This window comes from Vitis vinifera, chromosome 8 (genome assembly GCF_030704535.1).
Source record: "Vitis vinifera cultivar Pinot Noir 40024 chromosome 8, ASM3070453v1".
Taxonomy (NCBI): domain Eukaryota; kingdom Viridiplantae; phylum Streptophyta; class Magnoliopsida; order Vitales; family Vitaceae; genus Vitis; species Vitis vinifera.
This window is the reverse complement of record NC_081812.1, coordinates 17,272,673-17,414,044: the sequence shown is the minus strand read 5'-3', so window position 1 is coordinate 17,414,044 and position 141,372 is coordinate 17,272,673. Positions and strand designations below refer to the sequence as shown.

At 35.0% G+C, this 141,372-nt stretch overlaps 16 protein-coding genes and 1 pseudogene across 22 annotated transcripts in view; 8 read left to right on the top strand and 9 right to left on the bottom strand.

Moving 5' to 3' along the window:
• LOC100249431 (protein yippee-like) overlaps positions 1–3,313 on the top strand; it is a 3,518-nt gene extending 205 nt beyond the window's left edge. The window contains exons 2-6 of one of the 2 annotated variants that reach the window (XM_002279735.5): positions 115–261; positions 2,006–2,049; positions 2,686–2,794; positions 2,896–2,951; positions 3,048–3,313. In XM_002279735.5, the coding sequence (XP_002279771.1) occupies positions 163–261; positions 2,006–2,049; positions 2,686–2,794; positions 2,896–2,951; positions 3,048–3,129 (390 nt within the window). In that variant the 5' untranslated portion in view covers positions 115–162 and the 3' untranslated portion in view covers positions 3,130–3,313. Of the gene's footprint in view, positions 262–2,005; positions 2,050–2,685; positions 2,795–2,895; positions 2,952–3,047 lie in introns of both variants that reach the window. The other variant, XM_059739153.1, reaches the window with a different exon arrangement.
• Positions 3,314–7,405: 4,092 nt separating this feature from the next.
• On the top strand, positions 7,406–11,914 carry LOC100254532 (uncharacterized). 3 transcript variants are annotated; one of them, XM_059739150.1, is made up of 6 exons: positions 7,406–8,155; positions 8,271–8,382; positions 9,471–9,585; positions 10,018–10,456; positions 10,508–11,022; positions 11,321–11,914. In XM_059739150.1, exons 1-6 carry the CDS (start codon positions 8,002–8,004, stop codon positions 11,579–11,581), a joined length of 1,596 nt encoding a protein of 531 aa, XP_059595133.1. In that variant the 5' UTR covers positions 7,406–8,001; the 3' UTR covers positions 11,582–11,914. The 3 variants fall into 3 exon arrangements, with proteins under 3 accessions (XP_059595133.1, XP_010654169.1, XP_010654168.1); XM_010655867.3 differs by having other exon boundaries at positions 8,283–8,382; positions 10,018–11,022; XM_010655866.3 differs by having other exon boundaries at positions 10,018–11,022.
• A 14,998-nt stretch (positions 11,915–26,912) lies between these two features.
• On the top strand, positions 26,913–32,794 carry LOC100266670 (putative serine/threonine-protein kinase). The gene is made up of 6 exons (XM_002274621.5): positions 26,913–27,135; positions 28,450–28,562; positions 28,770–28,980; positions 29,785–30,022; positions 31,111–31,261; positions 32,207–32,794. Exons 1-6 carry the CDS (start codon positions 27,063–27,065, stop codon positions 32,561–32,563), a joined length of 1,143 nt encoding a protein of 380 aa, XP_002274657.1. The 5' UTR covers positions 26,913–27,062; the 3' UTR covers positions 32,564–32,794.
• Positions 32,795–33,218: 424 nt separating this feature from the next.
• Positions 33,219–33,711, bottom strand: LOC104880186 (clathrin light chain 2-like). Its single transcript, XM_059739366.1, has 2 exons — positions 33,610–33,711; positions 33,219–33,455 (listed from the first exon to the last, which is right to left on the bottom strand). The coding sequence occupies exons 1-2, from the start codon at positions 33,709–33,711 to the stop codon at positions 33,219–33,221; spliced, it is 339 nt and encodes a 112-aa protein (XP_059595349.1).
• A 3,471-nt stretch (positions 33,712–37,182) lies between these two features.
• LOC100249491 (RNA polymerase II C-terminal domain phosphatase-like 2) lies at positions 37,183–55,585 on the top strand. Of its 2 annotated transcripts, none has more exons than XM_010655869.3 (16): positions 37,183–37,691; positions 37,776–38,246; positions 40,242–40,452; positions 40,792–40,949; positions 41,047–41,117; positions 41,253–41,358; positions 41,452–41,541; positions 41,791–41,932; positions 42,036–42,403; positions 42,522–42,579; positions 44,806–44,936; positions 45,024–45,077; positions 49,742–49,838; positions 53,529–53,689; positions 54,887–54,963; positions 55,131–55,585. In XM_010655869.3, the coding sequence occupies exons 1-16, from the start codon at positions 37,422–37,424 to the stop codon at positions 55,234–55,236; spliced, it is 2,571 nt and encodes an 856-aa protein (XP_010654171.1). In that variant the 5' UTR covers positions 37,183–37,421; the 3' UTR covers positions 55,237–55,585. The 2 variants fall into 2 exon arrangements, with proteins under 2 accessions (XP_010654171.1, XP_010654172.1); XM_010655870.3 differs by having other exon boundaries at positions 37,189–37,691; positions 44,809–44,936.
• Positions 55,586–57,418: 1,833 nt separating this feature from the next.
• Positions 57,419–61,047, bottom strand: LOC104880162 (uncharacterized). Its single transcript, XM_010655871.3, has 5 exons — positions 60,542–61,047; positions 59,754–59,793; positions 59,518–59,678; positions 58,704–59,438; positions 57,419–58,025 (listed from the first exon to the last, which is right to left on the bottom strand). The coding sequence occupies exons 1-5, from the start codon at positions 60,734–60,736 to the stop codon at positions 57,789–57,791; spliced, it is 1,368 nt and encodes a 455-aa protein (XP_010654173.1). The 5' UTR covers positions 60,737–61,047; the 3' UTR covers positions 57,419–57,788.
• A 3,432-nt stretch (positions 61,048–64,479) lies between these two features.
• LOC100259715 (putative receptor-like protein kinase At3g47110) lies at positions 64,480–68,216 on the top strand. The gene is made up of 2 exons (XM_010655872.3): positions 64,480–67,296; positions 67,594–68,216. The coding sequence occupies exons 1-2, from the start codon at positions 64,566–64,568 to the stop codon at positions 68,007–68,009; spliced, it is 3,147 nt and encodes a 1,048-aa protein (XP_010654174.1). The 5' UTR covers positions 64,480–64,565; the 3' UTR covers positions 68,010–68,216.
• A 724-nt stretch (positions 68,217–68,940) lies between these two features.
• LOC100264900 (putative receptor-like protein kinase At3g47110) lies at positions 68,941–72,101 on the top strand (annotated as a pseudogene).
• Positions 72,102–77,974: 5,873 nt separating this feature from the next.
• LOC100247748 (uncharacterized) lies at positions 77,975–79,956 on the top strand. The gene has a single exon (XM_002274419.5). It carries the CDS (start codon positions 78,453–78,455, stop codon positions 79,701–79,703), a length of 1,251 nt encoding a protein of 416 aa, XP_002274455.1. The 5' UTR covers positions 77,975–78,452; the 3' UTR covers positions 79,704–79,956.
• Positions 79,957–83,870: 3,914 nt separating this feature from the next.
• On the bottom strand, positions 83,871–84,662 carry LOC100258002 (30S ribosomal protein S31, chloroplastic). The gene is made up of 3 exons (NM_001378697.1): positions 84,411–84,662; positions 84,257–84,321; positions 83,871–84,167 (listed from the first exon to the last, which is right to left on the bottom strand). Exons 1-3 carry the CDS (start codon positions 84,568–84,570, stop codon positions 84,036–84,038), a joined length of 357 nt encoding a protein of 118 aa, NP_001365626.1. The 5' UTR covers positions 84,571–84,662; the 3' UTR covers positions 83,871–84,035.
• A 1,984-nt stretch (positions 84,663–86,646) lies between these two features.
• LOC104880188 (putative UPF0481 protein At3g02645) lies at positions 86,647–87,966 on the bottom strand. Its single transcript, XM_010656045.3, has one exon. The coding sequence runs from the start codon at positions 87,964–87,966 to the stop codon at positions 86,647–86,649; it is 1,320 nt and encodes a 439-aa protein (XP_010654347.3).
• A 5,315-nt stretch (positions 87,967–93,281) lies between these two features.
• Positions 93,282–94,713, bottom strand: LOC100855022 (uncharacterized). Its single transcript, XM_003632609.3, has 2 exons — positions 94,433–94,713; positions 93,282–94,022 (listed from the first exon to the last, which is right to left on the bottom strand). The coding sequence occupies exons 1-2, from the start codon at positions 94,623–94,625 to the stop codon at positions 93,658–93,660; spliced, it is 558 nt and encodes a 185-aa protein (XP_003632657.1). The 5' UTR covers positions 94,626–94,713; the 3' UTR covers positions 93,282–93,657.
• A 5,916-nt stretch (positions 94,714–100,629) lies between these two features.
• On the bottom strand, positions 100,630–103,490 carry LOC104880189 (uncharacterized). The gene is made up of 2 exons (XM_010656046.3): positions 102,401–103,490; positions 100,630–101,806 (listed from the first exon to the last, which is right to left on the bottom strand). Exons 1-2 carry the CDS (start codon positions 103,480–103,482, stop codon positions 100,630–100,632), a joined length of 2,259 nt encoding a protein of 752 aa, XP_010654348.2. The 5' UTR covers positions 103,483–103,490.
• Positions 103,491–108,091: 4,601 nt separating this feature from the next.
• On the bottom strand, positions 108,092–110,255 carry LOC104880163 (UPF0481 protein At3g47200). Of its 2 annotated transcripts, none has more exons than XM_010655875.3 (2): positions 109,891–110,255; positions 108,092–109,723 (listed from the first exon to the last, which is right to left on the bottom strand). In XM_010655875.3, the coding sequence occupies exon 2, from the start codon at positions 109,720–109,722 to the stop codon at positions 108,331–108,333; it is 1,392 nt and encodes a 463-aa protein (XP_010654177.1). In that variant the 5' UTR covers position 109,723; positions 109,891–110,255; the 3' UTR covers positions 108,092–108,330. The 2 variants fall into 2 exon arrangements, with proteins under 2 accessions (XP_010654177.1, XP_010654176.1); XM_010655874.3 differs by having other exon boundaries at positions 108,092–109,732; positions 109,891–110,254.
• A 214-nt stretch (positions 110,256–110,469) lies between these two features.
• Positions 110,470–114,529, top strand: LOC100261363 (uncharacterized). Its single transcript, XM_002279202.5, has 2 exons — positions 110,470–111,187; positions 113,885–114,529. Exons 1-2 carry the CDS (start codon positions 110,704–110,706, stop codon positions 114,256–114,258), a joined length of 858 nt encoding a protein of 285 aa, XP_002279238.1. The 5' UTR covers positions 110,470–110,703; the 3' UTR covers positions 114,259–114,529.
• Positions 114,530–117,157: 2,628 nt separating this feature from the next.
• On the bottom strand, positions 117,158–121,766 carry LOC100233126 (auxin transporter-like protein 2). 2 transcript variants are annotated; one of them, XM_002279183.5, is made up of 9 exons: positions 120,779–121,761; positions 120,348–120,558; positions 120,061–120,246; positions 119,826–119,938; positions 119,547–119,730; positions 119,313–119,410; positions 118,574–118,781; positions 118,197–118,454; positions 117,158–117,638 (listed from the first exon to the last, which is right to left on the bottom strand). In XM_002279183.5, the coding sequence occupies exons 2-9, from the start codon at positions 120,513–120,515 to the stop codon at positions 117,417–117,419; spliced, it is 1,437 nt and encodes a 478-aa protein (XP_002279219.1). In that variant the 5' UTR covers positions 120,516–120,558; positions 120,779–121,761; the 3' UTR covers positions 117,158–117,416. The 2 variants fall into 2 exon arrangements, with proteins under 2 accessions (XP_002279219.1, XP_019077344.1); XM_019221799.2 differs by lacking the exon at positions 118,197–118,454 and having other exon boundaries at positions 120,779–121,766.
• Positions 121,767–141,200: 19,434 nt separating this feature from the next.
• Positions 141,201–141,372, bottom strand: part of LOC132254184 (protein NRT1/ PTR FAMILY 5.7-like) — a 5,404-nt gene continuing 5,232 nt past the window's right edge. Inside the window, exon 4 of the mRNA XM_059739149.1 lies at positions 141,201–141,372. This exon is cut by the window's right edge and continues 931 nt beyond it. Within this exon, the coding sequence (XP_059595132.1) occupies positions 141,319–141,372 (54 nt within the window). The 3' untranslated portion in view covers positions 141,201–141,318.

Sequence of the window (141,372 nt, the reverse complement as noted above, 5' to 3'; positions counted from 1 at the left end):
GTGCGCGTTTTACGCGGTTTGTTTGGTTGCTTGGAAAACATAAGTTGTAGCGACCAAAACGAGGTATTTGTTTGGTGTGACAGTGTGATTTGGGTATTTTTTGTGGTTTTGAAGGGAAAGGGAGAGAAGGGGAGTGCGATTGAACCAAGGTGGTGGGTGAGAATGGGTAGGCTTTTTGTGGTTACTCTTGATGGCGGCAGAGTCTACAGCTGCAAGCATTGCAAGACCCATTTTGCGTATGCCAATCAAATTATTTCCAAGGTTTCCCCCAATGCCACCACCCTTTCATATTTCTCTTTTCTATATACACCCAGGAAAGGAAATTCAGAAAGAACAGGAAAAGGCCTATCTTGTTTTATTGCCTTTGTACTTTTTGTTTGGTGCATTATGTTGATCTTGATATTTCCATTCTGTTTCTGGAGGATTATTCCAGTTACAGGACTTTTTTTTTTGTTCAGAAATCTGTAAATTAAAGGAACCCGATTTCCATCTGTTGTTGTAATCCTTTTGCGAATTTCACTGCGATATCTGTTATTGAAATTTGGTGGCTTGTTGTACTTCAAATGTGTTTTTCCCTTTTTAATGATCCAACTAGAGGAAGGTTTAGTCTTCTTCATCGCATCTAATATAGAAGATTTTGAATTAGTTTAGCAGTCTCAATTGCATCCGGGATACATCGTGTGAGTGGAAGAGTTCAATCTCAGGAACTCATCCATCCCTTCTGTTTTTATGTCCAATTTCAATTGTCATCGATGACTCGAGGAGATTTTCTTTTCTTTCTTTTTTTGGAACTCTTTTTTATTTTTTCACTGTAAATCGTCATTCACATTATTTTGTTTTGTTACTATTTTTCTGTTTATGTTTTTGGGTTATGAGAAACTCTAGAAAGAAAAAGAAATTAAAATTTTATGAAAATCTCTCCTTTACTGATTTATTTATTCCGAAAATCCTTTATATTCCCTCTCTCCTGCTGTGATTGAATACCTTTTTCTTGCTTATCAATTCCTAAAAATCTTCTTACCTCTTTCTACCATCTAGCTTGCTAGAACTGCACCCTAGTGATGTAGAGTACAACAGCACATCCCAAAACATGGTGATGGTATAGAATCCTAAATTCAGGAATGGAGCATCCAATGCCTCAAAGAATTTTGATGAACTATTGAGTTGTCTTTAATTTCAAACCATAAAAAAATGAAAATAAAAGCAAATTGGACGCTCAATATGTTTGACCCTCTTGATTATGGACACCAATGTTTACTTCTATTTTCTGTTGGAACTGAAGTTCTTACAGGATTAAGTGTTGTTTATTTTTACTGATTAGAATTATATGGTTGAAATTCCTTGATTTTAAATGTTTGTCACAATGTGCTAACAATAATTTGCCAGAAAAGAGATTAGCTTTTCACTTATGTGGTAAAGAAAGTTGCCTAGTCTGATGATGGTGAATGAATAACACTTCCGGGATTTCTACTTTACAATATGAATTTTTGACAGGAAGAATGATTTGAAAAAATGGGATTTTCAATTTGGAATCCTAATGACTTATCTATAGGGATAAATCTTCCTGAATTTTATTCTCCAACCTATCAAGGTAAATAAAATGATTATGAGTTCATATTCAGTTTCACATTATTCATGTCTTTTCAATATTGTGATTTTAGCTTAACTAGGTTTGAGTATATGGATGGAATATATTACTATTACTAGCCTATGAAGCTTTTCTTCGTAATGGAGATCTATTGCCATTTAGTTTTCTGATACTGTCACCTGTAAAACACCTGTGTAAATCAACTGTTAACCAATCTTTCACTATCATATTCTTCCCTGATTAGGGAGTTTAGAATACAGAAAATTGCAAAAGAGAAGGGTACTCTCTCTTTAACCTGCTGTAACTGAAACCCTTGGGGGCTGTAGTCCCTTTTCTTTTTTTGTATCCTTCTTTGTGTCCATTTCAGTCAGGATTGGCAGAGGCATGTACTTAAGCTCATATATCTTCATGTTGCAGGCTTTTCACAGCAAACATGGGAAGGCTTATCTCTTTGATAAGGTGTAAGTATTCTATGAAAATTTTCATCTTTTATGGTAGGTTGTTAGCGTTTGTCTCTTACAGTGTGGGATGACAAGAAGGGATTATGTATGCATGTGTGCTGTTGTTTTTTATGTGTATGAACTGTTTCTCTTAAGTCATCGGTGTTGACCTGGTTACATTTAAGTTGGAGATGCGTCAAATGGGAGCATCAGATGCTTGTCATGAGGGAATGGCTGTAGATGGCCCAAAATATGTTACTACATATTGTAATTGCCACTATTTCCTATCCTGATAAGTAATAATATGGTAGCCATGAAATCATCTCTGCTGGTAGTTGGCAATAGGGGATTGACTTCATTTCTTTTGTCTTTCTCCTAATCTGTATTAGTAACATGGAGAATGTGGCAACTATGAAATCAGCTTGTCAGGAAGTTGGCAAAAGTGGATTGATTTGATTTCCACCAATAAAGTGATGAGCCTGGGTTGTGTGAAAAATAAAAATAAAACTTAAAACCATATTTTTTTTTTCTTTTTTGAAAAGAAAAGGAATCCCATTGTTTTCACTCCTTTTATCAATGTCTAAGAAATAAATTCCCTTGCATTTTGCCAGTCACATGCATCATTTAATTGATAGTTTGCTTCGAAATGCATGTCAGTGTGAATGTCACAGTCGGAGAGAAGGAAGATCGGTTGATGATGACTGGAATGCACACTGTTGTTGACATATTCTGTGTTGGGTGTGGCTCCATTGTTGGATGGAAATATGTAAGATCTGGTTCAGAAATTCTGTTGCATTGCTTGAGTTTTTAACTTTGTGCCTGTTACTTGATCTAGTTTGGGATTTTAATTTTGATTATCGAAATTAGGAGGCTGCACATGAGAAGTCCCAACAATACAAGGAAGGAAAATTTATTCTTGAGAGGTATTCAATTACGATCTGTGGTGGTAAAGTTATTTTATCTTTAGTTTTATTATTATTATTTTGAGGTGGCCTGAGAGAGATTTTGTGGCTGAGCAGGTTCAAGGTGTTGGGTCCTGATGGAAGCACCTATGTTAATCAGGACATTCAGGCTGGTGGAAGTGATGTGGAAGACGCATGATGAGCCATTCAGTTTGGAAAATGTGAATTTTTCTTTAATTGTACATCCTCTGATAAAACACCTTCCTTCTCGTGGGACCTGCTTGTCCGGATTCTCAAATTGGTTAGTTTGCAGGTCTCACAAAATGGGGGTTGAATGATGGCATTTTCCATTGGTTAATAATTAAATTGCATTATTGCATCAATACTAGTCTCCTTTTGACCATATTTAACAAGATTATTTGCCAAGGATAATTCTTAATTGATCAACAGGAAAAACAAAAAGTGTGCTTAAATACGAAGGCATGATTTCACAAGCAAGTGATATTAAGAAGGGGGTGTCATTAAAGTGGGTTTGGAGGTGCGTTTTCCAGGATGAAGTCTTTTTGACCTCCACCTAGGTAAGGTAGGAATGGATAAGTTTACCATGGCTTTGTTCTAAAATTGTTAGAATTTTGTGAGAATGAGATGATGGATTTCTTTAGGAGTTTTTGTGAACAAAGAAACTGAAGTGTTATATTTAGACTCATTATCATTGTGTAATGCATAATAATGCCTTGCTCTGTTTTTAGATTTTCTCCTTCATTTGAATTGAGTCATGGCTGTTTTGAAAAGAATAAGGGAAAGGAGGTGAAGAGTGGTTTATCTTGAATTTTGAAAGTTTAGACTCTCTTCTTTATTCACATTGAGTCATAGTTGTTTTAAAAAGAATAAGGGAAAGGAGAAAGGAGAAAGGAGAAGAGTGGTTTCATCTTGAATTCTAAAGGTAGGATGAGGAGACATTGTATTCTAAGAGCGGAGTGATAAATTTTGATCGTGGTACCCTAAGAATGGAGTGATCTATAAACTAGATATTTTGATTCTCCCCTTCTTTATTTGTATTGAGGGAGATTTCCTAATTGTCTTGAAAAGAACAAAGTAGAGGGCAAAGAGGTTCTCACATGTCTTGAAAGGAAAGTGGAAAGGGGAAAAGGGGTAAAGGGGAAAGGAGATTAGTGGTTTCATCTAGTGTTCAAGTTGGCATGGAATTTTTATCAGAAAATGGTAAAAGGAGGTTTAGAGGATTGTTGTCTTGTGCTTATTTTGGACCATTTGAAAGTAAAAAAAAATAAAATTAAGATCATTTAAAAATGTGAAAGAATGTATGTATTCTTTGTGCTTGGGTCAAGGTGAATGTCTAAATTGATACTTGATTTCTTTTTACATTTTTGCATTATCATTATAGCTATATATTTTACTAAATTTAGCATCTCGATCAAGTCGAGTTGATAGTTCTTGTTGAACTAGTTGGGATGAAATCCTCATCACTTTGAGTCAATTATTTGAAGAACTTAGATTATTGGTGGTGCATGGCTTTTATTTATTATTAATGTGTTTCATGTTAATATTCTAGATAATGTTTTAACCAAGACATGGTTTTAGATAAAAACATATGTAGTATCCAATTCCTCCGGTGTATATTCAACTTCAATTGAAGTCATTGACCCTTCAAGTTGTTATTTTTCACTTTGACTATACTGAAAAGAAACTTGGATTTTTCCACAAAAGATGTTAATTGAGGAGAAAAAAAAGTTTTCAATTGAGATCAATGAAGAAGGTAAATAATCAATCCCCTCTAGTATTTATAGTTTTAATTGATTATATGGGTCACTTGTATTCAATTTCAATCTTTTTTTGTAGATACTTTTTTATTAGTTTAATGGTTTTTTTAATTACATTTTGATGATAACAAATTATGGTTAATATACTAATAATTTAAAATCAAGATAAACTTTAGGTATTACTCAATAGATTCAAATGAAAATCAAGTCAATTATCAAGGAGTCTAAGAAATGTAAGATTAAGAGAAAATGAAGACTGTTTAAGCTTAAGAATCAAATGTAAGATGAATATTTAGGTGTACATAAGGTTTCTTCTTTTTCTTTATTTTTTTTTATTTTTTTAATATCATGCATTATCTTATTTTCGATTCTTGAATTAAATATATATTTTATCAAAACCCAAGCATTTCTTTAAAAATCTTAGGCAAAAGTGGTTTAACTAAATATACTTGAAGAGAAGTTGTAATATTCATTAGAGCCAAAAATCAAATTGTAAATACTTGGAAACTTGGTCAAAGTTTTAAACTAGTGGAACCCTCAATCATAAAGAGCTTAAGAAGAGTGGACTTTGGCGAGAATTGTCGAACTACTATTAACCTTATGTTTGCGTTTTTTGTTTTCTTTATCTCTTTATATTCAATACTCTATTTAATGTTTAATTAAGTGTGTTTTTGAAAAGCTTTTAAAAACTCAATTCACCCTCGTATTTTTCTTAATCTAATTAACCTTATTTCACACTTTCTATATTACTAGATGGATAGTAGTTTTAGATACATTGAATCTAAAGTTGTTCACACTTTCTATATTACTAGATGGATCAACTTTGGATTTCCTTTTTAGTGCGACCTTTAGTTTGTCATTTTCTATTTTCACATCTTCTTCTGGCATGATATTGAGCTCCATATGTTTTTTTTCAAGTGACTTTGGCTTTACCAATCATATGCTATCTTTAGAATCTCATCTTGACCTAACATATGCCATCAATGCAGACCCCTTTTTAGTGATGATTGTTGTGTGACCTAGGACATGCTATCTTTAGAATAATTACCTTAATCCCCATCTAATCTAGTACTTGGGAGATAAATGTTTGCCTTTTCATTGCTCTTCATGATAGGTTTTTTAGGTCATGTCAATTGCTGTACCATTTCAAAGAGCTTTTGAAAGTAATAATTTTTAGGTCATGTCAATTGCTGTACCATTTCAAAAGTATTTTCGAAATCAAATACTAAACAAAGGTTTTTAATTCTTAAAATCCAGATTAATATCACAACACAGACCACCAAACCACGAACACTAATAGAACAAATACTACGGAACAAATAAAACCTCAATTGTCACACACTACATAGTCACTCTCCAACGACATTTCCCTGGTCATGCCCAGAAACAATTCTTTCCCGTTTGAATGATTCATCGTATAAGCTGTTGATGAAAAACCTGTTGCGTCCGATCTAAAAGAACTAAGGAAGCAAGTTTGTTTCCTATACTGATATGATATATTGATATCAGGTCATGTGCAAAATGTTCGAGACATCCTTGTCTCTATATGCTCTGACACCGACTCCCTCAATCATGAAGATTTCTAGATTTTGGATTTATGGAAAGGACACACAGTGAGCATACGAGCAGGTGTAGGATGGGGTCCATGGGCCATGGGGGACATGGACACTGAGGGCGGCACATGGCTGGGCAAGTGGGTGTGGTTCCACTTTGAATTTTAGATATCGCCTATTTCTAGTTTTTAAGTGAAGTCGTTTTGGCCATATGCGACCATGCCCGTATCAATGTCACTGTTCCCTTCTTTATTGCGCCCTCAATTTGTCCAAAGGAATTTTTAAGTTTGGTCGATTGAAAACACCTACTTGATAGAGATGCTATTATAAATTATACACGGCGAGTAGATACAGTGTCGGTTTGAAAAATCAAATTCGAGAATTCATTCAACTGAAATTTCTTTGATCTCCAGCAAAAATTCAATGTTATAGGATTTGGAAGATGAAGGTTATTTTTAATTTGAATTTTGAATACTATTTAAATTTGTTTAAAATTTGAATAAATTAAAATTTGAAAATGGAGGGCATCAGATGATATGGATGGCGAAGTACATCCCGAGGAATCCGACAGGCCACGTTGAACTCACTGCATGTTTTGAACTTTAAAGAACAAGTTTGAATCTGCGGGCGGATTAATGCCACGTGGCGCTTTGTATCGAGTAGTCAATCTTGTGGCATGTGCCCCGATGCCCAACCTCCCTTTTCTCAATTTTTATTTTTATTTTTTTGTAAATTGATCTGATTTCCAGAATGGGCCTCTCTTATTTTCTAACGACATAATTGCCCACACTTAATAACTTCATTTAGATTTTACCAAATATTGTTAGAAAAAAATTAAATTATTATTTTAGAAAAAATTTAAGTTGTCATTTTAATAAATATATGCATATTAAATGGGTTTATCAAACACGCCCTAAAGTAATTGTGCATGTGATGCATCAGCAGTTGGAGAGTGGCATCTTTCACCATCATTGGTTGTGACTTGTGAGGGCGGCTCAACTCCGGGAGTTAATTTTGAGTTAATTGCGGTAAAATGGTGAAATTAATAGGAGAACCTCGTATTTATGGTATAATGGCATTTCCGTAATTTCCAGGCCATTTGTGGTCAGTTACATAGCTGCTCTGCATACTAAATGTTTCAAATACCTCCCCTTCCAATTTGAAAATCCGAGAAGTGAGAAGCGAGGACTACTCCCTCCATGGCTTCAGTCAGAGAGTAGAAGCCTCGCCCTTGAATGCCAGCGCAAGATTTCCACGCTCAGACGACTCCTCTATCCCCAACATCCGGCAACAACGAAGGGTATATCACACGAGTTGCCACTGCCCTCCCCTTCAGCTCCGCCGTTTTACGCGACAAGTGGGCGTCGTTTGATTCGTTTCCATTTGATTCCTCCGTTCGAAACGGTGTCGTTTTGGGCATGGCATATCTTTAAGCTTTCTTGCCGATATCGCCAGGATCTCTTATCTACTGAGCCAATTTTCAACTTTATCTTGGATCTATAGCTGCTCTCTGTTTCGGATTTGTTGAAGCAAATGGTGTTTTTGATGGGCGAATGATTGTTTTCTGCAGAAAAGGGAAAAAAAGTTCTTAGTTATTGCTTTATGAATTGATTTTTGTTCGTTTTGAAATAAAAATTTCTGTCAAAAAAGCAACTTCCAGAAATCGTAGAAACAGTATTTTGAGTTTTAGTTGGGAGATTCGATGATGGGTTCGAAGCTTTAAGGTCCAAGGAATAGTTAATGCCTGTGTCAGTACTGGGAGAGCAACCGGAAAGGAATCTGAGGATGGTGATGAAGGAGAAGGATGAGGAGCTCTTGTTGTTCCTTGAGATGCGGAGACGCGAAAAGGAGAAGAATGATAGTCTCCTTCTTGAAAGCCCTGATGCTCCATTTGGTACGTGTATTTATTCGGGCTTGGTGTTTGGGGTTTTTAAATTAGAGCAAATTGAATGAAAAATTTTGAGTCATAGGGACCCCTTCTATGTGCAATGATGATTTCATGGCTGCAGGGTCCAAACCAGATGTCTCTCCTATATCCAAGATAGTGTCATCTATGCCTGTGCGCAAAACTGGTCCCGATGAGTTCCTGGATTCCGAAAACGACAGAACCGATTACGATTGGTAATGCTAAAACTTCTCTCTGGCTTCTTTTCTTGCCAACCGAATAGTATGATCTGTTTTGGTAATCTCTGAGTTAAAGTATGCAATGATTATGAACAAGTTGTGAGTCTCCATTTTTTATCTGTGGTTTTTTTTTTATTCTTTTGGTGCTCTTCTATCTTGATGTATTTTTGCTGTAGTTACATAATGGAAGGCCGGCATCAAGGATTTTGTATGCAAGTCACAGTTGAGTTACGGAGAGTGGAGAGATTACATTTTTTGCTAATGAAAGAGGACAATAGGACCTCAATTAAGGACTCTAAACTTAGTTAAGATGGGTGGGATATAGTTTTGAGCTGCAAGTGAATGAGCCGTTTGGCATAGATTACTGATATTGAAAAGCAGTGAGGATCTTGGCATCCTTTTGGATGTTTGAGAAATTGTATTTTGGGACTTTTTTTAACCGTGGAAGGAAACAACCCAAATGTCTCAATCAATTAAATGCTGTCATTGTATTAGGTGTACCCAACTCTGGTTTTCCATTGAAATTTGGAGATGTCATCTACTTTTCATATTTCCTATGTAAACCCAGTATCTCCAAGACTGAGCAGATGCAGGAAAGCAGATTTTACTGTTAAGTTTTGAAGAGCATCCCTTTGTTCTGAAGTATTTTGAAGATGCAAATTAAAAATGATAGCATATTCAACTCCCCCAGAAAAGGATTTGCATATTGAGAATTAGTCTAAATTCTTGTTGTTTTCTTGCTCTCCTAAAGGGAAAATTCCATCATCTGTTCCCTCCTCCAGTTACAATTCTTGTTTCCCTAACCAAGTTGAAGTGATTCTTATGGCAACTTTCCACTGTTAAGTGTCTAATACCTCAATGGTTCATTACTTTTAACACTCATTAGGTATTTTATTGTTTATACTGTAATTTTTCGTAGTCTATATTATTGCTACTGGAGATGAACTTTGTTTTTCGTGTACGTACAGATTTAGATGCATATAGTACATCCTCTGGTTTCTGAATCACATTATTTGATGATCCTGTAATCTGACAAAAAAATTGTTTCTTGGGATTGGTATTCATTGAAAGTCTCTTGTGTTCAGGCTTCTCACACCACCTGGTACCCCACTTTTTCCTTCTTTGGAGATGGAATCACAGAAAACTGTAATGAATCAGATTGAGGTTTCAAATGCTCGTCCTGCTACTCTGAAATCTAGGGTAAGGGCTTTCTTTGCTTCTGGTCACATGTTATAGATATTTTTGAGCCTTGGAAACTAGTGTAATTGACTGTAATGAATCAGATTGGGGTTTCAAATATTCATCCTGGTGCTCTGAAATATAGGGTAAGGACCTTATTTGATTTTGAGCAATCAGTCATGGATGTTTCTGAGCCCTGGAAACTAGGTGGTTTACTGTGCTTGTGCCATATGCCTTCACTAGCTCCATTGATATTGTGATTTTGGCTTCTATTACTAATGGCATCATATCTTTGGCACTTTCCTCTTAAGCTAATTATGGCTGTCAATTATACTTTTCATGTGGTCAATGGGATTCTTGTTTCGCTACAATTATTTGGAACTTTTGAGTTTATTTACAGTGTGATAACTTGTTAATTTGTATTGCTATTTTCTATATTTCTTGGATTTGCAGCTACCCAACCTCCAGCCACAACCTGCTTCAAGGAGTAATGATGCAGCTAGGCAACCAGCTATGTCCTCTGGACTGAACTCCTCTCATACTGGAAATAGAAGACCGTTGTCATCAGGAGGCCCAAAATCAACGGCAAGTAGGCCTGCTACGCCAACTGGAAGGCCCACTTTACCAGCAACATCAAAGTCCTCAAGACCTTCTACACCTACTTCACGGGCCACATTACCTTCTACAAAGCTCACAGCTCCTCCTGTGAGATCCTCCACGCCTACTAGATCTACTGCACGTTCTTCTACACCAACTACCAGACCATCCGTCACAGCCTCCAAATCAACATCAAGATCAGCAACGCCATCCCGTCGATCATCAACCCCAACCCCGTCGAGTGCAACTAGGGCATCTGCCCCTCCTGCTCGGTCTTCTTCAGTGGCAAAGTCAGGTCCCACAGCAGCTGCTCCTCCAGGTCGTTCTTCTTCAGTGGTAAAGTCAGGTCCCACAGCATCAAAAAGCACAGTGCCATCACGTGGCAGTTCTCCTATTGTGAAGTCTAGGCCACAGAAACCCTCTGAGAAACCTGGTTTCTCACTTGATGCTCCTCCAAATTTAAAGACATCAATGCCAGAAAGGCCAGCTTCTGCATCTAGGGGTAGGGCAGGAGCAGCCAGTGGTAGATCTACTTCTACTGAAGCTGGTTCTGATGCAAGATTAAGACGACAATCATGCTCTCCTTCTAGGGGACGGGGTTCACTTGGTAGTTCCTCTAGTAATGGGAACTCCATCCCTGCCATGAGACGAGCACATTCCAATGGCAGTGACAATGTGAGTCCAGTCCTTATTGGGACAAAGATGGTTGAAAGAGTGGTAAATATGAGGAAATTGGCACCGCCTAAGCAAGATGATCATCGCTCTGCTCATCCAGCTGGGAAGTCCTCTTCAGCTCCAGACAGCTCCGGCTTTGGAAGAACCCTCTCAAAGAAATCTTTAGACATGGCTTTGAGGCATATGGTACACATCCTTTCCGTATTGCATGGCACGCTATTCATCATAATGAAGAATTAATACTTTGAAAAATTAGGATAGTGAAATGGATAATAAACATTGTTCACCTTACTGCATGCTATCACCGATCTTGCACACCTGACACAGAAAAACCTCATATTAGAGCAATCTATAGTTAAGATATCATTGTTATGCCCTACCTAAAGGGGTAGCTGCACTGGTTCTATATGTAGCAATAATGGAGTGCCATTTTGTGCAATGATGTAGTGATTCACATTTTGATTCAGGGTTTTCTTTTAATCAGGATATAAGACGAAGCATTCAGGGCAATCTCCGCCCACTAATGACAAATATTCCAGCTTCCTCTATGTACAGTGTGAGATCAGGGCCCACAAAGAGCAGCACAGCTAGTGTTTCAGGCTCTCCTCTTGCTACAAGCAGCATTACGAGTTCTGAGCCAAGTGTCAATGAAAACTCCCATTGTTTTTATGGGAGTGAAATAGAAGATGATGAACTTGGAAGTGACAGAGGACACTCTTCCCCGGCCAGCCGGCAAGGTGGGTGACCCATGGGACCTTTGGCCAAAAATTTAAATTGGTTCTGCATGCTGTTGTTGTTCCTGCCTTTTTCTATTTTTGTATGGAAGGCAGCTGGCAAGGTATTGAAGAGACAAACTGTACCTACAAAGGCGCTGAAGGTACCAAGGCGTCCAATGTTTCTATAAAATCTCAGCAAGGCTGCAGCTGCATATGATATTTATGCAATATCCTTTGTTATGTCTGTGGAACAGCCAATTAGGTATTTCTTGAATTATTTTTCTGGGTCACCTTTTGTAGTGTTCTTGATTAGAACCTATCTAGAATGCTATCGCTTAAAACTTAATTGATTATATTTTCCACTTATGCAGCTCTCATGTGTTCCATGAGGTTTAAAGTTTTTTAAGCATCCTTTCAGGACCATGTACCACATTAGACGACATGATATAGCTTGGGATGATCATTGAATGCATGTTTTTTCACCATTTAGCTCATCAATATAAAAATTAAATAATTTTAAAATGTATATATTTTTAACTAATTTTAATTATATTTGATTTGATTTAATATTTTTTATAAAATAACCAAAGATGATAATTATTTTTTTAATTTTCAGGTCCGGGTATAACTTTCCATTTTTTGTTTAGTGAAAAGTTGAAGTTATATCAATTACTCTGAAAATTATATTAAATGTTAATAAATAATTCTTATATAAGTCAAGACATTGTTTCAAAAGCTTTTAAAAAAGTAATTTTCAAAATAAATCTAAGAATTAATAGATTAAAAGGGATAAAATAATTTTTATATTTGTGATTTTAATTTTTTTTTTATATTTTTATATGAAAAATAATTTATTTTTTATATAAATACTTTTAATTATTTTAAATATTTATATATAAGGTTTATAAGAAAATATTAAATTTTTTAAAATATATATATATATAATTTTTGAAGATTAAATTTCCGAACCCTAAATCCCTGCGGGATTGTTAGTTTATTATAAATAAGAAAACGCCTTGATTAAGTACCACCAACTATCATACCAGATATTATCAGTCGTGTATCGTCATAGCCTTGACACGTGTCCAGCAATAACTGCCTCTCACGTCTCGTTCACGTGCCGCGCCCGAATCCATGAACACCCGAAGAGGCTTTTTTCCCCTAAAATGAAAGTAGCTGTGTCTCATATTTTGTCCATTAAAAAGCTACTTTCTCCTTCTCTGCGCTCTTGGATGCGATTCCTTCATCTCCAAAGACTAAAGATGGTAACCACTCATTTGCGAATCAAACGCCAAGTTTCCTCTCTTTTCTGCTCTTTTCAACCACATTTTCCGGTGCTTCTTCTTTCGGAATTTCTCGTGTTCTCGAAATGGGGTAAAAATATTCGTTATTGTTCTTTCTATCTTTGTTTGGTTACTGAGAATCTGGATTGGAAAATTTAACATCCGCTACATGGTTTTCTTTTAAACAATAATATTATTTTGGCTCAAAACGCATAGATTTATTACTGTAATCCATCTGGTATTGTTGGAGACTGGGGCCCAACTTCTCCAACTAAGGCGATGATATTGTTGGAGCGGTCCAAGTTTTAATGCAAATAATCTTAATTTAAGAACCTGATAAATTAATTTACATAAAGACCAGAGTTTTTAATGTGATTTGCCTAACCATGCCTATATCCAAGAATAAACGATAGTCATTTTATTATAACATATAAAATAATTATTGAGTTCCCAAAATCTAATATTACAGTAGAAAATATTTTATATAATATTATTTTTTTAAAATTATATTAATTAAGAATTTGAAACATTTTCTAACAATTTCCATCTTAAACAAATTATACTAGATCAATCTTTTCATCTCTACATGATCCATTTTTTTTTTTTGGTATCATATCCCCACCAAAGAACAATCCATTCCATCTTCAACTAATTTTTTTTTTTTGGTATTTTATTCTCTTTAGTTCCCTTAGAATTCTCAATTCAAGTTATACAATTATTGTGCCAATAGAAGCTTTAATATAAAAAGGTTAATGAAAGAACACAAAAAATAAAATAAAATTTTAACATGGTTCTGTTAACCATACCTATACCTACATTCATGGTTATCTACATTAATGGATAAGAGATAATTATTCTACTACAATATAGAAAATACAATTATTGGGTTATCGCAATATTTTATATTTTCGAAACTTCTTAGAGTTGTTAATAAAAGTTAATGTTTATCCTTAATTTAAATAGTAATATTTATCTATTATTAGTTTAACTTTAGTAGAGAAGATAATAAGTATTAGTTTGAATTATAGTGGAAGATATACTTGTTCTTTTAATTTTAGTTAGTTGAGTTTATTCTCTCAACATTATTTGTATATAAATATTTATTAATTATCAATGAAAATGTTTTGTCATATTTTCTTAATCTTCTTCTTTCCTTATATGATATTTGAGCACTAAGCTCGTAGGTCTTCGAGTCCTAAAGTAGCTACCAACCATACTACTATTTTCAAAGTCATTTTTGTTGATCACTATTCTTGCCATCAATCACCTTTATCCCTATTTGTCAATTTCTCTATACCCTCCATTCATGGCCAACGACAAAATTAATGCCTTAGTCATTCAAAATATCAACACACCTCACCTTGATCTTATCACTATTAATGCTACCACTTAACATCCCCTCAAACTCACATCCATGAACTATTTCACATGAAAACTATAATTTCAATCCCTCTTCATTAACTGTGATCTACTTGGTTATATTGACAGTACTAAGCCTAAGCCTTGCCCACCTACTACCATTTGTGTCAATGGTGTCACCTTACCAAACCTAACCTTCTCTTTTTAGATTCGTCAAGATCAATTGATTCTTAATGTTATCATCAACACTCTTTCTCTTTGATTATTATGTCATTTATTATTAGAGCCATCATTTCTCACATGGCATAGACCATTCTTTGTGACACATGTTACATCATCTCATGGTCAAATTAAACAAGTGAAAATTCATCTAAAAAATTAGCCAGGGTTTTCAAAGTGTTATTGTATTTCTTTAGTGTGTCAAAGCTTTGCTGATGAATTTGCTATTCTTGGAGTGCCAATGGATAAAGAAGATCTCACTAAGAAAATTCTTAATCGTCTTGGTGATGAATACATATAATTTGTTCAAATTATGCAAGCCGATCACATTTAGGGAACTATATGAAAAATTGTTGAATTTTAAGGCCTCTTTACAAGCTCCATAATTCGGTCATTGCAAATCTAATCAACTGAAACGCCACTAGGTAGCATCCTCCCACTGTCAATAACAACCCCATGGGCTGGCACCTATCAACTTCTTTCAACCTCCCACCACCACCATCAATTCTCAATTTTGTCATATGGTTGGTAGTATTTTAGGTAAGGTAGGGATGTAAGTCAATCTCCCCGAGGTTTCTTCCTCATAAGAGGTAGTCTACAACATAATAGTTACAGAGAGAGCCAATGATAGTCTACAAACTCCATCACCTTAATCATGTAGACTAGTCTCTTTGAGGTCCAAGTGTAGTCAACGATGATGGTTGGTTGAAGGAAAGTGACAAGTGCCAATCCATTAGATTGTTATCGAAGATAGGAGGACGCCACCCAATAGTGTTTTCGATTGACCGGATTTGCAATGATCGAAAAAGAAAATGATAGAAGTGATAGAGTCTATAGAAAGGCCTCAAAATTCAACAAGTTTTCATGTAGTTTTGTACACATGATTGGAGTTTCACAAGCTTGTATAACCTACACAAATTCTTTATATTCATCATTGAAACCATAAAAAAAAAAATTTCTCAATGAGATCTTCTTCCTTCATTGGAGCTTCCAAGATAGCAAGTTCATTAGCACAAGTTTTGACATGTTGAAGAAATTCAATAACACATTGAGAACCCTAAGTAGGGTTTTTGAAATGACTTTTTACTTGTTTGATGCGATCACACGATGGTGTAGCATATGTGTCACTAAGAATGATCCTTTCATTGCAAAAATTTATAGTCATAGCAATAAACAACATAATAGTTAGAGAGAGTTGATAGCATTGATAATCAATTGATTTTGATTAATTTAGAGAGTTGATAACATTGATAATCAATTGATTTTGATTAATTTAGAGAGAGAAGGTTGGACTTGGTGAGTTGACACCTTTGGCAATAATGGTGGCAAGTGGGCAAGGTTTTGTGTTGTTAATATAACTAAGTGAATCGTAGTCCATGAATAGAAATTGAAATTGTAGTTTTCATGTGAGATAATTCATAGATGAGAGTTTGGGGGAAAGTTGACAAACAACATTAATGATGATAAGAGTATGGTGAGGTGTGTTGGTATTTTAAATGATGAGAACAATGGTTTCATTGTTGCTCGTGAATGTAGGGTGCAGAAAAATCTATAATGGGAACAAAGGTGATTGATAGGAAGAATAATGATTGACAATAATGACTTTGAAATGAGAAATAATATGATCAACAACTTGCTTTAGGATTTGGGGGCCTAGATCTTAGCACTTTGATACTATATAGTGAAAGAAAAAGATTGAGAAAATATGACATAACATTGTCATTGATGATTGAGGAATGATTATGTATAAATAACATTTGAGAGGATAATCCTCAACTAATTAAAATTAAAAGATTGTGTATCTCCTACTCTAATTCAAACTCTATATTTTAGATAAACTAATAATAGATAAATACTAATATTTAAATTCCAGATAAACATTAATATTAGTATTTATATTATATTATATTATATATATATATATATATATATATATATATATATATATATATTAAAACTAAAAATAATTATAAAAAATAAAAACATATATAAATAATTAAAATTTTGAAAAATGTTTCATCTTTTTATGTTTAACAACTTACCTAACTTAAAAAAAATTGTATTGATACAAAATAGATTGTTGTGTAATGCATTCAAACATTATAATATTAATTACAAATATAATTCATACTATCTACCCTTCTTATATTTAATTTATTAATTTTGAATGCATTAATATTTATTCTTAATTTAAATATTCATATTTATTTATTATTAATTTAACTTAAGATAAAAAATTATTATTATTAGTTTGAATTAGAGTACAAGATATACTTCCTTTTAATTTTAGTTAATTAATTTCTATCCCCTCAAACATTATTGGTACATAAAGAATATTACCTCAAATTTTCATTAATAAGTGATAGTCTTCTAAGTGATGGTTGAGTCTATTTAGTTTTCTTAATCATTTTTCGTTTTTTTCCTACTTTTTCTAATATGTTCACATGCGATTGCTTTTGTACTTTGTTTGGTTGCCATGAAAATTCTTCTAACTTTTCAAAAAAATTTATTTATTGTATGTAACCACTTTGCCTTGCCTTGTGCTTTTGGATTGGATTTTCCTAGGGCCAAACCTGTGAGTTGCAGAACTTCTCAAATAAAAATCGTCTTTTATCTCTTGAACTAACCATTTCAATGAAACAAGATATTTATCTTTGATAAAAATTATCTTTTTATAAAAAATAAAAAATCATTGCAGAATTGTAACCTTAAAAAAAATGAAATTATCTATTGAAGTTGTTTCTTTAACAAACAATTACATGAAAGTAACATTTTTAATCAAATAAATTATTTACTTTTATTAAAAATTATATATTTTTTATAAAAAAAAAATCAAAATTATAAACTTATTAAAAAAAATGAAGTTGCTTTTTTAAATAACAACTTTAGTGAAATTGGGTATTTATAAAAAAAATTAATTTTTCAAAAAAATAATCTTTTGAAAAAATTATTTATATTTCAATAACTACTATTTTTCTTTCAAAAATCATTATCTTCATAAAAGAAATTAAATATAAATAATTTAATAGTTATTAACTATTTTAAAAACAATTCAGGTCTATGAAATTAACCAAAATTGAGTATTTATACCTATATAAAAATGCTAAACTTAAAAAAATTGTTTTTAAAATAATTTTGATGTAAATTATTTATATTTTAATATTTTTGTTTCTTTTAAAACAAATCAATTTATGCTTAAATTGTTTAATGAAAATGTGCCATTTTCTTAAAATAAATAAATAAATAAATCGAAGTTCTCTTTTATAGGGACAACTTCCTGAGTATAAAATTACATGGAAAATGTCTTTTAAAAAAAAATCATATTAAATTTAAGTGTATTTAACATGAAAAGTCTTAAAAAACAATTTTAATATGAATTCAGTTTTTAACACTGAATTTGTTAATATAATTAAAATGCTTAAAAAAAAAAAAAGTGTTAAAATTGTTAGAAACGCTTCCTAAAATTATTATCAAACGGACTCTAAAAGTCTGTTTAACAATGATTTTAGAAAACACTTTTAGTCTACAAAGTATTTTTGAAAAAAATATTAAGAATAAATTTGATAATGATTTTAGAAAGTATTTTTATTATTTCTAATACTTAAAAATTTTTATTTTTCAAATATTATAAATGTTAGAAACACTTTTTTAAAATACTGTCCAAACGCCCTCTAGCTATTTGATAAAATTGAAGAAACACTTAAAAAAAATATAAAAACCACTTATAGTATTAGAAAATCACTTATAATATTTTTTAAAGAAACATTTGATTGATTATTCTGCTAAAAATATTTTATGAGAAAATATTTTAACTAAAAGTAATTTAAATAAAATTATTGTCAAACTCATCACGAAATTGTTTTAAATTTCTTGGTACTTTTACAATGGTTCCCTTTTAAGATTCTTTTTTTTTTTAATTTATTGTAATGTCCAAAACTCCAACCTTTTTAGCTCTCTTCATCCCTTTGATCATGCTCATGACTTTCAGCTTTTACATTTTACGATCAAATAGATAGGTGTGGTAGGTGTGACTAATGCGGTTGATTTTAAGATATGTTTGATTCCAAATGTTTTGAAAAGTCCATACCAAAATAATTTAATTTTTTTCCTTCATTTTTTTATAAATAATATATATATATATATATAACTTTTTCTTTTTTTCCTCTTTTATTTTTTTTCCCGCCCATATTATCTTTTCCTCGAGCTCTCTTTAAATCAAACGTGGCCGTGGAAGGGAGAGTTGCCAGCAAAGGGTGCTTGGTTGCAAGTTGCAACGTCCACATCTTTGTATTACAAATGTCATATCCAATTGCAGGGTTTGGTAATAAGAAAAAGAAACAAAATCAAAAGAGAATCCTAGGCTCACTCGTATGTATTATTTACTGAAAATGATAGGTTTTTAAATCTTTCTTTATTGATAGAGCCCTCAATCCTCATCTCGAGTTGTGCTCCCATGGAGTTTCATAATCATCTAGGTTATTTTAAAACGTCATATTGAATTCAATATTTAGTGTTGTTTGGCTTGTATAATTATATATTTATATGTTTTTTTATTAATTAAATTGAGTCTAAATCAAGTGAGAGTTAAAGTCTGTTTTGTAATAATTTTTTTTTTTTAATATTTAAAATTTATTTTATTTTTTAAATATTAAAAATAATATAAATATTTTCTAAAATCATTAATAAACGTGTTTTTAATATATTAAATAAAATAATTTAAAATTCAAAAATATACCCATTAGTATTAGAAATTAACGAATAAAAAAACTATCACATGAGTTATCATTTTACTATTTTTCTTCCACAAATATATATATATATATATATATATATATATATATATATATATATATATATATATATATATATATTAATTTTCTCATCATGCTGATGGGTTTCAAATCATGAATTGTAGAACATTTTAAATTGACCATTGTAGGCTTTCCATTTTATCCCGTAGTAAATATCATTCATGTATTTGTTTTCCACTCACCCTATGCATATTTTATAGTATGTGTTTAGGATCCCTTTTGTTCAATTATTTAATGTGTCCCTTATTGGTGTGCATTTGCTAGTCTCATTATTGATTTATTTTGGAGGGTATTTAAGATCTTAACTTGGCTATTAGAAACCCCTTAGGTTAGCCTAGTTATGTTTTTGTTTGTGAGAACCTTATTTTAGGGGTTTAGTTTGGTCTTAGTTAGGGAGAGGGCTTTTAGGGTTTTAAAGACCTTTGGGTAGCTAATTTGGAGATATGGCCAAGTGCCCTCATCTCACCCGTCCATTTTTATTTAAAGGTCATTTTGGTATCTTATGCATGGACTCCATTTTTGGGGGCCACTTTAGAAGACATCTTCTTTGGTTACGTAGGTTGTTATAAGAGAGAGAGAGAAGGCTTGGAGGATAAGATTTTTATCAAAATTTCCATTAGTATTTTTATCAAAATTTCAGGGATTTCAAGGGAGGCATTTGCCCCTCATAGGCACTGCCTGGCTCCGCCACTGCCCCCAAGTGTGCATTCGTGCATGTAATTTCTGCATGCATGGCCACCATCAGTGCACCATCTTGCACATGGTCCTTTCTCTTAGATGTGCTGTTTCATGCACACTCTCCCCCTCCAGATGTGTTTCTCTTATTTTTGCGGGAATTTACGGTTTTAGAATTGGATTTTCAAATCTATTTTTAACTGAAATAATTCTGGCTTTTAAATTTCGTCCTTAGATACTTTTATTTTATTTTATTTTCTTTTGGTTTTTTGTTTTTAATGTTTTTTCAATTTTAATCATAGGAATAAATTTTATATTTCCAAGAATAATGAAATTTCTTCAAGATTTCTATGATTTATTGCCCATGATCATTAGGAAAATGGAATTTATAGAAATAATTCATGCAAATAAATTGGGCATTGTTGTAGCGCAACATCTATGATACTATCTTTTGATTATTGATTCTAAATGTTATGCTTGTTGAATATTAATCGTCTTCTTTTTTTTGCTATTATGGTGTTCATGAGATTTTTATACTTGCTCACTTTGTTTCCCATGAAAGCATATTATTGTTCGCTGCCAAGGTACACTCTCATCTCCATCTTGTTTACTTATTCCCTATTATTATGCATGAGTTGCTTTTATTATATGTCCTATAATTTTTTGTTTCCATTGATTTCATGATTAATTGTTATGATTATTTCAACTTGATTAGTAGAGATCTACATGTTATTATGACATAGAAAGATGTTTATCACCATACTTTCTTGATAGGTAACTTGACCCTTAGACCTAATTTCGAGTTTTTCACAAATTTACCTTTTCTTTTGAGGAGTCACACCTAGAGTTTTATTTCTTATTTTGTTTTTCTTTTGAAAATAAAATAAATATAAGTGGTTGCTCCAAAATTTTCTTTTCTTTTCAAGTGGGAACGTAATTGTTGGTCCACAATCATGTTAACAATTAGATACTAAATATGTAACTAGAGGAAAATATTTTACTTATTTACATATTTAAAAAAAATCTATTTCTAAAATTTATTTTAATAAGATATTATTAAAGATTAATACTTTTAAAGTACTATTATTCATTTTAAAAAAAAATCACTTGAAGATGCTAAAATTCTTCAAGGAAAATACTGGATATTTTATTCAGCCATTTTAGATACAAAGATGCATTTTCTGCATCTCCTTTAAGAGGCCGAGAGAGAGAGCTTGAGGAAGAAACTTTACTTTTATTGCCACTTTACTTTGTGAATGAGCATGAAAGAGTGGTTTCAACAAGCTTTTTCCAGCATGTTAGCAAGTTTTATTGACTTTTGGGCACATAAGGATAATGATAGTTGGACTCATCTTTTTAGGCACATGTCGGTCAATCAAGTCATCCAACAGGTCTGGGAGGTCGTCTTCTTTCATGGTCTTGGTTTTGGGATGAGGTGATTTTGTACATTTTCAGGTATCTTGTTTAAGAGGCGGTGTATTAAAGATATGCTGATGTTTGGTACTTTTAGTTTCCCCCTCCCTCCCTTCTCCCCCAAGTCCTTATCTCTTTTGTAACTAGAAAGGGTTAGGACTTTGTAACGATCTCGAATGGTGTGTTAATGATGGCTAGCTTTTCTTGGAATGACCCAGGCTGATGGGGCTTCATGCATGCAACTGGTTGCACTTTCCTCCCGACGCGAACTTTGTTAGCTTGATGGTTGTGAATTGGCCAGGCTATTTTGTAGTTGATTCATGAGGTCGGCTTGGTGTGCCAAGATATTTTTCATATGCTGTTGATGCTCATTTTGTTGTTGCTCTTGTCGGTGCTGCAGTTGTGAGATTTGGTTTTGTATTGCAAAGTCTAGTTTGAGGTGTCATATTGGAGTAAGTGGCTTGATCGAAAGTCTGTGTGGAAACCTTTGTTTTGAGCTCAAGTCATGCAATAAGTTCAATCAAATAGTTCCAGGTGAATATAGCTCAAGTTGAAGAAGTCGACTTGTCTAGGCCTGACCTTTGAAGTCGCTTCTTTCCTTGCCGATAACTTTCTTTTGGTTTGTGCTTGGTTACCTTCTGTTTCTCTTAGGTGCTAATCATTGATCTAATGAAGACGCCATAAAGACTAAGTTAGCGTTGAGGTAGTTTCAAGCATTGTAGTGGAAATCGCTTGAAAAGTATATGATGTAGCTATCAGGGCTTAACTGGTGATGATGTGATTCTTTTGAGATATGCATATGATGAGGTCGGGCCTTTGAAGGATCATATGATTTCCTTTTAGTATTTGATTTAAGAGTATCCGTGAGCAGGTCTAGATCTCAATCATTTTTGGGAATGGCAACGAGGAGAAGCTTCTTATGTTTAACTCCCACTTTTGCCAAGGATATGATGTTTGTTGATGAGGTTGACATGTCTTACTCATTTTTCTCTTACTTATAGGCATTGGGGATCCCACTAATCAATTTTCATATTGAACGATCAAGTCAAAATAAACAATATGATCGAAGTAGTTTGAGAGTTTCCTAAGCATGACTCCTATGTTGAAGTCTCCTTGATGATGACAATATTTGCCATATTTTTAGTCCATTATGATGGGGATGACCCCATTTTTATACTCCATTAGAGAATACTTTTGATGAATGGTGCCCATGTGGGGATTTTTTTTTGTCACATTGTTTTGCTATTTTTAATGATTCCATCTCTGATGAATTGTACCAATTTTGGGGGTTTTCCTCCATTTTTTGTTGTTTGTGGAGGCATTGATGACTGCACTTTTTGCGAGCTGTGCCAGTTATGGGGCTTATTCAGTTTTTGTTGTTGTGTGGGTTTTATGTGACCAAAAATGCGTACTAATTATTGCTTAGTGAAATGTAGTTTGATACATGGTATAAGAGATTGAGGAAAGAGGTGTGGTGTTACAGACTTATAGACCCACTTCCTTGGTCAGAGAAAATGGTCGAATTATGACCTTGACCTCTAAGAGAGGTGAATAATCCTGTAGGGGGATCATTTTGGGTCTTGGCAGGTAAGACTGATCGTAATTCTAACTAATATAGACCAAATGAGTTGTAACTAGTTGTTTGGCTTTAGCTATCTTCTAGTAATGGGCTTAGATTTCAACTGTATGAATAGCTCTTCCCGAAGGATTAGTGACCAATCTTTCCCAATCTCACAAATTTCATTTTAGCAAGCACATACGCGTGGGTTGAGATAAGGTGTAGAGTTTATTGAGGTAATTACAACATTCCACAATAGTCAGAACTACTTGTTTAGTTTAGACGTAGTACCTTTTTAGGCGTGCTTGGTTCTAGTAGTAAATCTGATGGATCTTCCAAACAATTTTCTTATAGATGATTTGCCATTAGGTATAGATAGGTGTCTAACCAAGTTTGACTTGGAGGTAAGTGTTACCTATTGTCCTCACCTTTTTTTTTTTTTGGTTGCTTACCTTGACCATTTGTTTTTAGCTAGACTATTAGTAATAGTATTTGTAAAATGAAATAAATGAGCTAAAGGTTATAAAGTAGATATGTTAAAGTAGACTTATTTGGACTTCAGGCAATCACTTGCTAAGGTGACAAGATTTTCTTTCATTTGGCTGATGTGTATGTAAGTTGACATCAAGATTGTGCTTGCGGTTTCTGATGACTTTTTATTGAGGTTAGGTCGGTTAAATAACCTCTTATGTTGTATCTGATTCCCGTATACTTGAGGTGCCTCAAAGTATGTCTCCTCCATACATTGTCAGTAACTGTTATGCTCTCCAACTCTATACAAGTGGCTTCAACCAAGCATAAAACTGCAAGCCAATTTTATCTAAAAGGAGTTAGGCATGTATGTTAAGCAGGTAGGAGGTCAGGCAAAATCCTGAGCAAGCCGAACGATGTGTAGCATATCTTGGGCAGTTGATTTGATTAAGGTTCACCTATCAATTACAAGGATATGTGTGTTGGCTAGTAGGTGCAAGTCAAGTTGTTTTATTGGTACTTGAGAATGAGGTACCTCTAGTTGCTTGATATGAAGATTGTTTGGATAGTCGAGGTGGGGAACATCTGGTTTTTGATACCATAGGCCTAGGTACCTCTGGTTGCCCAAGATGAAGATCATTTGGATAGTCAAGGTGGCGTTTGTTTGGTTTTTGGTACCATAAGCTTAGGTACCTTTGGTTGCCCGAGATGAAGATCGTCTGGACAACCATGGCGATATTGAGATTGAGGATTTGTGGGCTTGTACCCTTTGAAATTGGTCAGATTTTGAATTTTTCAACAATTGACGGTGATTGCTAAACCATAACACATGAGGCCTAGGTCATACAACCTAAGACAGGAGATTGTAGGTGGATATGTTTCCCTAGAACTCCATGATATTCAAGAATTGCTCAGCATGGAATGAAAGCTTGTGAGTTGTTGTTTCAACCCATATTTGCTTGTTTTCAATTCTAAGGAGTAACCAATCTCAAGTAGTACTAGAAAAACCCAAAACAAAGAGATAATCAAGAGGTTAGTTGTTCACTTTCCTAAAGTTACAAAGTTGATATTTTCTTGAACATTACACAAGACAAAAGTGATTAAAGAAAGATTTATAAAAAGAGAAGAAAAAACAAAAGGAAAACTCCCCTACAAGATTTTGTTGTTGATGCTCTAGCTATTGTTGCATATAGTGGAAAATGTTGGATGTTGAACAATGATAGACTTATCATCCAAATCCCTTCCTTTGGATTGATTAAGCTTCACTCTTGGTCATCCACCATAGCTTTTTGTTTAGAGTTCCCACAGATATCACCAATGAAGATGCTAAAATTCTTCAAGGAAAATACTGGATATTTTATTCAACCATTTTGGATACAAAGATGCATTTTCTACATCTTCTTTAAGAGGTCGAGAGAGAGTTTGATGAGGAAGAGATTTCCCTTTTATAGCCACTTTACTTTGTGAATGAGCACGAACGAGTGGTTTCAACATATCAGCAAACTTTATTGACTTTTGGGCACATGAGGACAATGATAGTTAGATTCCTTTTTTTGGGCACAGGTCGATCAATCAGGTCATCCAACAGGTTCAGAAGATCGCCTTCTTTTATGGATGAGGTGATTTTTTACTTTTTTAGGTGCCTTATTTGAGATGTGGTGTATTAAAGTGTTTGGTACTTCTGTTTGTTAAGATTGAATAGAATATATTTTACAATATCTATTCAAATAATATCATTTTTTTTTAAATACAAACAAGTGAACACCAATAACCAGAATGAATATCTAAAAGGAATAGGTAAAATAGAAATGACAAACAAAATCATTAGAGTAGGAGGCCCCTCACGGCTGAGTCGGGCTGACCCTGTAAAACTCCCACCCCGTGGTAGACCACCAACAATTTGGTAAACATCATCTCCATTATTTGACCCCTTCAATGCCACATGTCGCCGCAGCCGCCACTCGCCGGGCGGCAAGTCTTCTTTTTCTTTTCAATTTTTTTATGTATAAAATTTTATTAGCCCTATTACAAGGTAAACGCAAATAGTTATTGAATTTCAGAATGTGTAGGAATTAGGATTGGTCAATCAGAAAAAGTAAATGCTTCTAGATGGGTAGTCATCCAATCCAATCTTGGTGGAAGTTTAAGTGACTGGTCAACATTTAATTATTACAAATATTAAAAAAAAAATAGGTTGAAGCGCTGAACAGAACCAGACAAAGCAAAAATTATTCTTTAATGGCAAATGCATCATACCAGTTTCCTAGTTGGAAGACTTCGGGTGAGCTTCCAAATTGGATTTTTGGGGGAGGGAAGGAATATATGAAAGTGGGCGCTATATATTATTCAATCCACATCACGCATATTTCAATTATGGGTTTGAAACTTTGCATCAGGCCGTGTTTTTTCTTTGAATATAACGCTAAAAAGGTGTTGAAGGAGTCAGCTCCAAAAGATGTTCTCCGTTTCTTACTACTTTCTTCTGACCACCGTGAAGCATGTTGTCCCCTGCTGTTATATTCTAATAATTTGGGGGAAATATATTTGAACTGTTTTTATTTATTTATGTTTTAGAAAATTGGATTTAAAAATAAAATAAAAAAAATAAAAACATTTTTCATTTGATAGTTAAATAGAATATATTGTATAAAAAATTGAATTATTTGATTAAAATGTTAAAAAAATTAACCCTTTATATTTTTTAGTTTTATTTTCATAAAAATTTTCTCACCCATATTTAAAATGATAAATAATATTTATGTTAAAAATAAGTTATTTTTTAAATAAAAATATTATAAAAGAAAATTGATTCACAAATATCAAGATTATTCCATATTTTTAATTAATTAATTCTAATAAAAATACTGGTTTATATTATATTTTTAAAAATCACTTTAATAATTTCAAAATTTATAATAATAAAAATGTTTTTAATATCTTTAATTTTTTAAACAATTCTGAAACTTAATGGTGGGTGGTGGCGGCTCCGCTAAAAACAGAAACTCTTAATGGAAATCCTAAAAATCTCAATAAATGAGTGAAAACTCTGGTAGTGTGGTAGTTAGGAGTTGTTTGTCGTCTCCGAGTCACCATCAAAGCGCTTATGCCTACTACGTTCCATCAATGGCCAACTTTTGACCTTCGCCCTTCAATTACCAAATCTGTACCCCAAAAATATATTTCACTTCCACAAGCCTCTTCATATTATTATTATTTTTATTTCTATTTGTATTGAAATGGATCTTTTCCTGCTCTGTTCCCACCAATCCATTCAATCTAGGGTTTTGCGCTTTGAATCTTTTAGGGCTTTGCATTCTGCTTCTTCTATCCGGAACTGCTCGGGACGCAGGTTAGGGTTTTGAATTTACTCGTTTTGTGGTTGTTAATTCCTTTGCTTCCTATGATTCTTATATTTTTGTTGTGTTTGATTTGTTTATCGTGTTTGGTTGTTCGGAAAAGATAACAAAATGTGGAACAAAGGCAAAAAATTTAACCAGTTTTTAGCATTTTTTTTTTTATTGTAGCAAAATCTGTAATAATTTTAGGTTGATTATTTTACTTTTTGTTGTAGGTGGGAGGTATGGGGTTGAAGAAGGGGTGGGTTTAAGGCTTATGTGTCTGGAACTGTCGCAGGTTGTTTATTTTATCTTTTTGTTGTTGGTGGGAGGTATGGGGTTGAAGAAGAGATGGGTTTAAGGCTTAGTTGCCTGGCACTGTAGCAATGGGTCTTAACTGTTTTGGTGCATTTGAATGGTGTAAAGGGAAGAAGAGTCTCAGGGAGCCAGAGGCAGAAGGTATGAGGATGAATATGGAATGAGTTTGTTTGATCAGTAAATTTTATATTGATGGATTATTTGTTGAAATTGCACTCTTAGTGAATTGTGGATTTGATGGTAGTACCATCCAGCATTTTTTTCCATTTGGCCTTTCAGCATTTCCTGGAGGATGCAGGACTATAATTTCCCTTTTGAGAAATTAAAGGATTGAACCTCTGTGCAAATGGTGTCAACGCCTTCTTGCTTGTCCATATGTAACCCTAATAACTCATATAGCTATCACGCCCTCTCCTCCTGCCAAAGCCTTTTATGAAAGTATTTCCATTGATTGATCTATAGAAGATGCCACCACGAATACTCTATTTTGGGATTATCTCACCTGCTGTAGGCATTCACACCTAAAAAGATCTCTAGACAACCTGCTGTTAGGCCCTCATAAAGTTGTTTGTGGGTGTTAATTAGAAACACTAATGCTAGATGAGCCTAAGGATGTTAAAACTTAAGCGATTCAGGATAAAAATGGACAGCTGTATGCTGGTCAAAACAGGTTTGACACGTTCACAAGCTCATTATGGTTGAACCTGTTATATGGTGCAATTCAGATTGGCCTGAGTCAAACTGATGTAAGCCCAAAACACAAGTTCTGGGCCTTGAATCATACAGCCTGAACACAACCAATTGCACAGGATGATTTTGACTGGGTTTGTGTCATCCCATATTTACCTGGAATAGTTAAATAGCATAATTAATATTTTACTTTCCAAATTGTGAACTCCAATGCAAGATCTTGGTTCTGGTAGACCTTGTAATTTTTTTACTCTAAAATATAAAAATAGTGTAGGATATTTGAAAATGCATTTATCACTGAATTTCAAGTCAGGCCAGGTGTCAGGCTAAGAAAGCTCTACCTGAGCTTGACTTTAGGCTGCAATTTGTGCTCAATTTTTGTGGACCAAACTGCCTTAAGTTTATACTAGCACAACAAATTTTTTTCTGTACCTATATGTCAACCTTTAAAAAAATTTCATTTTTTTGCCTACCATTAAAATTTTTCATTTATGCAGACCAAACTATAGAATCTGTAGACAACCTTTGGTTTGTGTTTAATCTGGAAAGCATGGACAAAGTTAAATCCTTAGAACTTCATGCAGAAAATAATGCCCAGCTCAAAATATTTTATAAATATTTGTTCTCTTGAGAATTTTTCCAGTTAATTCTAAGTTGTTTTGATGTTCTAGTTGAAAGATTTATTAGTCTTGCTTGTCTTATTCACAAATTAACCTTAAATGATCTTTACATGTTTGTCCGTTGTTTATGTGTCTGTATGGTTAGAGATTGCTACAAACAATGTGAGGCTCTTCTCTTATAATTCACTGAGATCAGCTACAAATAACTTCCATCCATCAAGCAGAGTAGGTGGAGGTGGTTTCGGAGTTGTGTATAGGGTGAGATAACTAATCCTCATATTATTCAAATTATCTTTATATCTCCTAAGGTTAATCCTTATGTTATTCAAATTATCTTTATAGCTGCTAAGGTGTCTCCTTCTCTGTGTGTGATTGTCTGGTTCCTCCTTTGATAGGGGTGGGTATGTATGCATGTGTGGGAAGATGGTTCTTTTTGGTATTTAGTACTCACTCACTTTGTTACAGGGCGTTTTAAGGGATGGTACTCAAGTTGCTATCAAGTGTCTTTCTGCTGAATCTAAACAAGGAACACAAGAATTCTTAACAGAGATTAACATGATATCAAATATCCGACATCCCAACCTTGTTGAACTCATTGGGTGTTGCATTGAAGGCAGTAATCGGATATTGGTGTATGAATATCTGGAGAACAATAGCATTGCAAGCATAATACTTGGTAATCATCAGCATATGGGTGCTTTATGTGAAAGTGGCTCATATGTCAACTTGAATGAATTTACAACTTTACATAGAATATAACTTTTTGAATTTGAGTTGTCAGAGATTGTGCCTAGTTGTGCCAATTTTTTCCTCCTATCCTCTCAACTTTCACTGCCTGATTTGGCTTAGACAATGCTGTAATATTTAATTTTTATTTTATTGGATATGACAAACAAAGTGACATGGCCAAATCATAGCATATTGAGGCCCTCTTCGGATTGGCTTCTGAGAAGCTATAAGCACTTTTTTAAGCTGAATAAGGGGACTTGTTTGGTTAATTTTGTTGAAAGAGATTATAACTTAAAAAAGGCTTAATATGAAGACTAAGAAAATGGTACTTCTTGTAGAAGCTTTATTTCGACTTATGCAATAAGCTATTTCATATTTAATAAAACTTTTATGATACCAATATTACCTTTTAAAAATGATAACTTTAATTTCAACTTCAATTTTTAGCTAAAGCAAAAAAAAAAAAAAAAAAAATGTGGCTTTAAAGTGAAGTTATAAGCTTTATTTTCTATTAAAGTCATTTATATTTAAGGGATTTGTCCAAAGCATCAAGTGTTTTTTTTTTTTTTGTTTTTTTATAGGTAAATTTTTCTTGGAACCTCCCACAAACCCTCCCCATCCCTTTACCACATGAGCAAAGCATGAGTTGATTCATTCAAGATGGTCTTTATTTTAATCTTATGAATTAAGGTTGTATGTTATTAGTGTTCAGTTTTCAGGCTGTGTTAAGTTCCAACATCGATTCTTTCAGGTTCAAAAGGTAAACATGTGATTCTGGATTGGCCTACAAGAGTTTCTATCTGCATGGGTACAGCCTCTGGTCTTGCATATCTTCATGAGGAAGCTGAACCACATATTGTCCACAGAGATATTAAGGCTAGTAATGTACTTCTTGATGGAAGCTTTCTTCCTAAAATTGGAGATTTTGGTTTGGCAAAACTTTTCCCGGACAATGTCACTCATGTTAGCACTCGAGTAGCAGGGACAGTGTAAGCATTGCTTTTGATTGTTTTTCTTCCTATCTGGTGGACCATCTGATCTAAGTAGGATTATCATGTTATCATCTGGAACTTTGAGTTATTAGAAAGTCTGGTTGAGTAAGATTTTCCTGGAACCAAGATTAGTTTGATTCTGAAAATTATTTAGAAATTAACTGCTAGGTAGTACTAGCAAATTTGTCAGCCTTCTGATAATGTAGAAGATGTTATAGAAAGGGAACATTGGTACCCATTCTCTATTTCCAAAAATTGGAAGGTGTCATTTGATGGGGCCATCAGTGGGTTCCTCATTTAACAAGAATTGGTTCTTTGAATTGGTAGACTCATCCAATCTTCCCACTCATTTATTTTGGCCAAATATGGAGTACGAACTACAAATGCTAGAGGTTTGGAGATTTAATCATCAATCTAGAGTGTTAGGCCAATTTGTCATAGAAGCGTAGCTTGGTCTGCTTGTTGACATGGGCATATTGCTTCTTTTTTTTTATATTGCTATTTGCTGGTAAGATGAATTTGTGGGTTAATTATTCGAAATTAATTTTGGTTACCTCAAAGCTTAAATTTGGTTTACTTGCTTCTTGAGGTAGGTAAACTAAGTTGACAAACACATGCATTTCTTACATTGCAAGAGAATGAGCTTAAATTTGTAAGTGTGTTGGTTGTCCCAAATTTTGTACAAGATGTCCAACCCTCTTCTTACCTGCGTTCGGATTGACTTGAAAACTTTTTGCCCTTCCTAGCATCAAATCCCCAGTGGTTAGCCAGTGCTGTGCTTTTCTGGGAAACAGAATGATAGGCTGTGTATCAAGTCGGCTGCTAGTTTTGATGTTTAATCAAATTGCACATGGACCTACACTAATAACAGAATCATGTAAATGTGGAACCAGTTGTAATTAGTATTTGCAGCATTAAATGTTCTGTTTCACTTCAATGGATATTATGCTGTAAAATGTTATGACACTCTCTCTCTCTTCTTCTTCTTCTTCTTTTTTTTTTTTTTTTTTTTTGTCTTTCTTTTTGGCATTCATTTTTTCTGTTTCCTCATTACATCTCATTATTCATCTGATTTATGTCTTCAGGGGATATCTGGCCCCAGAGTATGCCTTGTTGGGACAGCTTACTAAAAAGGCAGATGTATACAGTTTTGGGGTGCTTATGCTTGAAATAATTAGTGGCAGAAGTAGTAGTAAAGCAGCATTTGGAGAGGAACTATTGGTTCTGGTAGAATGGGTAAATTTTTCAAGCTTGATTCCTCAATTTCACTAAACTTTTGTCAGAGAAGTATACTATCCTTTTTGATTGCTGAGAAGATATTGAAAATAAATGAGAACTCTGAAATTGGGCTGGTGCTGCTTTTATAGGTTTCCAAATTTTCTTCTCTCTTCATGCTACTCTGCAATGAAATAGATGTTTCTTGTAGTTTCTTTTCATTTTAATTAAGATGCATGTTGCATTTTGCACTGTTCTCTCTTAAGAAATGTGGCAGCAGCCATTGGGCTGTACCCAAGGTGAGTATTCTTGACCAGGCTGGATGTGTTGGGCAGACGTTATTGAAATCCAAACTAGCTGTACCTTAGGAGAGTATTCTTGCCTAGGCTGGTTGAGTTGGGCGCACATTATTAAAATCCAAACTAGCAGTGTAAGCTTAGGCCTCCTATATGACTATTTGGTTTAGCTACTCTCCAAACTCTCTGCTGAACTCCATCCTATTTGCTCAATTGTCCAGTAATTTTGGTCATGTCAACAGAAGACATACCAGGTAAGCATTGGAAAATGATCCAGAAACCAACAAAATTTATGCAATCTCAGCATCTAAAAAATAATAGGATCTCCATCTGGTGAATGCCAATGGGCAGGTTGTGGAAGAGGACAGCTCCTGTCCTTGGCTGTTAAAATCTATGGGTGGAGAAATTCCAAAAGGAAATTGGGATCAAATTTCTAATAGGAAAAATTAAAATGTAACCTACTTGGGCTTGGTTGGTAGTCTATAGATGTTGTCTAGTTACACCTCCAAAGGGAGCTGGAAACCTAAATTGGTATCTGTTGGTTTTTGTTCGTGTTTCCTTCCTGACTGATGCAAGAATTTGGGTGTACTGTTCCTGCAAAATGTGTACCATGATTTGTGTGTTTATGAGTTGATCTCTTTGTATGTGCTGATTGAAATGTGAATAACAGACATGGAAGCTGAAGGAAGAAGAAAGACTTCTGGAAATTGTTGATCCAGAACTGACTGATTATCCAGAGGACGAGATGATGCGCTTCATTAAGGTTGCGCTTTTTTGCACTCAAGCTGCTTCACACCAAAGACCCAACATGAAGCTAGTGGTGGATATGCTGTCCAAGGATGTTATTCTCAATGAGAAGGTACTAACACGGCCAGGGGTGTACAAGGGCCGGCCAACTCATCATGTGGAAAGTAGTCCACAGGAGTCATCATCTTCTCAGGGAAATAAAGGCAAGCAATCAATAAATCCTTCTGTGTCTTCAACCAGTTTAGGCAGCCAGAGTGTGACGCAAATGCTTCCCAGGTGACCAAGTGTTTCATATAGCCCATTGTTTTTATTAATGGTTTAACAGCATCCTATTTATTGTACTTTTATGGAAGCCTGTAACATGTATTTGTTTGATAGTGGGCCTTTTTCCACTTATGCTTTAGAAATGTATACGAATGAAAGCAGAAACTGTGTCTCTGTTGCTCATGTTTTTACATATATAACTGGTCATCAATTTCTTACTCGAAGATTCAAAAATTCTTATATCCAATCGTTTCTCATTCTCTTTTAGTGGGTCAAGTCCAATACACGGTTGCAGATTTCTTCTTCGATCAGAAACTTCCCTTGAGAGGAGGTTGAAGCAAGACCAATCTACAAAAGGAAACAGAGAGAAAATTAGATAAAAAATTATAAAATAAAAAAGATACTGAGCCAACGTGAGAGGAGGTTGAAGCAAAACCATCTTCACATGGAGGCAGCATGATAAGAGATACCAAGCCAACAGAATCCATACAAAAGGAACAGACACCTTTTCTACATGGAAAAACTGCTGGAAGCCTAAGCTGAGCCATCAAATTTTGGACAGCTGTATTTGGCAAATAATGTTTTTTGACATAGAGAGAAGCAGATTCACCAAACTGCAACTGCACTCTAAAACAGAAGCTAAAGCCTCGCCTTGCACTGCATGAGCAGTTTTAGCTTCTTGTCGGACTGGTTGAGGTGGTGGTGAGGAGGTGGATTATGTCCCTTGAGATGTCTGTTGGCTTCCCGGGCTTGGGCCCCTGAATAACGATGACAGAAGGCTTCTTCTCGTTGTCGTTTCTCCTTCTTTTCTCAGTGGCCGGCACTTCATTGGAGCTCAGCTCCATAATTGCCCTCCAGTAATTCTTCTCAGCTTCAGCATGGAACATGTCCTGGTTCGCTTCAAATAACTGACAGATATCTCATAAGTCATAACTAACTAAAGTCGTTAATTAGAGAGCATGAACTCCGTTTATATACTGTTGAATGGATTAGAAAGTTCAAAGTTGATCAAGCCCCCCATCATCAATGATCAAACAGAGACTTTGCGTCTTTCACTTTCACCTGTTCCCTGTCGGTGGCTTTGTTGGTTTCACAAGCTATCTGCCGCCTCCTGTAAAGCTGGACTTTGTATTCATCTGCTTCCTTTATTATTTCTTCCAACATCTCTAGTTCTTATCTCCTGCTCCATTCCATTCGCTTGCGTTATTTATCCATTAAACATCATCACTATATGATAATATGTTTGACAGTGATTTTAAAAAGTGTTTTTAATATTTTTTATACTTAAAATTTTTTATTTTTCAAGTATAAAAAAGACTGAAAACATTTTTTAAAATCACTAACAAACACATTCTAAAAGTCGATTTGACAGGACCCTTATAAAACACTTCTAACATAAAAAATATAAGCGAGAGGAAAATTGCGCATTTAAAAAAAAAAAACACTTTTAAATTTTCAAAAATCACTTATAACATTTAGAAAAACCATTTGACATTTTAAAATTATTAAAAAAACACTTCAAATAAAAATATTATCACAAAATTGTCATCCACCGCAACCTTATGACTATTTATGACATCATTCATGAACAATGTTAAAAATTGCATGATGTTGATAACCATAAGGCCATATTTTTATAATAAAAAATATAAAAAATAATTACTTTCAAGTCTTAAATCTTTAATCTTCTATTCTCACTTTTACTCCATCAAAGAAAAAAGTAAGCGGGGAGAAGGATTTTTGAAAAATAAAAAGTTAGGATTCACTCTTTTCCAAATTAAAAATTCAAAAATTAATGAATTAATTTTAATACCAAACTTATATTTTAATAGTAAATTTTAAAACGCATTATATAGAAACAATAGTAAGTTATAATTTTTTTTTCTAATATTTTATTAATAATCAAGCATAATTAAAAACTCTAATTATTGTCTGTTACTAAATTTTTAACCAATTGCATCATTAATCATTACAAAAATTTTATTATGATAATAAATTTTGATATTTAGGAATAATTGAGAATATATTAAATTACTTCTTTTTCAAATAAAAATAAAATAAATATAATAATTAATTTTATAAATATTTTTTCACATACAAAAATAAATAGACTTAACATTTAACAATTTTATTCTGGCTTAAAATCAAATTCAGTTACATTACTCTTTTTAAAAAGGCTTACTTAAATTCGCTATAAATAATATCCATGGGTTAATAAATCATCTATGATTTATTTCTTGTGTAGCATTTAAGTTTTATAAAATAAAAAATTTTACTTATGTAATACTTTGATTTTATAAATAAATATTATAAATATAAATTTTCAATATATTTTAATTTTTTATATTTAAAAAATAAAAATTTAATCATACTTTAAAATATATTTATTTTATTATATCCTAGTTCCTAACTCAATTTTCTCTTTCTTTCTCTCAAAATTTTTAGCTTCCCTTGTGAGATAGGTGGACTTCTTTTATTGACTCAAGTTTGTCTCAACAAAAATCAATCTTTTTTTTTTAATCTAAAAAATATTTTTTAAAAAACTATTTCTGAATTTAGTACATCTTTTGAAATATCATTAGACAGTAGAAATAACTTCACATTAAATAATAAAATTATAATTTTTTAAAATAAATTTTATTTTATAAAAAAGTAACTTTTATTTAATTTCCCTAATTTAATTTTTTTAAAGTCCCCTCACGTTCCTCCCATGGTTGTCACACAACAGTCCTTAGCCTATCATCGTCTTGCCCCTTTGTATAAGAAACGTTTATAATAGTAAAATCAATTTTGACTCTTTTAACCTAAATTAATAAAAGAATACAATTTTTACACAATTTCATTCATTTTCATTATAATATATGAACTTTTTTAAGATAATGACTTATATTTTATTGAAAATTCAAAATTGTTGTTCATTCCACCATATTATAATAAGTAAGTCTAAAAAGGTTTGTTAAAGATAAGTTATTTTTTTAGTAAGATAAATTTGTATTATAAATTTTAAAATTGAGTTAAAATATCTTTAATTAATTTTTGATAACTTTGAGATTTTATTTTTAAGAAAATTATTTTCTTAATTAATTTTTTTAAAGTCAATATTTTATATTTTAAGAAATTTATTATTTTTAATTAATTTTTAGAATGTTGATAAAATTCATTTTTTAATCCTTGATTTTCTTAAACATACATATACCGAAGTATGCATATACCTCACCTAAATATGCTTTTGAATTGGATGTTGAAACATATCATAACCAACTTGCCCAAATATTTCAACAAGAAGTTTTGATTTTTGTATTATTAAAAGTACTTCAAAGGTTGAGATGAATCCATTAAAATATTTGAAAATATTTGAAGTGTTGTATAGTGAACATGAATTAAGATACATGTGTTAGAAAGTAAATCTTTACGAAAAAACTATCAAGTTAATTATTAGATTATAAATTTATAATTTTTTAATTAATTTTGCTTTGATCATCCTTAATATCTTTAGGATTTAATTTGGGTTAAGTGTATAAAAATAAAAAAAATTAATTGATTTTAAATTATTTTTATTCCTTAAATTTTTTTTTTCATGTCATTTTATCCCAAAAATTCCAAGCATCAGTAACACTTCTAACGGTTTCTCAAGCGATTATAATGAAACGTTATTCTAATAGCAAACCCTGAGCCAAAGGCAAAGACAATACTTGGAGGAAATGATATCCATTTGAAACTTTATCGTCGTTCCTAACTTTTCGAGACCGTTACAAGAAGTTAAAAACCGTCTCCTACAATTTTGGAGTTCTTGAAACTTTTTAAATTTTATTGTGGTTGTGGATCGCATAAATGCAAAGGTCTAATTCAAAACATTTTGTTGTACAAACTGCTTGACAAGACCAAACGTTTGTAGAACGTACATTGGAATCAGGTTCTAATTCTAAACATTTCGAACGACAAACGGTATATTCCCAACTGTTTGGGAACTCTGTCTCAGAAATTTGCATCAAATCAATGAAAAGTTGTGGTTCGAAATATTTCCGACTGTTTAAACTTAAAGCACATTAAAAATTATATCAGGAGTTTGTATCAATCATATTTCCAATTGTTTGTAGGGTATCATTCTTGTGGGGCAGTATAAAAGAAGAGGTACAACACTTCTCTCAATAATTAGGGAATTGATAGAAAGTCTTTACGAAATATTTAGAACCGTTTAGATTGCTTTAAAACAATTCAAACACTAGTCTGTATACCAAGTTTGTGGGATATCCCCAATGTTATAGGACTACGTAAATTAACGTTATTGTCGGCTGTTGCAAAAACAAAGGAAATTTAGAGAAGTCTGTTGAATAATCTGTATCAGATCTAATTCTAAAATTTTATCATTTCAATTTTTATTTAAATGAATTTTATAAATAAATTGCAAGGAAAGCCAAATCACATGCATCATAGGCGTTGGGAACTCGATCATCACCTCTGGGTTGCGATGAGTCAAAAAGGTATACTCGAGACCTTTGATCAGACGGCTAAGAGTTGCCCTTGCAAGATGATTACAAACTTGCGAAAGCCACGTGTACAAAAGGCGTACGGACATGTGGGGGTGCAAGGCATTTTGGTGAATAAACCGCCGATTTCCGCTTATAAATACAGACATACTAGTGTCGAGTTTGAAACCGCAGGGGGAAGAGGGAGAGGGAGGAGAGGGAGAGGGGGAGCGGGAGGGGGAGCGAGGGAGAGAGAGAGCGCAAAGAGCGCCAAGGCGTGGAGTGTGTATGAAGTGCCCGTCACTTCACATGAAACCCTAACAATTCATTGTCCTCCTCAATCTATCATCATTCTTTCCCTTAATTTTCTTCCATCACTGGATTGTTTCTTCGATTTTACTAATTTCAATGAGTCGTTTAGGGTTCAAATCCCTGGTGTATCACGGGGATTTGTTTTTGGGAGAGCTGGACGCTATTCCCGTAAAGGACCAGAGTTTCCAATTCCCAAATAACGAGATTCGGGTCCACCACATATCCCCAATCAGCGAACGATGCCCTCCTCTTTCAATTCTTCATACAATCTCTTCATTTTCAGTCCGATGCAAGCTCGAATCGTCTTCTCCAATTCAACAGCCTAATTTGATTAATCTACATGCCTCTTGTTTCCACGAATTAAAGGTTCCCTTCCCGTTTTCTTTTGCCTTCCTCAGTTTTCTCTGCGGCCAAGCATTTGGAATCTGATTATTTTGTTTTGTTTTCCAGACGGCGGTGGTGTTGATAGGAGATGAAGAGCTTCACTTGGTGGCAATGCCGAGTAAGCAGAAGAAGTTTCCTTGCTTTTGGTGTTATTCTGTGCCCTGCGGTCTCTACAGTTCTAGCTTGTGGATGTTGAATTTACGTTGTCTTGCCATAGTTTTTGACCTTGATGAGACTCTAATTGTTGCAAACACTATGAAATCCTTCGAGGATAGAATTGATGCTCTTCGAGGTTGGATTGCGCGTGAAAGCGATCAAGTTCGAATCTCAGGAATGTCTGCTGAGTTGAAGCGGTATATCGATGATCGAGCACTTTTGAAGCAGTATACGGAGAATGATTTGGTAATGGATAATGGAAAGATATTGAAAGTTCAATCAGAGGAGGTTGCTCCGCTGTCTGATAGCCATGAGCGAGTTGTTCGGCCTGTGATTAGATTTCCAGAAAGGAATATTGTCCTCACCCGCATTAATCCTGAGGTTTGAACGTTTGTTGCTTCCGAGGGTTCCTTGCAATTATTTGTTAATTCATTTTTCCTTGTTTGATGTTTGTTTTGGGTTGTTGGATTAAATGTAAGACAAACATTTAGTTTAGTAGAGGGAAACTTATTATACATTTTGCCTTGCAATGGAAAGTGGGTAGAAAGATGGGGAAAGTCCATTGAGGGGGTGAAGCCTCAACCTGACAATAGAGGAAGTGATTGACTCTAATAGTTTAATTTCATTGATCCCTGGAACTATGAATTACTTTGATAGATAATTGAACACACTGGATCATATGGAAACAGAATGATCTAGCTTATTATGCATCCACGAGATCTTTAAGGTGCTTGTATTTTGTTGTTGAATGGTTAAACACATGAGACAAATGCTGTCTGACATATTCCTTTTAATCCAGTCCTAGCTTTCTACCTTGCAGATTAGCAATAAATGTGGCCCGTCCGGTAATAAATGTGATTTTGTCCTGCAACTTTTTTGGGCCTGTGGCCTTTTGCTTTTGTAACCCCAAAGAAAGAGGGGAAAAAACCAATCTCTTCCTAATTAATTGATATGTACATTTATATTTTTCTTTAAGTGATGTCTAATTTTTAAATGTTCCTTGTTCTTAGGAGGCATCATCTACAAAGAATGAAGATCAAGTGATTGAATCATATCATTAATATCTATTTTTTAGTATCTCATGCATCCAAATAACAGGAGTACCTTTGGAATGAAACTTGGTTGGACCATGGTTACAGCTTTTTGAAATTCTTTGTCATTGTAGTGCTGTCAATTTCTCTTAGGTGGCAGCATGGACTTACATGGGCCTGTTTAATTGAGATGCCTTTTATAAGCCTAAATGTGTGTTGCAGAAAATTTGTTAAATATTATTATGTTTATAGGCAGGGATTACTTACCTTTACTCTTGAATGAATGAAACTTTAAAACACATGATCTAGACTCTTGGTAGTAATTTGATGGAAACTTACAACCATAACACATGATATATTTAGAATATATGATTGATTTTTCTCTAGAACTTGTAATTTATTTTACAATGCATGGTATATTGTTGTAGGAGATGTTTCAAACTTAGAGTTCCAAGCTTAATGGTGGGGAAATGTGCTGAGGTGCCACTTCAGATGCCTGAATCCCCCCTAGACACACTTAAGTGTTGTGCCCATCTGGTTACTTTATGCCATGGCATCTGCCTGAACTCTAATGTGGCTCTTGTACCTTGTTGCTCTAACCTTTTTTTTTCTTGAAAAAACAGTGGTTAAATCAATATCTAAAGTGCTGGAGTTCTTATAAATGCTTCCTGGTTGTTCTTAGCGCACTTGAATTCTTTAGTACCCATTCAAAGAACAATGATCTTGGATGTGGCATATTATTTATTCTTTAATATTTATTGACCTTTATGCCTTTGTATGACTATTCACATACTTTGTGTGTATTATTAGATGATTTTTCTTTTGGCAAGACTCTTTCCATCTGCATTGTCTTTTTTATCTTTACTTCTTGACTAACATAATGAGCTTTATATTTTTATTTACCTATCAAAAAAATAAAAATAATAATGAGCTTTTTAAGCAAGCCAGTTAGTTAAGGTGTAGTAATGCAATTTAGTACTGTTCTTATGAATGTGTAATTTAATCTTACAACTATGTAAGCTTTCTAGATTAATTTTGGAAAACTTTTGTGTAAATGAATTTGGGTATACAATCCAATTGAATAATTTATCATCAAACAGTAATGGAATTATCAATTATGAATTCCTGTAAAATGTGTAGAAATCCAAGAAAAATGATGATTTTTTGCAAACTTGTGAAACAATATCTATGGTCCTACTAGGTGTCCAACTATGAACAAAATTGTAGATAAGTAATCTCAGTTTAACGTATTTTCAGTGTGTGTGTATATATATATGTTTATATAGTTGAAATATGTGTAGGCTTTTGCATTTTCTCATAATAAAAGGTTGGTTTCTTGATGCAGATTCGTGATACTAGCGTGCTTGTGAGGTTACGACCTGCTTGGGAGGACCTAAGAAGTTACTTAATTGCAAAAGGCCGCAAAAGGTTTGAAGTTTATGTTTGTACCATGGCTGAAAGAGATTATGCTTTAGAGATGTGGAGGCTTCTTGACCCAGAGGCACATCTAATAGGTTCCAAGCAACTTTTGGACCGTGTTGTATGTGTAAAATCAGGCAAGCTTTTTATGATTTTGAGAATATTTCAACCTTGTTTCATGCTTAAAGTTTTAGATGCTATGACCTAGCTGTTAACTTGAATTAACACAAGTTATAATTTTTTAGTGATCATTTCATGTTGAAGCCAATTGGCAGCATTTCTCAATTCGTAGATTGATTTTTTAACATATTGTTGTATAATTTGGCTCTAAAAAAAAAAAAAAAAGTTGTATAATTTCAATTTTCAACCTGCATTGTGTAGAGTTGTCATTATTTCATTGATCTTAAGTTGGAGTTTTTCTGCCATCTACCCTTTTTTTTTACTAAACATCGTAATGCCAATTGTTCTTAAAATAGGCTCAAGGAAATCTTTGTTAAATGTCTTTCAAAATGGGAGTTGCCATCCAAAAATGGCAATGGTGATCGATGACCGTTTAAAGGTTTGGGAAGATAAGGATCAGCCGCGAGTCCATGTAGTACCACCATTCACTCCTTATTACGCTCCTCAGGCAGAGGTAATAAATTATGCTGTCTATAAGATTGATAATTGAAAATTGTTACATTATTTCATCAAGACTGGCACTAATGTGATACATATATATTTTTGAATAGACAACAAATCCTGTTCCAATCCTATGTGTAGCAAGAAATGTTGCGTGCAATGTCAGGGCGGGTTTTTTCAAGTAAGAGCTGTTAGTTTTTATTATTGAAGCTTTTATGTAACAGTTTGTTATTAAGGTTTTCCTTATGATTCCATTCTTTTTATGGTGCTTGTTGATATGTTATAAATATGATCCATATCTCCCTTATATTGACAGAGAGTTTGATGAGAATATATTACGACAAATCTCTGAACTCTTCTATGAAGATGAGGTGGTGAATCTGCCTTCTGCACCTGATGTTAGCAACTACTTAATGTCTGAGGTATTTGAATAAAAATTATTTTGACTCGTAATCTATTGTTAATGCTTGGCATTTATGCTTGGATGTTATCATTTAGTGTTTATTGAATGTCAGGATGCTGGATTTGTACCAAATGGGAATGCAAATGTCCCCATTGCTGAAGGAATGCATGGTGCTGAAGTTGAACGAAGACTAAACCAACCAGTAATATTTCCATTCATGCCAATAGTTTGATTTGCTTTTGCTGTACTGTACAAAAAAAAAAAAAAAAAGGAAAAAAAGAAAAAGAAAAAGAAAAAGAAACAATTATTTAACTGTAAAATATTTGATTTGAAAATTGGCATTGTATCATGATTTGGCTTGTCTTATCCCCATTCTTTCTGTTGCTCTGCATGTGATCCTTCCAAACAAATGGCCGGTTATTTCTATTTCCTTGATCCTTATAATTTTCAGGATGAGAAGCATATTGTAGATTCTGCTGCCTCTCCTATAGCAAATAGCTATGAGTTCAGATCTGAAACCCTTCAGCCGCCTGCATTAACTGTTCAGAATGTTGTTGGCCCAACATCTTCGAGACTCCTCATGCCTTCTCAGAGTATGCACCTCATTTAATTTATTTTTGTTTTGGCTTTGAAAGCAAGAGATAAAAAAATATGGAAGTATATTATTTCTCCTTATTGTTTCCAATCATATTTTAGAACCTAGCTTGCTTGGGGCTCCTATCAAGCGAGATTTCAGCTCTTTTGAATCTGATGCTGACATGAAGAGAAGACTCCTTATTATGAAGCATGGCCAAGATGTACGGAATCAAAGCTTGGGTGATCCTCCTATTCTTTCTAGATTACCACAGATATCGACTTCCTCATTGCATCCGCAGGGGGTTTGGTTGGTAGAAGATGACAGTAATAGAGGACATTTAAATAACCGAGCATCGGGACTTGTTCAAGAAGCTGATGTGTTAAAACCTGATAAGCAGCGGGGTCATCAGATTCCATTTGGTCATAATACACCAGGTTCTACTCCTGTGAGTTTACTTCCACATCTGCCCCAATTGAAGAATGATGAGGTTTGTTCTGTATAAGAATTCATATTAGAGATCAGTTGCTAGTTTTGATAGTTGATAAACAGTTTTTACTTTGAACTTTATAAAATTGTCCATCAAGTTAGTTCTTGCTCATTTGCAGGTATCTGCTGCAAACGAACGGCAAAAGAAAAATCTTCCACCTGCAAGTCAGCCATCAGGTATGTGAGTATATGTTTTATTAAAAAGAGTTGCATCTTAAACTTTGCTCTTGGTTGTATGGAAATGAAGTTGTTTTAGAAATTATTTTTCACAGCATCCTGACACTTGACTTATTGCTTATTCTTATTGATGCATAATTCTGCTTATTCTTATTGATGCATAATTCTGGTACAAATGGACAAGGGTGTTTAGTTTGAAATTTGAAAAAAACTCCATGTGCATTTACAAAGTGATGCATCATGGTACTCTTTGTGCAATGATATCATCCATACCAGTTTATTTTCATCTGAACCTCAGATATGAAGTTGTTTTAGAAATTATTTTTCATGGCATCATCCATACCAGTTTATTTTCATCTGAACCTCAGATATGAAGTTGTTTTAGAAATTATTTTTCATGGCATCCTGAAACTTGACTTATTGCTTATTCTTATTGATGTATGATTCTGGTACAAATGGACAAGAGTGTTCAGTTTGAAATTTGAAAAAACTCCATGTGAATTTACAAAGTGATGCATCATGGTATTCTTTGTGCAATGATATCATCCATACCAGTTTATTTTCATCTGAACCTCAGATATGACCCCTTGCTTGAAGATGCTCTTCTTCATGCCTAGAGCTTTTTTGCCCTATCTAACATTGCGCCTACAATCTTAAACTAATATTCAATCCATGCTGGAAGACAATTCTAATAATACTAACACAATTTTAATAACACCAACACAATTCAACCATGGAATATTAAACTCAGGTTCTTGGAAATAAGTAAATATTATCTGCAAGGGAGAAAAAAGAAGAATAGAGCAAAACTTGCTGAACCTCAGCACTCTGTTCTATGTTTCAGATGTTTCTGGAAAAAACTTTTACCTTCCTATTGGTTCTTTTGTTGTTTAGTGTTTGATTGGTAGCATTGGGCTTTTTTTCTTAAAGTTAGGGAAGCATGTTTTCTTATTCTTCTGCTCTGGATGAGCTTGAAGTTAATGGATGTTAATTTGTTAGGTATGTTCAGCTTTAGTTGGCATAATTCGTATGTTGAAGCTGTTTGATCTTTGTGTTGCTTTTGGATGAATGTTTTTATTATAGAAGGCTAAAATCTGTGTCTCATGTTTAATTGAGAGGTAGCATAGTCTATGTTCCATTTCCAGCCATTAAAATATCTTGGCCATGTCCACAAACTAACTCTTGTTGTTAATCTTAATTCTGCCAGCACCTTCCCTGCATCATGATCTTTGTTTTAGAGGTCCCACAAATTGTCTTTAAGTTCCTAAAATCAATGTTCTTTTTCTGAATGATTGCACATCTCAAACTAACTGTACTCACATTGACAATGGTTGACCTGAAATTGTTAATATGTAGCTGTATAGCTGATCTAACAGAATCCAACATACATACCTTTATCCTATGATATCTGAATTCTTTAACTTTGCCCTACATACTTGTGTCAACATGGTATGACAAAAGTGTGGGTGTGCATTTGGGGATCCTTTTCAGATACTCTTGTTTTGCTTTGCATATTCCCTATTTTGATTTTTTTTCTTTCTAAAAATAAGGTAAAAGACAAGAAAGAATATTGTTTTTTTTCAAGGATATGCTTGTTTTTTTGCTTCTAATTAAAAAAATTTCCCTTTATGTCATATCCAAGTACCATTTAGGATCATTTTTCAGCCGAGTCCTTGTATTCTAAAAAACACATACCCACACCTGACACCTAAAACACATACCCACACCTGGCACCTATACCCAAACCCATGTAACATAGCATTTATCATCTCAAAGCTCCTAATGCTGAAACTTTGCCTCTTCTTTCTGTTTTTCGACATCTGCTTTGTGGATACATTCGTTTTCTTTTTGTTCTGATTTTGTATCTGTCCTCAAACTACTCTTTTGCTTTCTGATCTTACTATATATTTGCATAATTGTCTGATGAAGATGCATAGTTATGTAATATTGGAGTTCAAACATACATAAATGGGTCTTTACCCAGACATCCATACACAGAAATTTGAACATTTTTTCATACAACTAATCTGTGCATTCCTCTGTGTTGAGACCTTCAGGAACAGGTGAAAACCAAAAAACCTATTCAATGCTTTTTATCTTGCTAATCATCTCTCTTTGGGTAGCATCTCATATTTGATGATTGATTCTTCTCCTGATATTTATTGGCCAATTTATGTTAATGAGTGATTCTTCTCCATATGCTATTGCTAATTTAAGTTTTTCCAGAAGTTGGTGTCTCTCAGAATCAAGCATCTACCACTGGTAGAGAACAAACTGAAGCTGGAAAAGTGAACATGATGCCACCACATTTATCTATTGGAGTTCTGCAAGAAATTGGACGGAGATGCAGCTCAAAGGTATGACAAATTGGTTTCAGGCTTGAATGCAGGTTACTGTTTTTTTTTTTTTTTTTGTGGCTTCATCACATTTGTCCTGCTTTACAGGTTGAGTTCAGGTCTGTTGTAAGCACCAGTAAAGATTTGCAGTTCTCTGTTGAAGTAAGTGAAAAATGTATTTCCTTGCTATTTTATGAACTTTTTTGAAATTTGCATTTTTTATTTTCCTGTTGAATATTACTGTTTTCTTTTTTCTTTACTTCTAAAATTTTTATTTATTTTTTATTTTTTGTTACTATAGATGGTTACATGTTTTTAAGATGATGCTGAAACTCATTATATAAATTTATGGAATGTGGACCGCTTGAGGTTCGGTATGGTTGATATGTTGATGTTTTACCCATATAATAAATGATAGTCATGAACTTTTTTTTTTTATCATGATAGGTAAAATTAGTGATTATATTACAAGCGCTTAAAAAAGGTGCATCAAAGTACCCACAGAGTATGCACATAGCACCTTATGGCAAGCAAAAGGAAAGATTAACAACAACCTGCCTCCTGAACCAATCCTAAAGCCTAAAAGACCTAGAAAAAACAAAGTGGCCCCAGATGACCTTCTTGTAGGCATGCCAAAACTGGTTGCTGCTTTCCAAACATAGTCTAGATGAACTTTGTCGTGATGCTGTCAAAAGCCCCTCTTAACATTTCAAAATTTCCCACTCTCCTTTCCACATCCTGATCGTCTACCTTTTGATCCCTTATAATTCACAAGCACTCCAACTTCTTTAGTTCCCTTTCAAATTTTGAAGACAAAGAGTTCTTCCTTCTCTTCCCACCCTCTCAGCCCCTTACCTCTTTCCTAGCCTTCATTTCTGAGAGCCGAGATCTCAGCCTCAAAGCCCACTGTTGACATGCCCAACCAGTTGCTGAAAGCTGCCGGGTTGCTTGACGACCAATCCTCCATAGGCACCTCTGCCCTAGAAATCAAACCAAGACATGCCCCCTCTTCCTTATGCTTCTCACTCACTGCATGATTGGATGGTCTTGGGTTAGGATGTGCATTGCCAAAGGCACTTTGTCTTCATTCGAATTTGTAGAATGGATGGGGTTTAATTGAGGGAGGGAGCAGTTTTTTGCATTTTCCCTCGTTTTGGCTAGACCTTTTGATTTCCCTTGTATACAACCTATGTTCCTTGATGTGTAGGTGATGCAGGAGAGGAAAGTAAAATGTAAGGAGAGTAGTAGTGTAATTGAAAGAACTCTAGGAATCACCGTAGAAACCTTTGCTTCATACCGAAGCGCTCTGTGTATCACACAAAGAAAATAGTGACTTTTGGAAATTTTATCATTCATTTATTGATCATTTTCAAAAGACAGATCAACTAGTATATAGAAGTTCTTTAGGGACTTGTAATTCTTTTTGAAATAGTCACATTGTAGTAATGCAACTTGAAAATAACAAAACTTGAACTCATTACTAGACTATATTAAAGACTCTTGGAAAATGACAATATTAATGATTGAAAATAGTAACTTATGACCATTGACTAGGTCCATAATTTGATTTCTCGAAAGTACTTTCTAGGCTGAGCCCATATTGAACTATATAAGATCCCACCAACTAAGATAACCAATGCTCATAGAAGAAGAAATCAACTGGCTAAGATCAAAGTTGATGGGGTTTGGCTTATAGAAGAGAAAGAGATAAAGGAGGGGGTGACTGGTGCTTTTAAGACCCTTCTTTCTAAAGAAAGGGATTGGAGGCCCGGGATTGAAGCTATGTCTTTTGAGGTGCTGTTGGATCAAGAGGCTAGAAAGTTGAAGGAGTTTTTTTGGGGGAAGAGGTGCTTGCTATGCTGTTGGAGCTGAATGGTGACAAAGCTCCTAGCTTAGATGGCTTTCCTATGGCCTTTTGGTAGTTGAGTTGGGGCTTTGTGAAATCAGATGTGTTATTTTTCTTTAACGAGTTTCATTAGCATGGTAGGTTTATGAAAAGCCTTGATACTTCTTTTTTGGTGCTAGCCCTAAGAAGAAAGGGGCAAAAGATATTAAGGATTTTAGGCTTATTAGTTTGGTGGATGACTTGTACAAATTGTTAGCAAAAGTTTCGGCTAATAGGCTTAAGAAAGTGGTGAGAAAAGTCGTCTCCAAGTATCAAAATGCTTTTGTGGAGGGAAGACAAATTCTTGATGCGGTGCTTATAGCAAATGAAGTAGTTGATTCAACGTTGAGAAGGCCTATGACCATGTTAATTGGGACTTCTTGTTAGTGGTTATGAGTAACATGGTTTTCAAGCAAAAATGGTTAAAGTGGTTTAAATGGTGTAACTTTACGACAAGCTTCTCTGTTTTAGTTAATGATACTCCCATTGATTTTTTCCGAAGCTTAAGGGGATTAAGAAAAGGGAACCCCCTTTCCATCTATTTAGTTGTGATTGCTATGGAGGCTTTGAGTAGCTTGTTAGTGAGAGCTCCAAGGGAAGGTTCTTGTCGAGTTTTAAGGTAGGGGGAAGAAATGGTGAAGGAGAGGAAATTTCTCATTTGCTTTTTGCAGATGACACTATCATTTTTTGTAAGGCTTTTCTAGATCAAGTTACCAATTTATGTTTGCTTCTCATGTGGTTTGAAGCTATTTCAGGGTTAAAGATAAATTTGGAGCAAATTAAGACGATTCTAGTACGTTTGGTGGTTAATTTGGAGGTGTTGGCTTCGAAGATTGGTTCCCCTACCATCTTCTTATTTGTAGAACTTTCTTTGGAGGCCTCTTACAAGTTAGAAGCGGTTTGGGACGGTGTTGAGGAGTGGGTTCACAAAAGGCTCTCTTTATGGGCACCTTACATTTCTAGAGGGGAACAAATTAAGCTAGTCCGTAGTACGCTTTCTAGCATACCAATTTACTTCATGTCTTTGTTTACCATTCTAAGACTAGTCAGGCTAGGATTAGAGAAAATTCAAAGGGACTTTCTTTGGGGAGGGGGAGCCTTAGAGAACAAACCCTACTTAGTGAAGTGGTCATCCATCTGTATGGCAAAGGAGAAAGGTGGGCTAGGTGTTCGTTCACTCTCTTTGATGAATAAAACTCTTCTTTGCAAATGGTGTTGGTGTTATGTGAGTGAAGGGATACACTTTGAAAGAAGGTCATTAAGGGGAAGTATAGGTAGGAAGAAGGAGGTTGACGGTCTTGTGAGGTAAGAGAGCCCTTTTGGGGTTGGCTTATGGGAAGCTACAAGTAAAGAGTGAGATTTCTTCAACTCAAAAGTTTGCTATGCTATCAAGGATGGGAAGAGAGTGAAGTTTTGGAGAGATTGTTGGTGTAGTCAAGAGCCCTTAAAAGTTACGTTCCATATTTTGTTTGCTTTATCTAAGGCTAAAGAGGCATGAATAGCTGATTTGTGGGAGCAAAGGGAGGGAGGAAAGGTTTGGAACTTCCATTTTGCTAGGAATCTTAATGATTCAGAGTTGGATTCTGTGGAGGTTCCTTCTTCAACTGCAAGATCATTCAGTGAATAAGGAGCAGGAGGATAGAGTGGTTAGAAGGGTGATAGCAAAGGAAGGTTTTTCATAAGAGCCCTTTACTCATTGTTGAAACTAGATTGTGCTCCCTCTTTTCTAGTAGGGATTATTTGGAATTCTTGGGTTCCCTCTACGGTGAGTTTCTTTGCTTGGGAAGCTTGTTGGGGAAAGGTGTTGACTTTGAACTAGTTCCAAAAAAGAGGTTGGTTGTTAGTCAACAAGTGCGCTCTCTGCAAAAAGGAGTTGGAATCCGTTGACCACATTCTTCTTCATTATACTAAGGCAAAAACCTTATGGTTGTTGGTGTTCTCTTTATTTGGGATCCAATGGGTTATTTTTGCCTTAGTTTGGGAAATCCTTTTTGAGTGGCTAGGTTATTCTATGGGAAGAAGGCGCAGGAAGGTTTGGAGAGCGACCCCTTTATATATATTTTGAACTATTTGGAAGGAAAGAAATCACAAAGTGTTTGAAAATGAGAAGATGTTAGATCAAAGTTTTAAAAGTTCTTTTCTTTATAATCTTGCTTCGTGGATTTAGGTGTACATTCATGGTAATTCTTTGTCCTTAATTGATTGTGTAGATTGATGGGGTCCTTCTTGAGGGTGGGAGCTGTTTTTTGTTTGCCCCCTTATTTTGTTTTGTTTTTCTTGTTCGTTGTATACTCCCAATATACTCTTGTGCACTTTATGCTTTTTAATACTATCTTACTTATCAAAAAAAAAAAAAAAATCCCAACTAAGCCCATTTTCACCTAGAGAGTGCTAAATTAAAGTTTGGGCCTTGGATCCCATTCCTTTGTATCTTTGATAAGCTTTTAAAGGTGGCTGCCATTTGTCTCCATCGGTAGGCCTTTTCATTAATAGATTTTTCCTCTTGCTTACTTATCAAAAAAAAAAAAAAGGGAACTTGTTGAGGCACAGGATCTGATTTCCTACCTATTTTCAAGTACCTAATTATATGGAAAATATTTGAGCTGGGTTACTTCTAGTAGAAACATGATGAAAACAGGAATTGCCTTTCTTTACCTATTGTTCACTCTCTTTTCTTTACATACAAGAAAAATCCCATCATACAAACTTAAATCCAGAAGAACAGGAGAAACTGATCTGCTCTACTGTTTTTAGGTGTGTATGATTCAATATCAAAGTTTGAATATAATTAATAGGTCGCATCTGTTAATAATGTTAACTTTAGGATTATAATTTTTCCCCTTAATCTGGCATTAATGTCCTTTCATGAATGACTTCCCCCGTGGGGCACCACCTTGTTTTTCAGTTTTGACAAGCTCATTAAGTTGATTCATTTGTTTAGGTGTTGTTTACCGGTGAGAAGATAGGTGTTGGAATGGGTAAGACGAGGAAGGATGCTCAACAACAAGCTGCTGAGAATGCTCTTCACAGTTTAGCTGGTACAGTCTTTATTGGTTCATTTTTCTCACTTAGATTTCCATCTTTCAAGCTGGCGTCCTCTTTTATTTTTCATTTACTATTGCTTTTGTTTCTTTCATGCTCATACTTGACTATTGTGATCAAAGCATAAGTGAGGTAGAAACTAGGAACTGGCATATATTGGTGAATAAGTTCTATTTATATGAGCTAGTGCCATAGTAAGTGAAATTTATAACTCATTTTTAAAAAGGGCAGGAAAATTACAATCCTTTTTTTGTTGTTCTCTATGATCACCCAAAATTTAGCATTGAATGAAATAGAATTCTTGCAAGTAAACAGTTAATTCTTCATATTTGTTTTAGCTTAGGGTTAATATATGACATTGCTTTTCCTAGAGGTTGGGAACTGATGACTGACTATATTGTGATCTTTTGTTTTCCTCATAATGATCAAATGATATTTCTCTTATTTCCTTCTTTGTTGTGTAGTCTTTAAATATTTTATGTTCAGTTCTTTATTTGTTTGACATGGTACACATGCATGGATGGTTAATGATATATCAATATGCCATATACCCATGGTAGGCTCTCAGTAGGAGAGGTGGTTGGTCTCATGGAAGGTTTTAAGGAGAAAGGGAGTGGACTGAAAGGAGAGATAGGTGAAACTAATGCTGTTGTTCTTCAACCTTGTTATGTGCTTGCATGCCTCCTAACCTTTGGATGTTGGCTTGTCCACAAACTGTTTGTGAAATGTGGATTTGCAAACAAGTGAATTAGATCCAGGTTTGATGTATCACTTCAGGCTTGATGTATTGCTTCAGGCTAGTTAAGAGTCCATAAGCATGAAAACTGTAAGCTGCAATTTTGGTTTCTGTTTAAATATTATTACTCTGATAGGATGCCCAAGATGGCAAAGAGATTGCTGTTGTTAAAGTTAAATAAGGGGTGCATCGGCTGAAGACTTATCTTTTACTGATGGCTAAGGCTGTTAACGTAATGAAACATTAATAACACTTTTTCAGATTAATTTGAATAACAAAAGGCAAAATATATAGCAGTGGTACTAAAGTCAAGGAACAATTGCTTGGGCAATAAAAACATGCCATGCAAGCTTTATGACATTTCTAGAGAAAAAAAGTTAAATAGCTTATTTTTGTGTTAATTAAAATGTGGATGAATCTGTTCTTAAACTGCTCCGTGATAGGGAATTGAAACAAGTTTATCCTGAGGTTACTCAGGAGGATGCCCCTTTCCACTTTTCAAATAGGGCACAGAGTGTCTTATTCTTTCCTAAATATTTATTCATGTATTTGATAGTATCTTCAGAAGTGTGTATATAGATCATGGTGCTGAAATATCTTGGTATGCAACATGAAATTTTGTTTGTGATCCTTATACGTCTGAAGTTAGACTTTGGTCCTGCATGATATTCTAAAGAATGTCTTAGAAACAAGGGCTTGAGATAATATCAGTGACATTCACTGCAGTTTCTGAAACATCTCTGACCATCCTGGGTTTGTATTCCTGGTTTGATTTACCTCTATAATTTGTTAGCTTCCTAAATGCAATTAAGATAATAGTCAGTCCCTTCGAAATTGCAAGTCAGCATTTGATTTGGAAACAGGTACCTCACATGTGAGGTTTTGATGTTTCTGAAATTTCATGGGAGGCCACTGGTATTGCACTTTCCTCACTGAATCTGTCCACATCCTTTTTGTCTCAGCTTCCCTCAACCTATAGATATTTGCTTCCTGTCATCTCTTTTTAAAGATGTATTTATTGGGTGTCTTTTACATGTACTCATACCATGTAAGTACAGCTGTAACTCAGCTACCCACCCAATGGGCACATATTTATTGAATTTATGAATTGTGAGATTTTACTGGGTACTGAGATTTTTTATATTTTATGTTGCTCTTCCCTCTAATTTCCGTTTTGTTCATCATGAAAATCCAGTATTAGTTGAAGTTTATGAAAATATGTGGTTCTCCATGTCTAAGAACTACATAGAGGGGAGGTGAAGAGGTATTCTGGTTAAAGATTGATTCTGTTTTAAATCAAGCCCTAACTATGCTGTACTCAAGTTCAACCAAGATGATTGAGATCACAAGATGGTGAAAATTCCAATCGCAATAGAATGTGCAAATTTATGTGGAAAACCCTTCTTTGATAAGTCATCAGGTAAAACGGTGGACTAGAGTGCCCACAGAAATTATTTGCTAAGGGACAATACTATAGTATCAGATGTCAAGTCTCACAATCCTCCCAATAAATTTACTTTCTGGTTTAATCTTTGCCCATCTGAGATGTTGTGATTCCTGGTTATGCTTTAGAAAGACAGTCCTTTCTGAAGCAGATAGCATGCTAGCTGCCTTGAACCCTTCGAGGACTTCACCTTTCACAGGAGGGGTGGAAATGATGACTTTGTGAATGACCGGTGGGAGATTGAGTTCTGATAAAAGATGCAATCTCTGAGAACCCCTTCAGAGATTTTATTTTCTTTGTTTTGTTCTTCTTCATCTTTTCTTTTGTTTCCTTATTTTTTGATGGGTAAATTTTGTCACTATTGGGATTTGAACTTGGAACTAAACCCTCTCCAACCCTTTACCACTTGAGCTTGGCCTCAAGGGCAAAGAAGTCTTTCAGAAAATGCTGATGAAAAGATAAGCTTTTAGGAATATGGCTCTGCTTTATTTTCTTGGGTGTTTCTGTTGGTATTTACAACAAAAAAAGACCTTGAAACCCCATTAGCGTAAGAAATTTTTAAAAACCCAAGAAGCTGTGACCAATAGAATAAGAAATTTTAATAAAAAAATCGTGAGGGCTGATGATTTTCTTAGCAACACTGATCAGTTGCTTGCCTTCTGAAAAGAACTCCAACTTGAGACTTATTGTCCAATGGAGATCAGTCAGTCAATTCTTTCTAGCATCATTGAGATCCTTCTGCCTAAGGACTGATCAGTTCGAGGATTGATCAGTCAGCTCCTCTTAGAATCAATGTGATCCTTCTGCCTAAGGTAGGATCGATGTTTCAAGAAGGTAGATCACCTTATGCCTTTTTTATTCAAGTTCATTATGCATAAAAGACCAAAGTTTGAATCAGTAACATTTCTTAATGCATTTTTAGAAAGATTTAAAACATTTTGTATACACATGCAAATACACTAAAAGACCTGTACTCTCCTACAACTTATTACCATTAGCCATAGAAGCTTTACTTTAGTCAATAACAAAATGTCGCTCAATTCTATCTAAATTTGGTAAGTCCTGGAAAGGGTATGGGAACCTGACTCAATTCTATCTAAATTTGGACACAGATTGCAAACACAAGTTTGTAGCCATATATGTAGCTATATTTTTAGCTGTAGAGCCATTAATACCCTTCTCTAACTTCTAATGCTAACATATCTCATCATCATCAATTCATTGTGTCACACTATCATCATCATCATTGCTTTTTGTCCAAATTCTGTTTCTTTGAGCTTTATGGTTACATGAAAATGCAATGGTTACTAATGTGCTTCCTTTTGGAGGTACATGCATAATAGCAAGGGTGGACAGTTAAAATCTTTTTCCGTCAACTGACCTGTCTTCTAGTTGATTGTGTTTTTGAATGATTACATCATATAACGGCAATTGTGTTTTTTTTTTTTTTGAATTATTGCATCATAGAACATGATAATAAGGTGCTGATGTACTTTCTTTGGCCAGATAAATATGTAGCATATACCACACCACATTCTGGAGCTGTGGATAAAGATTTTGATAAGCTTTCACTTTCAAATGAAAATGGGTTTCTGTGGGATACTACTAGTGCTGGATCTAGTGAACTGCTAATGGAAGATGGGTTTCCCAAAGAAAGCATTTCTGAGGTGGGTTCTTTAACTTGCTACCCGTTGTTAATTTTAAGTGGAGCTGATGCTTGATAATGGATATGCCTGCAAGTAATTTCTAGATGAAGAGTTGCACCTCTCTCCCTCTCTCTCTCTCTCTCTCTCACTCCGTCTCCGTCTCTGTCTCCACCATATCTTTTCCTTCTTTTGAGATTTGCATTCCACCAAGATGTGGGAGCAAAAACAGAGAAAGCTCAGTGAGCTGGCTTTAACTGATTCTGTCCCTCTCTGTCTCCCCATCCTTTTCGTATTTGCATTACATGAAGACTTGCAGGATCTCTCTCCTTTTTCTTTCTTTTGGGATTTGCATTGTGCAAAGATGTGCTTGCTTTCTTTTTCTTATCCTCCCCTTTTTCTTTCTTATGCAATTTGCATTTCTCCAAGATATGCTGGCTCTCTCTCCCATTTTCTTTCTTTTGGGATTTGCATTGCACCAAGATTTGCTGGCTCTCTCTTTCCTCTGTCTTTCTCTCTCTCCACTGTTTCTTTCTTTGGGATTTGCAGGGGACTAAGAAGTGCTTGCTTTACGTCTGCCATTTCTTCTTTGCTTTCAGGTGTTCGGTTGCTAGTTTCTATCCATTGTTAAAGAAACTGGCCCCCTAGCCCTTTAAAACAGAGTGGCTAAGAAGCAATAGAAGACCCTGGCTCTCTTTCCTTTTATTTCTTTTGGGATTTGCACTGCACCAAGAAGTGCTGGCTTTAGGTTTGGTATTGCTTTCTAGCCATACTCTGTTCTAAAGCATTGTTGGTCAGTATCTAGCCATTGTTGAAGTGCTTCCATGTAGTTGATTGTGCTTCACTTCCATCCCCCACCCTCGCCACATAGACACACACATTGTTTAAGTATTCCAAAGGTCCCATTAATTGGGCACATGAATAAGTTTTTTTTTCTTTTTTTTCTTATATATATATATAATATATTTATAATTTCTAGTGGTGGTGCTTGAAATTTTCTGGTCTTCTCTCCCTGATACTTGAATTGACAAGTTGAGTTCTACGGTATGTTGTATGCCTTCCAATTCCATCTTTTGCTCATGTTGGCAAGCTGGATGATGGGCAAAATCACTTTTTTTTTTCCTTTGTGGAACTTGCTGTTTTGTGTACGTTTGTGATTTTTTAAACATTTTGTCTTAAAATTCCTGATTTTGTCTTCTGTATTCACTGAGTTTTTCACAGGCTGGTGAAATGGCGCATGGTACTACTTCCTCCAGTGTGGTAAATCAGCAAGTGCAGAAGCGTGCCAATTCGCCCAGGTAAATGAGATAAATGGTTTGTCATGATTGAGGAAAAGCTTGGACTCGTTTTGCATTATTTAAGATGGTGAGATTCTGCAATTGTTCGATGGTAGGGCATCTGTACAGTTGCTTCACAGGTACAGCTTCTGCTACTATCTTACTTCATTTGCTCATTTACATCTCAGATTGCCCCAATCTATTCCGAGTAAAAGGTCCAAAGAAGAACTAATGCGTGGTTCACAAAGCCTCTCATCCTCATGGCCACAAAAGAATGGACATACCATTTCATGAAAATCCATTAGATTGTCAGAAGGTTCATTCATGGAAAGACTTTTAAGGTTGGGATCTCCTGAATGCCACATCTCATGATTCAAGTTTCTTTTTCTCTTAGCAAAGTTGGAACCCGCTGCTGCAGAGGTGAATATCTTTTTAAATTTTTGTTTAGGTTGTGAAAAGACGGGGCTATTTTTTTCAAATGTGTCCTCTCTTTTCCTGCTTATTTTGTTGATATTGAGAGCCAGGCTTTCCCTTCTTCTAGCTTGTATTGTGTTTACATAGGCTTCTTCATGGCCATAAAAAATGTGAGATTATAATGAAGAGGTTGTTCAATCAAAAGCTTACAGAGAGTTTCAGTTCCCTAGCTCCCTGTTGCTGGTCCTTTGGTTGAATGGATTGATTATATAGTTATGGGGTTCGATGATGTGTTCTAATAATGTTTGGCTTTAAAAGGCTACATGCTTTTAGGATGTTAGCATCAGTTGATAGTTCATAAAAGGTTGGCATCTAGTGGAAAGCCGGCTACAAAGTACTATGCCTTAAAATGACGTTTTTCGATCTGTTGACAAGAATGATGGTTTAATGAAATATGAAACTATTTTGTAGATAGCAATGATGCATAACAGTAAATTTCAATGATGGAATATAGTAGTGTCGGTCATAAAATGTCAAGCGTCCATTAGTGCGTCAATGCTTTGTGTCTTGCTAGCTGGTTTCATTTTTTTGTAATAAGATTGTATCGTATATTTGAGTGGCCCACGTGTTGATTATGACTCCGGATGGTACCATACCATTTTCCTATAAATTCTCCAACGAGTCAGGTCCGATCATCACCCGTTGAAGTACAGCAAGTGCTCAAGAGTCGAGTTGATTTTGATGCAGGTATGGGTTCAAATAAATAAATAAATAAAAATCCCTGGTGGTGAAGCTGGTGTGTCACCTGGGTTATAAAGTTTTGCATGGAGGATGTGATAAGGTGCGGAGAGGATCCATGAGATGTGAAAGAGAGCATGAAGACTAATTTTATTTTCTAAGAAAGAATGGAGAATGAAATTTTATGGTGATGGTGACTGCATCAATGCAGCATTTCCTTTTAAATATTTTATGATAAGAAATCCCCCATAAAAAATGTTCAAAAAAAAAAAAATGTAATATCGTGCACCAAGAAACAAATAAGGTGGTATTTGTTTTTTTATTTTATTTTCAATAGAATTTTAATATTTAATAGTATTAAATATTAGTTTATTTGTTTTTGTAATATTTTATTTCTATTAAGTATTAAAAAGTATAGAAAAATCAATATATTATTTTTTTTATTTAAAAAAAAGTTACATATTTTGATTTTTTCTATTTAGTAAAAAGTAATAACTCATAAAAAAAAAGTAGAAAAACAAATAACCTAAATTTTGAAAATAAATTGTTTTCAACTAAAAGCCAAAAAAACAAACATCACCTAAATTTCATGAATTGCTTTTTTGGTACTTTTAAGCCATGTGCCAGCCAGAGAAATGGTAATTTATTTTGCATGTGGATTGTAATCTCTTCGGTACCGTTTTTAATTAAAAAGTTTCATAAGAACTCCATTCTCAAGCATCCCAGGAGTAAAAGGTTATTCGATTCATTTCGAATTGAAGGCTTCCAGAGTACAAGATAATTGGTGGGATTGCCTTCTCTGGATTGGTTGGGCAATTCTACAACTCCAATAGATTTTAAAGCCTTACACAATATGACATACTCCACAGAGGATGGGGAATTACACTGAGAATGTGCTTATGAGTAAAATAAAAAACAACTAGTTAAGTAAATGAAAATACCCAAGTTCTTATTGCTTTATACCTGGAATTTTGTACCCTGCAGCATGTACTTAATTCTCAGCATGTTACTCAAGCTTGTAGAAAATAACCCGGCTTGTTCATTGTTGCATTCCTACCTGAACATTGATAATAAGGAAGAGGTCATATGGTCGCAAATAGCAATAACAAGAAAAGAATGTTATCACCACTATTGCAAAATGGTAGGTGAATTCCATGTCCACCCTTGACCCTAATGGAAGAATAAAGTTTTATACACATTAACAACAAATCAAGGGACATTTTCAAATACAGGGCATGGAAGAATCAGTAACTTCTCTTGTATCGCTTGTAATCGACATCAGCCTCAACCATGAATATGCAATATTAGTAAGACGTTCAAAGAATTTGCTGTCAATACAAAAATATAGCATTAAGAAAACAGTTCTTTTACATCTCTAAGTCCTGGACTATTTAGTACTCAATTTCCATCTAGTTCAAGAACAGGATCTCGTGGTATGCTTGCAGATCATACGCTGTTACAAGTACAAAAATCTGATCACTCTCAAATAATGGTGCACAGCAAGATTAAGATGAGATACAAATTCTAACAGGTAAAAGTAATAGAAATTCTATATGTACATACAAACATCCACCAAGAATGCCCTTCTCTCCTGATTGCAGGGCCACTTTGAAAATTTAGGCAATGGAAGTTGCAGACTTGCAGGCTGTATTTAATTTGGAAGAGCTCCTTTCCCAGTTGTGTTCCTGTTGAATTCATGCTATAGGGAAACCCAAGTTAGTGAGAAACTTCTGCAGAGTTCTACGACCCCATTGTACATCATTTCCCAAGAAACCATTGCCAGGTGAATCTGAGTTCATCTGGTTTTCTTCGGCCAAAGAAGTCTCTTGTTCGAGTTCAGCATCCTGTAGTTCTTCCTTCTCATCATTGAACACCATTTCTGTTGTACCCTCGTGATGTGGTTCACCTTCAGGTTCTTGTTTGTCATCTGACTGGATTTTATTAGGTTACAGTACAAGAAAAAGGATGTCAAGAATGGTATCTGCAGGATAATATAACTATAACAATCCACCATGGTAGAATAACATGTTGCCTTAAAATGGAGTGCAGTGAACATCAAAAAGGGTTTTGCCAAATTATCAGTATAGGCAATTCAAAACATGAATAGATTGGGTGTAATGAATCTGACAGAGTGCAAACATCTAATAGGTTGGTTGTGTTAATCTGTTGAAGCCTCTCACAAGAGACTACGGGATAAAAAACAAATTTTAAAGGGTTGCACTCTAAGGTAATGGTGTACTTTGTAACTGAGAAACATTCAGGGTAGAGTTTGCAATGTATGTTGCATACGACATTTACTGCAACAATATTATTACCAAAAGAGAACATCTACTCATTAAATTTCTGATAGTTGGAGGTGCAAATTGATGAAATTATACTCTATTATGATCTATATCTTTCAATTATGATTATCCAATTGAAATACTTCAATATCAATCAAGTGAAAGAGCTGAACTTGCTGATATATCATCTCAAATATTGCTGCTCTTTATAGAAGACACATTTCAAGAACATACAACTCAGCCGGAACCTTGGTCAAACGGAATCAAATATCTTGAAGTAGAAGATAAAAGAGAAGAAAAAAAGATTCACACTCATCAATCAGTTACCTCTGGTACAGTCTGATCCTTAGCTTCCATTGCTCCAACTGAGGCATCCATTGAAATACTTCTCTTGTCCCCATCTTGGATTGTTTCTTCAGTTGGTATTGTTGACAATGGCGTCAAACCTGGTACAAGAACAGGACCTTCATAGGTAATCAAATTTTCCTTAATTTCTGCGCTTCCTGGATTCTTGATAGGCACAGCTCTGCCATTATCTGCGAGGTTGTTCCCTGCCATCAACACATCTTTCTCAGAGGTAGCCTCAGGAGAAGATGCAGTCTTTGTTCGAAGCACTTCATTAGCATTTGCAAGGGGTTCCTCCTTTGGGTAAATGATATTCTCTGCAACCATAGCCATGAGTTTTTCTTGTGATTTAGGAATGTTGTCTGCAACAGTTAGTTTATTCTGAGCCTCTGCTGGTGGTTTCTCAGATGGATGAGCTGTGGTAACAGTAATTGCTGATTCCTTGTTTATATCAGATAAGTGTGCATATTTTGTACGAGTCACATCCTCTGCAGCAATCAACGTGTCTGAATTGATGACTGGTTCCTCATTTAGAATAGAAACTGGTCCCTCTGTTATTTTCTGCAGCTCAGCATCTTCCCAATCTTCAACAACAGTGATTGTGTTTTCTGTTGCCCAGGTGCGAAGAATTCTATCTGGGCCGGGCTGCCACAAGATAGTCCCAGTAATTCCTTTCAGTATGAACTTGAACTGGATCAATTTTCCAATGGGTATATCCTATCCAATAGAGGGACATCAGAACAGATTAAAACTTCATTGCAATAAATATACTTCATTTTCATGGATTCTTTCTCACCAGTTCTGCTGTCCACACATGGCCGTCTGACCAGCACAAGGGTACTGCGCTTGATGGGTCCCATAGGCCAAACATGGGATCATCCCCTACTATGAGAAACTGCTCACCATACGAGCACCGTTTCTGCAACTGTAATCTGACATGAACAGTATTGGATCGAGCTGCAAAGCAGCTATGTTATATTAAGAGTAAGGTTACCCAGTGTAGAAAAATCATGAAAAGCAATCAGAACTTACATTTCTTTTGAATCTTAGTTTCTGCAGTTTCCAATTCGGCCTACATTGAGGTTGTTAAACAAAATCAAAACCAAATGCGATATAACTATATACAGATATTGATCTTCAAACATGCCTTGGACTATTTCCCAACTCTGAAATCCTGAAATACTGCATATATGTTTTCTTGCCTTGTGTTAAATCTTTCGTGACTCAGTAATCCCTTAGATATATCCCCTTTTGCTAACATATCTAAAAGAATATTGTCAAGAGCAGGAATAAACCCAGAACGAGAAGGTCTCTATTCATATGTCCATAAAGATGATTAACTTTTGATCTTTTACAAACAAAGATTGTAAGATTCCTATTTCAAACAACATTTACTTTTATTTTGCCTAGAAAACAAAGAAAAAAAAATTTGCAGTTCAAGGAAAACAAAATAATGAGTTTTTACAGAAGTTCATGCTCTTAATTGTGTAAATATATGGGAAGAAATAAAGTGAGAAATGCATGATTCCCAGAATTTAATGGGCTAAAGTTGAATTCATAATGTTTGATCCAAGGAAACATTGATTCTGAGTGGATGGGAGGAGGAAGTAAAAGTGTGCTGCCAGGATGCCGTTCATATAATCAAGAAAGATTGCTCAAAAAGATGCCATGAAAATCCCACAAATGTAGGGTAAAAGGAAAAAAAAAAAAAAGAACATATCAAGAATCCACCGCCGCTTTTGATTTCCGACAAACCACAATAAAGTAAAAGAAGAAGAAGAAGAAAAAAAAAACAATAAAGATGAGAAAAGCAACTATACCTGGGGTTCTGGAGACGACGAAGAAATGGGATGGATGGGCTTATGCTGCACAGAAATCGAATTGAAGAAACCAACATCAACCAGCTTCTGACATCGCAAGAAACGAATCTGGGCATCCATGGTAGACGAAAACCATTTCTCTCTATACTTTCCAGGGAAAACCCTGGAAGAAGAGCTGGCTAGGGCTTTCATCATTCAGTACAGTTAGCAATGGCCAAGACTGAGAGGGGAACACGGGAAGAAGAGGGGAATGGAGAAAGTAGTGAAAAACACTGGGTGATTTTCTTGGGTTATGTACAAGTGGCTGTGGCGCTGTGGTGGGTGAGACTCAGGTGAGAGTGCGAGAGCGTGAGGGTATATCTAATAATATAATAATATAAACAAAGAAGTGGGGCCTATTACCTTAGAGAGATGAAAAAGGGGGATCCAGGTGTATCGCTGCTGCATCGTTAGAATCTGAACCCAACTGTTGAGCCTTTCGAGAAGTTAGAGTAACAAGACCCTTCATTATAATTAAACTCAGTCACACATTTCCCACCGCTCGTTTTAAACGGCGGTGGTTCATCCCACTCAGACTCCCACTACCACACATCACTTCTTCGCCTGTTCCTTGCACTCACTCCCACTGTCCCACATCGACTCTGCGCTTCCATGCCCCCAAGTTCAATTGCTCAGAAATTCAAAAGTTCCACTTTCAAATTAATATTAAAGGTATGTGATGATAATGATATAATTGAGCTGCTGGTCTGTACAAGTGCAACCCCCGATGCCTGTTGCCTGTTGCCTGTTGCCTGCCCATATTGGAAAATGGAAAAATGTTTCAGTTAATAAAAAGTTTTATTAAGTATAAAATAATTCCTTGAAGAAGTTAAAATAGAGTTTTTATAAAAAAAATATTAATTTTTTAAATTATAAACTATTTTTAAAAAAATGGATGTGGGCTTGATACATTTTTTTTGTCTTTTTCTTCTTTAATTCATAGCAAATAGAAACGATAATGTTGCAATTACTCTGTCTAAATGTCAAAATTAAGGGTTGTATAAAGATGTGGAATCCATCAGATTTGATATTTATGGTTATTGGTAAGTTGTGATCATTAACATTGAACGCCATTGGAATGAGTAAATGTGGGCCTTTTTATTGTGGGTTTGATTGGGCTAATGGGCCTACTTTTCCAGCTGAATCTGGATTCCCACTGAATCATAAAAGTAGGCCCTATGATGAATAAAAAGTGGTAATGGGCCAACTTGTAGGACGACCCAACATAGCATGGTAAATAGAGTGTCACTGTGTGGACATCATCCATGGAAATTCATGGAGCTCGCTCACAAAATAGGTTTTCAAGGATAGTTGATCTTACAAATTAGATGTTGATTAAGGGTCTTTTTTTTTTTTTTCACAATCCTATTACGAAAATGTATCATCTAATCATAAATGGTCATGTGGCTAAAAGAGTTTCATTGTTTTATACCTTAAAAATAATCTAATTAATCTTTTAATAATATTTAATAAAGATCAATTATCATTTTATTATCTTAAAAATTATTATATTTTTTTACAAATATAATTTTTTTATATTAATTTTTATTCTATATATAATTATTATTTTGTTATTGCATCACACATGATAAACAAGAAACAACATGTCCCAACAACAATGGGTTACAAACCCACCACCACATTGAAAGAAAAAGAAAAAGGAAGGCGGCTTAGAGAGAGAGGGGCCTGGCCCACTATCAAAACTCTACCCGCATGTAAACCCACCCATTGACTAGAGATGACAATGGAACGAACGATTTATTTTTTAGGTACCCATGCTGCTCTTAATAGGATGGGGTTCAATTTTAATAATCGGGTTTGGAACGAGTTTGAGAATTTTTTTTAAAAACCAGGACGGGTTCGGGGCAGGTTTAGGTATTGCTCCACGCCCTGCCCCGATTGTATATAAAATTAATTTTTAAAATGAATTTAATTTAATTTTTATTTTACTATTTTTAATATATAAATAATAATAAAATATTTTTAATAAAATAAGTTATAAAAAATTTAATTATTTAATTATTTATAAAATATATTAATTTAAATGTAATTAAAAATTTTAAAAATAATTTTTAAAAAAAATTAAAATTTTAAAAAAAGTTAAATGGGACGGGACGGGTATGAGAATTTATCATACCCGCCCCACCCTGTCCCGTTTAATTTTTTAAATGGGATATAGATAAGAATTAGTTTGAATAAACAGGGCAGGGTCGGGATGGGAACAACCCGTCCCGAACCCCTCATTGTCATCCTTAGATTGACATTTTCCTTGCAATTTTAGATTGTAGCTCATCTTAAATATGAATCGCACCCTGCAAATTGCATTATTGTTTAATAACAAAGACCATCTCTTCCTAGTCTTCTCCTTAGCCAAAGCTTCCCATCATTTCTAGGAGTCTTCTGATTAGTTATCGGAAATCAAATTTCAAGAATTGTTAGGTTGGTTCGTGATTAAGTATTCTGAACCCTCATGCGACATGCTTAGAAAGCCAGGAAGAAGACTTGAATTCTTAACCCCACCCTACATGTACGTTCATCTCTTGGATCTTTGGTGGTCCTCTGAACTGCAAGAGTCAACAATGATGGCCATAATCTTCGTTTTCTTTAGTTTGTTTCTCTCGAAATCGAAGGAACTTTCGATCCGAATTAATGGGCATTGGCCTGAGGACCAACGAGCCTTGGATGTGGGACCACCATCCACTGTGAAAATGAGAGGTCACCATTTAGTGGAACACCCCCTTTTAATAGCATTGCCGTAAATTTGGACCATGTCACTCTAGTTTTCCCTTTCTTATCCTATTATTAGTTTCAACCTTACAATCTCATCAGTTGACTTGATTGACTTCCACTTGGACGATATAATCGATTTTTTAATTCATCCGTCAAGTCAAAGAAATATATTGAAAGGAAATGCAAAATAAAAATAAAAATGTAGAGCTTACGTGTCTTTTAACGTTCCATTTTATCCTCCCTCCGCCAATTAAGCTTTTCACGTGTACATTTTACCCTTCGTGAGCTTCTTTTGCCAAGTGAATATCTGTCATGTGATAAAATAAATAAATTTAAATCTCTCTCAATAAACTCATCAATCCAACCTTTCTCATTTTCTATGATCCACAAGTAGTATGATTTGGCAACATCCTAAACAAGTATAAACATAACATCTTTGATTGATGATATCTTTTCAAAATGACATAAGTTATCCTTGGTCATCGAATGCTAACCTTTATATACATACATTACTCTTCTTTTATTAACACTCGAGTTTCAATCAATTTGGTATGAAACTGAGGTGATAATACCGTAACGACAATGGACACCAATCTAGCTATCAACTGGACGAGGCTATACGCGCAGCGCCGATCCTAGCCTATTGAGTTCACACTCTATTGATAAAATGTCCTCCCTTTGGCCCTGAATTTCATGTCCATCACCTTATAGCTGCCAAAAAACATGGGGCCAGTTCTGAAGTGGATAGGTTTATCTTCCATCTTCCCACTAGCTGCGAAGCTGTTGGCTTGAGCGGTTTCATTAAAGTTAACACCGTAGAAACCAAAATTATACTTGTTGAAGCATATATTTTCATCTTAAAAATAAATCATAATTCTGTATTATTCTCCTCTTGTTAGCCTGTGGATATATTAATTCTTGAAGTACTGTCCAGATACAAATCATTAATTATTGTAATCATTCTTTTATGAAGTAAATTATACTAATGGTTAGTGGTAGAAAAAAGTCATGCATATTGGGCGAGTTACGTCGGAGTACAACTGTGCAAGTAAACAAGTGGCTTCAAGATGACGTTAAAAGGTGTGGGCATATTGGTCAGTAAAGGCCGATCAAACTCAAATTTATTGGCAGGGATTCTTGTATATATATACATGGGAACTGGGATTCATTCATCCCAAGAAGAGGATATGCACTTACATTGCCCACTTCTCTTCATAGTCTGTCCAGTTACTACCTGCCTTGCCAATTACCAGCCATGCTACTCTCTCTTCAAGACAATACTTTGATTCCATTTCGCTCATTTATCTTCCATTCAATTCTTGTACCATACACCATCATCTTCCTCCATTCACCATCTCCAACCACTTCATCCACCATTTTGTATGGCAACGAGACTGATAGGCTGGCCTTACTAGCCATCAAAGCACAGATAACCCAAGACCCACTTGGAATCACCACTTCATGGAACGATTCTGTCCATTTCTGCAACTGGACTGGTGTCACATGCGGACACCGTCACCAGCGAGTTAACACCTTGAACCTCAACTCCCTTCACTTGGTGGGGTCTCTATCTCCTTCTATAGGGAACCTCACCTTCCTTACCGGTCTCAACCTCGAACTCAACAACTTCCATGGCCAAATCCCACAAGAACTTGGGCGTCTGTCCAGACTCAGAGCTCTTAACTTGACCAACAACTCCTTCTCCGGAGAGATTCCTGCCAATCTCTCCCGCTGCTCTAACCTCGTTTATTTTCGTCTGGGCTTCAACAACTTAATTGGGAGGATCCCATCTTGGCTTGGCTCATATCCAAAGGTTGTGAGGATGCAACTTCACTACAACAATCTGACCGGGCCAGTCCCAGATTCTTTAGGCAACCTCACTAGCATTAAATCTCTGTCTTTTGCAGTCAATCACTTGGAGGGAAGCATACCACAAGCATTAGGCCAGTTGCAGACTTTAGAGTTTATGGGATTGGGCATGAATGGATTCTCTGGTATCATCCCTTCCTCAGTTTACAATATGTCATCATTGGAAGTATTTTCTTTGCCATATAATAAACTTTATGGTAGTTTACCCTGGGACCTGGCCTTCACTCTTCCTAATCTCCAAGTTTTAAATATTGGCAATAATGACTTTACTGGTTCCCTACCCTCATCATTATCAAATGCCTCTAACCTTCTTGAATTCGATATCACCATGAGTAACTTTACTGGGAAAGTTTCAATCGACTTTGGAGGCATGCCTAATCTTTGGGGACTGTTTCTTGCTTCCAACCCTCTGGGAAAAGGAGAGGCCGATGATTTGAGTTTCTTGAACTCTTTAATGAAATGCAGGGCTTTGAAGGTGTTGGATCTCAGTGGTAGTCAATTTGGAGGGGTGTTGCCGAATTCTATAGCCAACCTCTCAACCCAACTTATGAAATTAAAATTGGACAACAATCAGTTGTCGGGAACAATTCCTCCAGGGATTGGGAACCTGGTTAATCTGACTGACTTAATATTAGCAAACAATGATTTCACAGGGAGCATTCCTGTCCTTATTGGGAACCTTCAGATGTTAGGTCGAATAGATTTGTCTAGAAATCAGTTATCGGGTCATATTCCATCCTCACTAGGAAACATCACACGATTGTATTCCCTTCATCTTCAAAACAATCACTTAAGCGGGAAAATTCCTTCTAGTTTTGGGAATCTTTTGTACCTGCAAGAGCTAGACCTTTCTTACAACTCTCTCAATGGTACTATACCTGAAAAGGTTATGGATCTTGTTTCCCTTACGATTTCCCTTAATCTAGCTAGAAATCAATTGACTGGTTTGCTACCGTCCGAAGTGAGAAAACTGAAAAATCTGGGGCACTTGGACGTTTCTGAGAATAAGTTGTCTGGTGAAATTCCTGATGGCCTTGGCAGTTGTTTAACCTTGGAGCACCTTCATATGGAAGGTAACTTCTTTAAAGGTTCCATTCCTCCATCTTTTATTTCTTTGAGAGGTCTCCTGGACTTGGATCTCTCACGCAATAACCTTTCTGGCCAAATTCCTGAATTTCTTCAGCAACTTTCCCTCAGCAATTTGAACCTGTCTTTCAACAATTTTGAAGGCCAGCTACCAACCAAAGGGGTCTTCAATAATGCAACTTCCACTTCAGTAGCTGGGAATAATAAGCTTTGTGGGGGTATACCTGAATTACATTTGCCTGCATGCCCTGTCACTAAGCCAAAAACAGGAGAATCGAAGCGCGGACTCAAGTTGATGATCGGATTACTTACTGGCTTTCTGGGATTAGTTTTGATAATGTCTCTTCTAGTTATCAATCGGCTGAGAAGAGTAAAGAGAGAGCCTTCTCAAACATCTGCGTCATCCAAGGATTTGATCTTGAATGTGTCCTATGATGGTCTTTTCAAAGCAACTGGAGGATTTTCTTCTGCCAACTTGATCGGTACAGGTGGCTTTGGTTCTGTGTACAAAGGAATTCTGGGTCAAGATGAGACAGTGGTTGCAGTTAAGGTAATACAGCTACATCAGCGTGGAGCTGTTAAGAGCTTCAAGGCAGAGTGCGAGGCCTTGAGAAACATTAGGCATCGGAATCTCGTCAAAGTCTTAACCACTTGCTCAAGTGTTGATTACCAAGGCAATGATTTCAAAGCTCTAGTCTATGAGTTCATGCCCAATGGGAGTTTGGAAAATTGGCTGCACCCAGTCCCAACACCAGATGAAATAAATGATGTCCTTCGGATTTTAAGCCTTCCCCAAAGATTGAACATTGCCATTGATGTGGCTTCCGCACTGGATTATCTTCATCACCATTGCCATAAGCCCATTGTTCATTGTGATTTGAAGCCAAGCAACATTCTTCTTGACAATGACATGACTGCTCATGTGGGTGATTTCGGGCTAGCGAGATTCATTCCAGAAGCCGCAGGTAGATCTCACCCCAGTCAGAGCAGCTCTATTGGATTGAAGGGAACCATTGGTTATGCAGCACCAGGTAACCTTGTTTCTTTGTTTTTTTGTTTTTTTTCAATTTTTTAATTTTTATTTGTAGTTGTAGTTGTAGTTGCACTCTATATTCACAGCATTTCACAAGAATCAGTTTCAAGATTCAACTATCCGGGAAGGGACTCCTCAAGCCAGAAAAACTCTTGGGAATGGTTTCTGGGGAGAAAAAAAGGCCTTCACAAAGGGGGCAATCAAGCCATGCATAAATACTCAATTTAGAACTTATCATATCCAGACTTACATGCAGTTTGTCCTAACAACCATAACTATAATTTGAGTTTTACAGAGTATGGAATGGGAACTAAGGTTTCAGCCCTTGGTGACACATACAGCTATGGGATTCTCCTATTGGAGATGTTTACCGGGAAGAGGCCTACTGAGAGCATGTTCAGTGATCAACTGAATCTCCATAATTTTGTGAAGATGGCATTGCCTGAACGAATAGCTGACATTATAGACCCATTTTTCCTCTCTAGTGAAGCAAAAGAGGAGGAAACAACTGCCGCAGATAGTTCTAATCTGGCACATATGAAAAGAGAGAAAATGCATGAGTGCTTGATCTCAATACTTAGAATTGGAGTTTCTTGTTCACTGGAATCTCCCAGGGAGCGAATGGCCATTACAGAAGCTATCAAAGAACTGCAACTTATCAGAAAAATTCTTCTTGGAAATGGGGTTAGCTTTGGCGCAAGCACTGGGTAGAAGTCTTTTCAAGATTGAATTTTATGGCTTGTTTTTGCTGGTGGTGCTTTGTGGCCTATCTGGAAATATGATCATTAGGGATCCTGAGATAGAGATTAAATAAGCAATTGGAAACCTTTTTCTCTTTTCTTTTTTCGTTCTTTTTAGCTTATGTTTGTTTTCTAGATGGAAGCCATATATTTCAATACCATGTTTGAGAATTTGAGCTTATGTTTTAATTTTCCTCTCTCATAACAGGAGCACTGAAAGTTTTTCCAGCACGTCAGTTGGAAGCAATTAAGATGATTAAAGCTTTCTGTTAAATTTCATATTTCTGGGTATGTAGGGTAAGGTTTATGGTGGAGGTGAATTTCCTCCTCTATCCAAGTGAATAATATGGGGCAACTGGTAAATGCTAATGATTTTGTTTAATTAGTCGGATTTACGAAGGAAAATATAATGCTTATATTCATGTTAATTTGGATCCCTGCTGTGTAAGTATGGTGAATGGCTCCTCCCCATTGCTTCAGAGTTTCTACTTTACAATCGCCAGCTGTGCATTCACCTTTCAGTTGAATTTGATGTGTTGTTGTTCAAAGTAAAACTTCAACCTCCGACTTGACTTCAAACTTCTGAGGCATTCTCTTCCAGTGACATCCCAATATTCTGTAGTGAGTGTTCCCGTACTTCACGCCAAGTTGAATGCCATGGTATTTTTACAAGAAAGTGTTATCAACAAAAAAACCATACCTATTTTGAAGTTTGTCTTAGACTTTTAGGTAAAATAAAAAATTATCCCACATTGGATAGGGGAAAGTTCCTGACTATAAGTATGAACTCCTTTTAATCATGTTGACACGTTTTAAAGCCGTGAGGGGCCATTTGGAACGAAACTGATCGTCTTGCCCTGCTTGCCATCAACACTCAGATAACTGATGCCCCTCTCAGGGCCATGAGCTCGTGGAATGATTCTCTCCACTTCTGCCAATGGCAAGGCGTGTCTTGCAGTGGCAGGCATCAAAGAGTCACCGTCTTAAATTTGCATTCATTGGGTCTGGTGGGTTCTATCCCTCCTCTAATTGGAAACCTTAGTTTCCTCAGAACCATCAATCTATCCAACAACAGTTTTCAAGGTGAGGTCCCTCCTGTAGTCAGGATGCAGATTCTAAACTTGACAAATAACTGGTTGGAAGGACAAATCCCAGCTAACCTTTCTCTATGTTCTAATATGAGAATCCTTGGCCTGGGCAACAACAATTTCTGGGGAGAAGTTCCTTCTGAGCTCGGCTCCTTATCCAACATGCTGCAACTTTTTATTGATTACAACAGTTTGACGGGTACCATAGCACCTACTTTTGGGAACTTGTCATCTCTCAGAGTTCTTGTTGCAGCTTCCAATGAGTTGAACGGAAGTATCCCACATTCACTGGGTCGCCTACAAAGCTTAGTGACGCTTGTACTCTCCACGAATCAACTATCCGGTACGATCCCTCCATCGATCTCCAACCTTACATCTCTTACTCAATTTGGTGTTGCATTTAATCAATTGAAAGGAAGTCTTCCATTGGATTTATGGTCCACTCTCTCTAAGCTTCGGCTCTTTTCTGTCCACGTAAGTAGGCTTAGTGGACCCATTCCGGTATCATTATCAAATACATCAAATCTTGAAATACTTGACCTTTCATCGAATAAATTCTGGTATGGTGGCTATTAATTTTGGAAATCTCCACAACCTCAGACGGTTGGCTGTGTTTAGTAACTATTTGGGAAGTGGGGAAGCCAATGACCTAAGTTTCGTCTCCTCCTTGACCAACTGCAGCAATTGAAAATATTGTTCCTAAGTGATAATAATTTTGGAGGGGTGTTACCCAATTCCTTGGGCAACCTCTCAACCCAACTCCAGTGGCTATCATTCGCAGCAAATCAAATCTCTGGAAACATCCCAACAGGCATTGGAAATCTCGCAAACTTAATTGCATTAGATATGCACAAAAATCAATTCACAGGAAGTATTCCAACCTCCAATGGGAATCTTCACAAGCTAGAAGAAGTGGGTTTCGATAAAAATAAGTTGTCAGGGGTAATCCCTTCCTCTATCGGAAACTTAACATTGTTGAACCAGCTCTGGTTAGAGGAAAATAATTTTCAGGGAAGTATACCTTCAACTCTTGGAAATTGCCACAATTTGATATTGTTGCATCTTTATGGCAATAACCTAAGTGGTGACATACCCCGAGAAGTTATTGGCCTATCATCTTTAGCGAAATCCCTCAACCTAGCTCGAAATAGTCTCAGTGGTTTACTACCCTGGGAAGTGGGTAACTTGAGAAACCTTGTTGAATTGGACATTTCCCAAAACCAGTTATCTGGTGATATTCCTAGCAGTCTTGGCAGTTGTATTAGATTGGAACGCCTTTATATGTATGATAATTCCTTTGGTGGGGACATCCCACAGTCGTTGAATACTCTGAGAGGTCTCGAAGAGCTAGATCTTTCACACAACAACCTGTCGGGTGAAATTCCAAGATACTTGGCTACTATTCCCTTGAGGAATTTGAACCTTTCTTTGAATGATTTCGAAGGTGAGATACCAGTAGATGGAGTTTTCAGAAATGCAAGTGCAATTTCAATTGCTGGAAATGACAGGCTTTGTGGGGGTATACCTGAACTACAGTTGCCAAGATGCTCTAAAGACCAGAAGAGAAAGCAGAAAATGTCTCTCACCCTCAAATTAACAATCCCTATAGGACTTTCGGGAATAATTTTGATGTCCTGTATAATCCTTCGTCGGCTTAAAAAAGTGAGCAAAGGCCAACCCTCGGAATCTCTGTTGCAGGACCGATTTATGAATATTTCTTATGGGCTGCTTGTCAAAGCAACAGATGGATACTCTTCAGCCCATTTGATTGGTACAAGAAGCTTAGGCTCAGTATACAAGGGAATTCTTCATCCAAACGAAACAGTCATTGCAGTGAAGGTATTCAACCTTCAGAACAGAGGAGCTTCCAAGAGTTTCATGGCCGAGTGCGAAGCTTTGAGAAACATTCGGCATCGGAATCTTGTCAAGATCATAACTGCTTGCTCAAGCGTTGACTTTCATGGTAACGACTTCAAAGCCCTAGTTTATGAATACATGCCAAATGGAAGCCTCGAGACTTGGTTGCATCAGTTTGTCCCAGAAGGGAATGCACATGGGCAGAGGAGTCTAAACCTTCTTCAGCGATTAAATATAGCAATTGATGTGGGTTCAGCCTTGGATTATCTTCATAACCAATGCCAAGATCCAATCATACATTGTGATATAAAACCAAGTAACGTTCTTCTAGACAATGATAAGAATGCTCATGTGGGTGATTTTGGTCTAGCAAGGTTCCTTCATCATCACATCAATGAAAATTCTCATATTCAGACCAGCTCAGTTGTTTTAAAATGAACCATTGGATATGCTGCTCCAGGTGACTAAGCCTTTTCTTTTTCTCTCTTTGTTCTAGTAAAACATACAGGTGATTGCTGCAATTTTTATGTGAGATGTGTTATTGTTGAACTGCAGAGTTTGGCATGGGAAGTGATCTGTCAACTCAAGGGGATGTGCATAGCCATGGGATACTCTTGTTGGAAATGTTCACAGGGAAAAAACCTACTGATGACATGTTCAACGATGGCCTCAGCCTTCATAAGTTTGTGGACATGGCTTTGCCAGGAGGAGCAACGGAGATTGTGGATCATGTACGGATACTCTTGGGAGGAGAAGAGGAGGAAGCGGCCAGTGTCAGCGTTTGTTTAATTTCTATACTTGGAATAGGAGTTGCATGTTCTAAGGAATCACCAAGAGAACGAATGGATATTTGTGATGCTGTCCTGGAAGTACATAGTATTAAGGACATGATTGATGAAACTTAGCAGAAATAACCAAGTATAGGTAGACCACTCAATATTGCCATGTAATGAATGCTTGAGCTATGTATAGTTTGCCTGTCTTATGCTTGAGCCCTAGCAATATCTTCTAGAAGTCCACAGGTCAAGTTTTTTTGGACAAGAATCTAAATTTTCTTTGCAGGAGTTAAGAGGAGGTGATTTGGAATTCTTGTTTATGTTGATTTCATGTTGTTGAAGGGGTCAAGAAGATGGGTATTGTGGTTGCTATGTGCTTTGCTTCCCACATGACCAGCTGGTCTTCTACTCTAGATTTCATTTATGGAACAATATTTGGTGAAACAATACTCTCTTGTTCCTAATTGTTGACCTTTTCAATTTTAATCACCCTTATGAGCTCTAATTGTGAATGATGCATCTCCATCTATACCACCACTTTTTACTTGTGGCCCATCTCTTCACCTCGCCATTGTTGACCATCATAACAATCGCCCTTCATTACTAAATACCAATCACTGCCTCCCCTTACTAATACTGCCTTCTAGCTATTATAACGAAGTGGTGCATGACTCTCATTTGGAATCATCTTCTGAGATTGAGTGAGATGTGAAGGAAAATCAATTCATTGGTAGCATTATGTAATTTGACAGCGCTGGGCCTTCTTCTTGTAGTTGGGGAAGCATGTAATGTTTGTTATTGTTGTGCACCAGATGAGCTTGAAGTTAATGGCTGTTGATTCGGTTGTTACATGAATCGTTTTTGTTGGCATAATTTTTGGATTAAGGCTGTTTGATCTTTGTGTTGGTATTGGATGAATGTTTTCTTTTATTATAAGAGGCTAAAAGCTCCTAGTCATGTCTAATAATAGTGACAATAACAAGTATAATATGGAAAAGGTTATTTCCAAATGCTCCCCTACTCCCAAATGGTAGGTGATTCCTTATCCTCCCTATACCTTACTGGAAGAATAAAGGGAACAACAAAAAATAAAAAATAATAGCTTTCAATTTCCATCTAGTTCAAGAAAAAGATCTGCTGTATGCTTGCAGATGAACTGTTACAAGTATAAAAATCTGATCACCCTCAGGAATAGTGCACAGTAAGATAAGATGAGGTACAAAATATTTCAGATACAAACAACCACCAAGAATGTCTCTCCCCTGTCCTGATTGCAGGGCCACTTTGAAAACTTAGGCAAAGAAAGTAGCAGATTTGCAGGTTGACATTAATCTAGAGCAGCTCATTCATCCCTGTTGAATTTATGCTATAGAAAACCCAAACGAGTGCCATTGTATAGGGTTTTCCAGAACATTGTTGCCAGGTGACTGTTCCTCTGGCATCATTCACCGATGGATTCTTCTTTGTCATAGTACAAGAGAAGGGATTTCAAGAATTGTATCTGCAAGATGACAACTATCACATTCCACCATGGTAGAATTTCATGTTGCCTTAAAATGGAGTGGTAGCAAACATCAAAGAAGGCTTTGCCATGTTAATCTGTCTAATGCTCTCAAGAGAAGAGAATGGGTATAGGTTATAATACAAAATCTTAAATTGAATTGATAAATTTCCGATTATGGTCCATGACTAGGAAGATTCAGTCTAAATCTTTTATGGGGTTGTGCTCTAATAAATAAGCCAGTGTAGTCTGTAACTGTGGTAACTTCCCTCTCACAGCTTGTAATGTAACTGACAAATTTATGTTCTGTATCTTTCAATTTTATGAACATCGTAGTAATTTAATATTAATCAAAACTTGCTGATATATATCATCTCCAACATCATATTGCTAGATTTCAAGGAACAAACGAGCCTGAATGATCCTCATCCTCAGTTATGTGTGAGTAGAAGATAAAACATAAGAAAAAAGAATCATATTCATCAAGCTGTTACCACTCCTACATTCTGATTCTCAGCTTGAATTGCTTGAAGGTATTCATAGCAGTACTTCTCTTTTCCTTGGTTTGATTCTTCAAATGGAGTCAAGCCAGGTAACATAACAGGATTGCCATCATATGGAATCCCAATAACATAAATCGGTTCTTCTGTTATTTTCCGGAGCTCAGTATTTTTCCAATCTTCGACGATCATTATTGTATTCTTTGTTGCAGAGGATATGCCCAGTACTTCCCTTTAGCGTGAACTTCAGGTGCATTTAAAATGTACGGCTTATTTTGATTTACAATTTAAACTTGATTATTACGGTGCTGTGTTTGAGTTGGCTGTACCAGAATTTTGACTTGATATGAACATCACACTCACCAGGAGTCAATCCCACCGGTGGTTGTAACGTTAACACGTGCCTACATGACTGGTCTAAGAGTACGGCTCTTAATGGTCCCTGCGGACCACAAACATAGGATCATCCCCCTACTATGAGACACTTCACCCCAAACATGCACTTTTTCAACCACTGTAATTGGACATGAACAGTCGATCGCAAAAGCACCATTCTCCCATTCTTAGATAATGATTGGAGATGGGTGACGTGGGGTTGGTTTGATTTTTCTAATTGACGCTTATGGCTTAACCGTGGGAGTGGCTGTATTTGACCCGAAACCGAACATTCGGACAATGGCAATCAGACATAGTGATGACAAAAGGCTGGATTCGGACGGACAGGACGGGTGATCCATCCTCATCCTGATCTTTTTCCCTTCATTTAAATCTTGATCCTGTTCTCCTTTATTTTCGTTTCAATAAAATATTTAAAAGTGGTTGAGCAGTTTATTTTTAAAAATTTTAATGATATTTTTTTATAATATTATAAATTTTTATAGTTCATATTTTTTTATTATTTTAAATGTATTAAAAACTGAAAAATAAAAAATAAATTAAACTTTTTATAATTTAATTATATATATAATAGAGGTGAGGTGGAGCAAGACATGTAATATTTAGGCTACTCCAAATCCATTCATAGCATTAAAAATTTTGTCTTATTATTACCCCTTTTTCATTGTAGTGTTGCACTTTTCATAATAGTTAAATGTCATCATTGTTCCAAACCTCGGGGTAGTCGACATTGTTGGTTGTTTGCATAACCGCTAATCAATGAACTTCACATCCTTGGAGAATCCATATGAAAATAATAATAATTGATGTATTTTTATTTGTAATATCTCTTATCACCCATAAGATTTAAGGTGTAAGGGAAAATAAATTTTATGATACTGAATTAATATCTATTTAATTTGAATTTGAACCTTTGATAGATATGCATGAAATTTGAATCATTAAATAAAAGTACAAACACATCAAATTAGTGTACAAACAAATTAAATTTATATAAAATGAAATCTCATATGTAGTACAAATAAATGATATTTAGGTATAAATAATAGGATCAAATTATATGGTTGGTATCACCTAATTGGTGGTATCTTTTCTTTTAAGTATGTAGGAACTATCATTCCACAATACAATAAGATTTATAGAAGAAATGAAATAATGTATTTGAATGAGAGAAAAAGATTTATGAAATAATCTTGCTTCCTCGGGTCTTTTTAATTGTAATTATGCTATGATTATTGGATCACTAGTAATTGATAAAAAAAATGTGATGCTAACATTCTTAACGAACTAGAAAGATTTGGTTAATCATAACTTCTAAATCCTACTTCCAATAGAAAGAGAGATAAGAATTTGACATTTTAGGTTATAACATGTATTATATATGGTATCATATTATATAGTAATAAATTTTAATTTTACTTGATAGTTCTCAAATCCAAATAACTTCCTCTCTAGGTCATTTCTTTCTATTCAACATCTTCCTTGCCAAATTATCAATAGCACATCCTCTTATTAGAAGACATTCTTTTTTTTTTAAATGAAGATTTCTTTTTTACTTTAGAAAGGAAATGTTTTAGCCACATGACAATGAGCGCAACATAAAAAATGGGGATGGTGGCATCGGATTTGCTTCAATCATTGGGAATGAAGTGCGTCATGGTCTGAAACAGACCCCTTCTTGTTTGAAACGTCAGCGCCAATCCGCAATCGATCACACCCCTTTGGCAAGTCCAGATTCCCTACAAGGACCGGCAATATGTTTTGTCATTTGGCTTGATGTCCTTCCATATGCCACCACTCTAACCTGCAGTGAACATAGTTTTTCCATTGACAGAATAAAACTAGAACCTTACTATTAACAAAATTTGGGGTATGCTTTTAGTTGACAATGAAACCCATTAATTTCTCCCTGATACTTGATAGAGAAATGTCTCTCTTTTCCCCCTTTCCTTTATAATTTCTTTTTTTTACTATTTTCCGTCTGTCAGGACTCAGCAGATGATGGATAATAAGTGAAGTAAAATTTTATATGACTACATGTAGGCAAGTTGATGATTCGGTGAGGATTAAAGAATAGTTTTTTTGAGTCCCAAACATGAAACCATGAACTAGGGGAAATGGTGTGCTTCTAAGGTGAACCTCTCTGCAGTTTAGTCTGCGCCATTCCAGTCCTAGGTGGTGGCTAAAGATTGGGTGTTTCAATTATTTTAAATACTTCACAAGATGTTGACCCTAATCCTAATCTTCATTCCCAGAAGTGCAATAATTCAAGGGTGTTTCAATTATTTTAAATACTTCACAAGATGTTGACCCTAATCCTAATCTTCATTCCCAGAAGTGCAATAATTCAAGGGTAGAAAAGAAATTTGAAAGAGGAAAAGGACATTCGGCCTGCCACCAACGTAGCCTGGGAAGGATCCAAGCGCCCGGCTGCGTCAATCATTGGGCAAGGGACATGTTATTTGTAGTATAACAAATCCCCATTTTCCTCCCATCATCAACCCACCACTCGTTTCTTTTTCTTTGATGGATACGATGGGCCGCCCTCCTGAGGCTGACCACTCCCCTTATTTTCTGCGTGGGGCATATTTTCAGCACCTATTTAATTGCGGTCAACTTCTTCTCCTTTCCCTTATCGATTCCCTTTCCTTCAAAAATTATTTACTTCCCTCATTTTCTGCGTGGGACATATTTTCAGCACCTATTTAATAGCGACTCCCTTTCCTTCAAAAATTATTTACTTTTACTATTCTTATTTCATTCATTTATTTCCTTTTCCTGATTAAGGGGATGCCATTTTTATTACATTCGGAGGGACAAAATTTAGCATCATACAAAAATTGTGGTTTTTTGGTACAATTACATATACTTTTATTAAAAATTCTATAAAAAAAAATATTCACGTCTGAAAAATATTATCAATTTGTAAGTTATTTTGAAATCCTATAAATTAGGTTTATACTTGAAATCCATTTGAGTATAAATTTATAAATATGAGATATCTCTTATCAATAAATTATTTTTTAGGGAAATAAAATAATATTATCTTTAAAAAAAAGTACAAATGTGTAAATGCAAGGATATCTATTATTATTAACAAATCTTTTGTTTTTAAAATGATAAAAATCCTAGTTTGATATAAATTTATAAACCGTGTGGTATTTAGTATTATTAAACCTATTTTTGAAAAAAAAATGATTTTCCAAAAACACAATTTTAAAAATTCCTATTTTGATAAATATTCTAAAAATATAAAATTATTTAAATTTAAAATGGATTTAAATTAAAAAAAAAACATATTTTTTAATGTTCTATTTCAATTCAAGAAAAGATAATGACTAAAGTTATTGTTTTAAAATAATTTTCATGAAAATCCTTCGACCTGATTGCTCATCTCTCCGTTCTTTTTGGATATGATTTCAAGTTTATCTTGAGAGATAATAATATAAATATCACAATATTTCATATGTAGAGTTCATTCTAATTACATATTACTAGGAAATGGTTCTACTTCACAAAACATACACCTATTTTTCCTTCTATAATTTAGGAATATTCATACTATAACAATTAATCCATCATTCCTAACAAGGTTTTGTCCATAATTGTACAGTAACGATTTAAGAAAGTAGCAATAATTTTAATCAAAGCAATTATTATAAATTATTAAAGTAAAAATGACAAATGGGTTTTATAAAATTAAAAACTTTATTTAATTTGAGCATATTTTGCCTTTGAGGATTCATCACCCCAAGTCTCTTACCTCATAACAACTGAAGAAAGAAGAAAGGGTCCCCGCCAATATATTTGTAAAAAAAAATTTATATAGAAATTTAAAAAAAAATTAAATTTGGATTAGAAATTTTGTGTATGAATCATAGGAGAGATTTGCTGTAAAAGAAAAGATACCCTCCAAAGGAGTAGGGATAAGGATGCCATGTCCATGAAATAAGAGTCACCAAGATTCATCCGATATGGTATTTTCTTAAAAAATTCAAAAGTTAATTTGGGATGAGATGAAATTGAAATTAATTAGTAGGTTACCTGGCGTGCGGGGGTGCAATAGCCAATCCCGTATTTATTCCAAATCTCACACTATGTTACGTCGTTGGCGGAGTCCATATTCTCCATGTATGACTCACTGCATATAGAAATAAGGCAACAAAGACGCCCTCTTTGCTCTTTTCTTTGTATCATCCTTCTCTTTTGTTTCAGCCGCCACGGTGGACCTGTCTTTGAGTCTTGCTTCTTGTTGATAACTACGCACGCTTGGGATTGGGATAGGGAGATTAGAGGATGAAAAACATGTTTGAATTTCGGACACTTGGCCGTGCCAAGACGCCTATCTTCTCCACCATTTCATGTGCAGCAGCTTTCATGCTTTTGATTTTTGCAGATAGTTTCATATACAATCTTTCTCTCCATTCTATTGCCTTTGGAACTCAGGAGAATTTTCCGGTTGTATACAATAGAGAAACCGGGGGGGCACGGCAAATACCACTGAATTCCGTGAAAGAAGAGGTTGAGAGAGATTACAGTGAAGATCAGAGAAATTTTAATCCTCCAATCAATGTCACGGAGGAGGAAAGGATAGCGTGGTTTCGGACGGTACTTCCAGAGTTTGAGATATTCAAGTCAACGAGACTGACACAGCAATTTGAAGGCCGTGTCCGGAGTTTTTTCAACGGCAAGTGTGAGGTTCGGTTCTTCATGACGTGGATTTCCCCAGCGGAGTCTTTCGGAAGAAGGGAGTTTATTGCCATGGACAGTCTCTTCAAAGCCCATCCTCATGGATGCTTGACGATTCTATCACCAACGTTGGATTCCAGGCTAGGGGATAGAATACTAAAACCTCTCCAAGATCGAGAGTTTCGAGTGCTTGCAGTTGCACCAGACGCGTCTTTTCTGTTCAAGGACACCCCGGCTGAAGCTTGGTTTGTTGAGATGAAGAGCGGGAACAAGGACCCCGGTGAGATACCATTAGCTCAGAATTTATCCAATCTGCTCAGACTCGCAGTTCTGTACAAGTATGGAGGTGTTTACTTGGACACCGATTTCATCATACTGAACAAGTTTTCCAGTTTGAGAAATACAATTGGAGCACAGAGCATTGATCCAGTGTCTGGGAACTGGTCCAGATTGAATAATGCGGTTCTGATCTTTGACAAGAATCATCCACTGGTATACAAGTTCATAGAGGAGTTTGCCTTGACTTTTGATGGGAACAAATGGGGGCATAATGGACCCTACCTGGTTTCTAGAGTCGTCAACAGAGTGGCCAGAAGGCCCGGGTATAACTTTACTGTGTTGCCTCCTATGGCTTTCTACCCTGTGGATTGGAACCGGATTGGAGATTATTTTCCGCGACCGAAGGATCAGGTCACTTCAAAATGGTTGGAAACCAAGTTGCTGCAGCTAGGCAAGGAGGCTTATGGTGTGCACCTATGGAACAAACAAAGTAGCAAATTGAAAATTGAGCCAGGAAGCATCATAGCCAGATTAATTTTGGATCACTGTTCCATTTGCGAGCATGTATATACTTCTTAAAGGGGATGCCTTTCGGCTAAATGGAGTTACCTGTGGCAAAGCCACAAACGAAGAAGAATTAATGGGCGCCTCTTACTGAGATAAGAATCAGATCTCTCTGTTGCTCAATAAGCTCCTGGTTCTAGATTGTAATTTTTTTTTTCCCCACGAGACCATTGTTATTATTATTATTATTAGTATTTTGTTTCTTTTTAAATTCAATTTTTTTTCCTTTTTCAATGTAAATAAGATAATTATTTACATGTTAATCTCATTCGGGCAAAAAGTTCCATTGATATTCATTTATGTTTACATGCTACATTGACTGACTCATAAGTGAAGATTAATCAGAACTTTCTACGGCAGACCATAATCTGGGGTTGTCTCGACTTCAACTTGAACCAGAAGCCTCTGCATATGCAGCAACCAAATCCTGGCAATCTGCGAAATGACTTTGTTCTGCTTAACTTGCGAGTCATAATTCTCGCCTCCCTATTCTCCAGTCCAAACTCATCAGGTCCAAGATCTCTGGTGGGTCCAATCTGCCTGATGGACATCCAAGGATCATGAAATCTGTCATCTCTATCATTGTCCCGTAAGGATATAGGCTTAATCATGGGTGAACCATTGAAATCCTGCCAATGGGTTGCCAAACTGGCGTGCTCCATCTCAAACAATCTCCCCAGAGAGAATCTTCCTCGTTCTATCGACTCTAACAAACTATTGCCCTTGTGGGAGGAAGATAGCGAGGAACATGAAGCAACTGAAGAAGAAAAGGTAGAAGACAAGCAAACGGATTTCTGGTACTCTATAATCTGCCTGATTCTTTGTTTTTGGACTTCTGGGTCGATGATTTCAGATGTCTCTTCAAAGTCTTCTTCACTGATCTCAGGTACCATACTGGTTTAAAAGTATTTTAGCACTAATAAATGAAAAACATACCTTTTTATGGAGAAACATTGAAAGAAAAGGGGATACGTCAAGGAACTGAGATGACTAAAATTCCCAATAAAGAATTCTGAAGGCCGGCAATAAGGAACACTTTTTTGTACTCGGCTTTGTTCTGAGGGAAGTTTGAAGTTGATTTGTGCAAAAAAGGACAAGGTTGGAATATATTAGACTATTCAATTTTTTGTTGTGCTATGAAATATTACATGATGCATATGTATAGCAGCGGCACCTGGATCTCCAATATTCCAATTAGAACAAAACCCTTGGTGTTTTTCTTCTTCTTCTTCTTCTTTAATAATTTTGTTTTAATTATTTTTATTTTTATTTTTGCTATTGTGAGCTTTCATGGCTTTGAAGTTATTCTTCCTGTTTCTAATTAGAATCCAACATATTTCTACTTGAGTGCATTAGCTATTCACTCCTAGCTTTCTTCTCCCAGTAAGTATCCCCCTCAGTCAACATTTCTTCACACCACGGATCTCTGTGACCCTACTATCTCCCTTAGTCAACATTTCTTTGAGCACTGATGTCTGTGACCTTACATCTTGTTCCAATAAATGTAAGTTGAATAAATTGCGTGAAGAAACTCCAACAAATGAATCAACAACTTGTTCTAGTAAATGCAAGTTGAATAAATTATGTGATGAAACTCCAACCAATGAATCAAACTGAGGTATCTACAAGTTATTTACTTTCTTCTTTGCTCCATGTCACCGGGGAAGTTTTGACACGCCCAAGATAAGCTAGATGGAAACGTCCAAACAACAAAGTGAGACTTCTTTGAAGGGAAAACAAAGAAAAAAATTTGCAGGCTAGAACATTGCAAGTACTCCAGCCATTCAATGAGACAAACCGACACCAAAAGAAAATCTAATGGTCTCTACTGAAAGGATCATAGCAAATTACTGAAGATATTAAGAAAATTAATTATAAACTCAATCTCATTGATTTGGAAGCAAATGTTTTGGCTGAAATGGATATGTACAAACACACCCATGCCCATAGGGATCATTTGTTCATTGAGTATGACTATATGTTTTAAGTTCGATGTCAACCTACCACAACCCTCTCCTATAGGGGATAAGTGCAACATTTCCACAAGTTGGAAGTTCTCATCAATGAGTTAAAGCGATTTTAACTATCCGCTGAGAAATACTTAGCTCTTGGCTTCCCCACTCAAACTTTAGGTTCACCTGTTTTTGCTTTTATTCTGTACATAAAACTCTTCTTGCTACACAAAAAAAGGTTGATAACAAGTACATCCTGGAATTAAGACATAATTATCCATCATGGATGACATGACACAATTGATCTTAATTCTTGATAATGCTCGTCCAGTAGAAAATAGTTTAAATTTTTTTTTAATCTGAGCTATAAAATAACTTGCTACTGAACAAAATTGAACTAGCATGTTGCTATTCTATAAAGCATATATGATTAACGAGGATCCTTAACTCTAGTACTTAGAGGTTTGAATCACTGCATGTGCATAAAATCATGAAGCAAGGCATGTGCATAATACATACATAGTAGATACACAGTTAATCAGAAACAGTGCCATCTTCTACCATATCTAAATTTTCAACATGTAATGTAATTTGAATGAAGTGGTGATTGTTTTCTTTGCGCCATGACCTATTCTTTGCAGCATAGTATGATTTAACAAAATATCACATTGAAGGATAGGAGAGATAGGATATAGTAGTGTTCAGTCATCAAGCCTCTTTACTGAGCTCCATTATACTGTCACAAGATAAGATCTATTCTGTGAGTAAAGAGATGTAATAATCATCAAACATTTATCTGTCGGTCTTTATCTAATCTTCATTAGAGAATGATGTAAATAGGATATCATAATTCTAATTTAATGAACCAAAAATAGATCTACAAAAACTCACCTTGTGACATTGTGATAAAGATCACCTTACGTATATTGTTTGTAATGCCGCTAGCACCTTGTCACCTCATATCAACATTGGCACATTGTATCTTTCCTCACTCTCTCATACTTAAATGTTTGTACAAATGATGGGAAACCTCACAAACTTAGGATGAGTGGAGAGAGGGACCAAGAGCCTTTTTATATCATGTCAAGTCACCTTCCATCAAGGGTTACAAATGAACACTTTCTTCTAGATACATAAATCCACCTTTTCCAATTCCATGTATTATTCATACAATGAAAACTTTAATGTAGGAACATGACTTTGGTCAATGTATCTTGTGCACAATTTGGTAGGTTTATGACTTTGGTCATGATGCCTTTTATTTTTCCATATACCTTATCCATTTAATCTTCCCACATACATTAGATATATAGTATGAGAAATCTAAATACATTAGGTTCATAACTTTGGTCATGAACCTTTAGAAGATTGGAGATTAACTTCATGTGGTCATGAAGGCCACAATAATTCCAACAATCTCAGGCAAGCAAGAAAAGAAAAGATAAGTGAAAACATTGATAGAAAGTCACTATGAATAAGAGAGACTCCATAACAATGTTAATTTCTTTTATATATAGCAATTGCAAAATGCTTCTAATGAAACCATATTATAATACTCTTTGAAATAGGAAGAGATGCACTTTAACTAACATCTCCACCTAGAAAGATTATTATATAGAGTTGAAATGGACTAAGTTGAAGGAATGAGCTTCTGTACAACAGAAACAGAAGAACTGATAGAGGATAGACGTAAAAAAAAGTGAGCCTAGTTTGTTTTACTCTACAATCCACAGATTCTTATTTGTCAAAATGAAGTCAAAACTGAGATATATGCAAGACCAGTGATATGCCATCAATGTGCAACACCATGTCTCAATCTGTTTGATCAGAAACATACCAGATCGTTTCTATCTATCAACACTATGTCTCAAGGCTAATCACTTTCCAGAAGAACATTGATCTCAGGGGTGGGGAGTTTGTTTGGTCTCATATTAGCACCTTGAGGTATGGACACCTATCCACATTGGATGATACATTAAACTTTGATAGGATAAGATATTTGGATGTCTGAAGCAAAAGAGAAACCATGGAAAAAAAACAATTGCTGGAATCACAAATACTCTCTTGTTTTCAGAAAATGTAAGTCTTCATAGTTTTGTTTCTTGCTCTTTAACTTTACGATTACATTCCTTTTTTGTTTGATATCCTAGCTTATTCTAGTTACAACTTAGCTCTTCAAAATACAGCCCTGCAAAATTAAGCATGAACAAGGCACATTGCTTCAGAATTATTACTTCTCTGAACAAGGACTTATGATTAATACTCATTTAAATTAAATGAAGTCTACTAAGAGAAAACAAATAGAAGTATCACAAGCAATACAACAGGAAAGAAAAGTGAAATTGACCATCAAAATGTGATTACAAGAAGAGCAGTCCAAGATTCAGAAATCACATCAATTGAACAGAGATTCATCAATCTCAATTTTGACAACCTCATCATCTTCGAAGCGATCCTTCTTTGGGGGAGAAGGCGGTATCGGTGCCCTAGGAGGACCTCTCCCTTTCTTCTTGTTCCGAGGCCTTGCCTATTTTATGCAACCAATTTCAAACGCAACCGCCAAATCAAACCATCATAATAAACAAATAAGAAAATTTAAGAAACAAATAAACTTACATTTCCAAAGGAGTGATTGAACCGCTTTCCTTTTGCAGTCTTCTTATCACCTCTGCCACAGTACACTGAAGCACAAGAACAGAAAATTTAAGGCACCGCAATATAATTTTTTATATATGCATGTCAAGAGAGTGAGAGTCGAGTTTAATTATACCAGAAGGGATTGGTGGAGGAGAAGTTGCAGAAATTGAGAGTGAAACGAAACGAGTATCGAAAGAAACGGCGAGGGTTTCGGATTGAGAAAATGAAAAGCGAGAAGAGAGATTTAGTGATTGAGGAGCGATTGCAGGAGCTCCGAGTATGAGTGCGGCCATGGCTGACCTGGAGAGATGGAGAGAAATGGATAAGGTACGTTGGCTGTGTGCGATGGTCGCTAGAACAAGAACCAGTGAACGCAACCGATAAGGAGGTGCTGTGAGCAAAAAGGCGGAAGGTTTCATGCCACGTTTCACAACATGGTAGGGCCAAAATGAGATCCAGGCCCATTGAGCAGATTGGGCCGAAAAGGAAAGTACTGGTAATTTGGGCCTCAGAGGCTAACCCAACATGTTTTACAAATAAAAATGTAGCCGAGGTAAGTTATTCCACTGGAAAAGTGATAAGCCGATATAGCTCGAGGTGATATGAACTTTGAATTTATGATCGAAAGTGGCAAAGGAAGTAATCGCTGAATGGAGAGGAATTTTAAGTTGAGGGTCCAACCCAAAATTGGGTTTCCAATTGAAGGGCAGAGCCCGACCCTTAAATGGGGCCTTTCTATAAAATTTGTGTAATTTAAAAAAAAAATATATATATATATATATATATATATATATATATATATATATATATATATATATGTATGTATATATATATAATAAATAATATTATGCAACAAATATATATTTTTATCACATATTTATATGTAATAAACAAATGAAAGAACATTGTATCAAGAGAATTAGATATTTGTTATGTCTTATAAAATTATATGATTTATTAAATTTTGATAAGTATTAAATAGAATATATTTAATGAACTTTTTTATTTTTATAATCTTATTTATCAAATTACCAAATTATGTTAAAAAAATATCTTCAAGATAATAGTTAATTAATTAAAAAAGAATTTAAAATTTCTAATGTTATGTAATATCCATATATTAAATACGGTTAATAGAAGTGTTACGATTAAAAGCACAAATGAAAATAATTGGAAATATGGATTCCATGGAAATACTACATCTGGAGTGTAATGAAATGTACATATAATATTTGGAATTGGTCCGGGATTGGGATTTTGGGATAATTAAAAACATTTGTAATGTTTTGATACATTTTTAGGTACAAAATTTCTAGTATTCATTTAATATATGTCTTAAGGTTAAATTTCATTTACAAGTTATGCCAAAATTTTAAATTTCTCTATATTTTGTTTTTGTTTTTAAAAATAAATGAAAATAACTTCTATATGTTATCTAAAAACCATTCTCTTACTTTGCTTTTAAAAACTAAATATAGAGAACAATAACTAAACAATATTATAAATTATTTTTTTGTTTTTTAAAAAAAAATTATTTTTAAATTATATTACCAAAAAGGCTCTAATTGTTGACATGGATACACTTCCTATCTTTATTTTTGAAAATAAAAATCATATTAAGTTCTATATAAAATTCAAGAATTCTTAAGTTATATTGAAAATATAATGTTTTTGAAATCTCATAACAAAATTAAGATATTAAAAAAATTTACTACTTCAAATTTTAAAAAAATTTAAAATAATGTTTAAGGGGATAAAATAAATTTATACCTTTTGTACAAAAGTTTCTACTTAAAAGTGTATTCAAACAAGACCAAATATTTGCCTTTTTGCTTAAAAGTTATGTGTTGCTATTTTTAAAAATAAAAATAGGAAGTATATCCAAACTTTACGTAGATATTTTATAAAATTAAAGAACACTGCAATCACGAATGTGTCTATGATACAAATGGGTAAGTCAAATAAAAAAATGTAATCACATATGAAGATGTGATCAATGTCAAAAAAATTAATCAATGTATGAAAAATATAATCAAGATACTAAGGTATAAAAATTGTAATTAGACTATAAAGTATGTAATTATGCAATAAAGAAAAGAATGTCACCACTAGAACAAATGAAGATGATTGGTGGGGTAGGACAAAAATTGAAAAGACGCCTTAAGAGGCTACATTTGCCCCCAACACAATTTCTATAAATTACATAAGAAAATGATAACTCTTCTGAAATGTCTGTGTCCCTTGTGATAGGAGAAGAGTAATCTTTATTTGTGGATATTGAAATACAACATGGGATGAACTCTTCAGGAATTAATGGTTCAAAGTGGCCATTGAGGGCACTCCAAAAGAATGCCGGCTCGGTTGCAACACTATAATACATTTTCTAATTCGGAACTTCCATTATAATATGAACGGACAGTATAACCGGTCCCTAATCCGGTGAGAATGAGAAGCGCCAGAGCAGCTAGAAAAGCTATAATTTTCCATGGATTTGAGAAATAATCACGTTTCAGCTCTGCTAAATATCTGTGGCAGCTGACTGTCCAGATTGCTTTCTGTCTCTGCCAGTGAAACCTGGATGCACGGTATTCTCTCACGTCAGTGCACAGCTTATTGAAAAAGAAGCGTTCGCTAAAAACGACATTCTTGCAGACACCGTCAATGGCAATCCAATCACTTCCACCCAGCTCCAAATCGGAAATTATGATCCCTTTCTGTTGAAGCAGTTTAACGTCCACTGAGGAACGGATGAGACTTCTCATCATGAGTGCATATGATGAAATGTGAAAGGTTCTAGTGCTAATATCGCATTGCTCCAGGGCGATGAAGTTTCTCAAGAGCGACTCTGCTGCGTCAATGGACAATGGTGGGATTTTGATCACTCCATCATTGGGATCGAACTCTATGTCCAATAAATGGCGGCTTTCATTCTTTTCGAACTGAATTCCAGCTTCTATGAGTTCTGAAGCACAACGATCGAACCCCCGAGTTTCGCTGCCGCTTTGGCCCATGTCAGATCTGGGGAGCCAAACTTTGTGTAAGAGATCGAGTAAATGGTTTGGTTCCGTGGACATCCCTTTCTGCATATCATCCATTTCTAGGTGAAAGAATGAAAGAGCGAGTGAAGTGAGTGAGTGCTCTGGAGGTATATTGAGACGCTCCTGGAAGATGTCATACAATTTCACAAGAATAAAAAAGGGGATCTGGTTCTCAAGTAGCACCAAATCATGCTCCAGACTGGAGACCATCCAAGCATTATTGGCAATGGGATCATTCAAGTTCGTTTCCGGCGGGAAGGCACGCCTATAAAACATTTCAAATATAAAGCAACCATCGACCACCAGTATTTGGAGAAGCTTATTTTCAACAGAACGACGTATATCTTCGGCATAGCACCCACGAACTCTTTGGACAAGATTTTGAATGGCCTGACCACAATCATCCAACGTCTCTACTGGTGTTGTTGTTCGATGAAGAAGATGTAGCACGTACTGCAGTTTGTGCTTTTCCATATCTGGCAGGTTCCCTTTGCCATGGTGATAAGGACCAATGGAGACAATTTGAGGGCTATATGCTTCTTTTTTCAAACGTCGAAGTTCATTTGGAACCTTAGAAATTCTCGAAATCGATGACGTTGATTCCACTAGACCCAGTGTCCTTTTAAGAGGAAGCAGCCTGTCAGTTGCCATTGCTTTCGGCACCCTGCAAGATCAGAAGAAAGAAAATACAAAGTGGTCAAGTGTTGTGGGAAAAGAGGCCCAAAAAGATTTACTCTCACATTTATGCTGCATTTGATTTCAAAAAAGCTCTTGTGTAATGGAAATTATTTATTCCTCCACAAAAGCCAGACAATCAAATTGAATTTAGGGAGTAAAATAAATATGCATGGGTTTTGGTTGAGTATCTCTGCATACCTGATTGATCTCTATTTTGAACTCGAGCTAGTCTTGTGTCATCTTATAATGTTAGGTGACTTGGAGTTGCATTTATAGGAATTAGCCATGGATTCTCTGAAAGAAACAAAAAGTTGCGAAAAAAGAGATGAAATCGGCGAGGAGACCTCGATCAGGTCAGCCAACCTCAATCAATGCTATGCCAACTAGTGGAAGAAAGAAAAAATAATTTGGAACCTCAGCTACTCGTCAACGAGGTGAGCCCAACAAGTTGAGTCGGTTCCTAACTGGTTCAGACTACCCCCAACCCTGAATTAAAATAGGATTCATCCATTTTCAAGATTAAAATGATTTTTGAAGCAAAGATGAAGAAAATAACTTTAAAGTGTATGAAAAATATTTTAGACCTCAATGCATCAAAGAAAACCACCTTATAGATTTTTTAAGCACTTTACGTCTTCAAGAAATCTACGCCTTTAAAATCTACGCCTTTAAGGTTGCTGGAGTTTTTTTTTTTTAAAAAAAAAAAATTATAATTAGAACTTGAAAACTTCACTTATTATAAATTTATTAGTATATTTAATCTTATTTTCTAATCATTTTAAATAAAATAAATTTAAAATGATATATAAAAATAATTTATTAACTTTTATATATATATATATATTCTTTATTTTCTTTCCGTCTAATCTTTGGTCCCATTTTTTGATAACCAAATATTACCTAATTTACTTAGATATTTTTAGTACATCGAGACACCTTTTGACCGGAACTAACACCATCTTCCTTAATTAGGTGGGGTCGGGCTTATAAAAATTCCTTAGTACAAGGTAGGGGAACTTAACTAAATTAGAAATTAGAAGAAATAAAAAATAATACAAGCAATGAATAAAAAGTTGCTGGAAAAGTCGTGGGCGGACTTTATGGGTCTTGACAAATAAAATTAACTGCTCTTCACGTGTCATAAAACCCGTTGCCATATTCTCGATCTCAATATCACCAATAAATTTAGATGAACTTCTGTTTATTTGGGTGACTTGACTATTAGCTTAAAATAAAGACTAATAACTAAATTTTTTATTTTTTATTATCTTTAATTACATAAAATAAAGATTTTTGTCAATGTATTTTTATACTAAAATGTCACTTCTTGTTGTCATTTTTTAAAACAATAAAAAAAAAAATCTCCCTATTGTTATAAATATATATATATTCTTTTAACAAATTTTTTAAAAAAATAAAATTTTCAATTGAAATCAGAAGAGAATAAAAAATAAATATTCTTAGTAAATTTATTTAACAAAGAAAAATTATTAAAATTAAGGAATCAAATTCTTTAAATCAAATAACTAAATTTTGAGAAATTTCAAATTTTAATTCCACGATTTTACCTATAAATAGGTGACTTCTTTTAATAGGGGGATTTTTTTGCATGAAAAAAAAAAAAAAAGACTTTACATTGGAAAAAGGTTTTACAAACCTATATAAACATATAAATGGAGGTGTCTTTTTAACTCTCCTAGTCGCATAGCGAGACATCTTCAATCTAACATTAAACATTCGTACCCTTTGGTAAAAATAGACTGAGTTAAATGCAAGTTAATCTAAATCAAGGCACGCCAGTTTAAGACAAGTCAAAGCTTAAGCTGGAGCCTAAAACGTGTCAAGATCCAAAACAACTCAAGAGAAATTTGTGTGCAATGTCACTATACCATTTTTAGACTTCAAGTATCAAATAAAATCCAGCATTTTAAACCTTAGATGATATGAAATGTTTTTCATTTTTAAGAATTCAATACATATACTTCAGTGATAAGATTTTTAAATTTTTAAATTTTTTGAGATATTTTGAAGAGAAAAAATTTATTTTATTTATTTATTTATTTTTGAAATTTTTTTAAAGAGGAAATTATATTTCTAAGGAATAGAGATTTCATTTCAAATAACTCCACTTGATGGAGAGAATCAAATTTAAGATTAAAAAGGCCAGCTAAATAAAGTATGTATTTAAAAAAAATTAATACATATAGTTTAATGAAGTGAACTATATAATATCATATATGAGAAATGCACATGCTTTCGTGAAATTTTCAACACCAATGAGTAAGGATAAACCATGTGTAGGTGAATTTTTCAACACCGATGAGTAAGGACAAACCATATGTAGGTGAAATTTTAAAGATGATAAAGAAAATGACAAAAACATTATATTTTAAAAACACTCGATTGATTAGTAACGCAAACGCCATATATTTTAAAAAGACTCACCAAACTTAACCCAAAAAACAAACATTATGTTTTAGTAACACCTTCAAAACATTGTATTTTAGAACCACCCAATTGGTTAGTCATATGAACACTATATATTTTAAAAACACTCACTAAACTTAAAATAAATAAGAAAGACTTTGTATTTTACAAACACTCAATTGGTCAGTGATGCAAATAGTATATATTTCAATCAATACAAATATATTTTAAAAAGACCCACTAAATTTAAAATAAATGACAAAGACTTTGTATTTTACAAATACCCAATTGGTCGGTGATGCAAATAGTATATATTTCAATTGATGCAAATATATTTTAAAAAGACCCACTAACTGTAAAATAAATGACAAAGACTTTGTATTTTACCAACATTCAATTGGTAAGTGATGCAAATAGTATATATTTCAATTGATGCAAATATATTTTAAAAAGACCCATCGAACTTAAAATAAATAACAAAGACTTTGTATTACAAATACCCGATTGGTTAGTGATGCATATATAGTAATATATATTCTAAAAAGACCACTAAATTTAATAAAAATTGCATAGACATTATATTTTAAAAACACTCAACTGATGCAGACACTGTATATTTTAAAAAGACCCACTAAAGTAATGGTCAACGATTAAGACATTATATTTTAAAAAGACTCATCAAGTATTTGTGTGCTACCCTTAATTGTTTTAGATTTACCTTGTATTTTTTTAAATTTTAAATTTAAGATAGTTAAAAAATTTTGACACAGTTTTAAAAATTATTATATTTTTGATATAAACTTCTAAAAATATTTGTACTATTATTTTTAAATTTTTAAAACAAAAAACAAAAAGTATTTTGAAATGAATGCTAAATTCAATCTTTTTTTTTCTTTAAAATAATCAAATTGTTAAAGTGTCATTTGGGTACCATTTATATTTCTATTACTAAAAATAGAAAGTTATAGAATCTATAAGAAATTTTATATAAGCAATAAAAATTTATCCTAAAAATAATAATTTTTAAATTTTTTCTAAAAAAAATAATTATTTTGAAAAATATACTGCATCAAATTTAAAAAATTTGATAAATAGTTTTAAGGATATAACAAAAAAAAACTATTTTAAAAAAAATAAGTTTCTCTGATTTATACATGAATTACCATGGTTTTAAAAACTGATCGATCTGACCGTCGATCGATCAATTGATTTATGCAATATGTGAATTTTTCAGGCAATTGATTCTATCTATTTGTATGTATGTATTTGTAACCCTATATAAAAATAGGTTTGTACTTCATTATTAAGTTATGTTTCATTTTTTTTTTATGAAGAATAATTTTTTCATATTTGATTTTACAAAAATAGAAAATAAAATAAAATATAATTAAAATTTTACATTTATTTAAGTTATTTAATCCTTAGGAAATGAATTTGAAGTAGAATAAGAAAGTAATTTATCTAATTTTAATTTTTTCTTTCTATGTTCTTTTCTTTACATTTGCTTCCTCAATTTTTTAAAATCAAATATAGCCGGATGGGAAAGTTAAAACAAATGCAAATAATTAATTAAATAAGCATCTATAAAGAGTTAGATTTGTGGATGTTCTTGAAAATTATTTTAAAATTTTCAAAATTTGAGATAATAAGAATTTTTTGGTACCTTAGTTATTTTTTTAATATTATTATTTCACAAAAAAATCTTAACTTATGTTTTTTAATAATAAAAATAAAAATTTATTTTAAACTAGGTGTAAGGATGTTATTATCAATTTATTTTTTTCTTTTATTTTCCCATTATATCTGAGTATTGAAATGGAAACAAATAATCTTTTCAATTTTACATTCCTGCATTCAATTATAAGAATTTTAAAAATGAATGAAAACAAAATATCTATTTCCATTATATTTTGATAGGATTGAGATAATTGTTTGTTTTTATTTCAATGTTAAGTAATATTGTGAATAAGAATGAAAATTGTAATATTTGTATATATAATTTAAAATAATATTTTATTTTAATTTTTAAAAAATTTCTTATGTTATACATAGTTTAAAATATTTTTTTTTATTTTCATTTAAAAAAACATCTTGAAGAGTTTTTCTTTGTTCAATAATAAAAACCTGTTTAGATTCGTGATTGAAAAACAAAATTGTTTTTTAAATTAATACTTCTTTTTGGTAGTGTTATTGAGAAACAATTTTTAAAAACAAAATAATAAGTTCAATAATTTTATACTATAATTATTAAATTTAAATTATTATTATTTATTTTTAACAAAATAAATCAATTATAAAGATGTTATTTTATAATATTTATATAAAAAAATACAATTTATGATTATATCATAATATTACTATTCATATTTTAATTTATTTATAATTACTTAATAATTTTTTAAACAAAACCTGAATTAAATTTATTTTATATTATATAAATTTAATTTACAATTTTATTTTTACAAAATTAAAATAAAAAATTATTTTTAAAAATAATTTATCCAATTTTCTTTTAATTTTTTTTAAAATGTTTTTAAAAATAATTTACACTAGGGAATCCAAATACCACTTCTTGGGGTGAAATGAAATCTCATTTTGGAATAATTCTTGATTCTATTATGATTGTTACTTAAGTTATCAAAATACCAGAATTGATGAGATAAGAATAAAATGCTCATTCTTACTCCTCACCTTTATGTATCAAACAAATACTTATAATTTGTTTTGTGCAGAATGTGACAAAAAGATATTAAAATATTCTTTTGATAGAAATATTTATTTATTTATTTATTTGATTATATATATGATTGAGTGATGCTTACTTGGAACTTGGAAAATCCGTAAAAATAGCGGAAATGAGATTTTATTTTCAAATTTAGAATATTTTATTACTTAAACAGGAAGTTGTCTTTTCGAAAGACTGCTAAAAAATTGAAATCGGCCAAACAGTAGAATTTACAACGAAGTCGTAAAGGCAATTTCCAACGTATCATTTCCTAAATTGCATAAATCCATATCCTACTTACTTCTGCCAATTTCACAAATATTTCATAAGAAAGCCGTAAAAATATCATATATCTTCTTGCAACAACATTATTGCCTGACAGAGTTCTCGCCAACTGCTTCCTAGTTGCGATTTGAAGAATTTAAGAGCATCCACACATACACAAGTGAAGTAAAAGTTGTTATTGGGAGATTCAGGAATTACTAGCGTGCGGGACTGGATGGCCGGCCATATCAGTCGGTGGCAGTAAACACGTCGGGAAAGGCAGATTTTAACAGGTGTTGACCATCGGTTATCAGTCTCTCCCCTTCTTGGAACAACATTATTGCCCTTCTAGCTTCCTCGCCCTTGGGATTTGAAGAATTTAAAAGCATCAACACATACGCCGAATCAGCCATTTCAAGAACATCTTCACACGCTTGTTTGGATTCTAATAGTTGTTTCAGGCGAATTTGAAGAGATAGCTGTAGATCATCCTTGAGCTTGTCAAATTGCTTCTTGGTTAGAGGGCGCTCGAACAATCTGTGGGCCATTTGCAGATCCAGCAGAACTGCATGAGTTGCATCTTGGTTTGGACTGCTGGAATTCTCGCCATCACCTGCGTAAGCAAACCAATTTTGACAAGTGTCACATGAAAAACTGGTGAGGTTTGGGCTATAAAATGTGAGTGTAAAAACCATTTCCCAATTAATTTGGAGTTGGAGGCACGCTGTGGCTTCTGCACCAAACCCAGCATACTTGTTAGATGTTCCAGGTCAAATTATTTAATTAAGTTATATGTGGTGGTTGATACTCATCGTTTCATCTACTTTTTTCCTCCTTTAATTGACAGGGTGATCCAAAAAGGCATCTGAGCTCTCCATTAAGTTCCCAAAAACTCACCATAAAGGAGTAGCCGTACGTATTAAATCAAAATCGGAGGAATAAGGCACAGTTTAATTTCAAAGAAACTCACTAGCTGGAGATTGTGGTGGCTAAGAAGTAAGAATAGAGATAAGAGTAACGAACCTCGAACAAATTTTGCGAATTCATTACGACGTGGAGATTCTGTATTCAGGCTCTCTAATTCATCTAACTTACGTTTCTTAGGCGGAGCGTATCTTGCGAATTCATTATTAAGACTCATTGTTGGAGAAGGGAACGACAACGCACCAGTGAAACACATTCTGTTGACTTGTAAGCCTCCCAACATCGACCACATCCTGTTACAAATATTTGTAACGAGAAACAAAGTAAGTTATCAAAGAGAACTAAGAGAAGAGAATAAGCAGAGAATGAGAGATGGACATGTCCCCGGTACAAAATAGGAGGAGCTTTTTATAAGCTTTCCGCAGATGACTTCCATTGCTCACGAGTAAATGGAAATTCATAAATGAATTTTTAATTTTAAAATTTAATTCTACAATTAGTTAATGTGATGTTCAATCACCGCTTCATTTACAAACTGTGTTAATAATTCATTGTTTATTATCTTACAGGGTCATAAGGTTGGTAATTAAAAAATAGATATAAATATAAATCATTTAAAAATATTTAATGAATCTAAGTAATATTTTCATGATTATTGGCTTCAGTCACATCTTAATCAACTTAAATATTAAGGCTGATTTGTTTAAATAATTTTCCGTTTTCATTTTCAAAGGAAATAGTATTGTTTGAATACACTTAACTTTTATATAAAACACAAAAACTCTATTTTAAAATTTTTGAGTTATTTTATAACTTGTTTGGTTGTATAATTTAAAAAATAGTTTTATGTTTTTTTAAAATAAAAAACTGCTTTTAAAATTTCTAACACTATTTAACCATTATTATTTTAAAACAATTTTTAAAAATAAAATGAAGTAGATAACAAGTAAAAACTAATTTCATGATTTTTTTAAATAAAAAAAAACATGAGTTTGTTTGGTCATGTTTTTTAATTAATTTTTTTTTTGAAAACAAGTTTTGAAAAACATTGTCAACTAGACCCTTAATACCTTAAATTTTAAAAGTACTTTTTGAGATAATAAGATAAGTTTGAACTTTTTTTTTTATAAGAGTTTTTATTTTTCTTTATATAGAGTTCATGTTTAGAGAGGAGGACAGCATTATTACACGTCAATTAAGAAAGAATGTGTGATTGTAATCAATTCATAAGAAAATTTTAAGGTCTAAAATTTCTTGAAAAAAAAAATAGTGAAAAACAAGACCTATTTCACTCATTCAATTTTTTTAAATGAGAACTTTACTAATTTATAATAATATATTTCTCATTTTTATAAAAATAAAATAATGTAATTTGTTTTTACAATAAAACTTCTTTAAAATTGTAAAAATAAACTTAATTTAAATTTGTATAAAAAAAGGAATTTGAGTATTATAATAAAGTTTAGAATTGAAAAGATACAAAGGAGAATTTTTTTTATATTAAGATAAAAGTAAAAAAATATTATATTTTTTAATTAAAATAAAAGTGTATTTGGTAGAGATTTGAAGAAGCATCTCTAATATTTTTAATATTTGAAAATTTTTATTTTTTAAATATTAAAAAAATTAAAAACTTTTTTAAAAATTATTATCAAATACATTTTAAAATTATTTTAAAAAAAATGATAAGTTAAAAAAAGTCAACTCTAAAGCAACTTGTAAGTTTTACCAATATTTAATTATTATTATTTTTAAAATCCCCAAGTCTTCGCTACATTTTTTAATATAAAAAAAAATTGACTTCTCAAGCTTAATGAATTGCGGTTCCAGAAAATAAGGTGGACAAAGATAAAGTATATTTTTAAAAAAAATTAATACATATAGTTTAATGAAGTAAACTATAGAATATCATACATGGTAGGTAAAATTTTCAACATGGATGGCTAATTTTCAACATCGAAGGCTAAGGACAAACCATATTTAGGTGAAATTGGTGAAATTTTCAACGCCAATAACTAAGGACAAATCATGTGTAGTTGAAATTTTCAACATGAATAATGAAAATGACAAAAACATTATATTTTAGGAACACTCAATTGGTTAGTGATCCCAACACTCCATATTTTTAAAATACTCAATAAACCTAAGAAAGACATTTAAAAAACATTCAATTGGTTAGTGATGCCGATACTATATATTTTAAAAAGACCCACCTGATTTAATAAAAATTACAAAATATAATATTTTAGACACACCCAATTGCTTAATACTGAGATAACATATAGTTTAGGGTTAATTTCATTTAGACTTCTTCAAATTTGGTGTAAATACACTCAATTATCATTGATTTTAAATTTTATGAATTAACACTTTTATAAATTTATTTTATTTTAGAAAGATTTTAAATAAAAATATTTTAGATAAAAGTGTTTAATAATTTTCTAAAAATTAAAATTTATTTTTTAAAAAATGAAATTCATATATAAAATACATTTATAAAAGCACTAATGGACAAAATTTGAAACTTGTGATAGGTCAATGTATTTACATTAAACTTTAGGATTCTCAATAAAATTAATCCTATATTTTAAAAACAACCACTATACTTAATAAAAATGATAAAGACACTATTTTAGAAAAAGTCAATTGATCAGCACGTCAACACTATATATTTTAAAAAGACCCATTAAAGTCAACAAGCACTCTAGATGGTCAATGATGGAGACATTATATTTTAAAAAGACTCATCAAGTATTTGTTTGCTACTCTTAATTTTTTTAGATTTATTTTGTATTTTTAAAAAAAATTAATTTGAGATAGTTAAATTTTTTTTAACACCTCAATCTTTTAAATTATTATATTTTCTATACAAACTTGTAAAATGCAGTCTTCTCATCACCTCTGCCACACTACACTGAGGCACAAGAACAGAAAAACTAAGACACTATAACATAATATATTTTTAATACATGCACGAGCCGAGAGTGAGTGGTATTTACTTACCAAAAGGGATTGGTAGAGGAGAAGTTGCAGAAGTTGAGACTGAAAAGGGACGAGTGTTGAAAGAAACGGCGAGGGTTTCGGATTGAGAAAATGAGAAGTGGTGATTTAGTGATTGAGAAGCGATTGTCGGGGCTCCGAGTATGAGTGCGGCCATGGCTGATCTGGAGAGAGATGGAGAGAAATGGACAAGGTACGTTGTCTGTGTGCGATGGTCGCCAGGACAAGAACCAGTGAACGAAACTTATGAGGAGGTGCTGTGAGCAAAAGGCTAAAGGTTTCATGCCACGTTTCACAACATGGTAGGGCCAAAAAGTGATCCAGGCCCACTGAGCAGATTGGGCCGAAAAGGAAAGTACTGGTAACTTGGGCCATCAGAGGCTAAACCCAGCACGTCTAACAAATAAAAATGTAGCGGAGGTAATGATATAGAGAAATATAATTAAAAGTTTATATACCATTCATATCATAGAATATGGTATATTATTAAAAAGGACAACATTTTAAGAATAAATTATATCTTAATATACATTATATTTTATATACACTATATGTAAGTTTATTATTATATTGCATTTACTCATTATTTTTTATTTTTTATTATATTTCCATTTTAAATGGTACAATATAATATTTATAAGTATTTATAATTAATTAAATAAATTATTTTAATATAAAAAAATGTATCTACTTATAATAGTCTAAAAAAATAAACAAAATATTTAAACCATACTTTTACAATAATATTTGATTTTAATTGTATATGAAATAATCATTTATTCATATTAATATTTGTTGCAACTTTGTAATATTTATATTCCTTTGATATTATGGGTCTAATAGGGCCTTTTATTTTATTTTATTTATTTTTGAAATAAAGAGATTTGAACAAAATTTTGCAATTCTTGACTTGGATTTCTAGAGAATGAAAATGTTTTCTTAAAAAATGAAAACAGAAAATACTCTAAACAAATAGAGTCTAAATGCTTGCTTTTTATATATAAGTTTTTATATATTGCATGGGAATTTTTAATTTTAAAAATAAAAAATAAGAAATGTATGAAAAGGTCATCTAGTTATTTTATAAAATAAATAGATAAATAAATCAAGAATTTGACTAGGATACAAATACATAAGAATGGAAAAAATGTAGATAACTACGAAATATATGTCTAGAGTAGTAATATATGAAGTATAAAAAAATGATCAAAACATAAAAAAACATAATCAAATATAAAAAATATGATTAGAGTATAAAAATATAATCAAATATGAAGAATGGGACTGCTATATAAAAATGTAATCAATTTATAAAAAGATTTAATCAAGATACCGAGATACCAAAATTGGAACTAGAATGTAAATTATGTGATAAAAAAGTTATTCAAAAATTTTAAAAAATAGTAAAATACTAATTGATTTTTCACAATTATTTTTAGTAGAAGTGTTATATTCTTATCAAGAGGTCCGTGAATAACCTTTTACTAGCATCATTCCCAAATATACTACTAATAATCTTCTGAAATGTGTGTCGGAGGAGCAATCTTTATTTTTGGATATTAAAATATGACAATGCTAGGCTAAATTAACATGAGATGGATTCTTCAGGAATTAATGGTTCATGAAAGCGGCCACCGAGGACACTCCAAACGAATGCCAGCTCAGTTATCACATTTTCTTATTTAGAAGACCCGTTTCCCATCTCAGGGGCTGAGCAACAAATTGATGAAACAAAAGCGCAAGATCAGTGAAGATGGTATGAGCGGACAGTATAAAAAGTCTGTAATCCGGTCAGAAGTAGAAGCGCCAGAACAACTAGAAAAGCTACGGTTTTCCATGGATTTGAGAGATAATTACGTTTCAGCTCTGCTAAATATAAGTGGAAATGGACTCCGCAGAATGTTTTTTTGTCTCTGCCGGTGCCGCCTGGGTTTATTTTAAGCGTTCACCTCCTTGCACGGCTCACCGAAATAGAAATTTTTGATATCGACGTTCTTGCAGATAACTTGGAGGAGAGCCAAAACATTTCCACCCCTCTCCAAATCGGTAGTTATGATCCCTTTCTCTTCAAGTAGTTCAACGTCTGCTAAGGAACAGATGAGACTTCTCATCATGAGTGCATATATATGATGAAACGTGAAAGGTTTTTCAGCTATTGCTTAAAACCGTATTGCTCCAGAGCCGGAAGGTTCCTCAAGACCGACTCTATTTCGTCAATGGACAATGGTGGGATTTTAATCAATCCACTGTTACTATCAAATTTTGTGTCCAATAAATGGCGGCTTTCATTCTTTTCCAATTGAATCTCAGCTTTTAAGAGTTGTGAAGCACAACGATCGACTCCTCGAGCTTCGCTGCCGCTTGCGTTCATGTCAGATTTGGGGAGCCAAAATTTGTGCAGGAGATCAAGTAAATGGTTTGGCTCCCCGGACATGCTTTCCTGCTTGACATCCATTTTTGGGTAAAAGAATGAAAGATCAAGTGAAGGGAGTGAGTGCTCTGGAGGAACATTGAGACGTTTATGCTTAAAGATGTTATACTATTCCACATTAATAAAAAGTGGGATCTGGTTCTAGATTAGCACCAAATCATGCTGTAGACTGGAGACCGTCCAAGCACTAGTGGCAATGGGATCATTCAAGTTCGTTTCGTGCGGCAAGGCATGCCTACAAAAAAGTTCAAATATGAAGCGACCATCGACCAACAGTATTTTGCCAAGCTCGATGTCATCAAAATGATCTATATAATCGGCATAGCACTCACGAACTCTTTGGTACAAATTTTGAATGACCTTAACACAATCATCAAGGTCTCTATGGTATTGTTTGTTCGACTTAGCCCGTACTGCAGTTTGTGCTCTTCCATATCTAGCAGGTCCGCTTTGCCATGGTGATAAGGTCCAATGGAAACAATCTGTGGGCTATATACTTCTTCCTTCAAACGTGGAAGTTTATTTGGAAACTTAGAAATACTCGGAGTCGATGATGTTGGACCTAGTAGACCCATAAGCTGAAGCAGCCAGTCTTCTCCACTGTTTTCTGCATCCTGCAATGTCGAAAGAAAGAAAATACCAAGTGGTCAGATATTGTGGGAAAGGAGGTTCAAAAACTACCATTGCTCTAGCCATGGATTGTCTCAGTTAAGAAAATTTAAAAATAAAATAAAATAAAATCAACGTTAACTACAATGGTAAACATTTAACAAGGTCGGGTGAAACTCATCACAAAGGTTATATATATATATATATATATATAAACACTTCCTAAAAAGTCAGAATGTTTTGTCCTTGCCAGAGGCTACCTGGGTTTAATGTATGCGTTCACCTCCTTGCACAGCTTACGGAAATAGAAGTGTTTGATATAGACGTTCTTGCAGTTATCATTGATGAGACCCAAAACACTTTCACTCCCCTCCAAATCTGAAGTTATGATCCCTTTCTCTTCAAGTAGTTGGACGTCGGCTGAGGAACGGATGAGACTTCTCATCATTAGTGCGTATGATGAAATGTGAAAGGTTTTGCAGCTATTGCTAAAACCGCATTGCTCCAGAGCGATGAGGTTTCTCAAGAGAGACTTTGTTGCACCAACCGAAAATGGAGGGATTTTAATCACTCCTTTACCACCATCGAACTTTATGTCTAGTAAATGGCTTTCATTCTTTTTGAACTGAATTCCAGCCTTCGAGAGTTTTGAAGCACAAAGATGGAATCCCCGAGTTTTGCTGCCGCTTGAGTCATTGCTAGGTGGACTGCCACTTGAGTCGCTACCAGATGTAGGAAGCAAACATTTGTGTAAGAGATCAAGTAAATGGTTTGGCTCCGTGGACATCCCTTCCCGCCTAACATTCAATTTTAGGTTCAAGAATGAAACAGTAAGTGAAGTGAGTGAGTGCTCTGGAGATATATTGAGACACCGATGGAAGATGTTATACAATTCCACAAGAATAAAAAAGGGGATCTGGTTCTCGAGTAGCACCAAATCATGCTGGAGAGCTGAGACCATCCAAGCATTATTGGCAATGGGATCATTCAAGTTCGTATCCTGCTGGATGACATACTTATAAAAAAGTTCAATTATGAAGCAACCATCGACCAGCAGTATTTCACCAAGCTTAGTTGCATCAAAAGATTCAAACCGTATTTTGTCAGCATAGCACTCACGAACTCTGAAGTCCAAATTTTTAATGGCCTTACCACAATCATCCAAGGTTTCTACTGAATCATTTTCTCCTCGATGAAGAAGATTTCGCATGTACTGCATTTTATGCTCTTCCATACCTAGTAGATCCAAGTTTCCATGGTGATAAGGTCCAATGGAGACCATCTGAGGGCTATAAGCTTCTTTATCGACTTTTCGAAGTTTTTTTGGAACCTTAGAAATGCTCGGAGTCGGTAACGTTGGACCCAGTAGACCCAGTTTCTCTTTCAGCGGAAGCAGCCAGTCAGCTTCCATTTCTTTGGGCATCCTGCAAGTTCTGGTAGAAAGAAAACATAAAGTGGTTAGAATTGTGGGAAAGAGGCCTAAAAAACTTCTTACATCTACGTTGCATTTGATTTCAGAAAAGATCTTCTGTAATTGAAAGTATCTCTTCTTCCATAAAAACCTGGCAATCAAATGGAATTTAGGAGGTAAAATGAACGTGGCTTTTGGTTAAGCATCATTGTATACCTAAATTATCTCTACTTTGGAGTTACGTTTTATAGGATTTAGCTAGCATGAACTGACTTAAAAAAAAAAAAAATGAAATCAACATTAACAACAGTTGTTTACATTTAACAAGGTTGGGTGAACTCATCACAAAGGTTAAGAATTGACCCAAAATTTTCATACATGGGACAAACCCTAACGCCATATTTTGGTGATATAATCTTTTCTCTCCCTCTAAATTGAACTGTATGCGGTAGTTTAAAAGAAAGTTGAGGCCTTAGACAAGATTCAAAATAAATAAATTAATCATTGTTTATAAGCGAAAAAAAAAAAAGAAGAAAAAATCATAACTGTAACGTTATAAGCATGTTTCATGAAATAAACCACTTAAAAGTCAGAATGTTGTCTCTGCCAGTCATACCTGGAATTACAGTATGCGTTCACCTCCTTGCACAGCTCACCGAAATAGAAGTCTTTGATATCCACGTTCTTGCAGATATCATCGATGAGACACAAAATGCTTTCACCCCCCACCGAATTGGAAGATATGATCCCTTTCTCTTCAAGTAGTTCAACGTCCGCCAAGGAACGGATGAGACTTCTCATCATGAGTGCATATGATGAAATGTGAAGAGTTTTGCAGCTATTGTGAAAACCGCAATGCTCCAGAGCGATGAGATTTCTCAACAGCAACTCAGTTTTGTGAATGGACAATGGTGGGATTTTGATCACTCCATTACCACTATCGAACTTTATGTCCAATAGATGGCTTTCGCTAATCTTTTCGAACTGAATTCCAGCTTCTAAAAGTTCTGATGCACAAAGATCGAATCCCCGAGTTTCGCTGCCGCTTGAGTCATTTGAAGGTGTGGGAAGCAAAGATTTGTGCAAGAGATCAAGTAAATGATTTGGTTCCATGGACATCCCTTCCTGGTTAACATTCACATTTGGGTGAAAGAATGAAAGAGCAAGGGAAGGGAGTGAGTACTCTGAAAATATATGGAGATGCTTTTGGAAGATTTTATACAATTCCACAAGAATAAAAAAGGGGATCTGGTTCTCAAGTAGCTCCAAATCATGTCGCAGAGTTGGGACCATCCAAACATTATCAGCATTGGGATCGCTCGAGTTGCTTGTATGCTGCTGGATGATATGCCTGTGAAAAAGTTCTAATATGAAGCAACCATCAACCAGCAGTATCGCGCCAAGCCCAGCTGCCCCAAAATGCATATTGTCGGCATAGCACTCACGAACTCTTTGGTTCAAATTTTTAATGGCCATATAACAATCATCCAAGATATCTTCTGGATTTTGTACTCGACCAAGAAGAGTTTGCATGTAGTGCCGTTTGTGCTTTTCCATACCCAACAGAACCGAGTTGCCATGGTGATAGGGTCCAACGGTGACCATCTGAGGTCTATAAGCTTCTTTTTTCACACTTCGAAGTTGAACTGGAACCATGGAAATACTCGGAGCTAGTTTCTCTTGATCAACAGCTTCCATTTCTTTGGGCTTCCCTGCAAGTTCGGAAGAAAGAAAATACAAGTGATCAGTATTCTCACATTTACGTTGCATTTGATTTCAGAAAAAGCTCTTCTATATTTGAAATTATTGCTTTCATAAAAGCCTGACAATCAAATGGAAATAGGAGCTATTGTTGTATACCTGATTTATCTCTTTTTTGAACGCAAGGAGGGTTTGTGCCACCGCATAATTTGAGGTGGGAGGGAGTTGCATTTATAGGATTTAGCCCTTAAAAAATATAATTTAAAAATCCAAAAATAAAAAAGTAATAAAATCAACAATAATTAGAGTGGTTAGTATTCAACTAACATTTAATATTCACTAATGAGCCATGTTCACATGATTAAGATTGACTTTCTTTCTTTTTCGTTTAAATATACCATCCATGTTGAGCTCAAATCTTAAAGAACATGGGATAATCATTTGTAAAAATACACATTATCATTTATAATTTTAAAATATGAAAGTTGCTTTTACAAAGTTAAAAAAAAAAAAAAAAAACCCATTGGCATAGGTTATATTAAAAATTAAAAAATAGGGGTTGTTACGTAATCACATTAATGAAATCGGGTCTTTGGTATTCTTTCAATTAAAAAAGACCTAACTTTACAAGTTTCATGGACTCGTGGATTTCGAGGAATAAGGTTGTCTCCAATAAAGAATATTTAAAAAATAGTCAAATAAAAGGCCAAAGCATCATTTGTGATGAAACTCTTGATCCACAAGGATTTTATTCTCTCTGTCATCTTTGGGCCAAATATTCCATTTAAAAAAAATAAAAAATAAATAAAAATTGTTATGTTATGAACAAGAATGAAAATATTGGTAATTATAGGATATATCCATATTTTATGTGTGAACCTAAAATTGATAAAAAAAAATTATAGAAATATAATAAAAAAATACTTAAAAATAAAATTAAAAATATAATAGATATTTTAAAATTATTTTGTTCAATAAATTGATATATGTATAATATAATTTATTATATTTGATAATAATATTGTATGTACTAATACAAAAAAATATGAATTTCATAAGTATACATTTATTATTAAATTATATCAAATATTTTTCGATAATAATATTGTGATATTTGATTATAATATGTCTAATTTTAAAATATATTTAATATTAAAATTATAATTCATTTAATTTAATTGTATTAAATGATATAAAATAAATGATGATATATGTATAATTTTTAATACTTAATTAATATATTAATGATATTAAAAACTCTATGAAAGAAAATTATCACGATAATGTTTATATTTTTGGTATTCAAATAGATGAAAAATTTTCATTTAATTATAAAATAATTATAATTAATTTGTTATTTAAAACATTTTTTTTAAAATTATGTTTATATGATGAATTTGAGTTTATATATATTTGGTGCAGTTCATATATCAAGGGACAAACTTGCCTAGTGGTTGGCACAATGCCGACACCACCCAAAATATCGTGATATATAAGTGACAAATTGATAAAATACCAATAAATATTGAAAAATATGTGATATTCATGATAAATTGACATAATATTATGGTGCCGATATTTCTCTTCCATGTATCGTGTTCCAATACTTGATATTTCAACAATATATCGCCGAAATATCTTGATATTTTAATAATTGATTATGAATACATTAATGAAATGGAGTCTTAGGTAGACTTTAAAAAAAAACATGACTTTGCAAGTTTAATGGACTAGTGGATGTTGAGAAATAGGGTTGTCTACAATAAAGAATCTTAAAAAGTATTAAAATAAAAAACAATGCGTCATGTGTCATTAAACTCATGAGTTAAAAATAAGTTTTCTGTTATTTAAATAGAAAATTATTTTCTAATTCAAAAACATGATAAATTTTATTTTAAAATATTTTTTTAGAATATATTTTAAAATTTTGGTTTTCTAGAACAAATTTGACTTGCTTTTATAGGTTTCTTTTCTAATATTCCAAAAAATATTCTAATAAATATTTTTTTACAAATGAAAAAATATTTTTTATATTTAAGTTCTAAAATATAGTTTTGCTACTAATGTAATTAAAAATTATTTTTGAAAGTTATTTTTAGTCATTTTTATTTGAATAGATCCTTATATTTTGAATGGACAGATTTTATTTATTTATTTATTTATTGTTTGGATTTTTTTAAACAACAAAAAAAATTAGTAAATAGTTTAATGAAGTAAATCATACGATGTATAAAAGCATGCATGTGTAGATGAAGTTTTCAAAGCCGACAAGTAAGGAGAATGAAAAGACATTATATTTAAAGAAAGATTGCAATGATCAATGATGAAGACATTTTATTTTAAAAGACTCCCTCAACTAGACGTTATATTTTAAAAGGACTCAAGTATGAAAGGATGAAGAAGACTCACTAACTCAAGCATTCAAATCTACTTTTGAATTATTCAAATAATTGTTTATTTATATTTATTTATTTCATGTTGTTCATCTTTTCGATAATTGATGAGTGCATGGGAAAGTGGGAACACATTTTTTTTCTTTAGAATAATCAAGTTGTTAAATTGCTATTTGGGTATGGTTTATATTAAAAATGAATAATTTTTAGAAAATTTTAAAACGTAGATATTAAAAAAAAAATTACTACTATTTTAAGTATAATTTTTTTTTTGAGAGAGAGAGGATTAATTAAATAAAAAAATTTAATCATTAATATGTCATTTGTATATATATATATATATAGAGGATTAATTAAATAAAAAATTTAATCATTAATGTATCATTTTTATATATATATATTTGTCATTTTTCATTCTTAAAAATAAAATAATAATAAAGACTTACCTTAAAATAATAATATATTCTTCAAACCTATTTAAAAATTAAAATATTAAAAATAATTACTATCTCAATTCTTTTTAGAAAAATAAAATTTGATTTTTAGAAGTATAAGATGATTTATTGTTTTTTACAAGTATTTTTTTAAAATAAAAATTATTACTATTTTTTATTTTTAAGAATGAAAACACAAAACTATATCTAAAAAGGTATTAAATTAGCATTAATTTTGAAGCATTTTAGGCATTGAATCTTTAGAAAATTAAAGTTGAAAAATCCTTTACAAATTAATTTTTATTGGAATGACATTGCTTAATCTTTCACTAATAAATTTATTGCTTACCCATTCGTTTACTCCTAAATTTCTTCTAGTGGTATCACGTAGATAAAGATCAGTTGATGCAAAACGTGACAAGGAGATATTAAGATATTCTTTTGATGGAGTTATATGTTTTATTTATTTGATTATATTATTTTAATATATTAAATGTTAACTATTAATTCCTAATCATGTTACAATATCCGAGAAATAAGTATTTGGGAATTAGAAAATAAACCACTATTAAAATTACAAATAAGACTTTGTGCGAGTTGCGTCTCATAGCCAGAATTTTATGAAATATGATATTTGAAAAAAATGGGATAAGTTAAAATGCTACCCTTTTTTAAAATATTGGACCATTCAAAGTTTATTTTCAAATTTATAAAACCAAAGACACGAAAGGCAACTTCCAACTTACCATTTCCTAAATATCAAAAATCTATATCTAACTTATTTTATAACAGCTAATTTCACAAATATGTCATAAAAAATACAATAAAGATATAAATATTATATTAAAAAGTATCTCAAATTTCTAATTAATATAAATTCTTTTTACTTAAAGGATATTATATATAATATTTTCTAAATTGATATATTATTGAAATATTAGGTTATGAGAGTTATTATAAATATTTTAAGTTATAAAAGGAAAAGGTTATGTGATGTAGAAGGGGTAAAAACTATACAAAGTGAATAGAAATGTGAGAAAGAATATGAAGTGATTTTTTGAGAACCTAATAGTTATATCTAGTTTTATCATTTGTAATATCCCTTATGATATAGTGGAATGATTTTTTCCTATCCATGCATATAGACATAGTTGGTCAAACCGCATTAAAACTTCGTGCACCTTTATATATTCATTTTATCTTTATATTCAATAACTAACAATTTTCTTGAACTAATAAATATATAATTTTTCTTACTATCCATGTTCTGAAATACGATCGAATATGAAAGGAATAGCTTTTCAAGACACTTTGAAGAAGGGAATTCTTGGAGAAGCATCCATACAAAAACGAAGTTGAAGAAATGCTAGTTTGTTTGTTCTTTATATCAACAATTCATTATTCATTCCTCTTACTTTGTTACTCATATAAACTATTTTTTATTTATTTATCAATATTCCTTTTCAATTATATCAACAAAAAAAAAAAAAAATCTCTAATACTTGAGAAACAAATATCTTCATTTTCATTAACAGAAAATGGTAGGCACTTTCAAGACTTCATAAAATAGCATATAGTGAAAATTACATGTTAAAATGCAAATTGAAGGGCTTCTCTCAGTTTTCAAAATTTTTCTATCAAAGTTACACAATATAAAGCTCGGTAACACATCTTTAAGAAACTGCTTTAGTTGCATTATAACTTGCAAACAACAGCCTCGAAACTTGTCCCAGCGAAATCGGTTAAACATGTTCCACGGTTACTGAAAATTCTACCATCTTCAACATAAGAAAATCCAAATCATCAGGAATGTCTCTCTCCAGTTTTTGGAGTTTTCAAATCTGTCTTTTTGGATATTGAAATGCGACAATGATTCTGAGCTCTTAAGAGATTCATCAATGGAAACCCTGCTCAGTTGTAGCTCTATAAGATAGATATTCCTTACACAGAGTAAAGTTTCTTATCTCAATTGTATTTATGCATAGAGACCGGACAACAAATTGACGAACTACACAAGATCAACGAGGATAATATGCACGGACAGTGTAAAAGGTCTGTAATCCTGTGAGGAGTAGAAGCAGAACTGCAGCTACAAATGATATGATTCTCCATGGATTCGAGAAATAATCACGCCTTAGGGCCCCTACATATCTGTGCCACCGTGCTTTCCAGGATGCTTTATGTCTCCGCCATTGCCACCAGGATTTATGGTATGCATTCACCTCTTCACACAACTTACTGAAATAGAAGTCTTTGAGAACAACTTCCTTGCAGATACTGTTGATGAGAGGCAAAACTTCTTCGCCCCTGCCCAAATTGTTAATTATGATCCCTTTCCTTTGCAGTAATTCAATGTCCGCTGAGGAATGGATAAGACCATTTATGAGGATGGCATAGGATGTAATGTGATGAGAGCTGCCGAAACTGCATTGCTCCAAGGCAATGAGGTTTCTGAGGAGTGACTCTGTTGTTGTACCAACAGACAACGGTGGGATATTAATTACTCCATTACTGAACTTTACGTCCAACAAACGGTCCTCCACAGTTGAACTCTTTTCAAACTGAATCCCAGCCTCTAAAAGTTTGGTTGCGCAATGTCTGAATCCCCAATTTTCCTTGCATTTTGGGTCGTTCACAGGAGAAGTGGGGAGGTAAAAATTGTGTAACAGATCGAGTAAATGCCTGCTACTTTGAATGCTTTCCCCCCTGCTTGTCACTTGGTTCAAACTCAAGTCTGCGTGAAAGAAAGAGAGGGCAAGGGCTGTGAATAAACGAGGGAGAGTTTTAGGTGCAAATGGCAAAATGAATTCATACAAATTCTGGAGAACAAAGAAGGGAATTTGGTTCTCCAGCAGAGCTAAATCATGCTGGAGAGTTGGGACCATCCAAGCATTATTGAATATGGGATCGCTCTTGTCCACAAAATCCCGAAGCGAGCGCCTGAGAAAAAGTTCAAGTATGAAGCAACCATCAACAAGCAGCATCTCCGCTAGCTCCTTTTTGTTAAATTTGATGTTTTCTGCGTAGCATCCTCGAGCCTTCTCTTCCAACTCTATAATGGATTTTCCACACTCATCCAAGCTCTTTTCTGGGTTCGGTGTTCGATGAACAAGGGATAGCATGTAGCGCCATTTGTGCTCTTCCATAGCTAGCAGATCACGCTTGCCTTGGTGAAAAGGTCCAATTGAGACTATACGAGGGCTATAAGCTTCTTCATTGACATGGCGAAGTTTATTTGGAACTTTGTAAATACTCAAATTCATTGATCTTTCACGCAGTATACCAAGCTTCACTTTGATAGGATGCATCCAGTCCGAAGTCGGAGTTTCACTGGGGGTTGGGGGTGACTCTTGCCTCATTTTTCCTTTCAACTCGACAAGGTTGATCTGGGATTCTGTTTCCTTTCCCATCCTGCAAGGTCTAACCATAAATGTTGTAAGGGAAAAGGAAGAGGATTTGGGTCATTTCAATTTTGATCTCTTCTCCTTGAATGTCGGCAATGAAAAGGATCTTTGGAAGATAAAGAAAAGAAGAAACAAAAAAGGAACTTCAAATAGCTTTTGATCAAGGATCTGTACCTGATTTATCTCTTGTTTTGGAGAAAGATAAAGTTTAGAAGACCAAGAATTGCTTTGTGAATCAACTTGAAGAACCCTAAAAATTGAAAAAGAAGCCAGACCAAATTTTACAGTAAAGAATATGTAAAATGCAACTATGGAGCAGAGCTAAGTGATGGGCATGTGTGATAAAAAACAAAAACAAAAAAGAAGTCAATGAAATGCAGCCTTCTGGACGGTGTGCTTGTGACCCTGAATCAAGGGCTGGCACGTTCATTGTCAGTGCGATTATTAAAGTCGACTTAAAAGCTTAGGAGCATGAAGCTATATTTCCTAGAGATGGGCAAGACCACTGTGGTTGGCCGAGCCAGCACTTGTATACCACTCAAGTAAACTTACTGAGATACACGCCTTTTCATAAGGCGGGCGGAACTCGTGGCTACCTCAATGTGGGACCCAGGAATGGCTAATAGACTGATTGATTGGATTCCTTTTCCATGCCAGTGGCTCCTTTGTTACAAATGTTAAAATAAGGAAATTGTGTTCATGACCAAATTAGAAGTCAGAAACTTGAGACAATAATGACAAAAATGACAAATGATTTGTGATTGGGTTTTAATTAGGAGGTTTCTCTTCTCTCATATATCCGCTACTTTCCCATAAGGCTGAGAGGAGAAATCATATTACTGATTAAATTTTGTGAAAATTTACATTCAGTGATAGACTGGTCAATGTTCACAAGTCGGCAAAAAAAAAAAAAAAAAAAAGGTTAAAAAAATTGAATAAATGCAGAGGAGTACTTGACTAGCCTGAATTGCTCATCCTGGACGGAAGATGGGAGAGTTGAGGGATGATAAAGAACAGAGAAAGAGGAAAATAGCGCCGGTGCCCTACAATGATTCATCTAAACAGTATGCTTTTCGAAATGATTTTGCTACCTATGCTGCATCTGCCACTGATTCGGCACCGGCTTATAGTTCTGGACTGCCCAAGGATGCATATTCTCCGGACGAGGGTGATGGTCATGACCCCAAGAAATTTAAAAGCGTGGACGGTTCCTACCGTGCCCACCTCTCTGCATCTGCCACTTTAAAGACGGATTCATTCTCTTCACTCTCCGCTCCATCCAGCCCAAAAAAAGGAGCACAAGACATTTCAGGCCCTCCCGGATTCTCAACACCTCCCGCCAACTCCGGCAAGTTTTACCAATCTTGCCCTTCATCGACTTCATCTATCTCGCCGTCATCTGTTCTTTCCTCTCAGGATTCTATGAATTCAACTGCCTTCGGGCCATCAGCGTCGGTGCCCTCTTCAGCTAGTGAGTTTCATTTCTCTCTCACTCATCTATGGCCCTCTTCTTTAGTTTATCAGTAACTGCTGCTAAAATTATGCATTTTATTCTTTCCGGGAAATTAAGCCATAATAGTCCGTTATTTAAAGACATTTTGGGACCAGAACATGGGTTTCTAGCCTCAGAAGCCTTTAATTATCATGTCAGTTCAAAACCACAAAGGTGGATCTGATGAGATCTTCGAAGCCAAGGGTTTCATCTGGTCCGAAAGCTTGCTTTCATATTTTATTAGGTTTGCATTTGATGTAGATTTATGGGAAGGTCTGGATAGGCATGGCCACCAGACCTTAAATTTATAATGTTTAGGTCATTTCATACTTTTTTTATTATTGGGATTAATTCTAGATTTTAGATTAGCCTTCGGAGAGATTATAGAGGCTTGATAATTTAAAATAAATTCAATCTTATATAGAACATGGAATATATAGAAAAAAAATTACTTATAAATATTGTTTCAACCTCTGTAGATGTGAATGATATACCCCAAGGAACAACTCTATCTTCCACATAATCAAGATATTCTCCTGCTACTCATAAGTGGGAGTTTTCAAAGATTTACTAGGAGATAAAATCCTATAAGAATTTCAATGAGTGTAATTAGGTCTTTACTTTGAAGTATCTAAGAACTCATTTGGTAGTGATTCTAAGAAACACTTTTAGTATTTTTAATACTTGAAAATTTTTATCAAAGTGTTAGAAACGCTAAAAAACGCTTTCTATAATCACTCCCAAACACAGTCTAAGTCATCTTTATTAATCCAAATTTGTCTAGTCTTAGATAGTACTCCAGAAAATGAAGTTGAAGAACCAATATGAGAATTTTAAATATTCCTCGTAGGTTGGACTTGGGTGAGGGTTTCTTTTCCTATTAAACACCCACCGGGTATTCTTTCTTTTCCTATTAAATAAAATTTTATCTATTAATACTTTTAAACTTAATTATAAGCTTGTTATTTTGTCTATGAAACACTTCAAACTTCCTAATGTGATACCCTACTACTAGTGTGGTCATTCATATGACAAAATGAACATGTGTACATGACCATAATAAGTGTTTGGACAATATGAGTTATCTTTTTAGCTTTAATAAAGTTAGTTTTTCCACCATTAGGAGTAATAGACTTATCCTTAATTTCCATAATGAGGATTAGGAGTAATAGACTAATCGATGAATCCTAGATATCTCTTATCACTAGAAAACTTACCTAAATTTATCAAATTATTCAACAACTAAGTACATGAGTGTCTTCTTTTCCGAGCACACTTTTTATATTCAAGTTCAAGTAACTTTAATTGATTTAGCATGTCAATTTTTCCGGATTCTCAAGAATTTCAATTTCAACAAATCAACATTTTCAAATTTTAAAATTTCATTTTGTTCTTTAGTTTCGAGTTCTCTTCTACTTATCTTAACATTCTCAACCTTGTTTTTGATTTTTAGATTGTATCCATACAAATCATCATATGTAATATGAATATTTTCAAATTCAAATCCATGGTCATTTTATTCAACTTCATTCATGGGTCCTATCCAAATTCAACCAAAGAACTAGTGAATACAATCGAGTCTGACGTCCTCTCATTACAATGAAATTCTTTTTCTGAAAAGGCGATTTTAAGAACATGTTTCACTTTATTAAAATTTTCAATTACTTATTGATGACATTTTCATTTAAGGACAAAGATTCAGACTTTTTTTTTTAAAAAAAAAAAATCTTTATACAATCTTTCTTGATTAAGATAAACTTTTTCACAAACTTAAAGTAGATTTATTTTTTGCTTCTTTAAGTTCCATAAAATCAAGAGCAAAGACAGGAATTGAAGCAAACTATGATTATTTTTAATTTATTTATGCTCTAATAACACTTGAGAGGTTTGTATTCTTGATTCACAAGATTACCTAGAAAGAGTGAATATGTTGTACTCACAATTTTTATATCTAAAGAGAGTACCTTAAATTAATTACCTTGAGCCCCATCTTAGATCGATTAAATCAAATGAATTATCAAAGTTTTTTATTATTGGAATTCTATTTTAGGCTTTATATTAACCATAGAAATCATATGAGCCTTGATAATTCAAAGTAAAGCCAATCATATATAGAACATCAAATATGTGAGGAAAATCACTTACATATATTTGCTCAATCCTTATAGATGTAAAAATCATGGGTCTATCAATTGTAGCAAAAATATACTAAATATAAAATAATCTTATATTATTTTACTTGACCTGGATGCCTTTTCTCATATATTGTGGTATGTCACTTGGACATTATAAGCATCTATCTCAGGATCAGGATTTGTAGGGACTTGGACTGTCTGTCCAGTCACTAGGTTGAGAACTCCTATTCTGTACTTATCCTAATGGCTTGACTATATCATGCCCTACTTTCCTAGTTTCCTGTGAATCCCAGGGAATATGGTATATTATGCCTTTTTGTTCTCATTTTGGTTCTGACTGTTCACCTTCACTAATGATGATTTGATTTTCGATGCTTTCATGGCTTTTTTTTTTTAATTTTAAAAAAAAAAAAATCTTTACCAAAATCTTGATTTTTGAAGCAAAATTCTCAACCTAATTTAATACATTAACAATGCTTATATATAATACATCACAAACCAAACGAACAATATCTCTCATTATGTTTGTTTGCTTACACAGATCGGGAGAATTCCTGGAATCCAAGGGAAGATGTTAGTCATGGGGATCAGCTGGACTTAGTCATGGCTCAGAGATTGTTTGAGCGCAGTGCGACAAAGGGCATTTTCAATAATCTCAAGACCAATCTACAACCCATTCTTGTCAAACGCTTAAAAGAACTGTCACAAATAAAACCAACAATTGACGTTGGCCTTGAAATGGCTGATTCAGCATATTTACTGAAGCTCCTCAATTCTTCAAATCCCAAGTTGGAAACTGTTGGCAAGAAAGCTGGCAAGGGAGCAATGTTGTTGCAGGAAGGGATGAGGTTAATCGAACAAGGTCAAGAAGCATTGCGATCTGCTATACTTGAGTTGTCAACTCCTGTGGACTGATTTCAACTCACCTATAGTCTTACATGCTAATACTTTTGGCAGCTTGTAACAAGTACTTCAACTAGTGTAATGTTCCTCTCTTGCTTCCTAATGTGAAGCAAAGGAGTGGCCTATTGTCTGTTCAAACAATATTTGTATTTGTATAACTGATGCCACTTGTACTCCAAATAAACTCCTGGGTTTGATTCTGCAGGGATTGCATCTGGTTTGTGGAAGCTAATTTCTTAGGAGTTATTTGGATGTTAAAAATAAAAAAGAGCTTAGTATAGAAGTGTAGTGTGATTCAACTGTTATGTCATCATAGTTGTTATGTAATTTAAATTCCATTCCAAATCCATTATTGTATCAATCAAGTATTAGTGTCCAGGCCATCTGTTCAAAGTTGGGACCTCCACAATGAGTCCATGGCCCCAATTACACCCCTGGAAACACAGCCATAATAATGTTTATTTCAAAGAATTTGGGAATCAAGAATGCTTTGATACCTTTATTTGTTTGATTTTGGTGTCACATCTTAAAAGGAAAAAGTGAGCATGTAATTAAAATACAATGTTTAAAATTGCTTTTAAATTTTTAGTTTTAAAATTGAAAATCAATTTATGACCAACACGAATGGTTCCCCAACATTTAAGAGAAGGGGAAGGGGGCAACAGTCAAGTATAAACTGGGCTAAGGTTGATATATTTAAGCCCATGATCGCACTCCGGCCCAAAATCTGTAAGTGGATGGCCTCTCAGATGTCGAGCCCGACATTCATTCATTCAGGCCCAAGAATTGACAGTTCGCCGACAGGGATTTCGAAAAAGAGGTTAAAAAATGAAATAGAAAAACCCAAGGTGTCTGGGGCCTGTATGAGCGGCCCAAGAAAGAGTAGTTGAGAATCATTAAAAGAGGTTGATTCTCATGGAGTGTGGCCGAATAATTGGTTTGATAGCATTTTTTTTGTAACTGCAGACACGAAAAGGCTTTTCTAACCTCTTTTAAAACGTTTGCGTCTTTGAACAGCTGCAATCAAACAGGCTTGAAGTGATGAGACTATCAACCCTTTTTGTTGTGGTACCAACCCACATTAATTGGCTTCTCCAAGAGGAAATGAATATTGAAGCTGGAAGCATTGAGTAGGTGACGACAATAACTATAGGTTTTGAAATCTGTAGCCCATACTGGACTTTACAAAAAGCCTCTCCTTTAGTCAAAAATGCTTTGTCAATGAGCAACTGGAGAATGACGAAGATGCCACCATCGTGGTAGTGACCACTGCATCCATGGTCCAAAGCATTGACAAGCTTTGGGCCATAGAGCATATGGTAAAGAGAAAAACTATATATATGTTGAGGCTTGTCCTTTTCTCTCCTCTCTTTTTATCCTCTTCTGTCTAAATGGATTGGACCCGTTTTTCTAAAATTAATGCCTCCTGAACGCCCTTTTTCTTCTCTCGTATTGAAGAATAAAATTAAAAACTAAAGAACACGTAAATACTTGTCATCTGCCCAAACAGGCCTAACGTCACCTGAAATATGGCCCGTGGTCACATGCGAATGACCCTAGGATGCTGTGTACCGGGTTAATTAATAGTGAAGTCCAAGGCTGCGAGGATGATTGGGAGGCTTTTACCGGGCCTGATCCGGTTTGACAACGGAAGATTACCAATCAAGAGCCCACAAGTAGTCAATCAGATGAAGGTTACGCCCAAAAAGGAACACAGCCCTCTTTATTTGCACGTGACTGTCAATAATGGATACGTAAAGGTTTACCTCATCTTAGATTCTCCCATTCAAGTTCACAAACACCCCCCAAGGTCCAAAGTTATTGGTACAAGATTTAGATCTACTCATTACTTTAAAATCCGCTTCTCACATGCTCCTGCCTGCTCTCCCAAAATCCATAACCCGCCTTTACACAAGCTTCATTTTTTTCGCTTTCTTTTTCCGAATTTTGAAAATGAAGGACTTTCTCTGACCCCTTGTAACATGATATGCTCATAGCCTCTTCATTAATTTATATCTTTGGGCTAAAATTCTCACAATCGCATGAAGGATAGGAGTACAAAATGAGCTATTTATAGTCCACCTGAACAAAACTTAATATGCTATGAGCCTTCTGACATGTTATGGAGCTCATTAAATTTATATAGGCTATACATCATTCAACTATTACGGCACAATGTTGTCCCAGTTGTCATATGGGCCATGTTGGGGAATTCTTTTAATAACTTATTCACTTTTGGAGAGTGATGAGGTCTTTGAGTGAAGCAAGCGGGGTTGTTCCATTTTCCTTTAGGGTCCAATTATTCTACTAAACCAAAAAAGGAGCCTAAAACGGGTCCAAGTTAGTTTGATTGGAAGCACTACCAAAGGAGACACTAACACACTTTTTCCTTTATTAATGTAAAAGAAACAACATGACTAAGACCTAACCATCGGGGGTCATGTGAAAGTTTAAATTAGATTTTTTCTAAAAGAGAAAAAGAGAAAAGAGAAATATCTAATCTAGGAAATGATGGTCAAAGGTCATAGATACACTAACATTAAATAGAAAACTGGTTGGAATGGCATAAAAATAAAACCATGGGGGAGGTTCATGCATTGGGTTCACATGTGGTTTTAAGGAGAATATTGAGGAAAGTGTGGCACGTGACACACAGGTGAAGCAACGTGCAACCCATGTGAACGGACCCATGGGTCCACCCCCCACTCTCTCAATTAGAATCTTGGGTCAAAAGGGAGAGTGAGAGATGTCCGCATCTGCCTTCTAGATCAAGCCACGTTGAATTTAAATACAACAGAGGCCCATTTTAATAACATACTTTGGAAACATGCTAGTAATAATGACACTGCCAGGGAGGAAAAACAACCCAATTTTTATAATATCCCAACAAAAAGAGAGAGAGAAAGAGAAAGGCACCAAAAACTAAAGATATATTTGATTTTAATTAGCCAATGCTTTGAGAGCAATGGAATCATCACAATTCAACACACTATTTTATCTAATAAATTAAAGAAAAAAAATAGAAAATCAAAAAAAGGGGAAAATCCAGCAAACATCACATCACATTGTAGGGGAGAGTATTGCAACCTCCCCATGTATGATACAAAATATGGAGGAAGAGGAAGGGTGTCTGGTTTAGTAACTCGGTGTGAGTTAAACTCTGAGTGAGCTCAGTGATGCGGGGGAGCAGAAGGATGCTGAGGCGTGGGAGGCTTGCACTGATAGCACTTGGCGAAGAGTCCAAATGTGTCAACTTGCCTGACGAAGTTGGTCATGCTGGCCCAACCACCGAACCCAAACCCAACCACTAGCACCCACACCACCACAAAGGTGTTGACCACATACATTGCCGTCCAGCTTGGAAGGAAGAAAGGGGGCTTCTCCGCAGCATTCTGCAACATGACAAAAAAAATTGGGAAAAATAATAAATTGCTGAATGATTTAATGCATCATGTGAATTATAAAATATGTGTATATAAGTACATACAAGGGAATTGACGGGTGAACCAACTGAAAGCCTATAATGGTGATGTGGATTACTAATGGGTGAAACGCAAGGCATAGTTGGGAAGCAAGTGAGCGGGAGTGAGTCAACTCGCCAGCTCATGGAAGACAGAGTACAACAATCCAACTGTAGCATATAACTGAATGAAAAGGACATGCCACCTATCCTATCCCATCTCGTAATATTTCCAAATCCCACCCTTAAATGCTATTTGTACACTTGCACCCCCCCCACTCCCCCCACTCTCGTGCCCACTCCACACCCCCTCGAATATGGGATTCCACCCCCTCCAAAACAGGGCCTGCCCACTCATTTTTCATTCATCAAAATACCCCTTATCGGCCAACATTATTACAACTTAAGTATTCATCCCACCCCCTTCTCTACTAAATTTTAATCGAACTTCTAATTCTTAAAAGAAAAAAAACACCACACGCATGTATACCTGACGGGCAGAGGCCTTTCTGTAAGTGAGCATATGAGCCAGAGATGGGATGATGTAGACAGTGAAGCTAACCAAAAGGGCCCCGACGGCAGAGTTAATAGGGCCAAAGAAGGGGAAGATTATGGCCAAGAACCATATCGGGATAACAACTGGGAGTCTGGCCAGTGCCCTTAAACAGATGCTCCTTGTGTCATGCATCCCTATCACCTTCTCCCACACGAAGTACAGTGGCGTACATGCGAACCCAAATGTAATAAACTACAACACCCATGCATTTTTATCAGTAAAAGTTTCACTATCTTGAGGCCAAGTCAGTCATTACGTCTACCAATAATTCAAAATAATTTGAATGCACTTGAGTGAATTAATTTACAAACCTGGTGAATGAGCATTAGGATAACAGCCGCATCGCGCCAGCGGGTCTTGGGAAGGAGGGAGAAGGCGTTAGAGTGATTGAGAAGCTGGTCCCCAAAAGCCCAGTAGACGGCGGAAGCTGAGGGAAGTGTTAGAGTGAAAACGTAGAGTGTGGCCATTAAGTATATGTACTTGAATTTCTGGGGTTTCCACATGGCGTGCATGATTTCCCTGAAACATATTCCGTCACCCTTCACGGATCAGAACCCATTTTTCTTATCCGAAACTCAAGACTAGAAATGAATTTATTACACTAGTTCTCTTCATTCTTTCGAACTACCAATGAATTTATGTCTACAGAAGCGGTGTAACCAGGCCAATAAGTAAGCAAGGAAGTTTACAACGAAATGGCCAAAATGCCCATGAGCATTGGATCCTCGAGTTCTTGCCCCAGGCCACGGAAATGATTTAGATGAAAAGAAAATGGAGACAAGATCCCTCAGCATCATAATCAATCTGAAGTCAAGAAAATCACGCAGCAAAAAATAGAAATTTTTTTTCTTCTCTTTTACTGTTTTTTTTCCTCCAAGAGAAAATGAAGGGAAAATAAAGGGAGTAATGTTGTTTCCCTAAGCAAGCAAAAGTAGTTTGCATGATTTTGTCTGTAGTCTCGAAGTCCGAGATGACCGGCAAAAGCTGCAAACAGAAGCCATGTAGAAAGAAGTGAAGAAGAAGAAGATAATATGGTGGCAAAAAGCTTACACAGTAACAGCATGTCCACCAAAGGTGTAGAGGATGTTGGTGGCGCCAGTAAAATACAGCACTAGCTTTGTTGGAGCTGAGTGTGCCACTCCTTCAGACTATAAAAAAAACAAAAAAAAAAAAACACCCGCACAAAACTTTACTCACTGCAATATAGAAAATCAGCACCATAACCTCAAACACTGATTCAGAGAAATAAACCCTAGAAAGATGATGATGGTTGATGAGTAATACCTGTCCGTGAATTAGAGCTGCGATGGCCAAGTACCATGCTGTGTAGGTGGTCATGCCAAGACCCAGAAAAGACCAAATACGGTAGTTGTGAAAGGAGGGTATGAACACAGTAGTAGCACAGCAAGCTCCAAATATGTAAGTCCATGTCCTCTTATCCAATTTGTCATTGATATAGTATATGTTACTGTTCTCATCAAGAACCAACCAAAACAGTTAAAGCAAACAGATCCAAGATTAGATTTTTCCAATATCAGCTGAGGAACTGAAGAAAGATCTTACCTTGCACACGCTATCAGCTGAATGACAGATCCAAAGAGGAGGAAAGTACAGTTGAAGGCCAGACCCACTGCTTTCCAGTAAGGACCCAATAACCCATCAAGCACTTCAAACCACTGGAATTCAAAAACAAGGAATTTTCCTTTTTGGTAAAATGGAGATTGGTAACTGGTTTGGATTGTAGCAAGTGGAGATATTTGCTAGCGTTTTGTTTTGCTTTGGCCTGAAGCAAACTAACCTGTATGACATGGTTCTTGAAGCTAACATTCTCTTTCTCCTTCCGACTTCGATACTCTATGTAGAGAACACTGATGAGGTAGGCTGTCCAGCTTCCCACGAGGCCATAGAATATCTGGAATATGATCCCTGATAGCATGCCCAGCTGAGAGAAGGAGTAGGGCAGTGTCAACAGAACTTGTGCCACCTGCGATCAGCATAACCAAAAAATGTTATTTTCTTGTGCTTGAAATTCCAACGGAAAAAAGAAGAAGCACCATCTCTCTTTTTCCCAGTGTCTGGCTTTACTTGATTCGAGGCGCAACTGAACCAGGCATCCCAAGCGGAGCCACCGTGCCAGAGGGCGTTCTTGATGCTAAAAAACGACTCATCTTCTTCCTTATCCTCCTTCCCCTCATGGTCTGCCTCGCTGATGTTCGAGACAATTGCTTCTTCTGCTTGCTTCTGAGGCAACATTGTCTTCGTTTCCCGTCAAGACTACGTCCAAATCCCACGAGATCTGAAACATAAAAAAGACACTAAATGAGACAAAATATATAATCAAACCCTTCCAAGAAAACGAAAGCCAATAAGGCCCCAGATCCCAAAGCCAAAAAAATTCTCATAGAAATTAAAATCCTACCCCAAAAAAACAGAAAAGAAAAAGAAAAGGGCAGAAGGAAGAAATAACCCAAAAACCAAATCAACATGCTTTTCATGAACCAGACTAAGTAAAATACCTTGTTTGAGATGTCTCTTTCGCTAGCAGATTGAAGAAATCAGAGACTCGTCAATAGACGAATGCGTGCAAATTTGAAAATCGTCCTTTGCTTCAGTTGATTTTCCTTGCTTTCGGAACCAGAAACAAGGCTTTGTGTAAATATGAATGATCCTGTGTTGACTATAGAGAGAAAGCAAGAAGAGGGTACAGTTGAATCAGAGGTTTAAGAATTCTCCATTCCGAGATATGGCAGCGGAAAGACTTAAATGCAAGAAATAATTGCGGAAATCTCCAGCTAAGTATATCTATTCCTGTCAACACTTGAGCCTAGCCTCAAAGCCTCCACTTTAATGCGCCACCAATCTGCACCGAGAAAAGCAGTGCCGCATCCGAAAGCGGCGAAGACCCTCAAAAGCAGCAATCTCAGAGAGGCTTGTGCAGAGAAATTCTAGAGAGATTGAAGAAAAGACCCTTTTCACTCCTATTTGGTGCTGATTTATATACCTATATCTATATATATATATATATATATATATATATACCTATAAATATATATAAAAATAAAATAAAAAAACTATAAGTAAAACATTACTCTATTTTGTTTTTCCGTTTTTGGGTTGAAAATCCTCCCTCTTTATAGAGAGAGAAAGTTAAGAGGTGGGGAGAGCGAGATAAGGGAGAAGGGGGGAGAGGGTAGGGTAAGAAAGACGAAACCCCAATTCACTGTATTCCACTTCCGATTCGATTCTCGGTTCGCCCTTTGATCACAGAGAATCCTGGTTTCTCAACAACAGTAAGGCCTCTTAGTGTACACTTGAGCTGCGTTTTATAGGCCCCTTCAACTGCTCCCAACGGCTCCACTAAATAATCTTACATTATCTAACTTTTGAAAAAAATTACCCAAAAAGAAGAAAAAGGAAAAATATGAGAAATATTATTTATTTATCTATCTGTGTTGAGACTTGAGACTTGAGACTTGCAGACTTCAGAGCTCTTAATTTCTACTTCAGAACTTGTTTCCCACCGCTCTGTTCTTTCATCATTATAAATGCCTATGAGAAATGCTAAGCTCTGATCCGAATCTCACTCTATTAATTCTAGGAATTATTTTCCCAATTAATTCCCAGCTTTTATTTCATTTCTTTGCTGAATAATTCTAATTCCTCCAGGGTCCAGCGACCTTCTCCAATTTCCAATCGAACGGTGATCGTCAGCTTCAAACACTTTCGCAGCGCGTGACCCCACTCTCCATCGAAAATTTGCCTCATGTATTGTCGCGACTTTCGAAAGCGAGTGGGAAGATGGGAGATACGGCGGGGGTTCGTTCAATCGTGGGCCGCCTACCCAACCAAACTTTGAAAATGGAGGCCCAGTATCATATTTGATCCGCGTTTTTCATGTGACAAAGTTCGGCGCAGCGCGGCGCAGCTAAAACCCATCTTTTTTAATTTAAGTTGGCTGAAGCCGAGCCGCCCTGGACCCGCCACAATGTGGCACGCTTATAAAGCAACACGCGCACCATAAACCCTAACCCCACTTCCCGCCGGCTTATAATAGCGAGACGCGCTTTTGATCGGAAGATCCTACGTGGCCTAATGGGGGCTGCTGGACCCACACACATCACTTCTCCATTAGATCATGGTTCGACTGCCACGGTTACCATGGTGCAGTAAAAGTGGTGTCCTGAGGATATTAAAAATTACAAATACTTATTTCTCAAGCTAAAGACGGGATAGGGTCACCATCAAATAATTCCATCTGCTTCCTACTACTTGTAAGTTGTAATCCCATTTTTACTATTTATTGACATTATTAATGATCATAAATTTTGAAAAATAGAACACATTCATAAGAAGTAAAATCATAAATGACCCATTGTCGGGAGGAAGTCTATTTAGTCACCATTATTCAATGTTCATGGATGAATTTGAATTCCACTGATTTAGATAAGGGAAAGGGAGGCAAGATTGTTGCACATGGAAGTGGCGGCCGCCAAAAAAGGTGGTGCAGGTGGAGAGGTGGAGACCACCACCTCCACCACCACCACCACTAGCACGGTGGTCTGGGGCTGAAAGGAGGGCATGTTAAAGGGAAATGGTGTTAGAAAAATACCATACAAAACACGCACAAATGCCCCGTTCAAACGGGATGTGTCGGCTGGGTGAGGGTCTGGGCATTGGCCCGCTCCTCCGGCCCAACACCCACCACTTGGTTTTCTCTGCCACCAAAATATTCCACGACTACACATCTCTCCCCTGCTTTTTCACCCTCATATCTTGACTAATAAAAAAGTGAAGGCATGAAGTGGTTTTCACCAATGGCAGAGTGGCGTTTAGATTTTGTCAACCATAAATAAGATTTTAACTTGGGGTTAGTGGGAGAGGCAATGATTAATGAGTGGATTTTGACGCTCACCCTAGTTGCCACCCAGGGGATCAAATTTCGGAATATGTTCCATCGTTACCCTCCACATGGGCCCCGCGACTATCGCCCTTACCCTTCTTTTGTTTATATCACTCACTCCAATCTCCATCACTCCACATTTGCATTATATAATCATTTCACTTCTACTCTTCCATATGGTAACAAATTTGTTTGTAGATGCCAGCTGTTTAGCTCCCCTAACCACTAACAGCTATCCAACAACAAGTTACCATACCCAAAAGGATAAAATAATTTTAATAATATAAATATTTTACCACCATTGTCCTTTCCATTAAATTATCATCTGCTTTCAAAATCTCAACCAAACTTGAAAATGCACCTCAAAAAATTCAACGCCAAGATACGCGCACACAAGAATCCAGCACTGAAATCTTAAAGCAACCGGAAATTAACTAATAGTTTTCTTCATGAAACTTAATATTCAATTTTGCAAGCACCTCGTTTCATTGATGCTCAGGTCCCTCATTATATATTGTATTATAGCTAGATTCAAAATTTTGATTTTAAACGATGAAATAATAATGGATGTTAAATTAATTAAGCTCCAAATTTAATAATTTTTTAAAAATTATTTTAAATATTTTTAATTGTTGAAGTGCCAACAAATATTAGGCTGCAATTTTAGCCGATTTTTGGGTTTTATATATAAATCTTCATGTATATCCAGAGATAAATATTCAGGAAAGCTAATGATGTGATTCTCAATCGATGGTGGATGGATCCTGTTCACCATGTATGATGTGTTTTTTTTTTCTTTCTTTCTTTGATCGGAAAGCATATGTGGAAGTGAGGAATCTGGAGACGTCTGGATAGGCAGTAGGAATAGGGCGAAGTGGGGGCAAAACGTCACTCCAAAGACGGAAAATACCTTTTCAAGTTAGGGGGCAGCGCACTTAGGGGGTGGGTACTCGATACCTCCACTCAATTACCCTTTCCCTTTCTTTGAAGGTCATGCACATCCTCTCCTTCTCTATCCTTTCTTTTCATCCGTAACGGTCTACTCATCTCTTCTCCCTTCCCACCCCCCTCCTGCATCCGCAATTCACCCACCTGATTCATACTGTTAGGATTATATAAGTATGAAAGAACCATAATATATGTTTGGAATTTTTCTTTAATTCAAGTGACTGATCAAATTATTGGAGAATGAGAATCCGGCATCATGAGATGGCGGTGCATTTGACGAAACAAACCATCATTGGTCCCTAGTCCATTACCCAGTGTATGCTCAAACTAATGGTCATGTGTTCAAGCACGTTAACCAATTCGGGGCCCATGATTTGCATTCATTGTTGGCAACATTGTCATTTCTTCAAGAACCCTCGTTCAATTTGACTCCGCAGATGCCTATTTCTGCTCTTTTCTAACGTGAATGCACCTCCTTAAAGGCCCTTAAAAAGGTCAAAATCAGCCGCTATTGGGTCACAAAGTATGATAAAGTGACCATATTTAGATGGGGTATGGTGCGATAAATATACCATCAACAAATTTGTGCTTCAATTGAAAACCCGGAAGGATCATCAATAGCTATTATTGTCATAGGATGATTTACCTTTATTTGGGAAGAAGGGTTGTTCCAATTGATGTATAAGTTGTAATTAGATGACAAATTAGTCGTAATTCTGGGATGTAGACATTAAATTGAATAGAATTATATACATCCATCAACCGTTATGGTGCGATTTGGAAGGAATTGAAAAGGATCCAATATTCAAAGTGGCAAGTGCGGAGTTATTGATCTAGATGGGGCGAGGTTTATGAAGTGTGAGTATGGTTTAGGATCCGAACCTTAGTTTGGACCTTAGGAAGAATATTACACTTTAATAATTGGTGATAAATGACCATACAGATAAAGCAAATTCGGATAAGAGACGAACCAGTGCTGGTAAGGACCCCAGGAAACCGATGTTTCGGAAGAGGCCCGCATATTATTTGTACCAAACTGTCAAGTCCAGGTCCCCACACGCAAGGACTCATACCATCAACCATAAATGTTTACTTGCCCCGCTTCTTCCACTTAAATTTCAGTGTAACCATACTCTTTCTTATTTGATTGATTGGAATGTATGGGGCTCCTAGCTTTAATGGTTGCATCTATAAAGCTAGACAAATTCCTGATGAGTTCGAGCGCCCGGTTTGAATTCAGCCTGAATTCCAAATCAGATTTAATTTTGATGATTTGGTTTGAACACATCCTGATCCTGCTGAAAGTGAAAACTTTGGGGGAGAATTTTGGGAAACCTACCCAATTAAATAATACTGGAAACACATTGGGGGAATTTAGATGGGATCATCTTAGAAAAGAGTTCAAATAAATAAATAAAAAATTGTACAAAAGATCCCCCATTCAGCATAAAATTTCCAAAAAATATGAGTATTTTGGGTCACAACAACAGTAATAGTTCAATCACTAGTCAATGGAAACGATTCTATACTGGTTGTTTTCAGTTTCTTTTTGGTTCATTAAGATTTGGCTCTTGTTCTGTGCTCTACAGCTGCTATGGAGTATCAAAAAAGAAGGAGAAGGTGATGTGGGTTGTACATAATGAAATTCCAATTCCAATTCCAATTCCAATCGTAAAACTCGAACCTAAGTCTAGCCATCCATAGCGGGCGGGTCCCAGATCCTAATATGAGCTCCAGGATAATGCCACATCCAAAAGGCATACACACACGCACTCTTCTCCTGCATCAGCATGACAAATGTGGAGAAAGGGCAGGGGAGGCCTTGTTTTGTATTAATCAACTATAGTTAGTTGTAAAATCATGATAATCGATACAAAGGGAATTTATTAATGCACCAACAAGAAGAAAATTTCTTAGGAAGCTCAGTGGAATGAAAAGGTGGAACTTGTGGGTTTCCATATCTCAAAAAAGTATCTCAGGCTTATTAGAACAAATTATCATATGATGGTTTGGATAAGTAAAGAGAAAATAAAGTGAAGTACGAGTCTTCTTCCTTTATAGCTTCCCCTTTTGTTTCTTTTTCTTTTTCTCCTTCCTCTTTAGAATCCTTTTTGGTTGGTGGGGGGTCTGAGGAACCCTAGGACATGATTTCTATTCTTAATCCCTTTCCCCACAAGAGGGACTTCTGTTTAGGGTTTAGCAGTAAGTGTATTTTAATTATAAATTAAATTGTTGGAAAAAAAAAACCTATTCACCATTCACTATTCAGATATAGCTGCCACCTGTTCTGGTGGGATGTTTGATCAGTGAGGCTAACATAGGATGTTGGGTTGCTCATAAATCGTCGGAAATTTTGATGTTTGAATATGGAGTATTGATTGAAAATCATGACCTGTGATTTAACAATGCCCATACAATGATGCCCCTTCAGATCATTTATATTGCATTTACTTTATACTTGGACACATAAAAAATGTCATTTTTTTAAAATACTAAAGTAAAATGAAATGACCCTACTCGAAACATCTCCTTCATTGCCTGAATTTAGTGTGAGAATGCCAATATTAAAATAATAAAAATAATAATAATAAATAAATAAATTTGATGCTCGTTTGAATGTTAAATAATGTCACATCATATTAACTCATTGAGAATGGTCCTTGAGGGGACTAGCATAGCTGCATTAAAGGTATTTCAGTGTCACATTGAAATCAAGTGGCCCCATTCTTGTTTTGTGCTTCTACAGCATTCTTATGGTGATTATTTTAAAAGCTAAAATGTACATAATCCCAAATCTATTATCACAGCTTAGTAAAGCATGACGCAAGGGAAAAATAACATAACTATATATTAATTAACCACTCAATTTATGCATCATTATTTTATTTTATTTTTCACATGAATTGATCAGAAGAGGCAAAAAGAAAAAAAAAATGAATGCCGCCACAAATATTCAACGTTCCAAGAGCAACAACGGTGGCGATGCCACCGAATGTGTCACTGCCATCAAACTCCACCCCACACAGAAAACCACACCGACAAAACCTGTTTCGGTTTTCACCAATTCGAAGCAACCATATATATATATTTTTCGATTCACCCATTAATAATTAATGTGATACAGGGTTACCAACTTCGAGTAAATTTATAATGAACTTTGACTTTCCATTTTGTCCCAAATTCATCGCCCTTTGCTTATGTTCGCATTCTCTTTTGCTTTCCACCAAAGTTGTGTTAGGTCGCCCAAATCAGATCTAAATTGAGGAGAGTGAATTGGGTGCCTCGGGTTAATAACATAACAGCAGCCGGAATTGTGGAAGCCAAAATTTTTGCTTTCCTTGGAATATGACAACTCGCAAAAGGGTAACTTCATTTTTACTCCATTTGTTGTTTTAGCTATTTTTATCCTTTCATTTACCGAGTATGATGATAAATATAATACATCACTCTTTATTAAAAGAAATAAAAAGAAGAGGTCTTTTCAATTTGAAAGATGTTTCCTCTCTCAAAAAGAAAATTCAAAGTTTTAGTAGGGCTTTGAATTTTGCCTTGTGAACTGCAAGATACTGAGTTAGGCGTATCTTTGAATTTGAGTGGCTGGCTTTTCCCGTGTTACCTAACTTTAGAAATTGAACTACATCTTCAGCCAGCTAACGCAAATCCAGTGCTTCCACCAATGGCTGTCAAAAGTTCTTTTATTTTCAAATAAGAGCAGGTAAAAAACCCTTGAAAAATGCTAAAATCCAATGGCCGCCAAAAGTACTTTCATTTTAAAATAATAGCAGGTAAAAACCCTTGAAAAATATTGAAGTATCATAATCGTACTTAAAGATATCATTAAACATGCACAATGAAATCTAAATCATCGTAAATGATGAAGATTAAGACATAAAATAAATAAATAAAATTAAAATATAAATAATATGTCACTGAATTCATGTGAATGCAAGCCAGTTCATATTATTGGAATTGAAGAAAAGGATCCAAATGCAATTGGGGTTCACAAACTTGTAGTCAAGAAATATAAATGTAGGACTGTCCACCTGTCTGATACAAACATTGACCATCAGCAATATTAACTCATTACAACTCATACAAGATATAAACCCTTTGAAGCAAAGAGGGGCCATGGAGTGTAATGCAATGGCGACCTTGCCCAGGACGTTGTCACTTGTGTGGTGGTGGCAGCTGGGAGCCATATTCAGCCTGCTGGTGCCTCTATTCAAACCTTTGCACCATTGTTTCCAGATACAATGATTTGAACCCTGCATTTTGGTGGGCCACTTCCTCCACTCTTGCCACATCGCCAAGATATCATCCATCTCAACCACCAGATTTATGCGCCTTAAACATTGATAGCCGCAGAAAATAATGAGATTAATGCTCTGATTATTACAATTTACATCTCAAACGAGAACCCAGTCGTGCAATTCAGTCGGTGGGTCTCCTGTGTACAACTTGATTGATTCACATATCCAAAAAAAAAATCTCTGAAATGAAGTAACTTATATAATTTTAAACTGTTATTGGTTAGTGAAATGTTGTTTGATGTCTTTCAGTTAACACAACTTGAATCAGCAAGGTTGCAAATGGGCAACATGAGTGGGAAAAGTTGACTTGTTTTCTTTATGGAAAGAGTTAAGGTTTGCTGTTTCACAAAGCTTTGTGCTTCAACAGTTAGGTTTTAAGTGAGAGAAAGGAAAGAAAGAACGTACAGATACAAAATAAATAGTATCTTTTTGGAATTTTACAGGGGTAACAACAAGGCGTTGGATTAGGGAAGATGTTAGATGCCTGACTTTACGGATACAAAGCATGTGAGTCATGTTCTTGGGGCTCGTGGCATGGCAATTGGCCTGAGAGAGAGAGAGAGAGAGAGAGAGAGATTGATTTAAGATTTTGGAGATTGAATGTGGAGAGGCTTGGCCCCTTTGCACGCCGAAAAAGGGGCTGCCACATCCCAGCTTAACTCCGGATGTTCCTGCATTCAAGTGAATGATAGGTGAAAGAAAGAGTGGTTTTAGTCAAACAGTTTTGAGCATGTAAGTTATTATTCATCACTACGCACACTGTTATCATTATTATTTTTTTAACCTTTTCAATTTTATTTTATTTATAAGATCATTAATTGAAGATTAAAAAACTAACCAACAGAAAGAAATAATATCACCCTGTTATTCGAAAACTAGGAGCATAGCCAAAGTTACTTGAATGTGTCTTTTCTTATAGAGACCCAGACAATCCCAATTACGACGCTCTAGGGAGCTTTCAGATTCCAAAACAGTGTTTCCACAAGAATCAAATAAGCAAACAAAATCTTCAAGACCTTGATTTCTACAAACAAATTTCAGAGGTTTCAATAAAGCTTTGTTAAGGATTTTCTGTGTCCTCCAATGCTCCGACCTAATCAGTAATCACCCATGTCATGTATATCCTTCATATATTATATGGTCGCTGCCCTTGCCCCCTCCTCTCTCTCTCCTGCGGGAAAAAAAGAAGAAGCAAGTATGCATAATACGGGTCTGATATTGATATTATTCCTCATAGATTACAGTGTTGAAAATTTCGAAAGAAGTTTATGACACCGAAAAAAAAAGTGTTCCATGGCCTGTACAAAAGTGGAGGTGAGCTCCAATTTTATTGGTTTCAATTTGGCAGAAGAGGCAAGAACAAATTTTTTATCAAATCTTGGCTGGTACAATGAGGATCCGCCGATTCATGGGCAGTAAAGATGTGTATGGGTGCATGTAGACACTCCAGACGGACCAGACCCCACGTAACTGCAATATTAATCTAGCCATTTGTTAGGCCAGCATGTACAAGTTCTTCAAGGCTGTAGTAATATTTGTATTGCTGAATTGATTCTCTGATGATATATTATTTCTAACCAAAAAAGTACATATGAAATCGAAGAATCCCTCAAAAAGTAACAACAATATTGTATGTACTTGTGTTGTCTGCACACTATATTAAAAGAAAAATGATGAAAACTCATTAAAAAACTATGCCCTAAATGATTTTTTCTTTAAAAAATGAAGCTCAATTTTAAGTCCGTACAATAACCCACCCACTGGAACATGATTCTTTTTTATCAGGGCATGATTTCTAGTGCACCAAATGTGACCCGATGAGAAGTTCAGTCTTTTCCCAAGCTTGACATCAGGAGAAAAAAAGGTGAAAATTTAGTGGGAGGTTCCAGAAGACTTCCACTTGCTGGCTGTTTGCAGTACAAAATCATTAGTAATCCCTTCATGGAAGCATTTAAACTTGTCCAAAATGGAGTGGATCATTGCAGTACTCTCCAGGTGTACGGTGCTGGAGGTGTCGTCCGTCTTATTCATCTTACACTAGGCACATTAATATTAATGTCACATTATACAACTCACACAATAAAAATTGATACAATTATTGCTCCATAATTTCAAATTTTTCTTTTTCCTTTTTTTTTTATAAAGCAACCACTGGCTACAGGAATCCAAAGATGATAGTGGCCCACTTGCTAATCCACCTGACAGCCGAATCATAATCAATCCACGTACCCTATCAGCGCAAACTGCAGCAGTGATCGTGTGGAAATTCCATGATATGAAGTCAAAATTGGGTGATGCTGATCTCATACGTATATAATTAATTTTGTAGAGTTAGGCTAATGATGAGCTAGTCACTAGAGACTTGTGATTTACAGTGATGATACTGATTCTTATTACTTCATTATTATCTCATTCAATTATGTGACTAACATGCCTTGCTTAATTTATTGATTCACATCGTGGCCTATACACCCAGTTCCTATGGTGTATGAGTTGGCATTAAGATGGTGTAGAAACTAATAATATGTTGCTGTCAGGATCTTTGAATTTTGCTACGAGGTAAGGCCTTTGTTAATTCCAACTTGGAAAAGCACACTTGTATAAACATATAATAATCATACGTTTGGGTGGTGCGAATTAGGTACTAGGAGAAAAGGGTACCAAAAATAAAAAAAATGCAATGTTGCAATGGAAAATTAGGAAATGTATAGTGTGGAAATTCTGTATCCTGGGATGAAATGTTTGTTCCAGGCTGATTTGATTTTGACAGTCCAAATTATTAAGAAAGGGGGAGATGGGAGGAAACAGTTAGAGACACAAAACAGGAATTATGTGCATTAAATTTAAGAGGAAAATACCAATTGCTTGCTGGACAAGTATAATGTTGGGATTGAACAAATTGAAGGCGAAATATAGAATGGAATGAAATTCAATCGGAATGTCTCTTAAGTTCAGTAGATGTGATGATAAGTGTTAGAAATGGTGGGAGAGAGAGAGAAAACAGGGCGTCCCTACAAGAAAATGTGAATTAAAAACCTGCTGCTTTCAAACAGTAATGCATACCCCATCCCACTTTCTCTCAATGCAAATTGCAATAGCAACAGGGTGTGTCTCTCAACTGTCTGCTGAGAGGAGAATTCATTGCACATCGCTGTCCATGAATGGAACAACCAGTGGTGGTGAGAAGCCATGATTCTCCGGGCTTAATGGGAAAAATACCCGGATTTCAGTTCCCATCAATCTTTTCAATGTTTCTCCATCTTCTTCTTCATCATGGTCATGGTGGTTTATGAGGACACTTTGAATTTTTTGGATTCATGTGGCCACAACTACAGGCCCTTTCATTTGTATTTTTTCCTCTTCTCAACTTGGGGGAAGTTGGTGTTCAGCTTGTCAAGGGGCCATCAGCCCCATCAACCCCCTCTCTCCCTCCCTCTCAGTTAGTGTCATAATTATTCTAGGAGGGAACCCTCAGTTTTTTATGGTCAAAGGAGGGGGGTCCCTTGTCAAGGCATGGCCGTTGGTGGATGGTAGAAAAATGGGGCGGCCCCACTAACTGAGGATACATGATACATATACTGGGGCCCATTTAGATATGGAGGATAAGGGCCATTTTGGAGTTAATGCATACCCACTCCTCCTCACCCTCACAGCCTAACGTTTGGTCTTTTGCTTAGCTGTGGACTGGTACCCCACATTTACCCTTTCAGGGTCCCTTTCCCAAGCTGGACCCGTGAGTAGCAGAGTATTACGACTTTGACATTCTCATTGATTAAAGGGAATAGACGCTGGGGGGCTTGATGGTTGATACCATTTTGTTGTTTTCTCTATGTAGATAAATGCGAGGTAGAGGGGCATTTGGTAAGAGGGGTTTAGTCTCACAGCTTGTCAAACATTGATGATCAATATGAGGTAAGGGAGGTGGGAGGGGTTTTTAATTTGGAGGCATCGAAGACAGACATTCGAGGGGGGCCCCTCGTGCTCGTCACGTGCTTCCTTTCCTAAGACCAACGACAGCTGCCCAACCATTCCTCCTCTTCTTCTTCCTCCCATCCTCTCATCCGCTGCCACGTTTCACTCAGTTTCATCCCCACCCCCACGTGACATTGTATTCACTTGAAAACTAACCCCCCACCACCCCTCCCTTTGCACCAACTTCGCTCTTACATTTCTTTTTCACAATTTGCCGTAAATCATCTCCTAATAACCCACACATATGTTTATATGTTTTTTGTTTCAAATTTGTAGCATGTCTATTTCTTTGTACTCCGATGTTTGGTAATTGAACTCATATTTGGGGAGACACTGGGAAGCATCTTTTTTTCCCTTTTCAAATAAGGCCACTGTTTGTTAGGGTTTTAGAGAAATTCATAGACCATTAATCAGTAGGATTCCAAACATTGATGATTGAAAATTTTGGTCCCATCAGATAATTGGAGCCGCTGAAGTTGGGGCATCTTTTAGCTTTGAGATACCCTCTACAATGGGTGGATCTATCACGCAGAGAGAGAGGAGGAGGAGGAGAGCCTTTATTGGATATTGAAACACATCTTCACAGGGTTTCACGCTCCAAGGGAATGTGAGAAACAAGATCCAATAAAAGGAGATACTTGGAGAGTGTTTCACATGTGGGTTTCTGGACGACTGGGTCATGCAGGCATATTCTCATATCCACAGATAGAAATACTGGGGGGAAAGCTTTAGCTGGCCTTCTCTTTTAACTTACCCTTTCTATGTTTCCCGATAAAAATTAAGAATCAGAACTTTATTGGCATGGAGCTTCCATGTAGCAGGATTGAAAGTTGAAACATCTGATTACAAAAGGAGAAAAAAGAACAAACAAATGTAAAAGCAAAGACAAACGCTTTTTTCTTTCCCCTTTACACATGTATGTAATCCTCTCTTTTTCCCACTCTTTTTCTTTTCACCTGGCTTTCAGTTCATTTCAGACTTCTGTTTGTTTTGTACTATGCGACTTGGGCTTTATCCACTCACTCCAAATTCATACACCAGCCGGATCTCAATGAAATTCTCTTAACTATGCTTGCCAAATCTATTAATGAACCCCTCTTCAAGGCATCAGAACACACACTTCATTCATTTATTTAAATCAACCTTAGAATAGATCAAATGTTGCAGTAATTTTTGGCTGACACATTCTCAAGAGTGGGAAGCTGGATTACACAAATGTGGATGCATATGGAGCAGCCTCGGATCCCATTAATGGAACGTGTTTGTCTCCAGAGGGGCTCCCTAATGAGGGAATGGAGATGGGCAATACCTTTTACCACCTTGTAGCAACAAATGGTGGAGTATGGCCTACCTCCATTTCCTGAATTTTAAGTGGCTCAAGTGCACGTGAAGCAGTCAGTTTCCCATCTCTCTGTCTCTGCACACTCGGAATGCAATCTGATAAAGGATAGCCCATGAGAAAAGTCATTGTCTGGTTTGGAGTATTATGATTTTGTATTTTGAGGAATGAAATAAAAATTACAGGCTTAAAAGTATCAAAGTATTTCTTGCAACTAGATTTCTCTCTCGTCTGTCTTTTCACTTTCATTTGCCCACTTTTTTCATGGCACGAATGGATTTGAAAGATTGTGGCAGACATTAATAAATTCATACGAAACTGCATTGAAAATTTGGGAATAAAAAGGAGATTCCTCTCAAAGTCAACAGCAAATTTTGATGAGTGGATTCTCCCACTACAAGTGCACATCTTTCATAAGTTTGAATCACGCATGAAATCTTCAAGGAGGCATTTGTTTCTTCTAGTATTACGATTGGAAGAGAGATCATGCTCCAAAGTTCAAGGTATCGTAAATGTCAAGTTTTATTTTCTTGCTTTTGCCGTAGTCAAGACTCGAGACAGACTTCATCATGTAAGCACCAACGAGCTTAAAACCCATCTGAAACCCAGTGACATTTCAGCCCACTTCAGGACAGTGGGCTTGGAAATGGGCTGACTGCAGCCCACGTTAGCCAACATTCTAATTCCCCCGACACCTTGCTCAGCCCAAATCAAATTTCAGACTAGCTTGAAGTGACTGGATACCTGCCCAGCTCAAATTAATTGACAATCCTAAGAAAGTTACCACAATGAAATTAATAGAAGGGAGGAAAGGGCTGCTGTGGGGATTTTTAAAATACGTCAGTTCACAAACTATTTTCAAATCTACAATATTTTTTAGGCATCAATAGAAAATTGCATTTTAAGGAGACAACTTCAGTTTAAATAGACATATTCTGATAAAAATATTAAAGCTATATTTTTTTCTTGAAAATTATAGTAAAAGAAAAAAAAAATGATTTCTTATATTTAGACAAAAGATGAAGAAAAAAATAATAAAAGATTTTTGTTTCCATTTTCTTTAGATAAAGCCATAAAAGGTAAGTTTAAGAAAAAAATTTCGGAAATTAATTTTTCATACTTTGTATTCCTTATATTGTTCCACGCCATTTCTTTCTATCAAAGTTTATGAGAATCAAGTGCAACATATTTTTTTTTTCCTTATTGGTGCAATTTTTAGGGTTCTATTTTCAGGGTGGTTTAGGGTTGTACTTATTGTTGAATACTTGGCCATGGCTTGCTTAATTAGAGACTTAAAAGTCCCATTTAGCCAAAGGAAACCTAAAATGCGCCAGCCCAACCTAGTACACCCGGTCCATATAGAAAGACAAGGTGGAGCTCAATAGTGAACTAAGCTTGAAATTGGGCCTGGGCTGGGCTGTACTGATATCTTGTTCTTCAATCACAAACATAGAATGGAATACATCATTCTTAGCTTTTGCCCGTTCCCAATGCCCTGACAAGCTGACATTATTGAAAAGTTAGAGTCAACCCAGCCATAAAAAGCCCAGCACTAGGGTACGTGGTTACGTTAACCAGGTCCATAGCTCTCATGGACTTGGCCGAATGATGACGTAAAAAATAAAATAAAATGATTGAGTCCATCTTCAGCCAGTCCTTCCAGGAGTCCGCCAATGATTGAGAGGACAGTTATGGGAATATTTTCTGCATCTCTTGGAATGTTATCAATTAAGTTCAATCCGTGGGCCCCAACCCGCCAAGCAGAACTGCAGCATAGGATTGATAAAGCTATTCCAACACCAATTCCCAGTAGGACGGCTTGTTTTCGGGTCCATCCTGCCCAATGTGATTGATGAAGACGGTCGAGAAGGACTTGATGGCAAAGAGAGAGACATGGACTTAGGTAAGTGATTGGTTGTCGTGTTGTTAATTTGCTCAATAAAGAAAGAGTTTACCGTGAAGAGGACTAGACCGTACATTATGAAGATGGTCCATTGTGAGAAGGACCTTTATTTCCTTGCTTTCATTTCTTGTTCTTCTGGAGTGAGGAAGGAAGGTTCTACAATGGCAGCTTTTTCTAACCATTACATGTTACTTCTGGAATATTACTCAAGAAACAGAGAGGGACAGAGAGAAAGAAAGAGGTGCGCCTGATGAGTGGAATATGTGAGGCAGCAAAATTAGTTGATCTCTAGGGTTGTTATAGAATTGGTTAGCAGTAAGTAGAGGGAAGGGTAGATGCCGTTTAGATGTAATGGTGCTTCCGCCTGTTGGCTTTTGGCAGTGGTAAAGGGAATCCCGCAGGAAAACAAACAGAAAGGCAACCCCATCACCAGCGCTCAGATTTCGAACGCAAGTCTCCAATTCAAATAATTTTATTAGAATTGAGGATTAAAGTTAGTATGGTTTGCTTGATCTAATAAAATAATTTGAATGATCTTGCCAGATAAATTTATCAACAAGAAACTTAACAACGAAGTTGCTAAAACTGCTACATCAAGTAATAGAAAGAAAATCACAGTAACATTGATGTTCAAACTTCAAATGCCACCATAAATTTCAAAAGTTTTGGGGCGTCTACGAGAGAGACTCCTAGTCGCTTGATGGAGTCAAGACTGAGTGGTGGATTGGGAACCATTACTGGGGTGAGATGCGGTAACTGAATCCTGATGTCCATCATCGGAAGTTGTGGATGGGTGGACGCGAACTGCTTCACCCTCCCCATGCATGTACCAGTAGGAGATGTAGCAGTAGAAGCATAGATTCCCGGAGCTTAGTAATGTCAACATAAGGTAATACTTATATAGATGACTCGTGTTGGCGTTCTCACCGAACCAGTCTTTGAAAAATAAAAACACAAAGTGTGTTGACGAATTTTCCAATACTCAATATGCCCTTTGTGAAGGGCTCCCCATAACTCTCCATCGACTGATCAGCTACCTCAACACAGAAGAAATCTTCGAGTCCATCTTCCGCCAGTTCTTCCATGAGTCATGACAGCAAGAATTGTGGAACCAACCACAAGATGCTCATTCGGATTTCCACGTCTGAGTCCACTCCTTCTATCTCAACCATACTCAATCTGCGCACCTCAACCAGCCAAGCAGCACAACAGCATAGGACGGATGAAACCATTCCAACACCAATTCTCACTAGCAGACCACCTTGTTTTTGTCTTCCATCACTCCACCTCCGTTGAAGTAGTAACTCGTACAAATATGAAAGTATGAGAAGCTTGTGAAGGATTTCATCACATTGAAAGCAATCACGATATCGACAAAGCTGTTGGTAATAGGTGAACTCAGGATGGAGGTCTGTAAAATAAAAAAAGTGCTCCCCGTTGATTCAACCACACCATACACCAGGAAGGTCGCCCACATAAGAACCATTTTTAAGAGAGACTTTATTTCCTCACTTGTGCAACGGAGCAGAGCTTCCCCTGCATTTCATGTTCTTCTGGACTGAGGAAGGATGGGTCCACAATGGCCGCTTTATCTAACCATCTGTCTTCCACCGTCACGGCTTAAATGTCACAAATGAGAGGCACTGTTTTTCTACTTATGTAAAGAAAGATAGATAGATAGAGAACAGCTCTGTACCTGAAGAATGGAATATTGGGCAACAAAATTACTTCATCACCGTCGTTTTTGAAGAACAGGCTAGCCGCACCAGGGTAGGGGAGACGTCGTTTTATTATTGCAGCCTTAAGAAATAAGAACGCGATGTGCAAGGGAAAGGGGGCTGCCTGTTGCTTTTTCTCGCCTGGTTTGTTTTCTTTGCCGGGTGGTCTTTGGCTATAGCAAAGGGCTTCGCCGGGTGGTTAAGATTACCCGAGATTAACAGAACAGCCTTGGAAAAGAAGAAGTAATATCGAAACCATTCAATCAATCTGCTGATCCAGACCTTCCAGTACTTCATTCTCAGTCTTATCCGTCAAACTATATTCGCCGTGGACGACCAGCACAAGGCTAGGATATATCATATAACATATATGGCAAGCTTACAGAGTACGTAGTGAAACCAGCTTAGGATATCCACTCTCTTATCCTGGAAATAATATCGCTTGGTTGCAATTAATATTATACGAGAGATGAAGTAATATGGCATAGGAACACGTAGCAGTGAGAGCCGCCGTCAGTCAACTGGGTCGTTCTTTATTATACTTTCTGAAATCTCTCTCCATTACCTTTTCTTCAACCCACCTCCTTCATAATTTTTCTTTGGTATTGAAGACCCCAAAAAGATTTGAAATCATTGGCAGATGGTTCAGGGTCTTAGACGATGCAACATAAACAATCAATAAGAAAATCTTTCTTCCTCCACATCATTTTTAAGGCCCACCACTCTTGTCCATTCCTGCTTCCAAAAACATGGCACCATCAGCACTAGTGAATTTGTGAGTCTTCCTTGATCTCATGTGGTTCATGGGAATACAATAATACAAATAACTAGGAACAGATAATGCCCTGAATTATTCTTTTCGGTTGGCACCATTGAATGATTTTTAATGTCATAGAATTTCATTCCATCAAAAGCATTGACAATTTTATTTCCACAACGCAGACTTGAAGTTTTAATAGTTTATAATTATTGATAATATCTCTCTAATATTTTGTCTTAAATTAAACAAATATAATTTAATCACCCTCTGAATTCAGTATCTTTAAAATTTTATGTACTATTCTTTTATCCCCTTTTCCATGCTAATCATCAACTATTTAAAAATTATTATTACATATTAAGTTTAATGTAACTACTTTCGAGTTCCAGTAAATCAGCTGTACATTTAAAAGGCCCACTTTGGCCTTTGGACTACAAAATAAAGGGCATCTTTAAAAAAGTTGTTGCACTACATAAGAAAGCTTTCCCTCAAATTAGATGAGGCTAGGCCCATTGTCTCCACATGCCTGAAAGACCTAGGTTCTACCATATCCTTCACAAATTATTAAGAGTATCGGGGGTTATATCAATCATGTTTGGCTTTTAATTTTTTTTAAAAGACTATTATTAGCTCAAGAAAATAATAATAATAATAAGCACAAAAATTTCAGTTTTTATGTGAATCTAATCATATTTAGACAAATTAAATTCCAACTATAAATAATGGTCAACTTAGGCACTTTTGGAGATGTTTTTCTCTGTTGTTTGATTAAATAATGATGAATTTAAAATTATAAATTATATTTACCATATAAAATTGTTTAATAACTTTCGTATTTTACCCTTACTAACTTTTCCTGCCTGCCCATTGATGACCATTTCTGGCTCTATCAGATTCGACAACATGGGGATTGCTGATCATATTATTATTATTCTATCATACCTAAACTTGGTGCGAGTCAACTTGGTCTCCAAGTACGAGCCTTCCTTACATGTAATCACCTCATATTTATTTCGGTGTGATTGAATTATCTTTAACTCTGAAGTCTTCTTTTTCTTAGAGAAGTTAGTAGCCAACTTGTTTAGCAGCAAACACGGTTATGGAACCAAAGAAAATCGACAAGTGACGAGTTCATATGTAGACTGTTGAGGCCTCGCGTCCCTGTGATCCACGTAGGTGCCAAATGGACGCACGCTTTCAACCAAGATAGAGTTCTGGTTCAATCGTCCCTGCAAAAGGTGTCCGGACAGGGTGTCCGGACATACCCTCCGATGGTTTTGTCAACCATGGTTTAAAGAGATAAAACAGTTGACCTTTTACTAGGTATAGTAAACTTATCTTCCTCCTTGTGTGAAGGTTCATATATATAGTGATAGAAGTTCTGCCTCCTTTTTTAATGGTGGGGAGACTTTTTGGCTCGTCATGATGCCTCTAGGTGGTGGCAGGGCCATCATCACCCTTAGGGCGGCTGTCAAAGATCGTGGGAGGCGACGCGGTTGTCAGAGATCGTGTGAGGTGACTTGCCATCATTCCTGTCCTTTTGCTTTGTAGGTGGCGGAATGTGGGTTGTGGCAGACTGTCGGAATGATGTAGTAAGACTTACTTACTTTAGTCAACGATCCAGACAGACATATCCGGATAGGATATGTTAGTCATCCGGATGTGATGTTTGCGAGCGCTGTGTGCCTCTCCCTGAGGAAGCCCGGATAGGGGAAGTGCGTCACGTGTCCCTTGGGGGAGTCCGGATAGAATTACTCCGGACAACGAGGCGTGCCACGTTTCATCAGGGGGAGGGGTCCCTACATAGACTACATAGATTTGATTAAATTTCATGGACTATTCTTAGCTCACTAAAGTCTTCTTCTTCTTCTTAGAGAGAATTTATTAGAGAAGCATAGTAGCCAACGTGTTTAGCAGCAAACAAGGTTATGGAACCAAAGAAAATCGACAAGTGATGAGTTTATATGTAGACTACATAGATTTGATTAAATTTCATAGACTATTCTTAGCTCACAAAAGTCTTCTTCTTCTTCTTAGAGACAATATTTATTATAGAAGTATAGTAGCCAACTTGATTAGCTAACACAGTTGTAGAACCAAAGAAAACCGACAAATTACGAGTTCATGTAGACTATTGATTTCAGAAAGATTTTCCAAAAGATTGCTCCCTCCTTGAATTGATCAACTAATGGACATTAGTGCAAGTTTTAGTAAGTTATATTTTTGTTTCCATTTTCTTTAGTTAAAGATAAAGAAAGTTTAAGAAGGGTTTTTTTTTTCTTTTTTTATTAATTTTCAATACTTTTTTTCCCTTTTTTTATATTAATTTTCCATACTTTTTTTCCTTATATTGTTCCACACTATTTCTTTTTATGAAACTTTTTGAGAATCAAACGTACTTATATTGTTTGGGCTGATCCTGCCCACCTTGGTGGGATAATTAAGCAATCGTCTAAGTATGTGATGAAGAAAGTGGAGAAGGACCTGATCCAAAGAGAGAAACGTAAGGTTTAGGTATGTGATTAATTTGATCGATCAATCAAAAAAGCGTTTCCGTGGGGATCAGGCCGAGACTGTAATGAAGGTGGTCAAGAGACCAGGAAAAGCGCCACCAAACTCTCTTCCCCTCATCTTCATTTTTCTCCCTTTTCATAATTACAAACTATTATCTTGAGTTCATATTAATTAAATTTAGGCTTAATTAGCATTATTAAAGATGATGCCTCTAAATTTTTATAACAGAATAACGCAACAATTATTAATATTTAATTTATTTCAATTATGACATTATCCTTATCATATTTTTATCAAAGCGAGTGGTGACTTTTTTATAAATAAAAAAAAGTGTGAAAAATATATATATATATATATATATATATATATATATATATATTTTAACATTTCATTTAATTAAATGATACAAATGTGGTAAATGAATGGGATAAAAAGTAGCACTATTTTTTTTTTTTAATTTTTCAATTTTCAAATTAATGTGAAGAGATATTTAAATTATACTTTTATTAGAATTAAGGATTAAAATTATTATATATTAATATATTATTTTGCTCTAATAAATAATAATACAATATGAATAAGCCAGACAAATTTTATTAATGAGAAACTTCATAAAATGAGTTGCTAAAACTGCTACATGAAGTAATACAAGGAAAATGATAGTAACATTAATGATGTTCAAACTTCAAACGTCACCATTTGGAGCTTCTAAGAGGGCGATTCCAGGTGGTTTGGACTGAAGATTG

Bases quoted from the DNA above. Each gene is read 5' to 3' on its own strand.
- LOC100266670 (XM_002274621.5), top strand. From the start codon at position 27,063: ATGGGTCTTAACTGTTTTGGTGCATTTGAATGGTGTAAAGGGAAGAAG. The intron at 30,023-31,110 runs GTAAGCATTGCT...TTATGTCTTCAG, and splicing joins ACTCGAGTAGCAGGGACAGT to GGGATATCTGGCCCCAGAGT. The intron at 31,262-32,206 runs GTAAATTTTTCA...TGTGAATAACAG, and splicing joins TATTGGTTCTGGTAGAATGG to ACATGGAAGCTGAAGGAAGA.
- LOC100247748 (XM_002274419.5), top strand. From the start codon at position 78,453: ATGAAAAACATGTTTGAATTTCGGACACTTGGCCGTGCCAAGACGCCT.
- LOC100233126 (XM_002279183.5), bottom strand. From the start codon at position 120,515: ATGTTGCCTCAGAAGCAAGCAGAAGAAGCAATTGTCTCGAACATCAGC. The intron at 119,939-120,060 runs GTTAGTTTGCTT...TTTGAATTCCAG, and splicing joins TCAAGAACCATGTCATACAG to TGGTTTGAAGTGCTTGATGG. The intron at 118,782-119,312 runs GTAAGCTTTTTG...AATATGTTTCAG, and splicing joins GGTGGACATGCTGTTACTGT to GGAAATCATGCACGCCATGT.
- LOC104880163 (XM_010655875.3), bottom strand. From the start codon at position 109,722: ATGGGAAAGGAAACAGAATCCCAGATCAACCTTGTCGAGTTGAAAGGA.
- LOC100249491 (XM_010655869.3), top strand. From the start codon at position 37,422: ATGAGTCGTTTAGGGTTCAAATCCCTGGTGTATCACGGGGATTTGTTT. The intron at 42,580-44,805 runs GTATGTGAGTAT...AAGTTTTTCCAG, and splicing joins ACCTGCAAGTCAGCCATCAG to AAGTTGGTGTCTCTCAGAAT. The intron at 44,937-45,023 runs GTATGACAAATT...CCTGCTTTACAG, and splicing joins GACGGAGATGCAGCTCAAAG to GTTGAGTTCAGGTCTGTTGT.
- LOC104880186 (XM_059739366.1), bottom strand. From the start codon at position 33,711: ATGTTGGAAGAAATAATAAAGGAAGCAGATGAATACAAAGTCCAGCTT. The intron at 33,456-33,609 runs GTGAAAGTGAAA...GATATCTGTCAG, and splicing joins AAGCCACCGACAGGGAACAG to TTATTTGAAGCGAACCAGGA.
- LOC100258002 (NM_001378697.1), bottom strand. From the start codon at position 84,570: ATGGCCGCACTCATACTCGGAGCTCCTGCAATCGCTCCTCAATCACTA. The intron at 84,322-84,410 runs GTATAATTAAAC...CTTGTGCTTCAG, and splicing joins TCCTCCACCAATCCCTTCTG to TGTACTGTGGCAGAGGTGAT. The intron at 84,168-84,256 runs GTAAGTTTATTT...TGCATAAAATAG, and splicing joins TCAATCACTCCTTTGGAAAT to GCAAGGCCTCGGAACAAGAA.
- LOC104880188 (XM_010656045.3), bottom strand. From the start codon at position 87,966: ATGGCAACTGACAGGCTGCTTCCTCTTAAAAGGACACTGGGTCTAGTG.
- LOC100261363 (XM_002279202.5), top strand. From the start codon at position 110,704: ATGGGAGAGTTGAGGGATGATAAAGAACAGAGAAAGAGGAAAATAGCG. The intron at 111,188-113,884 runs GTGAGTTTCATT...TTGCTTACACAG, and splicing joins GTCGGTGCCCTCTTCAGCTA to ATCGGGAGAATTCCTGGAAT.
- LOC100254532 (XM_010655866.3), top strand. From the start codon at position 8,002: ATGCCTGTGTCAGTACTGGGAGAGCAACCGGAAAGGAATCTGAGGATG. The intron at 8,383-9,470 runs GTAATGCTAAAA...TCTTGTGTTCAG, and splicing joins GACAGAACCGATTACGATTG to GCTTCTCACACCACCTGGTA. The intron at 11,023-11,320 runs GTACACATCCTT...TCTTTTAATCAG, and splicing joins ACATGGCTTTGAGGCATATG to GATATAAGACGAAGCATTCA.
- LOC100259715 (XM_010655872.3), top strand. From the start codon at position 64,566: ATGCTACTCTCTCTTCAAGACAATACTTTGATTCCATTTCGCTCATTT. The intron at 67,297-67,593 runs GTAACCTTGTTT...TGAGTTTTACAG, and splicing joins CATTGGTTATGCAGCACCAG to AGTATGGAATGGGAACTAAG.
- LOC104880162 (XM_010655871.3), bottom strand. From the start codon at position 60,736: ATGATGAAAGCCCTAGCCAGCTCTTCTTCCAGGGTTTTCCCTGGAAAG. The intron at 59,794-60,541 runs GTATAGTTGCTT...ACCTCAATGTAG, and splicing joins CGTCGTCTCCAGAACCCCAG to GCCGAATTGGAAACTGCAGA. The intron at 59,439-59,517 runs GTGAGAAAGAAT...TCTATTGGATAG, and splicing joins ATGTGTGGACAGCAGAACTG to GATATACCCATTGGAAAATT.
- LOC100855022 (XM_003632609.3), bottom strand. From the start codon at position 94,625: ATGTGGTCGATGTTGGGAGGCTTACAAGTCAACAGAATGTGTTTCACT. The intron at 94,023-94,432 runs GTTCGTTACTCT...TTGCTTACGCAG, and splicing joins ATTCGCAAAATTTGTTCGAG to GTGATGGCGAGAATTCCAGC.
- LOC104880189 (XM_010656046.3), bottom strand. From the start codon at position 103,482: ATGGAAGCTGTTGATCAAGAGAAACTAGCTCCGAGTATTTCCATGGTT. The intron at 101,807-102,400 runs GTATGACTGGCA...TCTTTCTACCAG, and splicing joins AACGCATACTGTAATTCCAG to AACTTGCAGGATGCCCAAAG.